The 144,179-nt window shown below is 41.5% G+C and overlaps 3 protein-coding genes across 4 annotated transcripts; 2 read left to right on the forward strand and 1 right to left on the reverse strand.

The window, feature by feature from the left end:
* Positions 1–1,767: 1,767 nt before the first annotated feature.
* ARFGEF3 (ARFGEF family member 3) lies at positions 1,768–93,562 on the reverse strand. 2 transcript variants are annotated; one of them, XM_048489739.1, is made up of 35 exons: positions 93,272–93,562; positions 87,711–87,762; positions 78,039–78,120; positions 76,475–76,606; positions 65,930–65,998; positions 64,527–64,649; positions 62,410–62,452; positions 60,536–60,614; positions 54,282–54,386; positions 51,549–51,873; positions 49,258–49,370; positions 44,690–45,600; positions 41,989–42,155; positions 41,072–41,237; positions 39,019–39,126; positions 37,503–37,718; positions 37,169–37,279; positions 35,611–35,761; positions 34,145–34,456; positions 32,792–32,925; positions 32,539–32,684; positions 31,643–31,822; positions 30,861–31,005; positions 28,087–28,209; positions 26,658–26,761; positions 25,428–25,572; positions 24,735–24,863; positions 24,391–24,567; positions 21,473–21,587; positions 20,034–20,136; positions 17,979–18,110; positions 11,919–12,049; positions 10,453–10,461; positions 7,479–8,706; positions 1,768–5,596 (listed from the first exon to the last, which is right to left on the reverse strand). In XM_048489739.1, exons 1-35 carry the CDS (start codon positions 93,354–93,356, stop codon positions 5,405–5,407), a joined length of 6,543 nt encoding a protein of 2,180 aa, XP_048345696.1. In that variant the 5' UTR covers positions 93,357–93,562; the 3' UTR covers positions 1,768–5,404. The 2 variants fall into 2 exon arrangements, with proteins under 2 accessions (XP_048345696.1, XP_048345704.1); XM_048489747.1 differs by lacking the exon at positions 10,453–10,461.
* Positions 93,563–117,558: 23,996 nt separating this feature from the next.
* Positions 117,559–130,092, forward strand: LOC125429022 (p53 apoptosis effector related to PMP22). The gene is made up of 3 exons (XM_048489759.1): positions 117,559–118,012; positions 126,105–126,248; positions 128,157–130,092. Exons 1-3 carry the CDS (start codon positions 117,799–117,801, stop codon positions 128,369–128,371), a joined length of 573 nt encoding a protein of 190 aa, XP_048345716.1. The 5' UTR covers positions 117,559–117,798; the 3' UTR covers positions 128,372–130,092.
* A 3,882-nt stretch (positions 130,093–133,974) lies between these two features.
* On the forward strand, positions 133,975–139,814 carry LOC125429029 (p53 apoptosis effector related to PMP-22-like). The gene is made up of 3 exons (XM_048489770.1): positions 133,975–134,427; positions 137,773–137,916; positions 139,109–139,814. Exons 1-3 carry the CDS (start codon positions 134,226–134,228, stop codon positions 139,324–139,326), a joined length of 564 nt encoding a protein of 187 aa, XP_048345727.1. The 5' UTR covers positions 133,975–134,225; the 3' UTR covers positions 139,327–139,814.
* Positions 139,815–144,179: the final 4,365 nt, after the last annotated feature.

A 144,179-nucleotide genomic window follows, 5' to 3' on the forward strand; every position in this document is an offset into this window, starting at 1 on the left:
TCCCCAAACATTATTTGCTGGATGAATACAGTAATGCACCCCTAATGTCAGCATTTTGGGGAGAATTAAGATTGCAAAGCTTCTTACTATTTTCACAAATGCCATCTCAAAAGCTTAAGGTGGAAAATTCAATCATTTCAGTAGGTAAAACAATTGGATTATTTCAAAATTACTGATTAAATGTACTGCTAGGTTTTGCAAAGATTATTTGACCCAAGAGAACTCAAAAAGTAACTCAGCATTTTTGGTACATTTGCTCCCTACTTCTAATATTTTGCAAAAAAACAAACAAAAAACCCTCATACACATTTTAGTTTTGCATTTACTTTATTCTACAACACAAGCAACATAAATAGTTATACTTTGTTTTAAAATATCTTCTTTTAAGAATTCCATTTGAACAAAATATACACAAAATACATTTTGCAAACTGTTGACCATAGACACAGGAAAAATTAAATAAATATGATTCACAAAAATAAGGGAGCAGGGACAGTGAGATCATTTATTTCAATAGGGGCATAGGTAAGAGCCAAGGACAATTCAAAAACAGGAATTTACAGCTGCGTAGGCATAAAAGCTGACTTTGTATAGCCACTCTGTACGGAGCGCAAAGGTGACAAATTGGGGGGAGGGAATCCAGCCCCTGCCATACCCTCCTTGGAATTCCGAACCAACAACTCAGGCCCTCCTGTCAGCAGTCTGCCTAAGCACAGAGAACTGGACTTGAGGAGGGCTGTGAACCTCCAATATAGCATCCACTGTGGCTATAAGAGCTGTCGCTGCACTGGCCCTCATTTTCTTGGCCTCCTTCAAAAACCTTTGGAGCTCCTGAAGAAGTGTGCATGCGCATAAAAGCTTATACTCAAACCTTTTTATCTTGAACAGCTATCATTGCTACACAGGAAATACTACGGCAGTCATTACTGCTACAGAACTTATTTTGTTATGTCATTCTCATTTTTGAACAAGTCAAATCTTTGGCATAAGATTTTCAGGCTTTCATTTCATGGACAGATAGAAAAGTGACTGGTTTAGTACTTCATATGGAAAATGGTAGTTACTGCAAGACATGGTAACAGTCTTTTTGCTCTAGACAGCTGCTGCAAATATTGAATTGTTCCCTCTATTTTCCCTTCTATGTAAAACAAAGTGCTCCCTGTGAGCAGACCTTGTTCTAAATAAAAAGCGTCTGCCACCTGAAGTGGCAATCTTGTGTTCGATTTTCTCCTTTTGCTCTGTAATATGTAATTCAAGTATTCTGAATGTTGTTACACTGACCAATTTCCCAACGGTTTCAACTGTTTTGGGTTTATTTGGGGGAGGAGGGGTTGATCAAGAAAATGTTCAGAACAATTATGACAGGATACAAGATTAATTGAGTTTAGTGTTGTGTAAGGGAAGAGAACAAGAGTCAGAGCTGCCATTTTCTATATAGTTTTTATACCATGTAAGTTCACTCCAGGACTGTTTCATACAGTCTTCATACTCTGTGTTGGAGAAGGGGTTTAAACTCTACCAAACACCTATACCAAATACATGAAGTAATTACAGGGGCACCTTCTTGTCCAGGTGTCTGGTGTCTTTTCATTTTATAAACAAGGAAAAGGGCCAAAATCTCCTATGTCAGGGGTAGGGAACCTGCGGCTCTTCTGCCCTTGCACTGCGGCTCCACGAGCCGAGCTGCTGGCTTCATCCTTGCCTGCCCTGCAGGCAGCAGGGCGGGCGCACTAACTGCCCGCTATGGACGGCTAAGCCAGTCGCCAAGCAGGCTTCCTCCTCTCGCCAGCCCTCCCCCCGTTTGGAGTGGGCGGCACTTTCCTGGCGGATCGGGCGCAAAGCCAAGCCGCTGGCCCCATCCTTGCCTGCCCTGCAGGCAGCAGGGCGGACGCATCCATGCGCTTCTCAGAATGAGTGGAGTAAAAGGTAAAAAAACCCCAATATGTACAGTATTATCTTTATTTTAAATGTCAAAAATCATTTGCGGCTCCAAGTGTTTTCTTTTCCCATGGAAAACGGGGCCAAATGGCTCTTTGAGTGTTAAAGGTTCCCTACCCCTGTCCTATGTGATTAAATTCCCAATGATCACTGGAGAGATGACAACTTAGATGCAGGTACAGGCACTCTTGCATGCATATGTAGCTCCCTCTTTACACCAGTTTCCTAATTCTCCACAGTGAAAAAGGCAGCTCCGTAGGCATGAAGTGCTGGGATAGAGATGCTTTCTCTATTATAAAGGATGGGAAAAATCATATAGACAAGATTATTCTTTATGGCACAGAGCTGTTGTGAAATTTGCAGTCTAAGGCTATAAAATCCTTTCAGTAGCAGTTTCTGGCAATTCTTCTTGGTCAACCAAAACAACAGAACCCTTCTCCTTCCCCCAATATCACTGCACTCTGTAACCATCTCATAGAGTCCCCATTTTCCCCTGAACTTTATCTGCCTGGACCATAAACATTTGAGAAGTGCCCAGCATATGCTGTTCTTGAGGCCAGCTTTCATTTTCTGACACTAGGTTAACACATAAAAGTAAGATTTGCTACAATGGTAAAGCAAATATCTTGTTGAATTGCTGAACACAAGTTATTCACCTATGAGGTGACAATCACAAGGGAGAAGGATTCAAGTGGTCTCCAGCTGCTGGCTGTAAAGTCAACTATCCCTTAAGAATGGTCTTTTCATGTAATGAAGGTCAAAAGGTACCTTCTGGACATTTGGAATTCACAATATTGGTCCAAATACAGCATTCTTCATAAAAAAGAACTACTTTTGCAATCTAAAAATCTGTGGGGTTGTGGTTTTTTTTTTTGGTGTTTTGGGGGAATGGAAGAAAAAATCCTGAGTTTGTTTCTCTCTCCCTCCCCTTAAAGACTCTGCTAAAGAGCTGCATATGACAAGCAAGAATTGCATATAAAATCCCACTAACAAACAACGTAGGCGTGCACTACTTGAAAATGTTCCCCTAAAAAATCCAACTTCACAAAGAGCCATAGAAACACTGAGTACCAAAAATCAAATAAGAAACAAAACAGGTACATGTAATCAAGTCACCTGGGCATAGCAGTATCTTCTCTTGCAAAGAACATCATAATCTCTAGTTGATGGATACAAGGGTTGAGCAGCTGACAGAACTTGCACATTCACTCATTATCTTACACTGATTCAACTACACAGGAAAAAGAAGAGGTGCAAAGAAGATGTTGATGCTGCTCTTCAAGGCAAGGAACTATGCATCAGAAACCAGGCTGTTGAAAAAAGGCTCTTGGTTGCCTTTCTAATGAATCTTGAGAAAGATTATCAGGGTCAGCCAAAGAAGAAGTGCTCCATGATCCAAGGTTGTGCTCCAGCATTTTTTGGATTCCACTTCACTTGGATCACTGGCCTCTTCAGTGGTGCCTCTAAAACACATATCTCATTTGGCTAGGATTGGCAGGAATCAGTATGAACAACATATTTTGTCCTACATGTGGTAAAAGGATATATGCCCATGTGGATGGCAGACACATGTGAGGATGATAGTTTTAGTAGCAGGTCAGTGGCAGTGGTGGGATTCAAATAATTGAACAACTGGTTGTTTACAAGCATCATTTTACCAACCGGTTCTGTCGAAGTGACGCAAACCTGCTGAATCCCACCCCTGGTCAGTGGCCATACCCACATTTTTCATTAATAACCATCTATTCAGCAAAACAGGTTGGAAAGGTTGGCTTTCGAGAAAGGCTGTAAGAGAAACAGTGGGGTTAATGGATGATGTTAGCTTGAGTATGATCTTGGGTCAAATACCTTCTCTCAGCCTAGCCTACTTCATAGGGTAATTGTGAGAATAATATGAGATAATTCTAATTTTTGCTGTCCTAAAATATGAATACTAAGTTCTTTCCTCTTCATGAAAAGAGGTAATGAAAAGCAGGCTGGTCACTGAACTTCAAAACCAAGTCAATGTGTGATGCATATTCACACACAATGCACGGGTGAGAGACAGTGGTGGGATCCAAAAATTTTAATAACAGGTTCCGATGGTGGTGGGATTCAAACAGTGGCGCCGCTGCACACATGCACCTCCAATCCCTATTGGGCAGGGAGGTTGCTTTACTAACCCCTTCTCGGCACTCAGAAAAAATTAATAACCACTTCTAGAGAACTGGTGAGAACTGGTTGGATCCCACCTCTGGTGAGAGAAGGTTGGCACAGGAACGGCTGAATTGGTTTAGAGGATTATATTTTGCAGAGAATAAGGAAAAGTAGTATGTATGATCTCTTTTTCCTCTACTGAAAACTGTGTGAGATGCCAAAGGTGGGAAAAAAGCCACTTGAAGCCTACAGCAAGGGACACGTATTTTTCTACAAAGGATTACCCTTCCCCTCTCTGAATTTGTTAATTATAGGGCTAGGATAGTTTCATGCATAAACTATATCACAGCGCCATTAGGATTTAGCATATATGATGTGTCTCCAAAGCTCATAGGCAACTTGGTGAGGAAGGGGATCTAGTCATGAAAGCCATGCTGTGCCATTTGTGCTGATCATTTTTAAAATTAATTCATGTTTTGAATGGGAAGGCACATTATTCATTGCATGCTTTGCAAGAGGAAATATTAAGTTAAAATAAATGAACTGGATATAGACATCATGGAATATTGTGCTATTGTCATCTTTCATCTCTTCGATTTTCCTGTCCAGACAAGAAAATCCTGGGGAAAAAATTACAGTAGCCCAATATCCAATGATGCATGGATCCTACCTTAGTTTATTACTCCCACTGATTCTTGAATTTATTGGTATGAACACACATTATTTGAAATATCAGCCATCCTGATTTTAGGGCACAGTGAGATGCTGTGCTAAAATCACCCAAGTAGCCATGGTGTTTGAGAAAAAAAAGAGCATAAATGCTTTTTATTTGTGAGGACAAAACTGTCCTTGAGTACAGTGGTGTCAGTGTCACTAAAGGTTTGAAAATGCAGGTCCTTAATCTGTTTCCTCATAAATATATTTTATGAAGATGACCGTTTCATGCTAACTGTATTTCACTGCCATCTTCTCTTGAATGTTCCTGTCTAACCTTTTAATTCATGGAAAATATGCAGCATCATGAGGATCAAGTACCCATGTACCAGCTTGATTTAATAGCATTTTCAGATTTTAATTATCTTGTGGTACTCAGTGAACTGAGTAAACTGTATTTATCACATGCTGTTCTTGTTATAAGCAAGACTGAGTCATACTCTTAAGCAGTTGACAGCATGTGATAAACCTGATCATTTATTAACAACAAATAGGCAGCTATGTGTACAGCTGTCTACTGTGCTAAAAGGTATATTTTCAATAACTATAATTTATTTGTATGCCTTGAAGCGCCTCAGATGCAAATCTCTACTTGGTAATGCAAACAATACAACTACTATACAATTATATCATAAACTCTCCCCACTCTTCCTAGCCATTCTCTCACAGCCTGACGAACTCGGATGTCAGTCACATGACATGTCAGCTGGCTGATGCAGGGGAACACCGCTGGCTGGAGGGCTGTGAAGATCTGGTCTGGTAGTGATTGGATCTGGTTTAGAATGGTCAACACCATATTGGTCCATGCCTGAAGTAGCAAGAGAATTAAAAAACCCCAAGAAAATGGGTTGTGCTGTATAAAATAATGTCATAGATATAGCAAAGATAATAGGCTACCATTATATTTCATAATACATAATATGATATTCTCCCCACTTCTTGAAGTGGTTCCCTTCTGAGGACAGCACTGGACACTTGTGGCATTTTTGTAGTATAGAGGCATTTGCAGTGGTTTACCTCTACAACCCCCCCCCCCCCCACCCACACACACACTCAGGCCCCAGGAGAACTCCCCCCACCAAACTCCTCTGTACACCTGCCAAAAATTCAACAAACCTTTCTTCAACCTGAGCATGCCAAGGCCGGCAACACACTGGGGGCATGGACAAGGTCAAGGAGGGTATGCTCCTTACCTGGCTTTGTCTCTGCCTCCAGTGTGTGTATTGTCAGTATCAGCACCGCTCAGACAGTGGAAAGTAAGGTGAATTTTAAAGGCATAGTTTCTTTAAAGGAGGCTCTCCATGGTCTTGTCCCTGTCCCCAGTGCCTTGCCAGCCTTGGCATGCTTGAAGAAAAGTTCGCCTGGCCTGACTTGCAGGGGGCAGGGAGGAAGGGTGGCCAAAATGTGCCCTCATGACACGTGAAAGTGATACCTGGGACTTATGCCCCCTTTGTTCCCCCCTAGATACGCCATTGGGAATTTGAACAGGCAGCAGATCAACTGTTGCTCCCCGGTCATATGGAAGTATTCTGCACTCCAAGCTCCTTCAGCTAACTCCCAGCACTGTCTTTGTGCTTCTCTCTCTGGTTGCTTCCACATGCTTCCACACTCATCTGCCCCTTCCCTTTGGCTGGGGGAGGATCACCTCCTTCAATCTCTTATTAGAGCTTTGACAAACTCATTTCACAGCAATTGAGACCACTGAGGAGACAACTACAATCCTTCAGAAACATTACTATTTCTCTTGATCCAAGCTCCAGCTCACCCCAGACATGACACTTCAGAGCAGGCCAAGCCAGGAGGAAAAACCCATTCTCACTAACCTGATTTCACACTCAAAATAATAAGTATTTGTAAATGTATGCATATGTAAAACAGATATGTTAATTTTGAAAACAAAGTAACATCAACATTAAATGAAAATATGCTTGCTTTTACAACCATAGTACAAAGAATGATAGCAGTGCTAGCAAAAGTGCACAGGTAGGATGGCATTCATAGAGTAGGTTTTCCTAACCCCAAGCCCTCTTGTTGTCACCATCCAGAAGGAAATTGGCAAGCAGCTGAGATGGCTGCTCCTAGAAATCACTGCCACTTGCTGCTTACTCTTCCCCCCTGGGGCAGCCCCTGTCAACCTTTTCAGAGGACTTTCTCCTATCGTGGCTGCTGCACAGAGGGAGAGGGCCAGGTGGGCAAGTGGTGGCAGCTGCTCCTCATTGGATGCCCACTTGGGCAACTGGCAGCAGCCGGCAGAAATGGATAGTGGTGCTCATTTGGCAACGTCTTGCTGAGGAGCCTTTGAAATCTGCAGCTGGCTCCAGTAAAGAGTTTGTTCAGTGCTTTGACACTTTGAAGAGTGGGATAGAGCAGGTTTTAACTAGATGTATTTGAATTCATGTAATTAATTATGTTTTTATTAATATATGTTCTATAAGCCACCTTGGACAATGTGGAAAGGCGGGATATAAATATATTAAATAATAAAATAGGTAAGGGGTCAGGAAGTTGTACTGTTTAGTGCACATGTATGTGACACATTAATATGCTGCTAAAGGTGCAGTCCTGTGTTTGAAAACAACTAATGAAAGCTTCTAGTAGGCATATTTTCTGCAGGGCTGCAAACATGGAAATTATTTTAATCAGGCATACTTTTTTTCATTTTGGTTACACCACTGTACTGTTTGGCTTACCTGTATTTGTGCCTCGCCATCACGGACAGATATATTGAGTGAGCTGACTGTGGACCCAGAGCGTGGCCTCTTCTCTTGCCTCAAAATCTCTGGCCCTGCGCTGAAGGAGTGCCTCATTTGTCCTTGATCAACCAAATTCTGTGGCCGTTGTGGGAGGGGTGAATCTGCCCCCCGTGAGCTTAGTGGATCCCCTTTCTTGTCAGCCTTCATTTCTTTGGTGAAAGTGGCCAGATTATGCTGCTGTTTCCTTTTTTTATATTCTGTCATGAGTTTCGAGATGGTTTTGTCTGTGGCTATAGTGTAGATTTTGTTGCCAGCGCTCTCCCACCATTCCTTTTTCCTGCCTTGGTCCTTCTTCTCTGCTTTGGGACTCAAGGGTGGAAGGAGCAAAATCTCACCAATTCCTCCTTTAGGAGTGATGGTCTCTGAAAGAGAGTCCCTAATTTGACTCTTGTCATCTTCAGAAGGAGTATCCTTCCCAGATAGGCCTCCAGTAGATGGAGTGGAGGTTTCAGACTGAAAGGATGGGAGGATGAAGAAAGGGTCTCCCCTGAAGACTGGGAGTTCATCTGTGGAACTTTCCAAATCTAAATGCATTTGAATATAGTTGTTACATAATTCCATGCATAGCTTATGAAGCCTTTTGATTAACCAAACCCAGTCTGCATTGCTGACAGGCTGAACACTTAGAGATGGCAATCTAGCCCTCCACTGTCTCTTTTCCTTCCCTCTAGGGGGGCTTACTTGAGCTGTCTCTTCAAAAATGTCTTCATCTTCTGAAGAGCACTGCTGGGATGAGTCAGTGCTTCTTTCATCGTCCTCAAAGAGGATCTTCTTCACCAGTTCTGCAGTAATGTTTTCCTGGTTAGTCACAATGGCACAGATCAAGGCATGGAAGTAGATGTTGAAGCTCATGGCTGATTGGCGGTACAAGTTGGCAGCTCCACCAATACCAGAGACCTTTTTAAGCAAGCACTTCAACCCAGTCCTTGTATCAAACTCTCTAGCCGTCCGATAGGAGTCCAGCAGTAAGTCAAAGATGACAGCCAAATTCTGCATGGAAATGTATCTAAGGAAGCCAGCCAATTTAGTTTCTGGTAGCTGTTGCACAGTCTTTTCTTCTGAGTGAGATGGCCCCTTCACAAACTCTTCCAACAAAATATCATATAAATTCTGTAGCAGGACTTGATGGGACAGAAGGCTCACAACTATAGTTCTGAAAGGAATACTTCATGGAGTGAAGAGATGGGGAAAAACAGATTGATAACATGTTTTATCATCAATCAATAACATTTCTATTCTGTCCCAACTTCAAGAATCTCAGACTGGGGTACTTAAAACTACAAGTTGGATCCGGAATACATTTTCCAATGGCTGAATGGAAGTTTCCTGCTCACCAGTGCAGCTGATTGAACTCCACAAAATTCTGCTCCAGGGGATCAGAGAACCCCAAGGGGGAGCAAGAGGGAAACCTGAATTAAGAAGGGGCAATCAGCAAAGATTGCTAATTTAGTTTGGATCCAACTCTATATCATTGTGTTGGTTAGAATAATAATGAACTTTTCCTTATAACATGTGAATGCTGTAGGGAGCAATACATGCAACCCAATTTGCTGAGAATTTCCATGTTTGAATTACCCTAACCCTAACCCACCCAAACCACCATTTACATTCCCCCAAATTAAATGACAAAAACTTGGGACTTCGACACATGAGATTTTAAAAAGGAAAGCATCACTGGTATGCCTGTAATTTCCTTATCGTTCGAACAGTTTTAATTCTAAATCATCAAAAACTAAAATAACAATAACAACCACCCCCCACCCCCCGTTTTACAGTACTACCCTTCAAGGACATAATAATATAATTTACACAGCTAATTAATTACAGTTAATATATCAACAAATTTCACCTTCAGTGTTAAACCATTACATATTACAACATAAAACCATTTTACTGCACAAATGTGCACTATTACATCAGAATTACATTGCACAAACAACTGTTTGAACTATAGCAATGAAAGGGTGCTCTGGGACTTTTTGAGAAATAGTCTATCAGTAGCCCAAAGAACATCAACAAATGGCCACATGTGCCAATCCCTACAAAGATGTGACCTGTAAAGTCACAATTCCTGTAGATTAAATCATGGATCTAAGCAAGACTTTGTTCTTGTCACTATGCTATGCTCTTTCAGGCAAAATAGGATAAAGACTTCAACAAGAATATTAAATTGGTGTTTTAATTCATAGAATGTATTGCTTCAGATCAAAATGGGTGTGACAATAAGTAAGCAAAGTCTACTTTTTTGGTCTTCTCTGTTACTAAACTTGTGTTTATTTCCATTTACCTTTATTGAAATCAAACTGCCTTGAATAAACTGTTATTTATTTTCTGCTTCTTTCCACTTCTACCTCAGTTTCCTTTGTAATACAGTCCTTATACTGTGCTTTGACACTCTCTAGTGGCTATACTCTGGGAGTTGCTTTGTATCCCTCAGTCCTTTCAATCTGTAAAGATAATCTAGGTAGAAGGTGACTAAAGGTCAAAATGATGTTCCTTATTGCCTACATCTTTCACTTTAGTGTCAGAAGGCAATCCAAGGATGTGCTGTCTTTCAGAGTGAATGCATCTCCTATGGGGAGGTATTAACAATACTAGCTTTGTGTGTGTGAGTCATTTTTCTTGGTATCCAAGGTCACTGCTAGTGAACCAGCAAATGTCCCACTATGGCATATTTAGCGCTGTCAGACAAAACTGTGGTGATAAAGGGGGTTAATACACAGGAATGTCCTTGCAGGAGCCAGCTTTCCATTTCAAAACCATTTCCGACAAAGGCCCCAAGTATATAATTCTTTAGGTAGTTAGTGACTGGCTCATAGAATATTTTCTATAGGACAAATGTAAAGCAAATGCTAGTTCACAATTTATTTTATTTTTGAAACGGCATGGTAGAAAATAAATGCTCCCTTACCCAAGTTTCCTGTGTATTGATGCAGCATTCAGGAGGAAAAAGAGAAACTTCACTAAGTCAAAATAAAATCTCAGTGGCAGGGAGGAGACATACCTTACTATTCATCAAGTGAGTAAACCGAGCTAGAGTCCCCTTAGTACACTGTTTGTTTCTAACACAAAGATAAGCTCTGTGTAGAGAACAGTGGGTGGAGGCATGAATGTTATTCAGTACATAGTTTAAGAGGTAGCTGCTTGACACATGTAATCACAATAGCAGAGACACCACCCACTCCTCCACACAATGCACTACATACATTATGGTATATGTATGTTTTTCAGTGGGAAAATTCTTTTCCAGTAAGTGTGGGCAACTGGAAGAGGACATTTTGAAAAGCTACCAAGACACACCATGATCACACCTAACCCTAGGCATTTGGCTCAGGTTTATTCCTTTAGACAAAGCCACAGATGGGTTGTCCAAGTGGCGTGGGGAGAAGGAAATATGCACACCAGTGGAATGTACAGTCTCTCCTCTTGCTCACCACTGACCGTACTTCAGCCATGATGGATTTTTACCATCTCCTCTTGGCTGGGGCGGAGCGAGGGGGAACTGCGCCTGGGGCACATGCGTGCCCTGCGCCCCAGCCATGGCGCCATCTGCCCTCGCCCTGGAACGCCCCTGCCACATCCCCTCTAAGGCTCGGTGGCGCCTGGGGCTTTGCCCCCCGTTGATGCTACGCCACTGCCTCTTAGTCATTGTTTAATGAAACCTTCCTGTTCAGAGGCAGCGTCACTGATCGGTAGGGAATAAGAACAAACAACAGAACTGGCTTGGAAATGTGATCGTTTTCCAAGGCAACTATTAGAAGCAGGATGCTGATCTAGATAAACTTTGGACTGATCTGACAAAGCCATTTTTATGTTCCTAAAATGTGTCCCATAATTCTTATAAAATATTTATTATTGCATATGGGAATTTGTATTTAAGAGCCAGTGACTTTTTGCAAAAATTGTTTGTGAAAAGTATAATTCTGCATAGTTCCCATCTATAATACTATGATGCCAAACACAAATATCTGTAGTGGGGAGAGGAAGGGAAAAAGTTTGTAAGCCACTTTGAGACTCCTTATAGGAGAGAAAAGAAAGGTATAAATCTGAACTCTTCTTCTTAATTCACACCCAGCATTAAAAAAAAAACAGATTTAGGATTTGTGATGGTCCCACATTCTGTGCACACTACCGGGAGCAAGGGCACTTTGTCTGCCAATATAGCAAGCATTTAAAGCAGAGTGACAAGATGGAAAAAGTGTAATATAATTCCTGCTCATTTCAACTAATGGAATACTTAGGATCATAGACATCCCTTCATGCTTCACAATGAGACAGAAATTTAAACGCTTTTTAACGGTTGAGCAGCTTTCTGTCTAATTTCTACTTCATGCCTTCTCTTATTAACTTCTTCAACCTTAGGAAAACTTGACTTACCTTTTCTGTGTATGGCCATTGGGCTTCTTGTCAGGAGGCAATTCAATTATAAGCACGCAGGACTGAGCATGTTCAAATCCCTCTTTGTTGTTTGGGGTTTTTGGAGAGCACTGGGTGTCTAACATGAACACCTGCAGAACAAATTACACAAAGTTCCAGGAAGGGACAGATCAGAAGTAGAACATGCATTGCCATGTGTAATATCCTGAGTCAAAGTTTAAGTGTTTCCACTTAAACTACCTGACATAGTAGGATTAAAACAGCATCTCACTAGTGTCAGAACAGGAAAGTGGCAGAGAAAGAAGATTTCAGCCCCCTCTCCCAGATGCAGTGGTCCTAATCTGAACTGGGAATCAACATAACCTGTAGTGTAGCAATGTGTACATGAATGGGAATTGCATTTGTTCAGCATATAGAGCAGGCAGCAATGGATTAGAAGGACAAATGTTGTCAAGTTAGCATAAGGCAGTTACTTGTACATCTTTAATCCATTATTATAAGTGTGCTTCTAAAAAATGGTAAGGGACACACAGTGCATTCCCACCGCAAACTGTACTATGATTTCTTTTAGAAACCTTGACTGAAAGTGACGTATTTGCCTAGGGAGGGCGCAAAAATTTCAGGTTCGTTTGTCTTTTTTTGGTATTTTTAGTGTTTTTTTCAGTTTTCGTCTGACAGGGGGCGCAGTTTTTAGGCTAGCCCAGGGGTAGGGAACCTGCGGCTCTCCAGATGTTCAGGAACTACAATTCCCATCAGCCCCTACCAGCATGGCCAATTGGCCATGCTGACAGAGGCTGATGGGAATTGTTGTTCCTGAACATCTGGAGAGCCGCAGGTTCCCTACCCCTGGGCTAGCCGCCCCAGAATTCCAGGGATTTTTCAGCAGACCCTCCTAATGATACCACCCAAGTTAGGTGAGCTTTGGTTTAGGGGGTCCAAAGTTATGGACACCCAAAAAGGGTACCCCATCCCCTATTGTTTCCAATGGGAGCTAATAGGAGATGTGGGCTACGGCCATAACTTTGGACCCCCCAAACCTGGGTGGTATCATCAGGAGAGTCTCCTAAAGATACACTGAAAGTTTGGTGCTGCTAGCTTAACAATTGACCCGTGACAGCAGACACCCTCCAAATATCCCTAGATTCTCCTTTTAAATCCTCCCCATTTGGCATGAACTTAAAGGGAGAAATCAGGTCCCCAGTTTAAACACTGAAAGTGATGCTGTTTCAAGGTGGGGGAGAATCCACCCCAAAACAGCATCACTTTCAATGTTGTTTTAACTGGGGACACCAGATTCTCCCTTTAAGACTGATTTAAAAGAAGAATCCGGGCTCCCTAGTTTAAACACCATTGAAAGTGATGCTATTTGGGGGTGGATTCCACTGGAGGTGTTTTGTGAGAGATAATGCTGACATTTGTTTGGTAAATGTTATGCTGGGGGTGATTTGTGAGAGATTTACATGCTTAATTCCCACTTGCACTGGCTTGGAGCTGTTTCTCAGGCTAACAACCTACCTCATAGGATTGGTGTGAGGACAAAATTAGGAAAGAGAGTTGGTGGGGAGAAAACCATGTATGTTTTGCTGGGAGTGGGAAGTGTTTCTTGAGCTGGTGCAAAAATCATTGTTTGGTCATGGTGGGGGAGGGTGGCTGCCCATATGGGGGGCACCAAACTCAGGTTTTGTCCCCGGGCTCCAGTTTGCCTAGATATACCTCTGGACTGACTACAACCTCTTCAAAGCCTTTGAACTGTTTTAATCAAGAAAACCAGGGCCCAGAATGCCACCAGGGCCCAGAAAATGAAGCATTGATTTGATCATCCATATCTGAATAAATTACCTGGGCATCATTTCTGTTTTCCACATAGAAGAAAACAGAGTTGTACTTACTGCAATTGCTGTTCATTGAGACCTTCAGTGCAGGCAGACATTGGGAGTGTGCATGTGCAGGCTTGCTACCAGAGGTTTTTCTAGCTGAAAACCACCAGGGGACGCAGCATGCCTGAGCCATACCAGTGTTCCCATCAAAACTTTCACATGCTCAGGCATGACTGAGCTCCCTTCCCTCAGTTCCTCCTGAGCCACTGGAGTTAGAAAAAGAGAAGCAAAGAGGTCACAAAAGGGGGGTGGGAGGGAGGGAATGTGTGCCTGCGCTGAAGACCTTGATGAACAACAGTCACAGGTAAGTGCAACTCTGTTTTCATTGTCAGTCTTCTGTGCAGTCCCACACTGGGATTTTCCCAAGTCACTCACCAGAGCTCTCATCTCTACAGGAACAGAGAATGTAGTATTGCCATTCCAACTTCAGCCTCTTTCCTTGCTTGCAGATCCAAGTCATAGTGCCTCACAAAAAGTGTCCACCATGGACCAGGTCATGGCTTGGCAGATCTCCTTCAAAGGCAACCCCTGCAAGCAGGCAGCAGAGAATGCTTATGCCAGGGTGGCATGAGTGCAACCCCCAATGGACAAGGGAGCACCACTTTCTCATAACAAAGTCTGTTGCTTGAGACAATACATCTAGACCAGCCATTCTCAACCAGGGTACCGTGGTACCCTGGGGTGCCATGAGCATGTCCCAGGGGTACCGCGGCAACACTACCGCCCCCCTCATTTTTGTGGTGTCTCCCACCGGTGCCAGCAAGGACATGGAGCTTGCCCATGGGGCAGGACCTGCCACAAGGTCAGCAGCCACCCCCCCCCCCGTGCTTCCCTTCACCCTGGGAGGGGAAGGTGGGGTGTGTGGCAAGCAGGGGCAATGGGAGGGGAAGGTGGAGGGTGGTGGCAGGGGTACCGTGAGATATGGAGAGTGAGGTCAAGGGTACCCTGACCTTGAAAAGGTTGGGAAACACTGATCTAGACAGAGCCTGCACTGAGTCCTTCTTCCCCTTATTCTGGCCTCAGTGACAAAAAGTAACATGTCCTTCTAAAATTCTTTGGACCTCTGCAAATAAAATAACAAAGCACATCTAATGTCTAGTGAGTGCAGGTGAATTTAGGGGAAAACATGAAAAAAATAACCTCTGGGTTCAGCTGAAACCCAGAAGCTACTTCAGGTTGGAAGTAAGCATACAGTCGAAATATCACCTATTCTGGGAAAACCGTCCGAAATGGGGAATCTATTCTGAAAGCTGTTATCTCACCCTATGGGCAGATGTAATAGTCACCAAAAATAGGCCTTCATATAACCAAGACTAAGAGACATGAGGCCAAGGGCTTGAAAGTAACACCCCTGAGTTTTGCCAACACCAAGTCAGACCATTGCAGGACAATTAATGTTCTAGAAGGGTAGGAGTTAAACAGACCCTTCAAGGAGTTTAAAACGTCTTGTGAGAAAACACTGTAGCCCATCCACCCTTTTGCGATGGGTAGAGATTGCTAAGTGTACTTTAATAGAAGAAAACGCTAGTCCCTCCCTTTTTAAGCGTAGTAAGTAGTCAAAGATCACAGACAGTAGGACTTTGCCTAGGATCATTTTTTTTGTGCTACACCATTTTGAAAACCTGTCCCATTTTGAATTATGTGATTTCCTAGTGGTAGGCCTACATGCTTGTAAGAGGATTACTTGCAATTCAGGTGTAAACCCAGAGGTGGGATCCAACCAGTTCTCACCACTTCTCTAGAAGTGGTTACTAATTTTTTCTGTGTGCTGAGAAGGGGCTACTAAAGCAACCTCCCTGCCCAATAGGGACTGGAGGTGCGTGTGTGTGGCGGTGCCACTGTTTGAATCCCACCACCATTGGAACCTGTTATTAAAATTTTTGGATCCCACCACTGTGTAAACCCTACCAAGTTGCCCACACTCTCCATGCTGTCAGATGCAGATGGTGCACTTGGGGGGTGAGTTATTAGGCCTATACTGATCAGGTCTGGATGTCGCCAACAACATCAAAGTGGGAAACCAAATCTGCCTTGGCCAGAACGGAGCAATCCAAATGCCATCTGTTCCATCCATGCTCATTTTTCCTAGTACTTTGGTAAGTAGAGGGTTTGGAGGAAATGCATAGATAGTGTCCCTTGTCAACACTATTTGAAAAACATCTCTCAGTTTCCCTTGAGCCATTCCTACTAGTAAGCAGAACAAGTGGGGTTTTGGTGTTTGTCACAATGGCAAATAAATTGACCTGGGGAACCCCTCATAGGGAAAAATCTGGATCAGATAGGAATTGTTTAGTGACCATTTGTGGCAGGGGATGAATGAGCAGTTGAGCACATCGGCTTGAACATTCTGAACTCCTGAGATACAGACAGCCTGAAGTGCAGACTGGTGGCTGATAGTCCCATGTCAAATGGCAAGTGCTTTCTGGCATAGGTACTTGGAGCCTGTCACATTGGATCTGATCTCAGATCGGGGTTGTAATGCTTGGTGCCGTCTACCTTTAGAATTGGAGGGGGAGGTCTTCTTGGTGTAGCCAGAGTAACTCCCAAGTGATAGTGTGTTGATACAGCTAGTATAGGAGCATGGTCAGGTAGCTTGCCATACTAATCCCCACAATATGACTCACAGACTGGAGACATGAATTGGTGTCAAACATCCTAGACAGGCTGGTCTCACTAAATCTTGAGTCCTTTCTCTCAATACAAGAAAGTTTCCAACGTAGACACAATTTCACCTTCTGAGAAGAAAAAGTGTGGATACTCTAGATGGGGTGAAGGGGTCATGGGAGATGGTGACAGAACCTCCTGAACCTTGGGCAATGGTGCATATGCCAGTTCTGCTGAATGGCATAGGTGAAGCTACAAGGGGGCGGGTGTGTGTGTGTGCGCCTCGCACCGGGCGCATGCCTGTTGGGTAGGAAAATCGCCCCAACCCCTTCCCTGACCCCCCTTCATGCCCCCCACTTACCTTAGTTCTTAGTTTCAGGTTTAGTTTCAGGCTGAAAAGTGGCCTGTTCCATTTAGGCTGAAATGGGCCCTTCTGGGAACTACACTACCCAGGAGACCTTGCGAGCCCCAAGAGCTCCTGGGTAGCTTAGTTTTCACCCAGGCTTTTTTCAGCCTGAACTGAACAGGCCGCTTTTCAGCTTGAAACTAAGCACTAAGGTAAGTGGGGGGAGCGGGGAGCTGCGGGGAGGGCAGGAGTGGGGCCCATGGGGTGTGTGTGTGTGCGAAAAACGCAGAGTCCGCCCCGGGCGCAGTTTGGCTCAGCTACGCCTCTGCTGAATGGTGATACTTCCTCTGTGAGGTATATTTCTCCTGCTTCTTCTTTTTCAATTTCAGGTATTTAGCTGGTGGTTCCAATGAGCATCTTGGCACCAGGGACTTAGAACAGGTCTGCTGTTGCTGCAGTTGCAAGCATTGAACTGATGGAACTGATTGCACCAGCATGGCTAAGGATGTCTCTGAAGGGAGGACCGGTTCCGAGGTTGGCTTGAATGGTGGGTCTGATGATTGAAGCCTGTCCAAACAAAATGACTTTCAACTTGGATGCCCACTCATTCCTCACCTTGGGAGTGGACTTTTGGCATGCTTTACAGGCTGAAACGTTGTGGCCTTCTTCCAAACACAAGAGGCACAGCTAATACTCATCAGTCTGGGCAGGTTTTATACTACAAGTGCACATTTTAAATAAACGTTTGTGGGACATGATGGTCACAGCAGCTCGACAAAGCTCTGCATGGACAGGGAAAGGATGAGCCCCCAAAAGATGGAAAATGGAAGAGAACAACTCACAACCAGTGAAGAAAAGCAATTGATTCTAATAGTGGTGAAAGCGGGCACAGCTGTGCCTGAGCACGTGACAGTTTCAGCGGGAATGCCACTACAGTTCCAGCATGCTGTGCCCCCTAGCAGTTTTAAGCTAGAAAAACATCCAGTAGCAGGCCTGCACATATGCAACGATGAACATACTTGATATTTTTAAAGGAAACCTTGAAATATTTTTTAAAAAATACAAAAAATAGAAAACCTACAGTGCACAATGCAGCTTGAGGTAAGTGCTTGGAAATCTCATTGATTTTGTTGTGAGTATCAAGACTGCACCCACACTCAAGATGCTTGTATTTAAAATGCATTTGTTTGCATTTGTTCACTGTGTGGATGCTCCTTTGGGGAGATCTCTTACCTGTTGGGCCATGGCCCGTATTCTCCAATACTCAGCTTCGGCACTAGGAGAGAGGGAAGGGGCTGCCACTTTCACCTCACAGGCATCACCACTAAAGTTTTCAGAACTGCTGTGGAAGTAGCCCAACAAATTCTACAAGCAAGACAATATTGGGTATTCATTGTGTATCCTGTTTGCCAAGCAGTTTAAACCTATATTCACTAAACAAAGCCAACATCAGACTCTCACACACAAACATTTTGAAACATGGTGTACTTCTATCAACTTTTCTCAATTTGAAGAAAAATGGTTTACGAAATATGTATGTATGTATGTATTTATTAGATTTCTAAACCGCCCTCCCCCTAGGGGCTCAGGGCGGTGAACAACAATGATAAAACTTAAAAACATAACATAAAAACTGATTCGCAATAATAAAAATAAAAACCGGAACCATACCTCGTCAGATGGCGTCATCCCCCCCCCCCACACACACCTTTATGCCCACGGGAGGCCAGATGAAATGGCAGCAATATATTTAACCAGGCTGGCCAAATGCCTGGCGGAACAGGTCCGTCTCACAGGCCCTGTGGAAACTTAGCAGGTCCCGCAGGGCCCTGATCTCCCTTGGAAGTCTGTTCCACCAGGTAGGGGCCAGGGCTGTAAAAGCCCTGGCCCTTGTAGAGGCCAGCCTGATAGCTTTAGGGCCAGGGATCACCAGAAGGATGAACGGAGGGGCCTAGCGGGGCGATATGGGGAGAGGCAGTCTCGTAGGTATGCAGGTCCAAGGCCATGAATGGCTTTGAAGGTCAAGACCAGCACTTTAAACATGACCTGGAACTCAATCGACAGCCAATGCAGCTGGTATAGGACCGGAGTAATCCGGTCCCTGCTCGATGCTCCTGTAAGAAGCCTGGCTGCCGCGTTCTGTGCGAGTTGCAGTTTTCAGATCAAGGCTAAAGGCAAGCCCATGTAGAGCGAGTTACAGTAGTCTAACCTAGAGGTGACCATTGCATGAATCACAGTGGCTAGATCAGGACAGGAGAGGTACGGGGCCAATAGCTGTGCCTGCTGCAGATGGAAAAAAGCCGATTGAGCCATTCGGGTGACCTGGGCCTCCATTGATAGTACTGGGTCCAGAATCACCCCCAGGCTTTTGGCAGATGAGGCCAGCTGTAAAGCCTCACCATACAGCGTAACCAGGCCAAAGAACACCGGACACTCTTCCCGACCCAGCCACTGGACTTACGTCTTTGTAGGATTTAATTTCAGCCGACTCGCACTCAACCAACCAGCAAAAGCGTCCAAACAATGCTAGAGAGCCTCAGGGGCCGAAGACGGGCTGCCCTCCATCGTGAACACGAGATGCGTGTCACCTGCATATTGATGACACCGCAGTCCGAAACTTCGGACCAAACTTGCCAGGGGTGCATGTAGATGTTCAAAAGCATCGGGGAGAGGATCGCTCCCTGCGGCACCCCACAGGCTATGGGATGTCGTCTGGAGTTCTCTCCCCCCGACGCCACCTGCAGTCCCCGGTCTCGGAGAAATTAGGCCAGCTATGTTTACCACACCTCCAAAAAAGACAACAGACATTCTTTGAGGAGGAGCCGATGCATGATACCTGGTAGTTTAAGCCGAATGGTGATTTACACTGCTAAGGGAAACACTTTTTAAGTGACTCTGGATTGGTTCCCTGAGGCAAACAGAAGGTAACTAGGAAGTCTTGATCCTGAACAGGCTTACAGAGATATGCTGCTCACATAATCTAATACTTCCATATATAACTAATACTTTCACATAAATTAATACTTCTAAAGTGACTACCAGAATTTCTATGATGGCAGTGACAACTTTTCAAATTGCTACCATTGCAGAATATCCAGTGTCTGATTATATGCCATCCATGTGGATGCAATGGTTCATGTGGGTAATGCATTCATACGTACACTGTCAGCAGCAGTCTAAGAAAATAATTGTAGGGAGAAAGGAATATTTTTTTATCTTTTATTTATGGTTAGATTTGCACCCCCGCCCTTCCCCTCATGGGAACATCCAGTAAAATGCAGGTTATACCTTTACTGGCTCAAGAGTAGCTGAAAATGCATCCTGTAATGCACAGCAGGACAGCCTCCACATTTCTTCTGTAAAAACAGGACCTGCTGTCACTAGTACATACCTGCAAGCAAGAAGAAAGCAACTAAAGCAATGTGGTTCTGAAAACTATTCAAAATCTGGTTCAGCGCTAATTTTTAACTCCACACTTTGTTTAAAAAGTGGTTCAGTAACTGATGCACGAACTTTAAACTAGTTTTAACCCAGTTTAAGAGACTTCATGAAGATTATTTGCTATGTTAAATTTGTGCAATTGGCAAGAAATAGAGCTCAGTTTGAGAGAGGGAGGGGGAGGAGAGATTATGTTAAACAGTGATAGTCTCATGATTCTATTAGTCTCTTGGTAACTTTAAATAAGGGTGTCTAAGTCTCAGTTTCCCAATTCAGGCCACCATAAGAAGAGATTTTCCTCCTAGGATAGGATCATTGCATATTTCAGGCTCTTCTTTTGCTTCTACTTTTTTTTTTTCAAATTCCTGGTTCCTAAGCTATTCCTTGTCTCACAAAAAGATTTTAGTAGATTGTATATTCGTTCGCCTCAGAACTATTGTAGAATGCTCCGCCTGGGTCCTAGTGTCTGTCTAGCCCTGCTTCCCACATCTATTTGAAAATTTGATAATAGTTGTTCAATGAACTATAAGTGTTCTTGTATCGAAGTACCATGTTCAATAATTCACAAAATAATGGTTTTGACAAAGGCAACACATAAAAATGAATGATAATTCCCATATTCATTTGGAACTATATTCTAATGTGGAAGCATATAATTTTCTCAACTACTGCACCTCAACTGACTGTACTAACATCTTTATCTGAGACAGAATATAGTTACTGAATGACATGCAATATTAACAAAATGTCACAACTCTTTTCTTCCGCCAGGCATCAGAGTGTACTAATGATATTCTGTTTATACAGCATATACAAAAAAACCCTAGCTTCTGCACCTCCAAAAAAGTCTATTTTAGGCATAGTCTCCTCTGAGATAGCAGCCAGAGATGCAAACTAAAGACTAATCACCCAATTGAGGCCTTGGCTTGAGCAAAATAATAAAAATGATTATTTTATTAATTTATTAAACACCACCTTTTCAACTCTTTTCATATACTTCCTTGATAAATATCCACTTTCCAACCCTCCACCAACTTCTTTGATTTCACAAAGCTCCACTAATTTAGCAAAAAAAATTAAAAATGTATACTCTGCTTAGATATAATAGAATGGCAACAAGGACTAATGTCTGTATGCCCCTGGTTAAACAACGCATATCAGTCCAACCAAGTGTTGTAATAATGGAATACCCATCCAAGTTTCCTCTTCACGGTCAACCAATATTAGGCTGGCCAGTGAAAAAGTTTTGCTTTATTTAGTTCTTTTAATGAATATGGAATCTACATTACCTGATACACGAACACCCAACTCTTGAAATAGATTCTGTGGGTTCTGCCACACAAGCTACCAATAGCTTGAAGAGGTCTTTCAGCATAGCATTGATCATATTCTCATAGCCAATATCTACAGAAGAAATAAAAGTGTTAGTTGGCATACCAGATTTACAGTGCAACAAACTTGTCATACCAGATTTACAGTGTAGAAGAATATATGTGTGATGGACAGGCTAGGTTCCACTTCTCCCTAGGAGAACATGACCACAGTTTAAAAGTTCAATGGAAATAAAACACTGAAACTTCTATCTTACTTTCTTTAGTGTTTTGTTCAAACCATAAATCAAAGTTAGCTTCTTGCTGTGATTAACCTTGAGGGCTTTGTGTGTCAGGGCAAGAAACAAACACACACAGAGACAGACAGACAGACAAATTAATATCTCACGGTCTCTTTCTATATATTATAAGTTATGAATAAATGGTGGCAGTGAATGGAATGGAACAGTGTTTGAACAGAAATAAAATGTCCTGAAGTCATGCTGGGGGAAAAGCTGTGTGGAGTTCTTTCCAAAAATGTTTTTTTTTCCTGTCCCCAGGAAATTTTATTTGCACTGTGTGGAAAGGGCCCTCAAGACCATCAGTTTTTGCTATTTTAGAAGAACAGGTTAATACACTTCTTGAAAACGGCAGAGCCCTTCTTAACTTCCTTGACTGGAAAAGAAAACTCCCAATTTGAAGAAGAAAAATATCTCACAGGGCTTAAGGGCTCTGAGGTGAAAATCAGTAGAGCTGTGGAAAGAACTTCTTTCCTGTGGGGAAAGAAGAACTGAGGGAATGCCACTCCTCCCCCTCCCATCATGTGACCATTTGAGTGGGAATCTTCTTGTAAATCTTTCTGTGGATGGCCCACTCTGTGTTTTCCAACCCCCCCTCCGCAGTGCCCTGCCCCCGCTCTACCCCTTACCTTAGCACAGACTGGAGAAGCGGCCTGTTTCATTCAGGCTGAAAACAGCCTTGTGGGAACTATACTTCCCATGAGACCCTGGGACTCGCAAGGTCTCCTGGGAAGTGTAATTCCCACCAGGTCGCTTCCCCAGCCTGCACTAGTAACAGGCCACTTCCCCAGCCTGCACTGTTTGATGAAGGTAAGTATGTGTGGGGAGGCCTGCGGGGGGGGGGTGTTTTCCACTCTCCCCAGGCCCATGCCTGGTGCAATGCACACCCCCGTTCCCCAGGTAGCTCCGCCCCTGGGGTGGCCTGTACAAGCGCAGTCCCCAATTTGTGGCTGCACAGAATACCCACGAAGATGAATGTGAGTGTATAGGTTGTGAGAGAAGGGGAAGAGGTATGAAACAATTCAAATGTTGTCACTTTTTAATTCTTTTGAAACATTTGCAGATTTCTTTTTACTAAACCTGCTTATGTGGCTGAAGGTACTTTTGGAATAGGACACTTTGGATATTGATTTGCTCAGGATTTTGCATCCAAGAAAATGATAGCATCAATTTATGTTCAGGCCCATCTCAGCTCTACACTTCTGTGGTAGCCTTTTTGTCTTTCTATTGGTTTCTCCTGAAGAGTTGTGATTTGTTGAGTAGTGTCAGTTGATTGGCTGTGCTTCAACCTTGCTGTGAAGGGGCTATATGCCATATTCTTACACCTGACTTGGCTAGGGAAACTTGCATGTGAAGAATATAGATGGTATTCTTTCTGCCCTACAATTCACTGAATTTTCTCCCAATGTTATATACAATTAAATTTACATTTTTGAACATTAATACAAACCAATGAAACAAAAGATTTTTCTCAATATCATCAAGTCTGGGGAAACAAGCAAACATTCTGATGCTGTGAAATTCAAAAACAATGAACTCATATCGTGAATTTTGCCTGCTCATAATACTAATTATACAATATGTAAATCTCAATTATTGTTATCTGCAATTAAAAATACTGTGTATTCAACTTTATGTGCTGCTTTTACATTTGTTTCAAATGACTATGCAGCCAAGGCCAGTAGCCACGGTTGCCCCTTACTTAATCTCAATGAAACTGTTCTGATGTAATTGTAAACACTATTGGAGCTGCAGCCACTTCTTTCTGTACCTTGAGAGAATACTTGATGGCAAACAGGGAGTCATGTGTGAGCATTACTTACACAAAAGCAGTGGGAGGCTCTGATTGTGGTAGGAAAGGGAATGTTGCACAGTTGCTGAGACAACATGTTGCCTTCTCTTGTAATGCAATGATCAAACCAGCAACAAAAATGCAAGCCAAATTAGAAATTCTGATAAAATGCAATCTTTTTATTATGACCATTTTTGCAGATAGCATGTGTAATTGGCAACCCAATCATAATTTGAGCTGCAAGAAATTCATACATCACTACGAGTACAAAAGAAAACAACTTTTTAAAAGCCCTCTAATGTAACAAATCTTGGATAACTATCACCCTTCCAAATTCTCTACTTACAATCACCTTGAACTGAAATGATAGTTGGGAAATTACTGTGTTCCCACTCTGCTTTAATTTGTCATGACAGAAAGTGATTATGCTGTGAACCAGCACAACTCAAGCAAAAAGGTAGGACAGAACTTGGGGAGAACTTTTTAAAAGCCCTCTAATGTAACAAATCTTGGATAACTATCACCCTTCCAAATTCTCTACTTACAATCACCTTGAACTGAAATGATAGTTGGGAAATTACTGTGTTCCCACTCTGCTTTAATTTGTCATGACAGAAAGTGATTATGCTGTGAACCAGCACAACTCAAGCAAAACGGTAGGACAGAACTTGGGGAGTGTCCACAAAATGATTTAAATGAAAATAAAAAACCTTTGGTTGCTAAAATCTGAAAATCACTGCTGTACAAGCCAATAGCCATGTACATTTCCAACAATAAGTTTAGTTGCTGAGAATATCATTTCTTACCTGAATGTATAAAACTTTGAATGTGTTCCACCACTAGTTCACATGAAAGGCCAATAGCATGCTTGAAATTTGCAGATGCCACATCCCAGTAAGAATGATCACCATGACTACGTTGGAGCCAAAGGGACATTGTAGGGAGTAGAAGATGTACTACTGCATAAATACCGAATCCAGGACCTGGAGTATATAAAACACAAACTGGATGAAAGATGTCTTGATTTGAAACACACTTTTTTAAAAAAAGGAAGAAGCAAAAATGCACAACAGCAAAATCTGCAACCAGCCCTGATCAGAAACAAGATCTGAGTCACCATTTGTTAAAGCCAGTAAATGCAGTCAATTACCTGGTGTTTTGGTAACATCCCTCAATAACTCAAAGAGCAAATCCAAGGTGGGAGGTTGGTGCTGACGGGGACAGTTGGAGATGGCAGTTGTCAACTCCTCTAACAGAATGATCCAAACATTAATAAGGCCTAGGAAAAAGAAAAATATGTGTAAGAAATGCTACACAAGTGATATATAAAAGCTATTCATAACAGCAGTAAGAGATTCTGCTAGGTAATGGATTCCCAGTATTTTCCTCCACTATTTTGTTTTTATTAGTGAGGTGCTGATGATTTTAATCTATCTTCCTAACTCCCACTAACAGCTGATTGACAGTGTAATCCTCAACAGAGTTGCAATGATCTTGGAAGGGTGTAACTTGCTCTATTGGACATTAGTCAGATGCAGGGCAAACAGGAGACCCAAGTGATTTGAGCTTTGGCAGCCTGAACTGGTCTTCCTTGGTCTTGCTTTAACCCCAACCCAACTCTAACATCCAGATCATTCATATTTCTTGTTATTCATATCAAATGCACTTGCTCCTCATGCCCTTTGATTTTTTCCCCAGTGAAGATCAGTCATAATGAGCAAATTAGTTAAAAGAGCACTTTTTGTTAGGTTTTTGATCAGCTAATAGGCAAATGCACATACCTAACTAGGTAACTACTATTTAGACAAATTCGACTTTGAATGCACAGAAAAATTTTGCTCACCAGTGTCATCATCAAAATCGGACAGTACACACTCAGTGCCGTCCTCACTGCTAGCAGATCTCTCCTGCATTCTTTGAGGTAAGTTAGCAAGTCTCACACTGAGGAAAATAGGCTTCAGTGGCATTTTGTAGATTTTGGCAAGTAACTAAAAAGCAACATACAAATAATTAGATGGCTAGGACAGTATTTGGTTTGACCTCACATTATTCTGCAAAAGTTCCAGGCAGTGTGTGGAAAAGCTACATAGTGAAGAAACTGTTCTGCTAAACTCTTTTGATATCCTATCTGTTAAGGTTATTTCTGCACAGAGAATTTTCCCCAACTCTTTGTTCAGGCTTTAGTGCAACTGTCACCAGAAAAGGAAAGCACAATGGGCTGGATCCAGTGGAAGAATTTGTGGAATGATCTGGCAGAATAGATCTTTTCCCTGCCTCCCCCTTCCCCAGGCAAATGACATTTTACCCCCAAACCTGTCTCTGAGCATCAGGAGAGCCTCAGAAGCAAAATGCACCATGAATTAAGAAAAACCATCTCTTCTGTTTGTGGTTTGCATCAGCCAAAGAAAGGAAACATTGTAATGTGAATGCTGAACACTCTGTGAACAATCAAAATTGAAATTTTAAACTTTCTACTGAATGAAATAAGGCTGGAGAGGTGAACTCAGCAGCTTTGAACCAGGGTATGCCAAGTATATACCATGAGGGGAAAGGAGGTACCTGTATAGCCAATTTTAGGATGCTATGTAGGTAAAAAGCTTACTGGCCATCTGGAGTAATAATTACTTTCAGACAACCAGGTTCCCTGTCTTCTCTCTGTCCAGACGGAGACAGTTTCACAGGCCATTAGGGCCTGCAGTACTGTGTTATGTTGCTCCAACTAGTGCAGAAAACAACACAGAGACTGATGGGACCACTTTTGCTCTCTCATTCTGACCTTACTTTGGCAGCAACTTCGGCAGTAGCCAAAACATACTGCTGTATGTCACAGTGAAGAGGTTTAGGACTATTTTAGTTATTCTACTTTATTTACACCCTGGCATTCTCCCCAGTGAGTACTCCAGACAGCTTACTCCACTCTTCTCCAGTCTGTGACCCATCTACAAATTGGGTAACTTCAGATAAAAGTTCACTGAATGTAGCAGGCCACACAATGGATGTAGTTTCAAGTAGCTACCATTCTCTGTGAAGTGGCCTTTAACTGCAGAGAGCACAACTGCATCATTTAGCACACCTGAGAACAACGCCTGAGGTAATCAAGAGCAGGAAGGCACAAGTCTGTAGATGTGGATCCTGATCCTGGGACACAATCGCCAATCTCTTTGCAGTCTGCTTCCCCTGGGAGGGCAGAATGGGAGGAAACAGAAAAGTTGAAAGTGAAAAACAATAAATGTGCATCAGACATAAAATGATGTATTGCATAATATGTGTACTGAAACAATTGTGTATTAGTATGAATATTATGGATTCCAAAAATTCAAATCTCAGTTATGGAGGTTCACTGGGGAAAGGCAGAGGAGTAACTCCATAAATGCATAAGGATTTAATATTAATAATTTAACAGGCAGTATCCTACCTCTCTTGGTACAGAAGGTACCATGACTCTCTAATTCTGCCATGTCTCTCTAATATAGTGGCTTTTTCTGATCACTGGAGCCATCATCGCCAGGGCTGCAGGACCCACATGGAAGAACAGTTGTGTAGGTTGGGAGGCTGGAGTGAGGAGAGAGGAAGAACTGAACTCACTCCTTCCAGCTCTGCATGCACAGCTCCATTGGAGGAGGAGAAATTTGTCTCCTTGTCTTGCCTTACTCCTGTTCACCAACCCTGACAATTGTTCTTCTGTATGAATCCAGGATCCTGGGGGTGATCTTTCTGAAGGTCAGTGTTAGTGGCAATGGTGGATAGAAATGTGGGGAAAATGGTACAATACAGCTCAATAGGTGCAAATCCTGCTGTCTCAGTACATGAAGAAGTATCCTGGAGTCCGGTGACCCTCTCACCTGCTCTGCTGCTTCAAGGCCTGCCTCCTGCTGCTGCCTGCATACCAGAGGATCGCCTTCAAGAGTTGCCCTTCTATACCCAATACAGGAACATGTGGCAATGTACTGATGTGCAGACTATGCTCAGCCATGTATTTTGCCCAGGGAAGAGCAACAAGGCTCTCCCTGCACACAAATTCTCCATCAAATCTCTTCTAAGCTTGGCAGTAGGATATGAAGTCAGCTTAACCAATATGTCTTTCCTCCTTCCCACTCCACCCTCATTACTAGCAAAGAACGATTAATCTTGCAGACAGAAACTCACACAAACATGAGAGTTCTGAAGATGCCTGAAGAAAGAATCAGTTGAAAGACAGAACAAAGCAAGAAATGCACCAACCATCTTGGAACATGTAAATATTGTGGGGAATAACTGGAGAATACTGAAATTGCTCTATATGGGTACATTTTCATTTCCTAAGCACTGAACATACAATGCTCATACAATATTTGTAGTGTTCTATCCTCAAGCATTTCTTGATTTTGGCTGTGTTGCTTGGAATTCACACTTTCCATGGTTAAACTTCACAATAAAGACATTTTTTCCTCTTCACAAAAAAAGGGAAGGCTTGGAATTTTTTTGACAAAAGTAGGAGAAGGAGAGGGAGAGGGAAGCCTTACCCAAACCTTTGACAAACTTCATAAGGCACATGATGTAGCTAGTGGCTGCATTGGCAAAGACCTGTATGTTGTCTGTATTTAGAAATGCCTCAAAGACATCAAACACAGGAGCTTGGCATTTTCCTGAGGAAAAATTAAAAATATGTGTCACTAATATAAATACACATTAAACTTACAGCTATACATCACTTTTGGAAATTCTTGATTAAATTCTAAACATTGTTCTAGAGTGCAACAATCCTCAAGTTTGAAGAAAATTTTTAAAAATAGTGAGAGATTTTAACCTCGCATCTGAAAGAAAAACTATGTCTTATGAAACTACCACATAAAATCTGAATAATTAAATATTGTATTGTCGAAGGCTTTCACGGCCGGAATCACTAGGGGTTTTGGGCTGTATGGCTGTGTTTCAGTAGCATTTTCTCCAGATGTTTTGCCTGCATCTGGCATATTCGGAGGATCTGTTGGTAGAAAAGCAAGTGGAATATATATACCTGTGGAATGTCCAGGGTGGGAGAAAGAACTATTTGCATTGGTTAACAAGTATAAAAGATGCAATTAGCAAGTGTAATTTGCATGTGTTGAGTGGAATCCACCCATTTTAGCATATGTAGGTAAGAATGAAGTTGCATAATCAATTAGTGAGGGCATTTACATAGTAGTTTAGTAGATTATGCAACTGCATAGTAGTTGCCTGGCATTTTAATCCATTTGATTGCTTCCTGCCTGGAGACATTCTGTGTCTGGATGGTGTTCACTAACCATTGTCTTGATTCTAGTGTTTTTAAGTACTATTAGCCAAATTTTGTTCATTTTCATGGTTTCTTCCTTTCTGTTGAAATTGTCCACGTGCTTGTGGATTTCAATGGCTTCTCTGTGTAGTCTGACATAGTGGTTGTCAGAGTGGTCCAGAATTTCTGTGTTTTCAAATAACATTCTGTGTCCAGCTTGGTTTATCATGTGTTCTGCTATTGCTGATTTTTCCGGTTGAATTAGTCTGCAGTGCCTTTCATGTTCTTTGATTCATATCTGGGTGCTGGGTTTTGTGGTCCCTATGTAGACTTGTCCACAGCTGCATTGTAGACTTATGTAGATTTGCTAATTGCACCCTTTACACTTGTTAACCAATGCAAATGATTCTTTCTCCCACCCTGGACATTCCACAGGTATATATACTCCACTTGCTTTACTACCATCTGATCCTCTGAAGATGCCAGCCCCTCCCCTACATGCCAACCCTCACTCCCTCCCCTTCCCTTGCATGCCACCCCTCCCCTCCCCATCCCGCTGCTAGGGTGGGTGGACCATGTCCAGATGCCGGACCCTCTCCCCTTCCCTGTACAGAAGCTAATGGGATTGTTGGGTGAAACGTCTGGAGAAAATGCTACTGAAACATGGTCATGAAGTCTCGAAACTCCACAACCCCAGTAATTAAATATTTTTATGCAATTATTTTTAAATTTATATATTTATATTTTTTGTTTAAATGTTTTGATTTTTCAGATTTGCTGCATTGTGGACTTTGATTAAGTGGAAAAGTGGCATAAAACATTAAATAAAAATAAATTAGTAAAAATATCATTTGGCCTGGGAACTCAGTGAACCATGCTGCAGTGTATGCCAGCTGCTGAAGGGGAGGAAACAGCAGTGGAATGAGTACAAGGAGAAAAAAGCCTCTATGGCAGGAGCAAGAGTGAGAGGAAGAGGGCTGGCCTTAGGTGGGAAAGAGAATTCACTGCTGTTCACAGTGATGGGTTTTGTGCCATTATTTGTTTGGAAACAGCCATTCTTGTTCCTGATAACAGCATAACTGCTATGAAGCCAATCAGATTTGACTATGGGATGATGTCACTGACTACAGAAAAAGCTAATTTAGAGTTCTGCGCCTTCCCAATTTTTATGCTGTGCTCACAACCGAACGGTTATTGGGATGGGTTATTTTATTATGATACTGTTTATTTACAAAGTATTTTATAATCACCGTAATCATGACCTCTATTTTACAGATGATAAATTGGAGTGAAGAGATTGTGGGCTGATACTGTTTATTTACAAAGTATTTTATAATCACCATAATCACGACCTCTATTTTACAGATGATAAATTGGAGTGAAGAGATTGTGGGCTGATACTATAAACCTTTGGTACATGGATGTTTTCTGCTCATGCTTCACTTTTTCACAACACTGACAACTGGGCTGCTACAGTCCAGCAAAACTATTAAATGTAGTGACCTGTGATTTAGAATTTGCTTTATTCTATGCTATACATCTTAAGACAGTTTACAATTCACATCAACATTATGTGGAAAACTAGAGCCAATACAAAGGTATGCCAGTTTTACAGAACAAAAATGGAAATTAAAAGCGACTGGAATTAATTTTTCACTCTTGCAGTAGAAACCTCTTTCAGAACTCTGTTGTGATTCAAAACATCATCCTGACTTGGCAAGTGGTATTTTGAACACTGTCAGTGCACTGTATTGGTTAGTATATTGTATTAGAATTAGGGAGACCTGCGTGCAAATGCTCATTCAACCATGAAGCTGGGTGATCTTTTGGCTGCTTTCTCACAGCTAAAGTCACTTCACATGGCTATTGTGAAGGCAAAATTATGAACAAAGAATCACACATACCATCTAAGCTCTTTGGGGAAAGGGTAGAATAAAACATAATTAATTGATTTATAGTTTCATCTTTTTCAAAAATACATTCTTTTTTTTAAAAAAATGCCACTATTTGAGACAAGGGTGAAAAGTATCTAAGAAACCTTACCCATGGAATACTCTCCTACGAGATATTCCTTAACTTCTGACTTGCTGCTGCAACGCACTGTTTCAAGTGCACTGAACAAAGGCCTCCAGCCTGACTGGATCCTAGTTGAGCACACCTCCACTAGCTCTCCTATGGAGGTGATCACCTAGTGAAAAAAACAAACACAGAAAGCATGACAGAGATCAACCAATACACAGAAGTCCCTGTGGAAAAAATATATTGTTTTATATAGAACAATATTTGAATCCAGTAGTGTCTTACAATCCAACAAGATTGTATCTGTTAGAGGGAGCTTTGACGCAAAATCTTATTGGTCTCTGTTTTACTAAACTAGAATCTTGCTCTCCTATTGAACACCAACTTGGCTACTCACCTAAAATCATTTTATGTACAAAACGGATAAACATTTTACGTACAAAACAGATTTAAAAGTTGATGGTAACATTTTTAATTAGTCTGACTTACTGTGTCTTGTCTAATTAAGGTCTTTAGTTATGTAAAGATTGAAGATTGGAGAATTTTAGACTTGCAAGATTTTAGTAGGTATACCCTATAATTAAAACCACTCATGAAAGCTAAGATTCACAAAGCATTATGGTCTGCTCACAAAACACCGGTGTGCTCTGTGTTCTGCAGTGTGTTCTGCACTTGTAGTATACAAAACAGTCCTGCAGATATATTTTCTGCTATATAATGTGACCACAGGACATACATTAAGTTATCATTCTTTTAAAGCTTGTCTCCAGAATCATCATGATCCTTGCAACCAAGATACAACTTGCCTGGTCCTGCACATCCTCGTCACAGAGTTCCAGCTGCAGGATTCGCTCAAAGGGACGGAACAGGGCCTCACTAAAGTGGAAATGAGGAGGCTCATTCCAGTCTGTCAGAACCTCTGTCAGAATATCATGGATGAACGAGACAGCCTTCCGAGATACATGCCTTTCTTTATGGCAGGCGGCCTGCAAAGACAGGAGAAAAAGCAAAATTTTAGTTATGCAGGTAATCAACAAGAACTGCCAGGGCATATTCAGAGAAAACACAAAATGGAGACTAGTTTTAAAATGGCTAGCTTTACTCCATGAGTCTACCTAATTGCTCTTTAAATGCTTATAGCCATCACTAACTCCACTGGCAGTGAATCCCATAATTTAATCACTCATTGAGTAAAGAAGTATTGCCTTTTGTCTGTGTTGTCCATAAAACTACACTGGATATCCATGAGTGCTAGTATTATGGAAGACAAAGAAAAAACTCTCTTCACTTTCCCCACTCTATGTATAATTTTATAAACCTCTGTTATGCCCCCCGCCATCACCCAGCATTGTTTTTTTCATCTAGAGAGCAAAGAGATGAACAAAGGAAACCTCCTGTAACCACCCCAAATGAAACATCATATAGGGCTAATAAACACATTCTGTTGTGCCTGGGAAAAAAGAATTAACTGAACTGTTAGCATTGCAGGCTCGAAAAAGGACAGAGAGAAAGTCTAGCTTTCTATAATGCTTAGCCATTGCTTTAAAGTAGAGTCTAACCTTTTTTATGGCACCACAATTCACCTGTACATAATCACTTTAAGTATCTTAGCTGCTCATCCATGGGCTGGGGTTGCTCTTAGCAATTTTAAAATAATTCAATTCGCAAAGTTGCAGGGATCCCCTGCCCCCATGTTTCTCACCTCTACTAGGTGAGGTGCCACCAGATTCCAGCAGCGCATGAGGTGCAGGAGAGGGCGGGATTTACTCCTTACAATTCTTAGCATGGCACCTCCTAGACGGAACAAATGGAGTGCACCTCTCTTCTCTTGGATAGATTTTACTACTCCTACAAGAATAAAGAAAATGCTGTTGTTATGTATTAAACAATTATATCATGCAAAACATACAAAAAAGCTGCCTTCTGTTTTCATGCCTCTGGTCTAATATTCTTACCTGGCATTGCCAAGGAATAATCAACAGTGTCTGTGACTGAATGGAATAACTGGGACTGGGAAGCCTTCTTCAACTGATACAGGAAACCTCCCAAGGCCAGGAGATTCAGCTTGTCAACAGCATCTTCAAATAGCCTGTGGAGAAGGAAACAGAACACACAAGTTAGTTTGGTTAAATCGTGGAGTCTAATTAAAAAAATACACACTATTGGTTATCACTGTGTTGCAGGACACCAAACCCAGAAATACAAGAAGCAGACGTAGCATGTATTAGAAGTTATACCTTTCCACCCACCAAATGCCGCTCTGCATGATAACATTTACAAAAACATTTGATGAACTAGGGTAAAAATTAACAAGGAAGCCATATGGAAATAAAAATATTGATTTGGTCCACTGGTGTCAGTGTTCCCATTCCTAATGAAGTGTATGCCCTCAAAAGCCAAGGAAAAGAAAATCACAAGGAAGGTTATATATTGTAGGAATACTACAGTCAGACAATCTATGTATGGAATATATAAGAAAATTCTTATTTAATATAATCCTGAAGAAAAGCACTATAAACATCATGGGGATACAGAAACAGTGGAGAGAATTTTCCCCTCTCCTTCTCCCATAATATTAGCACCCACAAACACTCAATGAAATGGATGGCCAGGAGATTCAGGACAGCTAACAGGGAATACTTCTTTACTCAATGAGTAGTTAAATTGTGGATTTCACTGCAAGTGGATGTAGTGATGGCCACAAGCACAGATGTTTGGATCAGTGATTTATCAGAGAGGTCAATCAGTGGGTAAAGACAGGTTCCACATTTAGAGGTAGCAAACCTATGAACACCAGCATTGGGAGGCAGAAGTAGGGGAGCACCTTGGCCTCTATGCCCTGTTGCTTGCCTTCCAGAAGGCCAATGTAAAAGACAGACTGCTGAATTAGATCAGGGGTAGGGAACCTGCGGCTCTCCAGATGTTCAGGAACTACAATTCCCATCAGCCTCTGTCAGCATGGCCAATTGGCCATGCTGGTAGGGGCTGATGGGAATTGTAGTTCCTGAACATCTGGAGAGCCGCAGGTTCCCTACCCGTGAATTAGATGCATCATTGCTGTGATCCAGCAGGGCTCTTCTTGTCTTCTTGTAGCTTGGGTCCTTAGGCAAGCAACTATCGCTCAGTCTTGGCACCATGTGCATAAGATAGGGACATTAGTACTTCCCCACCTTGCAGGGCTGTTAAATTAATTACTTGAGGCAATGTGTGTAAATGGCCTGTTTTGAACATTCATGGTAAAATATATAAGATTGTCTTTTTGAAGACACCCAATCTTTGGGCAGCTCTCAATGCATGACTGCCAATACCTGTCAGCTTGTGTAGAGAGGGAAAGAATAGCCTTGGCTGCACTGCTTCCACTCAGCAGGCTGCCTCCACGGAAGTCGAAGGCTCTTCCCTTGCTGCCTTCTTTGATAAGATCCTGAATGGAGACTGGCTGGATGATGGGGTTGCTGCTCAGAGTGGCTTCTTGCTCCTGCAGGAGTTCCTGGGGAGAGTCCAACAGACCTTCTACATGGAGCCCTCCTGTTGCCTGTTGTCCTTGTGTGATGGGGACCGGTGGCTGAGATGTGCCATCACTAAAATGAGTGTGTTCCAGAGTACTGATGTATTCACACACTCTGAAACGAAACAGGAAAATGAAACAGACAAATCTGCAGTTCACATTCACTCTGAACAACATTAATTGATTTATGGCTGTCATACAATAATTTTAAGGCAGTTGAATGGAAAAGCAGTGTTGTAAGCAAGGTGTTACCGGCAGCTAATTCCACTGCAGGAATTAGATATGCTGTGTGCAAATCAAAAGCAACCTGGTTTAATTAAATTAATATTTTTCACTGCAATGAACAGTAAACCTGCATTAATGACCTGCTGCTAGCCAAATGAGTGTTAGATAGGATGCTACTTTCATTCAAATGGAAGATTTCTTCCATTCTCCAGTTGGAACATGAAGAGTAGATGAAATCTTGTATTGCACTTCTCTTGTGGTAGGAAAGCCTTGCCAGGGAGACCACAGGTGCAGGACAGAGTAAGAAAAAGGTGATTGGAAACAAACAAAAATGATTCCATAGTAATATTTTAAGAAAAGTTTAATTATGTTTAAAATTAAAAGATTTCACAAAACAAAGATAATGAACAAGAAAAAGTTACACAAAAAACCATTTTGAAAATATGCTGAAATTTTTCAAATAATGGATATGAGAAGTTTGTAAAACATCTTTTTTATAAGATTGGCCATATTTCAAGAAAAGTTCCATGATTGTATCGATCTGTTTCTCCAGCACAGAAATGCCCCTTGGCTTTCTTGTGTTGGCAGAATGTACCCAGTAGGATAGAGTGGTAGAATCCAACCTAATACACATAGAAAAGACAGGTCTGAATAAAAATTGTATGGAGTATATAAGAAGGGTGAGAAAGAATGAATCTGTAGCCAAGTAATAAAACAATATAGTGCTTATTTGCATTCTAATATTAAAATGCCTTGCATAGTACTTATAAATTTAAAAATAAATCAAGGTAGGCCATACAGCCTGGAAACCACACAGCACCCCAGTGATTCCGGCCGTCAAAGCCTTCGACAATCTTTCTTGTTATTTAGCGCCATGGAAAATGCTTCTGTTTGGTTGTTTTTATGGGATTACTAAAGAGATTGCAACAAAGATGGTTAACAGATTACGCAGTCTGCATTGGAAAAGATGGCCAATGCCAAGGGCAAGATCAAGCACAAATGGGACTGAAATTAACTGAATGAAGATGAAGGCCAGTTCCATACCTGAACACATGTGGCCAGCAGTCTTGATTGTGGCTTCCCATCTCCAGTCCCACACTAAGAATGGCATCCATACACAAAACATGAGCTGTATGCAGGCAGACTCCTGGCACTTTGCCCATCTGCTCCAGTTTCTGTTCCACTTTCTGTTTCACTGTTACATCATAATTTTAAAAAAAGATTTCCAGTTATTTCCAAAGAATAAATTGAAGTTGAAGTTTTTCTAAGAGGAAGAGTACTTTTAGCCAAATGGGCTTTTAAAAAGGGCATCCTTTTTCATTCTCCTGAACTTCTCGGCAGCATTTGATACTGTCAACCACAGAATCCTTCTGGAGAGGCTGGCTGGGTTGGACACAGAGGGTGCCATGCTTCACTGGTCTCACTCTTACTTGACAGGCTGATTCCAAAAGGTGGTGTGGGGGAATGCTGCTTGGCCCTGTGTCACTTATGTGTCATTCATGCTATGAGCCCTTGCAGCTTTCCATCTCACCCCCCAAACATCTAAATAAAACCACTGAGAGAGGAAACCTGGGGTTTTGGAATGAAGTCCCACCAATATGTGGATGACACCCCAGCTCTACTTCTCTTTACCAGCTAAGCCAGATGGGTCTGTGGGTCATAAATATATGTCTGGAAAAAGTAATGGGATGCATGAGGGTCAATGAACTAAAGCTCAAAGCAGAGAAGACTGAGGTGCTGGCAGTCAATGAAAAAGCTGCTTGTGGATTACAAAACCAGCTTGTCATGGGGGGGCGGGGTTGCACTCCCTCTGAAGGAACAGGTTCGTAGCTTGGGGAAACTATTATTAGATCCTGGCCTACAGTTGGAGGCACAGTTCTCCTTGGTGGCACACAGCACTTTTTATCAGCTTCATCTGGTTTGCCAGCTATGGCCATTCCTCCAGCAGTGTGATCTGCCCACAGCGATCCATGCTCCATCCAAACTAGATTACCATTATGTGTTCTACTTGGGACTGCCTTTGAAAACAGTTTGGAAACTTCAGTTGGTCAGGGTACTGTCAGGGGTTTGCTACAGGTATTGTATCACCCCCAGTGCAGTTAACTATCTGTTTCTGGGTAAAATTCCAAGTACTGGATCTTATCTTTAAGACCTTAAACATCTTGGGGCCAGAACCTGAAGGATTATTTCCTCCCACAGTTAAGATCTGCCTCTCAAACTCTACTCTCTGTGTTTTTGCCTTCAGAGGTGAGGCCAGTAGCAACTAGAATTTTCTGTGGTGATACCTCAACTTTGGGAATGCCCTTCCCCTTGAGGCTTGCCTGGTGCCTACTTTATTTTGTTTCAGATGCCAGGCTAAAACACATCTTACCCATGTGTTTAATTAGGGATTTTATCTCACCAACTTTTTAATAGCATGCTTCTGTTTTATGCCAATGACTTTTTAAAATGGCTTTAAAAATATATTGTGTTTTTTAATTGTAAGCTGCTTCCAGAAAGACTCTGAGTAGGTGACATAGAAATAGTGATTGCAGTAACACCCCCCCCCCACACACACATTATTGTTAAGTAGTAAATTAATTAACTTTTCAAGTAGTTGTACCTTGAGAAATGGCATCGCTAGGGTCTTGGGTCTCCCTTTCTTCCTTCTCCTCTTGAACACATGAAGCAGCAGCCATCTGAGCAAGGGCAGATGCACAGTTAGCAGCAACCCCTATTGAAAGAAAGAAGCTAGTTATTTCTTAGTACATAATCTACATTAACCTCTCTGTTTTACTCATCATGCCCTTGTTAATCATTGGCAGAAAGGACACATGCAAGTCTCTGCACCAGGATTAGTGCTCCTCTACATCTGCAAGGTCACTCTCTGACATAATGAGGATTACATCCCACTACCAAAATTCCTCTAGAAATGCAGCCCATATTGTTGACTATACCTAAAGCACAGCTGAGTCGGGCTGCCTTCCTCAGTCCATCCAGGCTCATGCAGATGGCATCTTTCTCTTTCTGATTCTGCTCCTTGACTCCTTCAGCTCCAAGAATGAATGCCAGTCCTTTAGAGCTCCCTGCCATTCGACCGGTCAGAGGTGTTGATAAGGTATCAATCAAGTTTTTCCAACAACCAATTAGCAGGTATCGGGCAAAAGCAACACCTAAAGGAGGCAGAAAAAAGAGATGGCCCAGTCAGCTCCTTAGTTCACCCAGAAATTCAAGCATTGTTATCTTTTGGGAAATAGAGTCAGTTTTGGCCCAGTTTAAAATAGGTGTTTCAAAAAAGCTGATCTTATACTATAGGTATCTGGAGTGGGCAGGAGCTCTTAGGTATTCAGAAAATGTCTCTTCCCCACCCAATACAAACATACTTGGTTGGATCATCAGAAAGTGCTGACAGACATGGATTTTTGTCCTCCACCTTTCCATCTCCATGATAATTGAAAAGACGCTCTGGTGAAGGAGACAAAATCACTTCCATTTACTTCTTCCATAAATGAAGTGCCATTGAGGGAAACAGGAGAACAGAGTGATCATTAACCCCCCCCCCTCCCCTACACTGTATCCCAACCAATGTGGCTATTATGCCATGAGAGTCTTGTGGCCATGGGAATAAATTCTCCTGGGGATTGGAAAGGACTGCTGGGGGGCAGGGAAAGCTGTAAGATCTGTGGTCCTAGTGAAATCCTTCCTCTGGATTCAACCAACTATATTTGTCAAAGTTTTGAAACAGAATTCAGAACAAACCACAAGAATACATTTTATCTGGTAACCCCCCCCCCCATAATTTCTGACAATTTCTTGATTTTTCTTTATTATTATAAAGGGGGGGGGTCACAATAACCTACTCGATAATAATAATTTATCAAAGCCATGAATATAACAACATTCATAGAAGGTTTAGACAGAAGAAAATGGAAATAGACATAAATAACCTAATAATAACAACATTATCAACACAAAACTAATAACACTTGGTAGCTTTGCAATGTGTGACTCTTCAGAAAAGTTGTAAGCCAGCTGTTTAAAATGATCTGTCTAGTCAAAAATTGCAAGAATTAGGCATGAGGTTCACATAAGCATGAACAACAAAAGCAGCATACATTGTAAAAATGAGCATCTGAAAATTATGAACATGCATTGTTTTTTTAATGCATTTGATTTCATTTTATCAAGATACTACAATGCTTATGTTAGAATGCATACCTAAACTAAGCAACCTTTCCCACAAAGTATAAATTTTTATCAACCATAAAGATGACCCACCCAGTAAAGTCATGTGATTTCTGGAACGTAATAATAGAAAAACACGATCCTAGATCCCTGGCCATGAAAAAGAGAATTGGGAGGTGAGATTCAATGTGGGGAAAAAAATTGTCAGTAGCCTTTCAAAATAATCGAATGCTTTGATGCATGCAGATGTGGATCATCATCCACATCCACAGTAAAGCGATAACTTACCGGCCACTACTGCATTGTCTGGCTTCAAGTTCTGGGTGAGAGGAGACTGGGTAGATGCAGAAGCCATCAGCTGCCCACCTATTGTACTACTTCCCAAACCATCAATGTCTGAAAGGAAAAAAAACAACAGCAGCAGCATGAGAATAAGAAAAAGACACCTGAAACCTGACTCCAAAGATATGTGTTTTACTCAGTATCTCATTACTTGGTTACTTGGAGTTGAATATGTGAAATGCTTTCATTTTGAAGTACTATGTGTGAAGTAGTGCATGATATCACCATCCTGTTTGTGGTATCTGATAAGACTGCTGTTTCACATGTGTACATCGTTACTTCATGCTGCAAATCACTGTGTGAACAACATGACTGAGCTCTGTGAGGACTTAGGCAGAGACATCAAACTAAATCAGTTCCAGAAGTCCAGTGACTACTCTGTTGAAAAATAGAATCTCAATTTTAGTCACTAAAGCCAACTGATGGTCCTGCAAGGGATTCAAGGAGAAAAAGAAATAGAGAATGTAAATGCTCTCAGGCCAGTTCACGCTTACAAAGTCCACATGTCTCCCAGGTGGACTTTGGACAGACATGTTTTGGGAGTTCCCCATTGGGAACTTAATTCCTGGCTGTATGAGGTCCTGATTCAGACTGTGACCATAGCTCATGGAGACAGGGGATTGAGCCTTCCCCACTCAGTGAAGTTTTCCCAACCTGACACAGTCCCGGGAAACAGCTATTTGCCTCTTGGGGAAACTTATTTTAAGCTATCAATCCATGTAATTTTTCCTAGTGGGGAAATAACAACTCACTGGGACAACTTCAGGTCAGGAAAAAGATGGAGGAGGGAGGCTCAATCCCCTTCTATGCATGTGGGGAAGCCCTGATCTTAATCAGGCCCATGTGCACCAGGGAATTAAGATTCCAGTGGGGGAACTCATCGTGTACATCTTTGTCCTTGTGGTGGCCATAGTGGGCTTTGCAACATGTCAATCAGCCCTCACTTGGAAGAAAGTTATTTATTTGCACAAGATTCATTTTCCTAAGCAACGCAGGTTTGCTAGTAATGCAGTAAATCTGCATAACAGCTTGGAATTTTTAAACCTGCTACACAAACTGAAAACAATTTAATGTCTCTGACAAACACAACAGTCACTGAGAACTGAGAAACATTGTTAAAAGGAGAAAATTGGATGTTTGTTCTAACATTAAATTCTATTGTGAGGGATAGGGATTTTATGGTGCTGTCAAAGGTTAGTTGAAGATGTATGCCAATGACCATTCGAGTTCCAAAATGTATCTGAGAATTCCAGACAGCATTTTTATCTGTAAAACAGAAATCCTATCTAGGGAGATAACAGTCCAAACTAGAGCAAGAAAGTAACCACTTCAGACCAAGTGCAGAAAACCTTTCCAAAATCACTATCTAAGTTAATTTTTTTTGCTGTCAAGTTACAACAAACTTATGGCAAACTCGTAGGATCTTCTGGTCAACAGGTGTTCAGAGGTGGCTTGCCATTGCCTGCCTCTGCACAGCAACCCTGGTGTTCCTGGGTGGTCTCCCATCCAAATATTAACCAGGGCTGACCCTATTTCACTTCTGAGACATGAGGAGATTGGGTTCTCCTGGACCCGTGGTGGCACTCCAGATGTTCATGGACTACATTGGCAGGGGCTGATGGGAATTGTAGTCCATGAACTTCTAGAGTGCCATAGGTTCGCCACCACTGTCCTAGACTATCCAGGTCAGTGCACATTCTATTAGTTCATGTTAAATATGAGGCAACAATCCAGTTTCTGAATGAGAGAAGTAAGGTGGACTTGCAAACTAAGGCATTTTGGTATGATGACTAAACAAGCACACTACAACCTTGCCATGTGCCAACTGTTGACTAAAGAGTAAGTTCCCCAGTAGGAGGAGGATGTAATGTCAATATTTTTCCTGAAAAGAAAACACCTGTGACATTCATTTCTAATATTTTGGGTGCTATCACAATGCATTTAGTTGATGGTGTACATTTTTCTACACTACATATTTGAATGACTATATAAAACTGACCAGTTAGCATGGTGATAAGTGGAAGTCTGTGTTCTTCAGGACTTCCCCAATAACCGGCCTCTCCAAGAAGATTTCTCTCCAGTACCTGGTGGTAAAGTTCTTCAACCCAAGCCTGAGAAAACACCATCAATACTCCACTGGACTGGACCTGCTTCATAAATTCCTTCTACAAAATTGAAGACAACACTTAATCAGGAAGTGATGTTTTTCCTCAGAGAACTCTAAACATGAAGGTAAGATCAAGTCACTTTGTCCTCTTACACCTATTAGCGTACAGAGGTATTTCACTTCCAGCACAGTCAATGAAAGAATTCCCACATATAAGTTCTTGAAACATTTATAAATGAAAAATCTCAAACCCTTGCAGGCACTGAGACTACTTGATCAAAGAGATCCCAAAAGCTTTAATTAATCTACATTTATGTAGCAATTAAAATAAGCCTGACTCAGATAGTATCCTATTTTCTAACAGAAAAAATTGTTTCTAAGGAGAATTACTGCATGACATTTCTTGTTACCAAAATAGTTATGTCCTCCTGTGACTATTGTGTCTTCACATCTTTCCCAATTATGAAACTGTGGGCTATGTAATTAACACACTGGAAACATTAATATGACTATAATAACCATTTCCAATTTAAACACATCATGACCATATCTATGTTTGTGATGGGTATAAACTGGGATCACTTCTCCTCCCTTCATGAGTCTATTTCAAGCCTATCTGAAAGTCGATCCTTAACTTAGTTACAATGATTTAAACTTATGGTTGTAAAGCATGATTCAGTAAACTGTGCGTTAACAGAGCAGCAGCAAAAATTCAAGGTATATCCAAATATGACATGTTCATCATAATAAACAATGGCTTCAGGCACAGTTGATGGCAAAATCTTTTTCTGTGCTCTATATCCACTTACTATTGACACAGGGCATTGGGCAGGCTTCTTTCGGTAGTAATCTGCATTGGACAGCTTCAGATTAAGCAGAAGAATGTAGGGAGAAACCATGTAGAGACTGTCTGCATTCATCAGTGCCTGGAAGCTGAAGCCAGTATTCCCTTCAAATCCTGGAGAGTGCATCATACCTGACAAACAGAGATGGAACAACCACTGTGCACTAGATACTTCGCTGGGTAGCCTCATTCTGTGGCCAGCCATGGCAACATGGGGATACTCTGGCATTACTCCAGGATACCCCAGCATAATGCTTGGTTGGCTTCCTAAATGCTAATGGTTTTTGGCCTAAGGAATGTGCTATCAGTCAATCAAGAACAATTTTTCAGAAATTGTACTCATTAAAACAGGTAAATTGTAACCAACTTTTCTGTAACAGTACAGTACAATAAACCTTTATTAGACATAAATAATTCTGTTTTCTGTAACATTAAATTGTCTTTCACATTTCCATTACAGACTGCCCAGTTTTAGATGAAAAAAAAGTTACTGTCAGCAATACAATTACCAGTATGTATAGTGATAGGCCAGCAGTTAAACAACACAAACAGTTTTGTTACATTTACTGTCAGGGTTCCCTCAACCTGACTTTGAATGAGGGACATCAAGTGTGAGGGAACATATTTCCCAAGTGTGAGGTGCCCCTGTTTGGTTTGGGACCCTGGAGAATGGCCTTCAGCCTTTCCCAGCTCCATTTTCCTGATTTAAAATTGCCCCAGGGAATGTTATTTACCGTGTATATGTGTGTGTGTGTGTGTGTGGGGGGGGGCTATGTGGATACACGTGCAGCAGTGACGCACGTATAGATTTTTATGGGGGTGTTCGAGGTGAGGCCCCACCCCCACCCCTGGGGGTGTGGCCATGCTTCCCCAAGCCCTGCCCCCAGCCTCAGTGCTTATAAAAGCAGCTCTCTGAGGCCAGGGATAGCAGACTCCCCTGCCTGCCCGCTTCCCCTCTGGCTGGGCTCCCAGCCAGCAGCCAGCAGTCCCTTCTGCCCTCCCCTCTGGGCAGAGGTGTAGCTAGGGAAAATGAAGCCCTTGCAAAATCTGAGTTTTGCGCTCCCCCCATGGTGGCCGCTGTGATGCTGGAATCCACTCTCAAACAGCATCACTTTCAATGATGTTTAAACTAGAGAGCCCAAATTCTCCTTTTAAATTCACCTTAAAGGGAGAATCTGGAGTCCCCAGTTAAAACAACATTGAAAATGATGCTGTTTTGGGGTAGATTATCCCCCACCTTGAAACAGCATCACTTTCAATGTTTAAACTGGGGACCTCAGATTCTCCCTTTAAAATCCATGCCAATTTAAAAGGAGAATCTGGGGAAATTTGGGGGGTGTCTGCTGTCAGGGGTGCAATTGTTAAGCTAGCAGCACTAAGCTTTCAGGGTATTTTTAGGAGACTCTCCTGATGATACCATCCAGGTTTGGTGAAGTTTGGTTCAGGGGGTCCAGAGTTTGGTTCAGGGGGTCCAAAGACCCTCAAAGGTGTAGCCCCCATCTTCTATTAGCTCCCATTGGAAACAATGGGGGATGGGGCACCCCCTTTGAGAGTCCATAACTTTGGACCCCCTGAACCAAACCTCACCAAACATGGATGGTGTCATCAGGAGAGTCTCCTGAAAAGTCCCTGAAATTGTGGTGCTGCTAGCCCAGGGGTAGGGAACCTGCGGCTCTCCAGATGTTCAGGAACTACAATTCCCATCAGCCTCTATCAGCATGGCCAATTGGCCATGCTGGTGAGAAGCTGATGGGAATTATGGATTCCTGAGTATCACTGGAGAACACAGGTCCTAACCCTATGCTAAAATGCACCCCCTGCAGGCCAAAAGCCGGAAAAACACTAACAAATACAAAAAAACCCAAACAGGGGGCAGAGCTTTAGACATGTAATGGGGGGGTTTGAACCAGAGAACCCCCTTACCTACATCCTTGACATTCAGCTTCCTAATATGTATCCATGCATGTCATGGTCCATGCACTCTATGGGGAGGGAAGGGAGGGGACCCATCATCTGGTCATGGCCCACCCACTCTGGGGAAGAGAGGGAGATACACATTCAGCTTTCCAAGAGAGTAAATAGGATCCCTCAAGAGCTGCTGCAGGTTGGGAAAATGGTGAGGGGAGGAAGGCTGAAACCCTTTCTCCTCACACACAATGGTTCTGATCAAAACTGGTGTCCCACATGCTTGGGAAATGATTACCTTAGCTCCGGACATCTGACAGTCTCAGTCAAAGCCATTTGGTGGGGGGGGGGGGACGGATATACAAATGCTACAAACTGTTACATGTAGTTTGACCATTGGATTAATGAAATTCCCTTGAGTTCTGATCCCTTGTCAATCATGAAGGCCTCTGCATAATCTTGAGTCAATCACACTCTGCCACAACAAAACTTATCTCACATGGGATGATATCCTGTTTGTGTATATCTCCTGCAAATAGATTCCCATTTCTGGCACATTTTTTCAAGCATGTATTATTTTCTTGAACAGAGAAAAATAAAGTGGGATGAGCTCCTTATTTTACAGAACTAATCCATAAGGCTGCACATCAGTCAGGATGCTAACTTTTTAAAACACAGTGTAAAAACTATACCTATTCCCTTCAATAAAGAGATGCTATTAATTTAACATTAACACTGAACCAAACAACCAGCTCACCAACCTGAACAAAAAGTTGAAGAAAAGTTCTGAAGGGCCAAATCCACTTCTTCAACACTAGGAAGAGCTATTAATTGAGGAAGAAGAGTTTCAAGGGACTGGATAAACAACCTGGCACTCTGCTGATCTGCTTCCTGGTTCTTCAGAAGTTTCAAAGAAAGGGCAGCAGTTCGTAAAGACTTGTGACCTGGACAGTCTCTTGGGGTCTGCTCTTCATCAGCCAATGAACAGTTGTCTGAGCCAATGTCTGAGACATCTGATCTCCCAGAATCCTTCTCTGCTGCCATGGAATATTGGTCACATGAGTCAAATTCAGTCCTGGAAAGATCCTGGTCATCAACACTGAAATTACTCTCGCTGTATCTGGATCCACAGGAACGTGCCCTGCAATCAACTGAAAGAAAATTAGTTATGTCTGGATAAACAACCATATGGCTCCGTTGAACAACATCCGGCTGATCGACAGTTTCCGATTCTGGCTCTTTATAACGAATCTCTTTACCCACTTGTCCACCTGGTGATTGCAGTGAATTTTTACGAATTTCAGAATTATCTTCCGGAGTAGTCTGTCCCAAATCCCCCTCCAAAGTAGTTTGGCCAGTGTCTGTGGTAACACTAATGCTAATATCAGGACTTTTTTCATTGCCTGCATCCCAGGGAGTATGTTCCGATGACAGGATACGTCTTTGCCACCTAAAATCGGCATCGTTGATCTCCATGGAATCTCTGCTTGTTTCAGCCCCATCTTTTAACTCTTCTAAACGTCGGAGAAGCAAATGGATCTGCTCTTCATTCAAGCCTTTTCCTTGACTTAACTCATCTAAAGTTCCAAGAAGGGCACAAGCACAAGATACCGAGGCGTAGCATGCTTCAATTCCACCTTTGATGCAAGCTTCAGTCATCCCATCCAGGATACTAGGATATAAACACACACACACATACAAACCTTTTATTCTTTTTGCTGGAATGCAAATCCTTGAACACAGAAGCATTACTAGTACATTGAAGGACAAATATGTGCCTCCTTTGTTTTTGCTAATCAGCTGTAATTGGATGACATCACTATTCAGTAGTGAGAGAAGCCTGACATTTGCTTATTCAACAGGACATTACCATCTCTGCCTTTGGTACTTCAGGTTTCAGCTCACATCCTCATTCTGGCCTTTCTTGAGATCAAGGCCTTGCTCTACCAATTGATCACACAGGCTGTCTGCTGGAGAACAATAGCCCCAACCTGATCCTAACAATAGGACAAGGTATTTCCATGTTGATCCCTGCTCTTTTAAAGTAGTAGACTGTGTTAAGAATGCTGGATCATAATGATCTCTGACATAGTTCCAGAAACAAAATCTTACTAAATTGGAATTAAGATTTTCCCTGCTTCTTCAATGCGTTTTCAGTTTATGTGCCTTTGACATCTGCTTGTCCAGTTTATATGTATTCCTGTCAGCTTGTGGAGCCCAAAGATGTAGACAAGATCCTTGGAGAGATGAGACCTACCACCTATGTTCGTGACCCTCGACCCTCCTGGCTGATAAAAGCTACCAGGGCTGGCCAAGAGTTGTGGTAAATGCTTCTTTGAGAGTGGGAGCTGTGCTGCCTGTGCTCAAGGAGATAGTGATTAGATTTATTTTGGAAAAAAAACACCCTTCCTAAATCCTACTATGGTGGAGAACTTCTTGTCAGTGTCCAATCCTCCATTCTTGGACGTGATGCTAGAATGGGTGACTGCTTCGCAGTTCCAGGGGTTCTTGGAAGAGACAGATTTTCTGGACCCATTTTAGTATGGCATCAGGCCAAGTTTTGGAACAGGCCTGCTTTGGTTGATGATCTCTACTGAGAGCCAGACGGGGGGGATTTGATCTCTCAATAGCCTTCAGTATTACTGACCATAGTATCATATGAGCTTGGCACTGGGACTCAGGGGTACTGTGTTAGGGTGGTTCAAACCCTACCTGGGAGGTCACTCTGGAATGGTGACTAGGGAATTCCTGCTCTGCCCCACATACGTTGGCTTGTTGGGTTACGCAGGGTTCAGTTTTTCCCACCTAATTCAGAGGATGCTGTTGATGTTCTGAACCGGTGCTTGGAGTCAGTAATAGATTGGATGGGAGTTAACAAGCTGAAACTTAATCCTCACAAGGCAGAGAGGCTCTGGGTTAGTAAACCAGGTAGATCTTTCTGCTTGGATGGGGTTATACTCCCCTTGAAAACCCAGGTTTGCAGCTTCAGAGTGCTATTCAACACAGTGGTCATCTTGGAAAACCTGGTGGATATGGTGGTTCAGAGTACTTGTGCATAGGCTGTGTTCCTTGCTCAGTCAGATCTAGCCACAGTGATCCTTTGTTACATCTAGACTGGGCTACTGCAATGTGCTCTACTTGGGGTTACTCCTGAAAAGTGTTGGGAGGCTGAGCTAGTGCAGGAAACTGTGGCTAAACTGCTGGAACTTGTGGCCACAATATTACAGCAATTATACTGGCTACCAATCCAGTTCCAGTTTGCATTAAAGGTGTTGTTGCTGACATTTAAAGCTCCACATGGATTGAAGGACCATTACCTCTCATATATTCCTGCCTACAAATTATGATAACAGGGAAAGCCCCTCCTGACTGGGGTGTTGTGGGCATTCCGGGTTTTATGGTCGTGTTCCAGTAGCATTTTCTTCTGATGTTTCGCCTGGATCTATGGCTGGCATCTTCAGAATATCTGACTGTTCTATCAATCAATGACACTCATTTGCTGAATACACAAGAGAAGGCCTTTTCAGTGGCAGCCCCATGATTAAAGTATAACCTCCTCAGGAAGGTGCACCTGACCACTTTACTTTCAGTTTATAGGAGACAGTTGAAGACTGTTTTATTTACTACCACTCCTGAAATGTGATTTTAAATTCTGTTTTTTATGTTATCATGTATTTTATTTTACATATCCATGCTATTGTGTTATTCACATTAAGCATATTAAATATTTCACAATATTGTGCTGATATCTAGTAACCAGGCCTGTAGTTACGGTGGTGCAAAAGGGGGCTGGGCCTAGAGGTGGGATTTAGCCGGTTCGCACCAGTTTGGTAGAACTGGTAGCTACGGTTAGCTTTCACCGAACCGGCTGCATCCCACCACCCCAGGGGAGGGGGAGGGCCCCCCACCCGCAGCATAGGGTTCCCGCCGACTGCTGCACTCCGTCGCAGCCCACTTACCTGAATGCTGCAGGGGATCATAAATGGCCAAACCGGGGCCTTTTCCTCCCCCTTGGGCCCAGCCGTGCAGCTGGGAGACCTTCCCCTGGCTGGGGATCATGTCAGCATTATCCAGAGGCACTAAATGGCACAAAGGCCTTCCTGGCTGTGCAGCTGGACCTGAAGCCGGGGGCCTGCTACATGGCTGGGGAGGCCTCTTCCCCACTGAAAGAACTCTCTGGCATGATCCCAAGTGGGGGAAAGGTCTCCCGGCCATGCAGCCAGGAAGCCCCTTCCCTCCCCTGCTGGAAAATCTTGCTGGTGCCGTCCAGCTTGGCTGGGCAACACCGGTGCGATCCCCAGCGGGGGAAAGGTCTCCCAGCATTGCAGCCGTGAAGCCCCTTTCCTCCCCTGCTGGAGGATCTCGCTGGCGCCGTCCAGCTTGGCTGGGCAACGCCAGCACGGTCCCCAGTGGGGGAAAGGACTTCCGGCCATGCAGCCGGGAAGTCCCTTCCCGCCCCTGCTGGAAGGTCTCGCCACCACCATCCAGCCGCGTACCTGGGCCCAAGGCCGAGGAAAAGGCCCCAGCTGGGTGAGCCACGGTCCTCTGCAGCAGCCAGGTAAGTGGGGCAGCAGGGGTGGGGGGACACTCAGCGGGGAGGGGGGAGAACCGGTTGCTAAATTAATTGAATCCCACCACTGGTTGGGCCCCACCAATCATTTGTCATGCCTCTCCAAGCAACGCTAGAATTGGTAGAAAATCCATGAGTCTTTCATGGATAAATTCTGTACTGTAAACAAGGGAAGGAGCTGAGGTAAAAAGGTGCAAATCATTGCATAAATCTTCCAAATATGAGTACTCTATGTAATCAGTTAGAACAGAATTAACAGTTAGCAGGACAGAAGTGTCCTAATTTAAAACGCAGGATGTGTGTGTGTGTGTGTGTGTGTGTGTGTGTCTCATGGGATATCTGAAATATTTTTGCACTTTTCTAGTTTTTGTAACCCTATATCTATTGCATTGGTTATGAGATCCCTTACAGTATTCAATTACATTGCTTTATACTATGTATTCACCTTGAGTCTCAAGTACAAATCTGGTAAAAATAATAAAGCACAAATAAATAAATACTAAAGAAAATAAATAATGATTGGCTGACCACCACTATACTAATTTGCTCCCCCACCAAATAATTTTTTCTGGCTGTGGGCCTACTGATGACCCATATCCTATTATGGTATTTATCCCTTAAGTGAAGAGAAAAGTTAAATATATGCAAATTGCAGCTATGTACATTCCACTGTATCCATACATAAATAAGGACATCCTACTTTGCTGAAAACTTCAGTAGTTACTAGACATGCATTTAAAATATAGTAATGGAACATACAGTTTGAGAAGATCCAGATGGGACTTCCTTTTTGAAATGGATCTTTTTCTGGATTCTGGTTCAGAGAAGCAGGGGCATGCCAAATCACACAGTCGTTGAGGACTACCCAGCATCTAAACAGAATGCAAGTCTGTATGAGATAAGAGAAACTGTACGCAACTCAAATGAATGCACAACTGAGATTATCTTGAATTTTTAAGTGGGTTGATTGGTTTGAGGACATACAGAAATAATCTAACACTATACCTTGTAAAGCAAAGCAGATCTTAAGAGGCTTTAGATTTTGACTGGGATCCTAGGAAGCATTAGTGGAATGACTTTTCTGCCACCCACTGCTATCTGCAGATCATAGAGATCAGTGGGGGGGTGGGGCTATAAAGGGGGAGGGGAGAAATCAGTGACAAGTGGTCTTCTCCTTTTCTGTCAGTATAAGTACAAAGTACAATATAAGTACAAACCACAAACAAAAAAAACACCTTTGGATCCAAGCCTTTGATTACAAAGTTTTTCAAAATTTCTGCTGACCGTGAATTAAACCTAATCAGTGAGAATCCATTCATGTGTTCAAGCAAGACTGATATTAAAGTAAGATAATACAATATGGTTTTAAGAGTCCTACATGATCACATACTGTACTAGCTTGAGTTCATAAAGAGTACTATTTATGCTTTTCAAAAGACATCAGTCTTATCGTAAAGCTTTAAGAAAAGAACTGCATGATGCCTGTAGGGTATATTCATGGTAGCTGTCAAAATATTCTCCAAACAGTGGTAATACCACACAATACAACGGATAGTCCTCCATGATCATAGAGAAGGCTCTGAGAGCAGCCAACATGGACAGAACCAAATATTGCAAGTGGAATAAACAACCAGTTGAATGCATGTTCTTCTGGCAAATATAACCAGACAGAATGAAATGTGAATAAGAATATTTTTTCTGCTGGCATTTTCATATGTTAATACCATGTTGTGAAGTAGCTGCAAAGAGGGTTATTGCTTTTCCATTTTCATATTTACAGTAATTGTGGATACCAATTGGCAAAAAAGCAGTATAAAACACTTTCAGCCTTATTCAATTTAAATTCTGATTATGGTTATTATATACTTTTTTTGGAAAAATAAATTAAGAATCTTGTGGAAGAAAATTATTCTAAAATGTGTGTAAAACACAAAGACAGATTAAAATGAATAAAGCATACCATAACATAGTAAAATCATTAGGCCATGCTTTCATCCCAATTTAGAAGACACCTACACCTTCAAAGATGCTTGCTGAAATGCATTTATTCTCAGAATGCACTGAGTCCTATTCTTGTCATGTTTAATTGCTAAGCTGCGGCTTTTTACTTTTCAGTGTTCCTTCTTGGTTATTTGAAGATTGTAAAAAGCAAAGGACCCCAAGAAGATGTGAATACCAACAGCAGCAATTGTGGTATAAAGTGAAACATGGGCAAGATGGGCAGATATTTTCAGATTTATTTTTAAATATATTTTATATATATATTATATTTTTAAAATATAAATTTTTAAATATATTTAAAATGAACAAATACACATACTATAAACTAAGCCACTGGAGGTACACTGATAGTTCTTTTAAAATAGCATGTACTTGCAGTTACTTAGTAAATGCAGTAGGGAAAAAACCTTAGGTATGTTTTGTGCGATAACCTGACGGTAGTAACTAATTCCATAAGTTTGGTTTAATATTTAGTTTATCAGTTAAAGATGCTGTCAGCTACCATCACACATGCTTCTAGACTGGTCTGATTTATTCCATGATCAAATGTGGTCTAGATGTGTAGATAATTTGCAGGCTTTCAAGTCATAATATTAAACACACGTTACCCTGCATGCATTGTCCAACTTCATATTGCTGATCTCAATTCCAGGCACCAAATGCCATATAAGCTTCAGTCTGGCTAAAGGTGGCCTGCTCCACATCACTGTCTATGGTAAATATTGTGAGTCACTTTGTAGGGAAAGGATATCTCAGTGGTAGATTCAGAACTTTTAAACAAGCTGCCCAGAAAAGACCACCAGACTACCAGCTCAGACAACGTCTTCATTTCTCAAGTATTTTGATATGAACCACGGAAATGAACATTGTCGATGATTTTTTTTTGCTTGGTACTTTGAATATGATATAATTTTAGAAACACTGCCTTTAATAAATAGCAATAAACATAAATAAGCTGTAATTAAAACATTTTACAAATACATATCAAAATTTTGTTATAGTTAATTAAAGAAAAATTATACCATACAGACTCTCTCAAGTTGCCTCACCTCTTTCATGATCTTGATAGCTTCAGTTCGGTGCTGAGGTGGGGGATACAGAAGCATACGATGGTAGAGAGACTGCAGGACTGGCTTCATGGATTCCATCGAGCCCACTAATCGGACTAATTCTGTGGCAATGTAATAGATTGTGCGGGCAACAGGACTACTAAGGGCAGGCGCAGTTGAAGAGCAACCTGACCCTCGGCCATGATCAGAGACCCCTGAGGAAGGAGAGTCAGTCTCAAGGCAGGCGTTGCTGTGAGCAGAAGTGATTGTTTTATCATGGACTGGGTTTCCCAGAATTACTATGAGGGCTGGACACAGCTGTTTCCTATGAAAGACAAAAAAGGGAAGTATTTATATAGAAGGCTTTCACGACCGGATTCAACTGGTTGTGGTAGGTTTTCTGGGCTGTGTGGCCGTGGTCTGGTGGATCTTGTTCCTAACGTTTCGCCTGCATCTGTGTCTGGCATCTTCAGAGGTGTATCACAGAGGGAAGTCTGTTACACAGTGTGTAACACTATGATACACCTCTGTATCTAAACCTAAAATAAATATATGAAACCATAAAAACAATTAGAATATAGGACAGGAAGGAGGGTTCATTGATGAAACACCAAACCAAACAAAAAAGTCTTCACCAGCTGGTTTGAAGATGGTAATAGGAGGGGATAGACAAGTCTTCCTGTGCCCTCTCCTTGGTTGCCACTCACCTAATCTCAGAAGACAGGGGGACCCTCTGCAGAACTTCAAAATATGACTATGGTGGTCAGATAGATTGATAAGTATGTGGGTGATCTTTCAGATATGATGGTCCCAATTCTCATAGGACTTTACATGTGAACACCATCACCCTGAATTGTACCTGGAAAAAGACTGGGGCCCAGTGAAGAGGCACCTAGACTCAAGTAATGTAGATCTTATGACCCATTCCTGTCAATTTCATGGCTACAGCAATCTGCATCAATTGACATTTCTGAACACTTTTCAATGGCAGCTCCTACAGAGAACATTGCAGTGATCTAATCTTGTAACCAGGGCATACATCACAGTGGTCAGATTTTTTTCTGCCCAGGAAAGTCTACATCTAAGATATTCCTTGCTACAGCTGCTACCTGATTATCCAGCAGTAAGATCCAAAAGCACTCCTAAACCACAGGTAACCTTGGATTTATTTAATCACTTCAGTCATCTTCAGGAGTCCTACTTGGGGATCTTGCTATCTGATTCTAAACGGGTGGTAACCAGAGGACAGGCCTTCTCATTTATGGCACTAAAGTTATGGAGTTCCCTACAAAAGGAGATTTCTCTATTCCTGTCAACCACTATCTTCCGTCAGCTAGTAAAGGCTTATCTTTTTTGTTTGATGATCTCACACTGATTCTTCTAATTTATTTGTTTTCTTTAATCGTTTTTAATTGCTTTTATAACATGTACTTTAAAAGTTGTTTTAATGGTTTTGATTGTTCACCACCTTGAGGAACTTGTTGGGTAGAAAGGTGGCCTTCAAATGTTAAATAAATAAATAAATAGATAGATAGATAGATAGATAGATAGATAGATAGATAGATAGATAGATAGATAGATAGATGATAGATGATAGATAGATAGATAGATAGATAGATAGATAGATAGATAGCCTATTAATTTTCTTTTGCTCAGCTGCTGCTGTATATTGCTGTTCAACAGTGTGCTTCCATGTTTTGTAAACAATACAACTGAGGGTATTTTTTTCTTTTTCTGAAATTGGAGTTACTTTGTTTTTGCAACCAGAGACAAGCCCTGACTTGGCAAGGAGAGCTTGCTAAGTCACAAATATCTCTAACAAGAAAGACTTCCAATGAATTCCACAAATATCTCTAACAAAGAGAATTTCAAAGAATTCCATTGCACCTTAAGAAAAGACAGGGTTCTTGAATCTGAACAGATGATAAATTTACAGGTTACCAGGAAAGTATACCTCTTAATATCAACCTGTTGGTGGCAGCAGAGATTTGAATCATATTTGTGAAAGGGTATGTTTGGAGGAGAGCTGACAGCTGGAACTTTAGATTAGCTAAGCAAAATCCTCATTCTCAGTGATAGAAATAGGGGTCTGTGTGGTCTGTTGTATCACAGATCATCCACACAGACTGGCTGCCAGATCCCAGATCTCTAAAGGTACTTTGTCATCTTGGTAAGTCACAGAGAGGGATCTCTGCTATGCCACATTGCAACTAGAAGCATCAGAGCTTTCTCAAAGGTTGGTCCAGGTCAAAACATACAAGCCTTCCACTGTTGTAGTTTTAGGGAGGGGCTGTTGCAGCCCAGCTACCAGAAATCAACGTTGTTTCTTAGCAGTTCAGATGTAGCCTCTACGTCCATGGTGGCGAACCTTTGGCACTCCAGATGTTATGGACTACAATTCCCATCAGCCCCTGCCAGCATGGTCAATTGACCATGCTGGCATGGGGCTGATGGGAATTGTAGTCCATAACATCTGGAGTGCCAAAGGTTCGCCACCACTGCTCTAAGTCCTACAGCAAATAGAATGTACAAACATGAAGAGGTCCTTGAATACGGTGGACCAAATCACCCAAAATATGCTGCCATGACAATAAAACATTTCCTTCCTTCTGCAAACACTGTGGTAACTAGAAATAATATTTAATAACAGCTCAAACAGAGTTGAAAGAGTTAGCTTGTTTGAGACGGAATGCTGGTTTATTCTCAAGAAATATACAAAGCAGGAACATTTACCAGATGAGGTCAGTGAATCCTTTGTGGTGGAGCATACTAGGAGAGGAACTACCAAGCACTGAGAGGATGCATTCCAGGTACAGAAGCTGCAATTGCTGATTCTCACTAAAATTGGAAACGATAGATAGGTTTTATTGTTCATTCCAAACAGAGGCAATACAAAATCAGATGCTTATTCTCCATATTTCACACAGAGATATAAAATGAAGGCTTCCTACCAAGACAATGAAGAAGCACAGAAGTTGCTTTTATCTAATGCAATTATCTAAAATCAATTTCACCCCAAAGAGAAAGATGAATCTTTATTGAAAATTGTCAGAGTGCTTCTGTAGAGATATTTTATAGCATATGAAGGCAAACTGAATCATGTCACTTGTTCTGAACATTTCACTTAATTCATAAGCTAGTCACTGGTTCCAGTGGAAAAGCTAACCAAATGCTCAGCAGGGCTTTCAAGTGCTTTATTTTGACATCCTCATACCTCAAAATTGAGCATGTTATGTAACTTCAATAGTTGCAGCTATTGTTTTGTTACTTTCCAGTTGAGACTCATCATTTTCATTAACTAAAGTGTGGTTAATGCCAAACCTCACTTAGCGCCTGTGCATAAAAGGTGGCAAACTGCAGCTTGGACTCTGGTCTCCGTTAATACGACACACTACTCAGAGTTAGCTTCAACACTAAAAAGTAGGAGGTAATGCCCATGCAAGAGGTGAAAAGGGAGGAATGCATGAGCTTGGAAGGAACTTCTAGTAACATGAGCATGAGTACAGTAAGAGGCAATAGTACATCTGCGTTGAGCCACTTGATCATGCTCTTCTCTTTGCAGAAATATTCCAATTTGACCCACCCACCCCAGGACGCCCCACCACACCCCAGCCACGCCTCTGCCATGGCTCCGCCCAGGGCATCATACTTATTGCCCCATGGCACTACGCCACTGCCCAAGGGTTTAATAGTGATAATGTTCAGTTAAAGAGCCATACGCTTTGATAACAAAATATTAAATTAAAATGTCTTAAATTTTGACTGAATTACAGAAATTGTGTTTGGGGGCAAGTGAAGCATTACAACATATTAATTTTCCTTTCTTCTCCCCTTCACTCACAAAATGCCTAACATTAATGACATAGTTTTAAAATATTGACAATTAGGATCCCGTAATGAGTGAGAAGAGAGCACTTGCCTCACTGCACCAAGAACTGCTCCAAGTGAACTTCTTCGACTTGCTTTTTAAAAGGAGATGCTACAGTGAGAGGGATGAGGAACAAGCCTTTTCCACCAACTGGTCTCTCTCGAACACTTCCTTAATTAGGTCTGCTCATGCAGGTAAGTGGCAGTCAAGAATACCTTCCACTTTATTGTTAATTAAAAAGAACCCAATGCTAAAATTACACAATTGTCTCTTCCTATCCTTTACACTGCAATGCATTAAATGGGAGGTGTCTCCAAAGGGGTTTCAGGCAGCATGGGAAGCATGAAAAACTGCAGAAAGCCTGGGCCACCATGAAACCCCTATGCAGCCCAATGGACTGCTTCACACAAGAAGAAGAGTTTGGATTTATACCCCACCTTTATTTCCTGTAAGGGATCTCAAAGCAGTTTACAAATCCATCTCTTCCTCTCCCCACAACAGACACCTTGTGAGGTAGTTGGGACTGAGAATGTTCTGAGAGAACTGTGACTAGCCCAAGGTCACTCAGCAGGCTTCATAAGCAGGAGTGGGGAAACAAATCCAGTTCATGAGATAAAAGTCCGCCGCTCATGTGGAGGAGTAAGGAATCAAACCCGGTTCTCCAGATAAGAGTCCACTATTCCTAACCATTATACCAGGCATCAAAAGGCCACAGGAAGCTGACTAAAGTTGGCTCCACCCCTGGGAATGCCCCCACTATAGACGGACTCTAAAGAGGACTAAAGATGCATGGATTATCATACCTGTGATGGCTCCCACTGATTGTTATGGTCATGTGCTCAACTGTATGTGCTCTAAATAGATGTAAGGAAAGGGAACCCACTGAGCCCTACCAGGAATCACAATAATTTCTTCTGTATTGCCTGGTGCTCTAATTTCCATTGACTCTATCAAGATAATTTGTATCAACACTGTGTATTTTTCCAGTGTTGAAATGAGAAGAACCATCTGCTTAAAATTACAGTTTCATATAACACCCTCTACCAAGTAAAGCAAGTCCTTTTCTCACCCTATCAAATGTAGATCTTGCAACTTAAGAAACAGTAAGAAGTTAAACCTTAGATTTAAAATAACTTCAAGAGGCATGTTGTTAATTCATATGAAGGACTGAATAAGGCCTCCCCCCGCCCATCTACTTAGCATACTATCTTGTTCTGTTCCAAAGGCAAGGCCGGCCAGCCAACTTAAATATCCCCTCCTGGACTGCAATTTCCTCATATCTCTTGACTCTGCCTTCTAAGCAGAAGGAGCAACATAGCTACAAATGTTGGAACCCCTACCCATTTTATTTATTTATTTCATTAGTTTTCTATGCTATCTTTCCCCTTTTGGGCTCAGGAAGGCTACCAACATTTTATAAAATAATAACATCAGTTTCTGCTGACTTCATAATTTTAATACTTCTTAGTAATAAATAGATACACATACTAGAACACGGATACAATATAAATGCTGCTACTATGAATAAACTGCTTACAACTAAAAAGTAGACAGATACTACTTGCAAGTAATTACAGTTATTTAGATGTATAAGTAATTATAGCCGCTAAACTTAATATGGCATACACTTGTAATAATAATTACTGATCTGCTACTAAATTAATGGTAAATGCCTGCTTTCTAGTACACATGAATTACTGTATATTTATTCAATTCATTCCTGAATGAATTTTCCCATGGTTTTTCCTGCATTGCAGCATAGGATGCTAGAGACTTATTCCCTTGAACTCAGATGTGTATAAATTATAGTCAGGCTAAGGAATATTTTAGGCATCCGCCAACCATATACTCAATCTGATTAATCATTCTCTCATCACAAAAAGACACTTTACAAGTCATCAATTACACATGTGGATCAATTGTGTGCATTTTTTTAAAAAAAGAAGCAGCCTTACTACAAATGTTAGGGTGAATGTTATTCCAATCTTCAAAAAAAAGGAGGAGGGAGGACCCAGGAAACAGGCCCTGCCAGAACAACCATTCTGTTCTTTGATCAAGTGATATACTTACTGGATTGTGGAAATGCTGTTGATGTTGTCTACCTGGATTTCAGTAAAACTTCTGACAGAGTTCCTCATAAAGTTCTGATAGGTACTATGGAATATTGCAGACTAGACCAATGGTGGCAAACCTATGGCACTCCAGATATTCATGGACTACAATTCCCATTAGCCCCTGCCAACATGGCCAATTGGCCATGCTGGAAGGGGCTGATGGGAATTGTAGTCCATAACATCTGGAGTGCCAAAGGTTCACCACCACTGGACTAGACTCTAGGATAGTTAGGTGGCTAGGGAACTGCACCAAAGAGTAGTTGTCAGTGGCATTTCTTCTGACTGGAGGGAGGTGTGATTGGGGTGCCACAGGGCTCAGTTCTGGCTTGGTACTTTTCAAAGATTTTGTACATGATCTGGATGAGGGGGTAGAGACTCAATAAACGTGCAGATGGCAGCAAAATGGCAGGAATAGCAAACATCCCGGGAGTTATAGAATTCAACGATATCTGAACATACTGGCAAAGTGGGCAGATGTGAACAAGATGTAATTCAACAAGGATAAGTGCAGAGTTCTTCATCTGGGAAACAGAAATGAGAAGGATGCAAACTGGATTGAGGATACACTTCAGGGTAGCAGTATGTGTGAACAAGATCTTGAGGTATGGGTGGACTGTAAGCTAAATAGAACAGTAAGTGGGATGCAGCAGCTAAAAAGTTCAGTGCAGTCTTGGGATTTATCAACAGAGGCATAACATACAAATCACAAAAGGCAAAACATACAAATTGCAACTCTGCTGTCCACCACATTGTGCAGACTGCACCTGGAATACTGTCTGCAGTTCTGGAAACCTCACTTCAAAAAGGATGTGGACAGAATGGAGCAGGTGCAGAGGAGAGCGATGAGGATAATCAATGGGCTGGAGACCAAGTCCTATGAAGAAAGGCAAAGGGACTTGGGAATGTTCAGTCTGGGAAAGAGGGGAAATATCAGTGGTGTAGAGCCAAGGGGTGGAGAAGGTGCGTGATGTACAGGGTGTGGGCTAGTGCGAGGGCGTGGGGGGGGCGTGGGGGCATGGTGTGGGGGCAGTGTGGACGTGGGTGGGGGCGTGGCAGGGGGACAGGGCGCACACATGCCCAGGGCGCAGTTCTCCCTTGCTCCGGCCCTGGGAAACATGATTGTGCTTTTTAACTATTCAAAAGGCTGTCACTTAGAGGAAAGCAGGAAGCTGTTTCTGTTGGCAGTAGAGTATAGAATTTGTATTAGTGGATAGAAATTACACATGAAAAAGTAAACAGCTGAATATGAGGATGGCTTTTTTTTTACTTTAAGAGTAGTTCAGCTGTGAAATCAGCTGCTACGCTCTCCCTCACTGTCAGTCTTCAAACAGAGGCTGGACAAACACTTGTCAGAGATGGTGTAGACCAGGGGTCTTCAAACTATGGCCCTCCAGATGTTCAGGAACTACAATTCCCATCAGCCCTGCTACTTGGCCATGCTGGCAGAAGCTGATGGGAATTGTAGTTCCTGAACATCTGGAGGGCCATAGTTTGAAGACCTCTGGTATAGGCTGATCCTACATTGAGCAGGGTGTTGGACTAGATGGCCTGTATGGGCCCTCTATCCAACTCTATGATTCGGATTCTACAGCATGAGCTATCCTATCTTTAAAATTAGACAGTCAGATTGACATAAGCATGCTGAATAGAAATGAAACTCTACCATAACTCTGGAAATTCTTAAACAAATTAAACTAATAAGGAAGACTTGTCCTCTCCATGAATCCATGGGCCAGTTTCATTCAGCCCAGAATCTCTTTGTTGTCATGCTCTTGCGGCAGCCAGCATGTATTAAAGTCACTCATTTCCCTGCTAGTGGTTGTAGTTGTTGGATTAGGACTGTAGAGATGAAGATCCCAGACTCCACTATGCCAGCAAAATTCACAGATGACTTTAGTCACTCCCTTTCAGCCTGACAGGGCTGATGTGAGGGTCAAATAGAGCAAAGAAGACTGAAGAACCATGAAGTCCCTCAAAGAAAGAGCATGATAAAAATGTGATAGGTAACTAAATAGATGCTGTTTCCCCACTGAGAAATTAAGCCAGATACACCCCAGTTCCAAAAAAATACAGCACCTTTTTATCACAGTTTCTCCCTCCCCACTGCAGCATGCATCTAATGAGGACCTCAAAGTCTATCGCGGTTTCAAGAAATGCAACACTCCCCATGAATATGCGATCTGCTCAGTGGATCTTCCTCGTCCTGATTGGCTGTTGTGTGGTATTGGGCCAGGAACTTTTTTAAAAACTTTTTTTTGCGTGCAGCTACATCGCTATGCAGATGTGTAGGCAGAATTTCCTCGCCTCTGCGTTTGAGCAGCTTTCTTCTGATTGGCTATTGTGTGTTGGAGTGGGAAAAATGCTCCGCGCTTGTTTGTTTTTGCATGCAGCTTCATAGATGCGCAGCTTCATCATTCTAAATCAGTCGTTGCTACGCACGTGTCCACGTTTGCTGTTCCCCTCTCCGCAGAAGCATTTCTTTGTAGCCACAGCCAGCGCTCAACAGCAACAAAAAAGGCTGCACGCACTTTGCACACAGCCCACTGCGCTCTGATTGGCTGGAAGGCTCCATGTCACTCCCTATGGCGGGAAAAATAAACCTACTTTGTCTCCTGAACCTCCCCACTGAACTGGCTTCAGTGTGTGTTTTTTAAAAAGCTGCACTTCCATGCAGGTTTCAAAAAAATGCGCGATAAGAGGGAGAGTGCGCGCCAGAACCGGGATGAAGCCGTGTTTGGCACTTAAGCAGTGCGGAGTCCTTGCTTAAACAGTGATTTTTTATGTGAGTATCATGTGATAAATTGACTTTGGGGAATTGACCAGAGAGAAAGAGATGTTGACTCTACTCCCAGCCTTTTGGAAGGCTTTTCAGACAGCTTTATACTTTAAGGCTGTTAGCTTGCAGAGTAAAGTGGATTTTACTGTGTATTTTACTGTATGGTGATGTTACCCACACAGTGGCAGAGTCCTTTGCTCCTCATTTATATTCAAAATAACTCACTCACCTGATAACTGTCTGAAGTTTTTCACAGAGAACCGTGAAGACAGAGACAACATCATCACAAAGGGACTCTACAGTAGAATCTCCAAAAGGGACAAAGAGCATATATTAGAGCCAACAGGCAAGTATATATCTCACTACATCCACATTAAACATTTGGAGAAATATCTGAAGAATTCTTAAGAATATAATGTATACAATGGTTTTGCAAGACAAGTTTTTTTTAAATCTTAGGTCATGTCCCATGCTCCCAACTCAATACTTTTGTACCAAATTAGTAGGGAAACAAAATACACTGGGAAAAACTACCTGTGGTGAGAACTGCTGTCACAGCGAACTTATGGCAACCCCAGCAATGGCTTTACAGGGAAGTGAGAATGATAAGTGGTTTGCCATTGCCTTCTTTAGCAGAGCTTTCCTTGATGGTCTCCCTTGATGGTCTCCCTCCCTTCTGACTCTGCTGAGCTTCCGATCCGATAAAATTGGGTTATGCCATACCATTCCACAGTCTGGGTTGTTGCTACTTTGTGAAGAGTAGGAAACTCCCATGTTCTGTATATATGGACAATTTTCCACACAAACTCTACCCCTGCACTTATTACCTATGAAGACAGTCCATATTAGACTATACTATGTTGCTGAAGGATCTCTCTGCTGCAATTTGTTGCAAACAACACTGAAACTGCTATATTACTTTATTCCCATAAAAATCTACCACCATGGGCAAGAGGTTTTCATTTGTTTATTCTGAAGTAAATCCACTCAGCAAATTGGACTCACTCAATAATTCTCCACTTATTCCTTTGTGTTCAACCTAATTATTTCATATTTTCTCATCCACCAATGAATAATTATTAGCTCTTGTTTCCTGGATGAAAGTGGCGACTTCTAGCGTTGTTTTTCAATTTTTATTTTTATGATTTTATAATTGTGCTATTATGATAACAATACAAAAAAATTCTTGGCAGCATTTGCTGGGAAAAGCAGTTTTTAAGACCTCACATCTCCTATCGCCCTGGTAATGTAAAACTGTCCGCCTCAAATATTAATTAATCTGGAATGTGAAGAAAAGGAAGAAAACATAAAAGGATAGTAACTCTAAACCCACCCTTCCTTGCACACACACACACATAATTGCAGCATCAGGCTGTCTATTGTCGGCAGTAAAACCACTATTGATGTTTTCTAGAGATACTGTATCTACACATTTGCTTTCTCCCTCCAGATTAATAAATTATTTCTTGTTTTCTATTAGTCATCACAACAAAAAGGCATAAAAAAGACAGCAATACAACACAAAAGATGCTAGAATGTAAAGGGTTATCAATAACATCATCTGGATTTTCCACTTAAACTGACAGAACAAGTACTGGTTATTCCAGAGGCTAGTGTGGAAGCAACCATGCATTCCTATCCATTACATACGTCACGGCAAACAGGCATTTGCTGTTCATGAGGGAGGTTAGAGGGGATAATTTTCCATATCCTGTATCAAATCACTGAAGAAAAATAATAAAATACTCTTACAGACTTTTGTAAAAAAGAACCCTTGAGGGGGTTCTTTGTTCCTGTATTTTAGCCAGTTGTTGTTGAATGTTTTCTCACTAGACTCATCAGGGTAAAACAGTCAAATATGTTTTAAATATGGTGTTGAAATGAAGCAAAATGTGAAAGATAACTGTTTTCTAGTTTCTAAAGTGATGCTGCTCTGTGTAGATAATTCATAATGATTGAACAAGTGCAGGGCAATATCAATAAACTGTGAGCAGCAAGAAATGAAGAGCAGAAAAGGTAACCATGATGATAGCGAAAATGCCCGATGGCAAACAAAAGAAAGTTGAGGGAGAAAAATTATTTTGAATAATTATAAACAGATACCTGGGCTCTTTAATCCTTGAAGAACTGTCTGACTTTCAGTTATCTACCAAGAAAAAAATAAATGTATTAACATTAGCACACTTTATATACCAGCTGTACCTACTTCAGTCACCAGATTTACAGAAGTGTTCACTTGTCAGTAAATGAAAAAAGCCAAGACAACGTTTTCAAAATCATAGATAAGATTTCACTCAGATCGTTCACCCCATCCATTTTCAAACTTATGGCCTGCAGCATTATTAGTGAAGGCCAGGTCTGTAACTAGTACTGTTAATATATGATTGATTGATTGACTTTATTTTTAACCCACCTTTCTCACCAAGACTCAATAATGAGGCAACATTATGCAAAAGATGCTTGATGTACAAGGTCACTGAGCAGAGTTGTTCTAATTTGTGGTCACATCACCATTCACAAAAAGCCAATGTTTACTTGCAAGTACAAGTTGTATTTTTGAAGTTTTTATAAAACTTTTTCTGTTCTTGAGCATAACTTTCACTGTGCTGTGATACATACCAGTTGTATGTTTACTGTGCTGTGCTGTGATACATACTAGTTGACTATACCTGACCAAGCTCATTAACAATTTTTATTTTGTATTTAAGGAAGCCCCTTTCAGTGCAACCAGTCAATGGTGTCATGTGTTTGCCTAAAAGGACAGTGCCTAAAAGGATTGTTTGCCTAAAAGGACTATTCTCAACAATCTATAGCAGTGCAAAATACAATGTAGTGCTGGAATATAATAACATGACAAAGTTAATTGACAGGATGCTGCTTTTTACAGCAGAGATAAGCAAAACTTAAATTCTACCATTTCAGAATACCCAAAATGCTAAATTTGAAATGTAGACACCAACTACTAGTAATATAAACTGCTTACTATATTAAAACTACTAAATAATTTCTACTGGGTTGTTACAGATAATTGTCATTTAAAAAAAAAAGAAAACTCAAGAATCAAGTCGCTGTACTTGTGCAGTCTCTTGTCTGAATCGTATACCTCAGTAGAGCCCATGCTAGTAGCATAGCATAACCTTTATAAGACTAAAATCCAAATTTCAGACCAGATCATATATCATGTGTAAGGGTGTTTCTATTTCTCCAGGTGTGCTTAAAAAAAAAAATCTAAGCAGGCAGCTTTACTCTGGTTTGGGGTGAAAGGGCTGCTTAATCCCCCCTCTTAATTCTGCTGTTTGCTCACTCAAAGTTATTCTATTCCATGCTGTTTTCTCATTCGTATGGGGAAAAGATACAATCTTTTTTAAAATTTTATTTTGGGGGAATAAAAGAACCTCATGGAAGGGGCATTCTGAACACAAATGAATGGCGAAGAAAGGATTTAATAGCCTCTTCCCTTGGCTGGTCCTCCATTCAACCTGAAACTGCTAATTCTGCTTTTAACATTGTGGTGTTGTTGTTTTTTAAAACCTATAGGGAAAAACAATTATGGAGCTATATAACCCATTCTGCTTGATTCTCAATCTCTTATTTTCCATTAAAGGATCTCAAGTGAAAGGGCTGATGAATATTACAATCTGGAATCCCAGACAATTACAGGCAGGCAGGATTAATGATATGTCCATTGGTCTGATTCTGTATCATCAAGCCCAGTATAATGTTCTATTGTTCTGAAATAACACTAGGTAGTAGTATCCTACAACATTTCTGCTCGTAAAAGGAGACTATCAAAAAGTTAATGCTGAATACTGAAGGCATCCTAAATACAAAAGCCACATGGGATCAGGGCTGCAATAAGGAAGTAAATTAACGAAGCTGAACTGGAAATGCTGATGAGATTACATCATTGAAAGATGCTAGTTCAAGTGCCATTCATTCATCAATACATACAGTTATGAACCAAACATATCAGAATCTCAGAGTAGAAGAAAATATAAGCCAACTACAACTGAACAATTCCTTCTCATAGAAAAAAAATGCTGGTGTATCTTGACAACATCCAGGGGGGAATACTAGATAGGTAGGTTTTGACTTGCTTTCGTCTGAAGCAGTCAGAAAGACACCAAGGTGATCTTATAAATAAATCCATAAAGCACACAAAAACAGAAGGAAGGCCCAGCTAGAAACACTGATTAATTGACTGTTGCTAGAAGACTCACTGTTTCATCTTGTTTTTGCCGTAACTGTAAAGTCAAGTCACTCAGCATCTGGCTAAGGGTTGCCCGGACAGCTGTATTAATACTCCGCTGATGATAGCTGGAGACATAAGTCTCAATGCAAACCTAACCAGGTTAACAGAAAGATATTATTAGAAATATAATTCTAAATAATTTTAAATCAGTAAAAACTGTCTGGCATTATTTTGGGCAATAGTCTTCATATGGATACGTTCAATATTTACACTAAGATAATATAACTCCAAATGAATGCCAATACAAACTTAGAGGCTACTTGCCTGGGTTAGTTCCCCACCTCTGCTATTACCATTTTGATGGAAAATAACTATTTGTTTCCTTCCAACTTAAGGCCAGACAATATATTGCTGGAAATTCAAAAACATAGAACTGAGCTGCAAAAAGCAGCCACAGAATGGCAGGGGCAATATAGAACAGGGCTGTGTTGCTCTGACCTACACTGTGGCTGTGTTGTTTCCAGTCAGAAATCTCTCCTGCCAACTGCTACAAAAGTCAATATGGCCCTGTCTTCTACACATCTCAATTTGCAGGTTACACTTACAAAAAGTCACTTAGAATCTGGGGGAGGTGAGGGCAACAACTTAGCTTTAATTGAAGCATGGTAACGGGTTCAAAATATTTAAGCCAAAAAGCTTAAGCCAACAAAGGAATAAAATCAGATAAATATTTTATTCACGCCAACAGACGGGCAAAACAGCATCAGGGGAGCCACTTTTAAATGGCTGCTGTATCTTACTTATATAGGTTACATCAGAATTGAAGTAAAAAGAATACACCCCAAAGTTCATCATCATCAATCAATCATTTAAAAGGGTGGGGGCAAACTAGTGCCCTTATTGGAAGATGTCAGTACTCTGCCTTTGACGTCTTATGAACTTAGGCCCAACTTCCCCTTATCAGTTATTGTTTTCTACTGTCCTACTTTTCTAGACAAAGAGCCTAAACATTTAGCCATGTTCTTGCTTTGTATCAGAAAAGAGCAGACTCAAGGTGCCGGGCCGGGGCAAGAAGACCTCGAAAACAACATATAATCTCATACATTCCCATGTAGAATTGAGAACAAAGGGTATTTCATCCAGGCTTTTTGCTGATCTGGCTAGTAACAAAAGCCAGAAAGCAAAAGGCCTACTTTGGTTCATCTTTAATTAATCATAATTAAAGCATAAAATCATAAAGGCAATGCAATTAGAGAAAATATCAGTATGGAAACTTAAAAGATTTTTCAATACTTGTTTTGCGCCTACAAAATCAGTAATGCAGACTATCCATTCCAGTTCCTTATCACAGTTAGAGCTTTCTGAGTAATATAAAGCTAACTTATTTCATAAGGTTTTCAAGCTTCATTACTAATGGTCAAAGAAGCTCACCTCAGCAATCTTCAGGACTGAACTCCCATTCAACTCAAATGTAGGGGTATACGTTATACAGAGCAGAACCTGTAATTAAAAAAAACAACAGCAAAAGATAAGAAACTTAGTTCAATGACTCCCTGAAATGGGCTTTGCTGACCATGCTCTGTCCATTAGACCATCTTGTCCCCTCTTCCAGTTGTTCAGATAATTGTAGACTGGAACAGGCTAGAAAATTATTTATTTAAATATTTATACCACATCTTTCCTCATCACACAAATCAGTTTATAATAATAAATGTTTAAAAATTCAGCTATAACAAATTCCAACCCTCTGTCTCTTCTCTTGAAAGATGCCTGCCATTCAAACCCCCTCAAGAGTGCTAACGAATAAGCAAGCTTTAAAGTCCCTCCTGAAGATTTTCATAGAGAGGATTCACCTCACTTCCTCAGGGAGCCCATTTCACAGAGCAGGAGACAATGATAGGCAAGGCCTGGGCTCTAGACAGTGCCAAACAGGCTACTCTAAGTAGTGGGATAGCCAACAAAAGGCTGCCCAATTGCCATAGTTGATGCATAGGGACATATGGAAGGCAGCAGTCCTTCAAATACGTGGGTCCCAGATCGTGAAAAGTTTTGAAGATCATAACCAACACCTGAACAGAACTTGGCAACTGACTGGCAGCCAATGCTGCTGTTTCAGATGGGCAACATAAATTCCTAGCAGCTAGCCCATGACAATACTTTGGGCTGCAACATTCTGGACCAGTTGTAGTGTCCGGGTTGTCTTCAAAGGCAACTCCACAAAAAGTGCATTTTAGTAAACCAACCATAAAGTTAAAGAAGCATAGATCAACGTTGTTAGATCAGCTGAGTGTAGATAAACCAGAAAGTTGGCAAATCAGATACAGATACATGGCCACCATGACACACTGCTTTGCAGTAAGATTGAAACTCTCTCCAAAGACAGGATTCCAAAAATGTACCCATAAAAACTAACACAGAGATCAGAAATTAAAATGCACTATATAAAAATTGAGAATGCATTGAGTATGTATTAAATAAGGTTAACCCATTAAGTAAGGTAAGAAAGGAAGGATAGGCCAAAAGTGCATAATAGGCCAAAAGTGCTTTTGGAATGCAAACTATATTAGTTTTGGTTAGTATGGACTCAAACTAGCCCACTGCCGCCCCCTCCCCCCATCCAGCACTGGGATGCGGCACTGGACATGGTGCCAGCGCCCCAGCACCCCTGCTGCCAGGACAGTGGGCTTGGGCCAGGGGTGTGGTCGGGGAGCCCTCCTGGCAATTTGAGGCATTACACCAGCAGTCAGAAATTCAGACTTATGCCACTCTTTTCGCTGGTCTAAGAGGCTTCTTGGCGGTGACAAATGCCAATATTCCCAGAATTCCCTTTAGAACGGAAATAAATCAAAATCCCAGCACACATTAACATTTAAGATCATCAAACAACTCTTTGTTGGTTGATCCTAACTCAAGGATATTTTCTCTTTCAATCTGCCTCAGTTTACCCTTTTTATCACTGCAGCAGTGAATTCTTGTGTTTATGGACAGCAAAATGAGTCTTTTATTCCTATAATAAAGCTAATAATCATGAGTGCTGTGGGTTAGAAAGACCTCCAGCAAGAGCACTGCTGTTCACACAGACTTTTTAGCAGTCCTATTTCAACCCAACCTCCTCATCTTGGTCATGCAGTTTAAAAATAGTATATAAAATAGTATAAAAACTGTATATAAAGGCTGCTCAGATGCATAGCTTGTTCAGTTCCACCACACACCCCATGGAACTCATAAGAAAATGGAGACCAGAAGCAGGTGTTGGACTTGCAAGCCTTCTCCCTTCCTTTCTTTACTGGACATAGCATAATGTCTGAATTAAAAGATGGTAAGATTTTTTTAATCAGTGATTCAAACTGCTTTCAGGTGTGATGTGAGAAATCCCACATGAAATAGATGTGGTATTATCTAATTTGATGATCACATATTTCATGTGTTGTAGTCTGAGATACCGCTCAGAGTTCAATGCCTAGCTGTACTCAGGTTAACCACTAACCCTTCCCAGTTTTTAGTTTCCTTAACATTTCTTTATTTCTAATGTTTCACTTTATGAAGAACTGTAGACTTTATTTTATTCCTACAGCTAACCAAGCTATCTGGCTATTACCCCCATAATCCTAAAGATAAAACACTCCAGTGGCTGTACAGACATTATCCACTATGTAGCACTAGTAAGAGAGATTGGTTTGGATTCCAAATTGTAAAACTTTTAGAAGATAATGGTTAGATAAAACCCCACCTCCCCTCAAACATTTAGCAAGTCTTTCATACCAACAACTTCCAACAAGAATTTATTTTTTAAACATTATAGTTTTCATTGGAATATTTGGTTTGCCTTGACTCGAAGTTAATGCATCCTTCTACTGAACAGATTCTTGGAACAAATATTTATATTCTATACCAAAGAAAATGATGATGACAAAGGGACTTCTGTTCCTTCTAATTAATCTATATCCATTTTTCATACCACTTCCCAAACATCTCCATTAACAACATAGTTTCCAAGCTAGAAGACAGAAGAAGCCAAAGAAGATGCTCTGATAATCTAAGGAGACTGGAGTGAAAACAGTGAGGACGTATGGCCAGTGCCAGACTAAATTGGCAGTTTCCACTAATTTCCCCTTCTTGCGGGCCCCCTAAAGTGTTCATCTAACCCACTGTTGACAAATGTAACCTGGATGCAACTCTGAGTATCTGACCACAGATTCATAATACAGACATGTGAATTTGCTCAAGATTTTCCCCACAGACCTACGGTAGCCCTGGTGTCACTGAGGCATCAAATACAACACAGTAACAACAGGGCTCCCAGATGGTGGGTTTCTGGGCCCCAGTCCCTGCAGCAGCTACCCGATCCCCCTGACCCAGGGCTATTAAGGGGGCTTTTCTGAGTTTTTTTGAACCTGGTGGTTGACATGCTGTTTTTTAAAAGGGGGGCGTGTTTTACCATTAAGTCACAGCTGACTTTTGGCAACCCCATAGGGTTTTCAGGGCAAGAGATGTTTGGAGTTGGTTTGCCATTTCCTGTATCTGCATCATGACCCTGGTATTCCTTGGAGGTCTCCCATCCCAATACCAGCCAAGGTCAGGGGTGAGACTATGTGACTGGCCCAAAATCACTCAGCAAGCTTCTACAACATGAGTGGAGATTTGAACTTGGGTTTCCCAGGCTCCAATCTGACACCTTAACCATTACACCATGCTGGTTTTCTGACATACCATTAAACCAATAAGTAAATTACACATTTGTTTAAAAACACTTTATCACACTCTGTTGGCATGGGGAAAGAAACAAATGACTGCAACAATGTCCATGTAAGTCATGACAGGAAAACCAATCCTAATGGGGGAAATAACACATATTTTGCCAGTCAATTAGAGAGAGAACAAGTTGCCCCTGTGTCCTTCAAATAAAAAATGCTGTGAACAGTCTTTATTTAGGTTGCTCCTTTTCTATGCAATTGCTGGTTAATTTTATAATACAACACAGACTTACTGTTTGTTTCCATGCCCACATGATAAATCGGACATATAGCACTAGCTAAATTTATTAAAATTAGTTCTGCCAGACTCAGGGTGAAAAGGGGGACTGCTGCCTATTAAGATTATGAGAAATATTCATAGCATCCATCCAGAGGTTCTTTATCACTTTAATTAACCATATAGAAGCAGCCTCATAAATACTAGAAAAGGTCACTTCTGCCAGCAGTTCAGGGGGATCGTTGAGCTGGGATTAATTAGTTATTTCCACCTCTCCCTTTTATTTCTCCACAGCAGCCATCTCAGCAGATTCATATTTCTAGGATACGAAGAACGCTATTCTATAACAGAGAATGGCCTGCCAACTATTGTTGTAGCAAAGCTACTGTATCTTTGGGAGGGAAGATGGAATGGTACAGCATGAATGATACCCCTTTCCAATGCTCCCGATTATTTCATACAGCAGTTGAACGTGAGAACTCACTGTCTGAGATCCCAGACTGATAAACTAACATTTTTCATGGAAACTCTCAGTGAATATTGTCAGAAGAGTCCAAACCAGAGGCGTAGCAAGGGGGGAAAGCGCCTGGTACACTGGTGCATCCTCTGCCTCCAGCCTGGAATGCCCCAGAACACCCTCGCCACACCCCCACAGGGGCGCGTGCCTGGTGTGTCGTGCCCCCCACTCCCTTGGAGCTATGCCTCTGGTCCAAACCCACTGGATGGTGATCCCTGCAACTCCCACTCCATTTTCCACATCCTTCAATAACATTCAATAACATTTCATTCATTTCAACACCAGCAATAGATGCAACAAAATGAACAAGTACTTTGTTCTATAATAACTGGTTGAAACTGGTTGAATGTTAACATCCATATATCAATGTTGTCAATCAAAAATGAATTTTATGAGTCAGTGTCAGGATTAAGTAAGGCATTTATTCACTTGCCAGACATATACCAGAAAATGTTAATAGCCTTGTCAAGGTGACTGCCACTGTTCAATGCAAAATGCAAAGTTGTGTGTGTAGGGATGTTAATTGTGATGGTCTAATGTAAGAAGGCCAGGGAAGAGTCACATATAAGAGGGAAGGATCTTGGGGTTTGAGTGTGCTGTCCTACTCATGATTTCTTATTAGTGATTAGAGATGGCAAGTTGTGTTTTCCCTATAAGCCTTTGAGAAGTAGTGGTTGATGGCTGAGGGTATGGCTCTTTTTACTGTTTGAGAAGCCTAGCAGTAAAGGCAATTATTAAAGATTACAATCATGTTAGCAACAGAGTTTTTTTCCAGTTAGGGATCTCTGCAGGTAACAGAAGTCTATGGCAGGAAGGGCATTTTTTTTCCTTACAGATGTCTTGTTAAACTGCAAAAGCAGAATTAGAAGGTCATTTTCAAAGTTTAGTCAGCTACTAAGTGACAGAAGATACAGGAAACATCAGTGGCAATTTTATCACAAAAAGTAACGATGCTTAGCTTTAGCAGCAGATCAGTTGCCATCCATACAGCTGACTTGACTAAATCTGGCATTGTTTCTGTCACGATGATACGTGTTTTGCAGACAGAGCAGAACTATCTAACTGCAGCAAAAAAATGTAAACAAAAATACATGCTTTAAAAGCATTTAAAGCACACATTAGGAAAAAGTTTTGTCTCTAGTGTCTAAACAAATGCCTTCACGATATTTAGGTACTCAAGATGTTCCCCAGTTGACTCTTTCAGTGCCAAAATCATGTGCAATTTTAGGCAGCATTCTGGCAGCCAGGCCCCCTGAACTCCACAAACAGTAGGATGAATTCTTATCACACACTGAAGCTGTAACTGTTCAAGGTTTCAAACCAAAGATGAGAGAGATCTGAACAGATGAAGTTGCCTTATACTAAGAAAACTGGTTCATCCTTATTAGTACTATATTGTCTATTCTGGCTGGCTGTGGTGGCTCTCCCAGATATCAGACAGAGGTCTTTCTCAACACCTGCCGCACAAGGTCCTTTAACTTGAGATGTTAGAGAACGTTCTAAATGCAAACGTTCTAAATGCAAATCATGTGCTCTTCCACTCAGGCATCTGTGTCATATCTCATCAAATATAGGAATAAACTAATACACCAAATTTCAGCATCTTTCATCCTAGGCACATGATTCTTTTCTTTCTTGTATGTGTGACCTTTGTTGTCTCAATTAAATTTAAAAAATTTCTCTCTCCCTTTGCCCTTACACACACGGCCTAATTAATAAAAGGCAAAAATGTGCAATGGTATATCACTAGACTGTGTAGCTAACACTGGATAAATGGTGGTGGAGTTATTATCCCTCACTGAATGCCCTTGTGGAGAACTGGATGCTGATAATGCCTGAGACCTGAAGTGCTACAAAGAGCTACTCTGCTCCATTGATTTCAGTGGGCTTCATCCTGTGTAGCATTACACAGTGAGCCACTTAAGAAGTCCTGTGCTATTCCCAGATGAAGAACACTGGCAATCAGAATGTGCTTATGCAGTTGACTATATGAACAGAACCTCCCAAGAACTGTCCCAAGATGGTCAAGGCAATGCAGGAAAAGATAATGGTAGACATATTCTTCTTTAGCATCATCCAATATAATTATTATCTAGGGAAAAATAAGTGTCTGGACGGTGAGCCTCAATAAAAACAAATCTCAAACCCAGAGAGAAAGAACTAGCATTAGCTAAGATTGAAGTAGAACACTGAGAGAAGGGTATAGGACTGAAGGCCATGGGAAGAAAAAGAAACAAACAAAACTCTTTAAGGAAACAGACAGAACAGGACATACTAAGCATTTGTACTTACTGCGACACTGGTTTTATCTCAGAAAACCATATTATAATTTTCTATTACCTGGGTCCAACACGCAGAAGGAACAGACTATGCATTAATGAATATTTTGTCAGAAGTGCCTTCCTTTTCCAAAAGCATCCCAAATTAGAACTTGTCACAAAACATTAAATACATGCCTTCAAATTCCCTGTACTGGAGGTTATGCATTAGGAAGAAGGATGGGAAGACTGCATACGAAAGGAAACGTGCTTAGTGACATGTTCACCAGTCCTAAAAATCTGCAGGTTCTAACTTGCTTAATATGGAGACCAGTGATGCTGCATACCAGTTAGATTATAAATTGCTGGTTCAAATCAGACTCCAAGGTTCTCCAACGTTCACGGGACAAAAAATAAAATCCCTGAAAATATAAATACCAGCAGTTCCTGAGAACCTTCCTCTAACTATTCAAAGCTCAGATCACTATAAGGATTTGAAAAACCCAGTTGTTGTTGTTGTTGTTATTATTATTATTATATTTATAAACCGCCCTCCCCCGAAGGGCTCAGGGCGGCGAACAAACAAATAGATAGAGCACAAATAAAATCAAAATTTTTAAATAGTTATTAAATATGGCTCTATGTTAAAATCGACCCCCATTAAAATGCAGCATCTATCAAAATTACTGATGGCGTCCTACTTGTAGTCCCCTAAGAAAAGAGGGGGGAGGAAAGAAGAGGGAGGGGGAACGGCAGGGTCCACAGATTTTAGAAAGTGGAGGGGGGGCATCAGCGGCCGGGCTCCCCAAAGGCCCGGTGGAACAGCTCCGTCTTGCAGGCCCTGCGAAATTCATTAAGATCCCGCAGGGCCCGCGTAGCTGAGGGGAAGAGCTGCCCACCAGGCAGGGGCCAGAGCTGTAAAGGATCTGGCCTGGGTGGAGGCCAGCCGCATCATTGAGGGGCCAGGGATCACCAGTAAATTTGCCTCTGCTGAGCGCAGAGGCCGATTTGGGACATATGGGGCAAGACGGTCCCGTGAGGGGTACGAGGGTCCCAGGCCGCCGCGAAGGTCTTAAAGGTCAAAACTAACACCTTGAAAAAACGATTCAGAATTCAATCGGTAACCAGTGCAGGCGGCACAGCACAGGCGAGATATGGTCTCTGGCGGCACCTCCTGTGAGCAAGCATGCCGCCGCATTCTGGACCAATTTTAATTTCTGAATCAGACGCAAGGGAAGGCCTGCGTAGAGCGAAGCTGTAATAATCCAGTTCCGTACAGGTCCAGATGAGAGAGGAAGGGGGCCAGCCGCCGGGCTTACGCAGATGGAAAAAATGCTAACCCGGGTTACATGGGCCATCTGGGGTCTCCATTTCGAAAGAGACGAATCCAGGTGGACCCCCAGGCTACAAACGGAGGAGGCCGGTGCCAAGGTAGCCCTCTCCCATGTCGGCGGCTGGAGATCCCCACCCCCTCCTTCCCGCCCCAGCCAGAAGATCTCCGTCTTTGACGGGTTCAGTTTTAACCTGCTCTGCTTCAACCAACCAGCAACCGCCTCCAAACAATGCTGGAGAGCCGCAGGGGCGAAGGACCGCTCCCCTCTCCATCACTGGTATCGAGCTGAGTGTCATCAGCATACTGATGACAGGTCAGCCCAAAATTCCGTACTCAACTGGAGCAAGGGGTCGTGATATAGATGTTAAATAATAGCTGGGACAAATAGTGCCCCCCCTGAGGCAGGCCTTTCACAATGAAAGTGGGCACTGTAGCGCTTGGTCCCTAATAATTCACACTTGCTGACCCCGGTCCCGGAGAAACGCAGGCAATCCACTGAAGGACAGTGCCCCACACCCCGGAAGCCGCCAGGCAGTGGGTCCAAAGGTTGTGGTCAACCACATCAAACGCTGCAGTAAGATCTAACAGCACCAGCAGCACCGATCCGCCTCAGTCCAGTTGCATACGGAGCGCGATTCCAGACGGCGACAAGAACAGTCTCCGTCCCATGCCCAGCACGGAAGCCGGACTGGAAGGGATCGAAGGCCGACATGTGTCCTCCAGGAAGCCCTGAAGCTGTTCCAACACCACTCTCTCAATTACCTTCCCTGGTAAACGAAAGATTCGAGACGGGGCGGTAATTGGCCAGATCTCCAGGATCTAACGATGGTCTTTTTAAGAGTGGGCGGACCACTGCCTCCTTCAACCCACCCGGAAAAACTCCTTGCTCAAGGGAGCTATTGATGCTATTCCACAGGTGGGGTCAGGTAGCTCCACCCGGGCATGCTTTAATAAACCAGGAGGGGCACGGATCCAGAGGGACAGGTAGTAGGTCCTAACAGCAGCCAGGACCCTGTCGCACCCAGCTGGCTTCAGAGATCAGGGAAAACTGGGTCAAACAAGCTTTGAAGATGGCAAGGGAGCCTCCAGTTCATTTATTGTCTCTAAGGTTGGAAGGAAGGTCCTGGCGGAGCGACGCGGACTTTATCCGCCAAAAAAGCTCATAAATGCCTCACAGCTAATAGCCAATTGTTGATTTGTAGAGCCCTCAGACAATGAGGTGAGTGACCGAATGATCCGAAATAATTGTGCCGGGCGAGAGCTAGCAGATGTGAGAGAGGAGGAGAAGAAAGTCCTCTTCGCCTCCTTCTTCGCCATCTCATAGGCCTTCATAAACATCCTATAAGATGTTCGCGCAGCCCCGTCACGAGATTTCCTCCACACTCGCTCTAGCCATCTGAGCTTCCGTTTCATATGGCGTAGCTCCTCAGTGTACCAAGGAGCTAGCCGTGACCGGGAGCGCAGAGGGCGCTGGGGGGCAATAACCTCGATGGCATCGGAAAGGCGGGAATTCCAGTCTTCCACTTGCTCATCGAGGGTGCCAGTAGGTTCAGGGTCCCGCAGAGCATTCAGGAATCCAATAGGATCCATAAGTCTCCGCGGGTGGGCATAAATCCGCCCGTCGCCTAGACAGGGATGTCGCGGCATATCCATCCGGACCTTCAGGGCATAATGGTCAGACCATGGCACTCTATCAATAGTACTCTAATCATAGTAGCAATCTGAAAAGAGGGTTTCAAAAGCAAGCACGAGAGCTGTGAGATATAAAATATGTATCCTGTAGTCTACAAGCCATCCATTCCATTCCAGCTGTACTTTTCACCAACCATGCAGTTGCTTCTAGCAAAGACATAGCATGATGAAACTAAAATGGATTAGCAATCCTGCCTCTAACACCCACAGCTGCTGCCAAGGAAGCACTCTTGTTAATTAAATCTAAGTCAATGAGGATGTAATGTACTTCTAGGAACAGCATCCCATATCATATATATGAAGTATAAACAAGCAATGTACATGAATTCAGGTACTTGAGCTGTGCCAATGTTCACATGACTATTTTGGTACAAAGGCTGAGCTTTCAAGGCCTAGAGAAGATTCTCAGAACAAAACCCCCCCACAGCTTTACCTGTTCTGGCACCTGTTCACTGCAACTGACAGCCACCCTCCCTCACCAAGACAACAAAAAGCAGGTTCATTGAGCCCCATGCAGGGTCATCTTAGGCACAAGGCACCTGGGGCGGCTGCCCCAGGACCCACATTGGGAAGACCCTGCACTGGAAACCCTAGCCACCATGTAGTCAATTACTTCTGTATAGCTCCTGCAGCCACAGAACTATTGTTGAGCCCTCATTGCCCGAGCCTGGAAAGAGAGCAGCTGTTGGGGCGGGGGCTGACCCATATTACTTGAGCATTTCTGGAGGACCCCCTCAAGTTTTACCTGGGGCCCCAGGATCAATAATACCATTCCTGAGTGGAAAGGTTACCATACATATCTGGTAGGCCATATTTGACTTGGTGAACACAGGCTGTGAAGGCCTGTTACACAGCAACATACTGTGCTTGCTAAATAACCTTGCTCAAAACATTAGCTTGCTTGCTCAAATGCAAAACTATTCACCATGCAGTAGCTGCTAAGGATTTTCAGTCAATAGTATACAAGCCGTGTTCTTTTATCACTTTGGTCATAAATCTAGAAAAATGGTAAAATAGTGAGGTGATGTCCTAGAGATTCAGACCTGCATTTCCAGAGCAAAATTCCACTTGCACAAAAAAAAAATGACAACCAGTTTCCTAATGTTCTAGTAAGGATGCAGCCAATCCAAGCAAGCCACAGGAATGAGTCAGCCAGGAAGTCCTTCTTCCAACCACACAAGTACTGACGTGTGTAAAATATTAACCTTCATCACTTCCACCTGCAGGTCTTCATTGAGGGAAGGAGTTACTCTGACTGCATTCAGCATCTGATTAAGCAATTGCTTGTCATCAGAGTCGGTTGTCATGGTTACAAATCTCTCATCAGACAGTAGTTTCTGCAAGAGAGAAGGAACTATTTAATCTCAGAGACTATTGATGCGCTTGCTACATAATGCAGCTATAAAGAATCATATTACACACAAACACTTTCCCCAAATCCTATACCAACAAAAACTAGGTGTTGATGGATCATACAGACTCCGCTGATGCATGCATATACATCATTTAATTTTCCATCACTTGATTATTCACGCAGGTAACGTGTATGTGTTAATCTGCCCTGATTATGGACAGTTTCACATGGGTTATTTGCCCCAAATTCAATGCTGTTGGGCAGAGGCGTAGCTGGGCCAGAGTGCGCCCGGTGCGCACTCTGGCTTTTTCACCCCCCCCCACAGCAGCGCCCCCCCCACTCCCACTTACTTTAGAAAACAGAGCAGGGGGTCTCCTCAGGTTTTCTTGTACTGGAACCTGCAGTAGTTTTCCACATGGCATGTTTCTATGTCTCACCCAACCCCAGCAGTGCACAAATCTTCTCTGCAAAAGACTTTCCTCAAAAGGCTGCTGTGATCATTTTTCTCCCACCCTCTTTGCCCAATGTACTGTGATCCTGTGACATGGAGTCTACATTAACATGTATCTAGATGCCTTGGTCTTCCTATTGACTGATGCCTTTGCCAACTAGAATTGAAAGACCTTTCTTACCACTAAAATGTGCTGCTGTTCTCTGGGATATTATAGGAGGAATAAAAACCCAATTCCTATAACAAATGAAAAAAGGAATGCTGGTCTAAATGCTGAGTTAGTTGCCAGCTTCACATCATCCTTAAGGAAAACACGTAACTCTTAGTCAAAGGACAGTGTCCCAAGAATTATGTGGTCATATTTAACTCATATTGTGGGCTCATATGTAATGGAATTCCTTTTTAAAGAGCAACATATGGAACAATTGCATGTGGAACAACTGCTCATAGTGCTGATGCGATATTCGGAATTACTTTGCATAAAGTAGCAGATTAAAGTACCCAAATAATTTTTAAATGAAAGAAACACAAGGGAAAACAATTAGAAATGCTATATAAAAGACAAGAAAGAAAGCCAGCATGTATTTAAAGTTGTTGAACTCAAACTAGGAAGAAACTAAAAGACTTGAAAGGCAATTATGCTAAATGCCTATGTGTTGAAGCAAAGAGGAACAAATTATCAGGAATAAATATGCTGTCCTTTCAGACTCAGAGCTTTCTCTGTGGCATTCCAGGAAGTGTCTGATAATTCCTATCTCTTTTTTTGTCATCTTTGGCAAGTGTGCTCCATACAGCCAGCAGGCTTCAATTGCAGTCTGCTACCAACAGGTATTGAAGGTTGCATCATACTGCACCAATAAAATGGGGTTTTCAAGTATTGTCCCTAATTACACACAGGCCATGTATTTCTTCAGACACTAGGGTCAATCACTTTGACAATTCATGAAAAGTAAATCCGATATACCTGCATCCCAGCTAGAGCATGCTGTGCCAGCTTCATATTCTTGCTTTCCAAAGCAAGTTGGAGTGGTAGAAGACACTTCTCCCTGGTGTTCAGAAAGAAGAGAAACATTGTTTAGGACTCAGCATTCACAAACTCTATATTTGGTAACTACACCTTCAGATTTGGGTATTGAGAGAAATTTATCACATGTGTATTATTTTTACTATTCTCTGAGGAAACCATGGAAGTAAAAGCTGGTGTAAAAGTAAGGGCTGGTGTACACAAAATACTACAACACCTCTTACCTGTGCCTAAAAGATCAGGAGAAAGATTATGCATTCCAAACCAAACTCTCATCTCTGGTTCAAATTCCTCCCTACTGAACCACAATTCAGGCTAGTCATTGTTTCCTGCCCTCCCGCACTGTGACCAAACAATGATTTTTTACACCAGGTCATCTCAAAGCCACCATCACATTATAGAACATGTCCCAACTCACAAATCTGAACACAGCAATGGGTTGTGCCACGCAGCAGAAATAATTTTTTAAAAACATTTTCAAAATGCTTTCAAAAAGTGTTATTACTGCTGTGAAAACATTTTATGGTGTTGTATCCAGTCCCCCCAATTGGGGGAAACAGCATCACTTTCAATGTTAATTAAACTGAGGACCTCAGATTCTACCTTTAAGGTGGATTTAAAAGGAGAATCTGGTCTCCCTAGTTTAAACAAGTGATGCTGGAATCCACCCCCAAATAGAAGAAGAAGAGTTTGGATTTATATCCCCCCTTTCTCTCCGCAGGAGACTCAAAAGGGCTTACAATCTCCTTGCCCTTCCCCCCTCACAACAAACACCCTGTGAGGTAGGTGGGGCTGAGAGAGCTCCGAGAAGCTGTGACTAGCCCAAGGTCACCCAGCTGGCGTGTGTGGGAGTGTACAGGCTAATCTGAATTCCACAGATAAGCCTCCACAGCTCAGGTGGCAGAGCTGGGAATCAAACCCGGTTCCTCCAGATTAGATACATGAGCTCTTAACTTCCTACGCCACTGCATCATTTTCAATGGTGTTTAAACTAGGGAGCCCAGATTCTCCATTTAAATCCACCTTAAAGAGAGAATCTGGGGTTCCCAATTTAAACAACATTGAAAGTGATGCTATTTTGGGGTGGATTCTCCCCCAACCTGAAACAGCATCACTTTCAATGTTTAAACTGGGGACCTCAGATTCTCTCTTTAAATCCATGCTGAAAGGGTGGATTTAATAATAATAATAATAACAACAACAACAACAACAACAACAACAACAACAACAACAACAACAACAACAACCTTTATTAGGCATTCAGAAAATAAAGGCAGGAAGGGGGTGGATTTAAAAGGAGAATCTGGGGAAATTTAGGGGGTTCCTGCTGTCAGAGATGCAAGTATTAGGATAGCAGCACCAAAATCTCAGACTATATTTAGGAGACTCTCCTGATGATACCACCCAGGTTTGGTGAAGTTTGGTTCAGGGGGTCCAAAGTTATGGACCCTCGAAGGTATAGCCCCCATCTCCTATTAGTTCCCATTGGAAACAATGGGGGATGGGGGCACTTCCTTTGGGAGTCCATAAGTTTGGATTCCCTGAACCAAACCTCATCAAACCTCGGCAATATCATCAGGAGAGTCTCCCAACAAATTCCTGAAATTTTGGTGCTGCTAGCCTAAAAACTGCGCCCCCTGCAGGCCAAAAACAGAAAAACACTAAACATTCCAAAAACCCTACAAATGAACCTGCAATTTTGGCGCCCGCCACAAGGGGGCGCCCGGGGGCAAGCACCCTCCCTTGTCCATAGGCAGATATGCCACTGACTGGAAGTGAAGCTGTCCCAACAAAAAAGTAGGTATTTTCCTGAAGAATTATATATTTGCAAAAGAAAATCATCTTCCTTCTGATCCAAGCAAGTCCTCCAATCATGTCCTTGAACTGTTTGGAGGATGGTTTTCAATTATTCCATTTGTGCCTAAAATTGGCCTGTCTTTGTGTCTGAAATTTGTGTCTGAAATTGGCTCAGCTTAGCCTAATTTGCTTCCAGGTCTGAGAAGCTATCAGTAGGAATGAGACTGCATAACAGGCTAGGTGAAATCTAGAAGGCTTGCAAGGTCACAGAAAGACAACCAGTGACTAAGAGAATTAGATAATAAAATGAAAGTTCAGTTACCTCATTTAGTGTAAAAGAATTTATATGTGAAGTGAATAATCATGGCTCATTAATTCAAGCTCTCAGTGAAAATTCATATGGAAATGAGAACTGGCATAAATTAAACCCTATCTTCTGAAAGCATCTGTGGAATGTCAAATATTTCTGGCTACCCTAAAACCCAGTGCTGGAGACATGTAAAACATACAGCACAACACCCTTTGTCTGGACAAGTTAATATTCAGCAGCAAGACTGTATGGTCAAAGTGCGTCCCACTTCCTAGTTTTAGTCTTCTGTAAACCCCTTTTATAATACAACAGTGACATATCTGCAAGTTAAGATGAGACACTAAAGCAACATTTCTCGACTTCAAATTTGGTTAGTTTGTCCCTCTAGAACTGTAAAAAAAAGTTACATAAATTTTTTAAACACTTTTACACAATGCTTCTAGAAAGCAACAGATTGGGAAATAGGTTATTTTTGGCTGTTTATAGAATTATATTGCCGAGCTTAACAGCAACAGGAAGAATTTGTCTTCAAAATTAGCAATAATAATCTTTTAAAAGGGTCCATAGCCATGCTACTGAACACTATGATGTCAGTAATAGACAATTAAGAATCTGTATCGATGCAACTGATTCCCACATGATGACCACATGTTCAATTAAATTTATCCCATGGGGTACACAAGTATTTCATTTTGAGTGCTAGAAAAATACTCACTAAGATCAGATGTGTACCAAGGTTTAGTTTGTATCTATTACTATATCTCTCTACTGTAACGTATGGAGAAAAGGACAGAAGTAACATTTTAAACAGAATGATACTGAAACAGTGATTCAAAGTACAATGAAAGAAGTTTCCAGCCAAGACTTATTCTATCATTTTGGCCCTTGGCCTCTGTCTCCACTTCTTGGGTTGCAAAGTGTTATGCCACATTTCTGCGCTGCTTAGATGAGAATCCAAGTTGCTCTGACAGGTATTACAGCTTTTGCACTCAAAGTAGCCATGAATAAATTACAGGTAGCTATCCATGGTACAGGCCAAAACAAATAAAACCATTCATGTTGGCTTAGTGTATAGCTCTGGAACTCTATTATCTTCGTACAGGCAAAATCTAATTAGACTCAGTTTTGTATTATCCCTCAGAACAAAGACAAAATGTACCCAGATAACAGCACAATGTAGTCAAAAGGAAAGAACATTAAAATGAAATGTACTTGCTAAAGATCAAATAAGAAATGGGGGGGGGCAGGCAAATAAAAATAGCAAAGATACCAAATGTGATAGTACCTGAAAGTCTGAAGGATTAAGTAACACAAAGAGATGAACCTAAGGCATACCCTACAGCAAGGATAGGAAAGTGGAGGCTCACAGTCGTACAATATCCCTCTGAAAAGTATCAGCTGATTCTTATTTTCCAATAAGAGTTTTTGTGGAGAAATCAGTGACCATCTTGCCCTTGCCCATCACCTTCATGTCTCCCTTCATGTATACCTTTATGGTGGATTGACAACCTTCTCCCCGTTTTTTTCTCATTGTAGAATTTTGCTTAACTGTTGTTACTTCATTGCAGAATTTTGCTTAACTTTTTCCTACTTGTTCTAAATATTATCTATACTGTTCTGTGGGTAAGTCTACTCAGCAACAACATTAGATAAGTAAGAGTGTTATGTGCATCCCTCCTTAGGACATGTGATAGTTCTCAGCCAATCAGGGAGTGCCTAGTGACAGATTTTTGAATTTACCAGGATAAATGTCTATCTAATTATATTTTGCAAGACTGTAGATTCCACATTTGTAAAACAGTTCAAAGTTCATACAAACTACTTCCTAAAGTATATCCTAAATCTACTTCCCTATAGTTTAAAGCCTTCATGTCCTACCTATGCTGAGCAATGACCATCCTCCTGTTGGCAGCAGGAGGGGCGGAAAGGTACTAACTGAATATTAGCAAACAAAATCTTTACAGTAATTGTGGTTCAGCAGTGGAACCAGCTACTGGGAGGTAGTGAACACCCTCATACTGAAAATCTTTAAGCGACAGCTGGACAAACACTTGTCAGGGACTCTCAAGACTGATCCTGCATTGAGTAGAAGGTTGGACTAGATGGCTTATATGGCCCCTTCCAGCTCTGTGATTCTATGAGTTACAAGTGCTTTCATAATATAGGCAAAGGATGCTACATATGTTGTTTACAATCATTTGGCATGGATACTATGGAATCACTCAGTAAAGAAGTTTCTCCATCAGAAAAACATCAGTCCATTGGAGAAAGGCTTTCTTCCTTTCAGGAAGACTTGGCAGAAAATCCCTTAACTTTCTAATAAGAAAAGGAGGTAGAGAAAAAGATTATAAACTGAAATAAAATCAAATTATCAGATTATAAAAAATCAGATTATAAACTGAAATCAAAACAAATCTTTTCTACAATGATAAAACCTCCAAAACAATGCCTTTTAAAAAATAAGTCTTATATTACATCTCATATGGAACTGTTTTCACAAGGAATTCATAACTGGTTGAGCCAATTGTTTTAATAGTCCTACCAACCCAGCTTCCCTAGGCAAGTTATCTTCAAAAAGGTCTCACTGGATGACTCCACCTGATGGCAGTGATCTAAACAATGTTGGGCTGTAATAATAAATATGCTTAATGAAAAACAAGTCACATTGAACTCTGTGGGACTTTTAATATGCTTAGAATTAAGTTGAATGAATGTGGAATAAAAATGAAGGTGCTGTAAAACAGCTGGAATAATTCTGCTTAAGATTCCACTATCAAAGACTGCATTCAGACATGACAAAGCACTGGTTGGTACAAGCAACTCAACAAACTAGAATTTTGTTCAACTATCAAACTATCAGATCCTCTGAAGATGCCAGCCAAAACGTCATGAGAGAATGCTGCCAGAACACGGCCATATAGCCCGGAAACCACACAGCACCCCAAACTAGAATTTGTTGAATTACATCAAACAGATTTCAAAATAGAGTTTGCCGGGTTACAGTACTCATTGTGTGTAAAGTGCTGCCAAATCACAGCTGATGTATGGCAACCCAGTAAGATTTTAAAAGCAAGAGACTAACAGAGGTGCTTTGCCATTGCCGCCTTCTGCATAGCAACCCTGGAATTCTATGGTGGTCACCCATCCAAGTACTCGGACTGACCCTGCTTAACTTCTGAAGTCTGTTGAGATCAGGCTGGCCTGGGTTATCTAGGCTAGGGCAGAGAACTCACTGGGATGTCTGAATTCACCACCCACATTTTATTGATGACGGCCTTGTAGCCATCTGATCACTGTGACATATGTATAGGAAAGATAGTTTCCCTGCCAGGAAGCAGACAGTAACACAAAGTAGGCAACATGAGTTCATTTAAATGTCTACATATAATATAAAATTTCAATTGCAGCAACAGGTTTAGCAGTATGTCAAACTGGACATAGATCCACTCAGTACAACCTGAAAAGCAAATACAATTATTTTTTGTCTGCCGTGTCACCCATATAAATAATGCAAAGAAGCAAGATAAATCTAGCTGAAAATGGGGATTGGATATAGCTGCTTTGTATAGGCATACTAATCAGTTTGATGGCATAGTATTCTCTGCTCTTTGCCTGTATCATCAATCACATTTTGATTTAACACCACTCAGTGTAATGGCTTAGCACACTCAGCAACTCCCAGATGGAGCTTTTGAGAAGGGAAACATGGCTCAAGAATATTAGCGTTAGATGGCTTTAGAAGGTATGGCCTTACTGTCGGCTTTTAATGTTACTGGGGGTTGTAAGAGATGCTTGATTCTTCTTATATTTTATACTGAACTTCTAGATCCACGGTAGTGTCTGCTATAGTTGCAGCAATCCTTACCCACAAACTTAACACCCCCACTGCAGCCACCACCAAATTGTGGCCTAAAGCTAAAAGCAGTGACACAAGACTATACAATGTTATCTGCTTGGCATGTACAATGCAAATTAGTGCCAGATGGCCAGAAAACTTGCTGTTGTCTGTAGCAATTATTAAGCCACTGTGAACAAAGGGAGGCAGTCAGCCCACTGAAAAATAATAGGAAATAAATCAGAAAGGAGAGGTAAGGAATTATTATATCAAGATTATTATATTATATAATATATTATATATTAAGCTACCTCTAAGGTATAAAGATTACTAGGGAAAGCAGTTTAAGATAGCTTAGGGAAAACATGGAGCCAAGATGAACAGAGCTAGTCAAAGCACAGTCAACCTGCAGCCTTCCTTTTTGATAAACATCCAAGCTTTTTTTATTATAACTATTATTTATTAAGTAATCTTCCAATAGCTCTTATGCAATTAAGGAAAATGCATAGTCTCTTCCTTTAGACTATCAGAATAACTGAACAAAATGTTCTTAAAAAGTGATTTTGCTTCATCGCCTGGAAACTACTTTCTCTCAATGGATTTAGGTAGTCTAGAACAATGTTGACAACATTTCCAGCAGGGTTTTTTGTTTTGTTAGTATAGGTGGTTTTGCTCTCTACCCATTAAAACATTTGAGATCATACTTTTCACTCACAAACACCCCTCCAATTTGCCATTTTGCTAGATTTGGCAGCAGTAAGAAACAGTTTGACAGGCTTTCATCAAAACTAGGTTTATTGCCTCAAAACAATGCCAACATCTATACTGAATTTAAGCCAGTCCCCAAAATTACAAGAGAGGAAAAAGTCCAAAAAAGTCCAACTAAAGGCACAACACCTTCTGGGATGCAGAACCCATTCTCTGGAAAGATTTCAGTTATAAAAATAATTTCATTTATAAAATAACATTGGGACATCAGTAGATTTTTTTTCTTTGAAAAATCACTGTTAAGTTTGAAGGAAATGAACTGAAACAACAGCAGAAAATGAGTATCTGAACATTGGGAGGGGGAGAGCAAAGAAACCATTAAATCATTTCAAAGTCTTAAAAATGTAAAGGTTATATTACAGAGAATATAGTCAGGTATATAAGTCCCCAGAAAATTCCAAGAACAAAAGCTGTATACAATTATTTTTTCAGATCAAAATTATCACAAAATAATACCTAACCTTAAATTCTGTCATATCAGCTTTTTAGTAGACAGTTGAACAGATTAAATTATAAGCAAAAAAAGGCAGAAGATAAGATCGTAAATAGATTAAAGAAATTAGACAAGATATAATATGGTCTATCTAGAAAATCTGTTATATGAGCATGAGCAAAATGGCCTGCTACAATTTTTAAAAATGGAATTCTAATAGAAAGATCTTGTGAACTTATAACCCATAATTGCTTTTCAGTATTATAAAGTTTGCAATATGGAAAGCTGTGTTTCCCAGCACTTTAGAGTGTCTTGCATAGGTCTGATGTCTGTAAAATCTTAAGTCAATAAAAAAATGCAAATGCCAATACCCTCAGGAAATTTCAGTGGCATGGGGTGGGGAAACCAATTTAGCAGCAACATAAAACAAAAAGTAAGAGGGAACATAATGTAACACAGCAAGGAAGAGAAAAGAAACCATTAATGTTTGCAATAGCAAGGCTGCATGGAATAGAGTTACAATCAGCCACATAAAAAATTGAATTAGATCATTGGCATTGTATCCATATAGTCTTTTGCAACCATCATGATCCATGTCTGCGAAGTTGTGCATCTATATGCACTTGTATACTTATTGTTGATTCTTCTTCATCAGTACCTAATGTTTGCAAGTTTGTAAGATGCAAATAGATTCAGCGTATATCTAGTATTTCAGTACCAGTATTAACATAATAAAGCTAATCTGCAGATATTATTTTATGGTTTGAATAGACTTTTACAAATTATTTGTCTGTATATGCCAATTTTCACACATACAAAATGGAAGAGAACACACAATCTACTATAAATGATTAGTTCAATGTTTATCTGCCGCAAAAGTATTGTTTGCTTCTTATAGTGCAATCCTAAATCTGTTTACTTAGAAAGTATTTCACAGAGATCCTCTGTTCTCAGTATGTGTGCAGGAAAGTATTGTCCTTCGAAGATAAACTAAACCACCCATCATAGGATATACATATATATTCTCGGTACACATTTATCTGTAATAAATAATTCCATGCATACAGAAGATGACCCACATCAAGGAGAACAGATACATACATTTTCTACATGCAGGGGAGTTATTAAAATTGGGATTTAGCTACCTTCAGAACATAATGTTACTGAATAAATAAATTCCTAGCATTAATGCATCTCTTTAGATTTTTAGTGTGCTTCACATAAATGTCAGGTAAAACTGACATACCAAAAAATTGCATACATTATTCAACCTGAACTTATATTACTGCTTCAATAACATAAAATTTATCATTTATCATTAGTAAGAATATAAAATTGCCCTATTGTCCGTATTTATGAAATATAGAAATATAAACACCTTCATTTTCTACAAGCAAATGTTTTCATATAATCAACAATGAGGTGGCTGGTCATTGTAATAAACTAAACTAACTACTCCAAAATGAGAGCAAGAGTTAAGAACTATTGCACCTTATGCTAGCTTAGTACAAATCTTAGCTTTTGCCATCTGAGAGACAGGAAAAATATGTCAATATAAGAAGAACCATGCTGCATCATCCCAAAGGACCACCAAGTCCAGCATTCTGTTTACACAGTGGGTGATGTCTAGGAAGCCCACAAGCAGGATGACTGCAACAGTTCTCTCCAGACCATGCTTCCCAGCAACTGACAAAAAGAACAATACTGATACTGGAGGGAGTGGATATCCATTATGAATAGTATCCATTGATAGCCACTCCCACCATAAATTTGTCCACTTCCCTTCTAAAGTCTTCCAGTTTGGGGGCCATCACCACACCCCTAGGCAGCAAGTTTAATAATTGAGAGCGGCACATGCAGGACAAGCAAAAAAATAAACCTGTAACATTTTGTTGCAGGTTCCAACTTGTCATTGCCTAACTTTGTAAATTCAACATACTGTGCCTTTTTAGTAATTCTTTGTCTTAAAGAAGAGCCCCATGGTGCAGACTGGTAAGGTGCAGAACTGCAGTGAAGGCTCTGCTCATGGTCTGAGTTTGATCCCAACAGAAATCAGCTTCAGGTAGCCAGCTCAAGGTTGACTCAGCCTTCCAACCTATTGAGGTTGGTAAAATAAGTATCCAGTTTGCTGGGGATAGTGCTGATAACTGGGGAAGGCAATGGCAAACCACCGCATAAACGCAGTCTGCCCAGTATACATCAGGATGTGATGTCATCCCACGGGTCAATAATGACCCTACCTTCACCTTGTTTTAAGAAACATGTTATTCATTCCAGAAAATACATATTTCACTAGAATTCCACCCTCTCCCAATTTTCCAGTTCTTTCAATGGAAAAAAAAGTCTTCCAGTCCACTCCCCCGCCCCCCCACAGGCTTTCCACATATCTAGGCAAGTCTTCCATGCAGCAGTTATATTTGATACATTTCTAACTTTGCTAACATCTACAAGACAACATACAGTTCCTACCTGAGTTTATAGGGAGGGGTCTTGGTAACAGCCTCTGAAGATTCTAAAGCTTCTGTAGAGAAAATAGAGAAGAATCATTTTAGAGGGCAATCAGAATGGGAATACTGTACAGATATAGTACAAGCTGTTGCACAATCTTAGTGCCACCACTGAAGAGGCCCTTCCAGTGGCGTATCTTCAGTAATTGGTGCCTGAAGCAAGTACTGAAAGTATGCCCCCCCCAAACTACACCCCCTCTTGACCACTTCTCTGGTGAATGGGCTGGTGGCAAGCAGGCTGAGCAAGCAGCAAATGAGTGGGATGGGTGAACGGTGTGCAGGCTAGCAAGTGACATCAGAGTGGTGGGCAGGCGGCAGCTGGTGGATGAGGACAGTCCTCTGGGAGGCCCCAACAGAAGGCATGGTGAAGCCAGAAGCGCTGGCAATGGCAGCCTGCCCCACAGTCCTCCCCTTCTCTTTCCTCCTGTCTCCTGGTAGGCCCACCTTGCTCCTGGTGCTGCAAAATCAGATCGGGCACTCCTGGGGTCAGCGCCTTGTGGGCAGCGGCACTGCAGCTCCTGATGGTGGCAGTGAGTGAGTGAGTGACTGGGGAGGTGACAGCGAGTGGTTGAACTGGGCTGGCAGCTGTGGGAGGGGAGGGCCACCAGAATGAGTCTCCCATAAGACATGTGAAAGTGGTACCTAGGCAGTCTGGCCTCTCTGTTCCGTCTCCCCAGTAGGCCATTGGGCCCCTCCTCTCATGGTCTATCACTGATTTTCTGAAGGTAGAAGTGCAAGGAAAAGGAGCTTAGAGAATGATCTTCTCCACATACAGTTAGGTCATATGAGAGTGAGCAGTCTGTTAACAATCCTGAGCCAAGATGCTGTAGGTTAAAAGTGGGTATTTAAAATAAGTCCCATAAACAAACTGGCAGTCAAACAAGTTGACAAATAGTAATAGTTATTTTTGTTCCAAAACAAGTGCGTATACAATCTGTAATGCCTGTCGTTTAGAAATGTCTAGCTACTACCCTGACCAAATCATCCTTCCATACTCACAATTAACAGTGGATCAGATAAAAGGAGCGGTTCCAATTTACTCCACATTATGATGTGATTTTAGAAACACAGGCAATGTTAGTTGCTCTAATATTCTGATCCAGCCATTAGAGGGCAAGACTATAGTTAAAAAATTTGACACAAACTGAAAAACTTATAATAGTGTATCATCTTCACCCAAACTGAAAACACACTAGCACACTTGTATTGCTGATCTTGTAAGAACCTAAATAGGTAGTGGCCTGTGTACATATTTATTACGAATTTGTGCTAGGCAATATTTGTATTAGCCTACAGCTAAGCTACATTTGAAAATCAGTGTAGATAACACCTGTCCATATGTTTGTATATGTTTAAAGTCAACTGCCTCCACCAAAAATCCATGGTGATGCACAGGGCAGCAATCTAATCTCAACTTGTCTGTCATTGTTATGTGCAAACCAAGCTAACCTTTTTTCCATTTCTTTCCTCCCTCTCTCAATCTATCTACTTCTCATGGCTCAAATATGAAAAACATTTTCCATTAAAATGGAATATAATATAAAACTTCCACACAAACAAAGCACTGCCATCTGCATCTTTTACCTATGAACATTATTTTTAAATAAGTTTTTAAATGGAAATTAGAGCAAAAGCCAATCATTATCCAAGGGGAACTACTATAAGAAAACCATGCCCATAAAAGTACTATAAACACAGAGTTCACTAGACTACTGAATTGTAGTCAACAAGGGGGGGATTTTGATGGCTGCTTAAAGGCTTCAGATAATGTTGCCAAATGTCATCACATCACTTATAGATCAAAATATGTTGTACCATTTTTACACTTGCTTCTTGTAAATTTATAGAAATCAATATACTGGCACTGACTTAGACAACCTACTTGTCCCCTCTGTTTCCTTTGTTATACCATATACCTGTGGTGGCGAACCTATGGCACACCAGATGTTCATGGACTACAATTCCAATTGGCCATGCTGGCGGGGCTGATGGGAATTGTAGTCCATGAACATCTGGAGTGCCATAGGTTCGCCACCACTGCCTATACGTTTGGGATCATGGGATCTGCATGGACAAAAGGCATGCAGAACAGGGGATGTAATGAGGGAAATTGGGTGAGACTGAATCTAAGAGTTGGCTGAATTAAACCCATTGTTTTCATTTTAAAAAGTTCTTAGAGGTCCTCCTAAAAGGGTTTGTTTTCCAATGACATCTAAAAACCTAAAACAATCTAACAACATACACTGACATCTAAAAATGCTACCCCTCCTTAATCTAAAAACTTTGTGTTCAAGCATGTCTTTTATACAGGGATACACTGTTTCAAGGGATACTGGATAAGATAGGTATTAACTATGAGATAAGAAAACCGTTTTAAAGGAACTGCTTTTATTAGCGCCGTAAGGAGTCAGTTGCGTTTCTGGGGGAGGTTCATTTTCACTTTTGTTCATGGTAAGAGCAAGTCTCTAGCCAGTCTAGCATCACAGGTAAGTGTGAGGCTAGCATCTGGGAGAACCCCTGCAGTGATTGAAGTTTGCTGGGTGACCCTGAACCAGTCATCCTCTCAGCTTAGTCTACATCAAGGTGTTGTTGTGACGACAAAACAAAGAGAATGCTGTAGGCTGCTTCAAGTCCCAATTGCAGACAAAAGTGAAGTAACAGTATCTAAATAACTAAATAGTAGTGGAGCATTTTATTGCATTGGCCATCCCAATCTAAACCATACGTTATACACACAAACATTTATAAATATAGGTTAAAACTAAGATTAAAATTCAAAACAAAAACAAAATTTCACCAAAACTTTATCAATAACAACCAAATTACCAAATCATTTGGAAACTGATCTTTCTGGTGGCATATGCAAAAAGCACAACTCTTTCAGATACATATAGGTCAATGTCGGGCAACAACAACAAAAAAGTTTCTCTTGATTTGTCACCGTTAGCATATTGAGCCATATAACCTATTGATGAACTTACTTCTCGGGTCATCGTAAAGTGAGCCATCTAACACATAGTGCATAAGACTTCCACCGCCCCAGTTCACTGAGAGAGGGAGAGAAACAACTGCTATGCATCGCTGATGGCATAGCATGAAATCTCAGATAGGAAAAAGCCATCCTTAATGTTCAGACTGAAATGTTCACTACATAATACTATGGTCCTTTCAAAAAAAATTGGACCAAGGAGATGCTTGTGACTGTATGATTACGTCCCTGTCTAGTACTTCATCCTTGTGATATGGCCAGTCATGAAGGTTGTGATCCATCCCTCTCATTTTTTGGATATCATCTGGAACTAAGTATCCTGTCCTAATTGAGCTAATTTGTTCAGCGTGACACTTCTCCGGATTCTTGTCAAGTAGCAAACTCTAATGACCAAGAGAATCTTGAATGTGTGCTTCATTTTTAACCAATATATAGAATGACTGTATTGATCATGAGCTCTTATTGAGGATAATCCCAGTTCTGTACTCATAACTGCCACAGCTGACCACAGCTGACGGTCTTGGAAGTACAAGAATTTGCCTCATAAACAAATTCTGCAAGCTTTGTAAATTAACCAGAACTTGATTACTACACTCCCATATTTCTGCTTCATACAGTAGAAATTGAATTACTTTATTAACTGTTCAATAGCTGGATCCCCCATACATTCCCCTTTCATAAAAACAGAATAACAAAAAAAGCCCCATTGATTATTGCCCCCAAGTGTTTTAAAGTCAGAGCTCTGTCAGTGGCCAGATGGGCTTTCCAAGAGACTGTTTTACTGAATGGTACTCCTAAATACTTGTAGGTACTGCATGGTTTGATCGGTGTGTCCAAGATATTCCAAACAGATTTTTTTGGCCTACATCTAATCACCATCACCTTGGGGTTCCTGCCTTCTTGACAAGCAAGAGTTTCTTTTCCAGAGGAAGATTTGTGCTTGTTACTGTTTAAAAAAAAACTGTGGTACACAAGTCTTGAAACAATAAAAATCACTAACACTCTTAGGGTATGATCCTCACAAAGCTAAGTACTTTTAATGCCCATGATTTCAGTGGGGAGACCAAAGCATTTTCCTTACGAAATCAACTAGATCCTATTTTGCAGGACATTAATTCATAGGGTTGTCATAGCACGGAAGCATCTTGATGGCACTTAAGACACATACAGACTTGTGCTAGATTGTGCCCACTATCTGCAGGGCTACACAGCCTGTAAAGATTTGCAACCCCTCTCCACAAATTAAAAAGAAAATGGACACACCCATTCCTAATCCAGACTGAACAGAACATGCATGATGCATCCGAACAATTTTACGCAGCACATGTTGATTATATAATTATAAATAAATGAACAAGAATATATATTGACAGAGTAGCAACTAGTGGAAATGTTAACCAACTCTAGTCACAAAGCACAGGGAAACAGCACATGGCAATCTACACATTTAAATGGCATCAGGTATCTTAGATTTACTTGAAGAAAACACCCGTTAGCAGAAAGTGGGTTCAGGATCTATTTTTCTTCCAATTCTGTTATCATTCCCAATTTGATTCTCTGCAATTAGATGCCCCTTCCACGCAACCAAATAATGCATCTTAAGTAAACCTTCTCTCTTCTTTTGCATAATGTAAACTGGTTTTTACAAGAGAGAAGCAATTAAGCCTTTCTACCCAGCAGCACTGAAACCATAAGTTAGCTGCCCTCATTATGTCATTAGACAGCCTTTAAAAATTCATTACCTACAGATCCACTCTTTTGTATCAACAGCTTGCCCTGCTCCCTTCTGTGGTCAGCTAGTGCCCATCAGTTCAATTGAACCGCACAACAGGGCGCCAAAACCAGATCTGAACCTCTGCTGTATTTACTAGCACTAAATCACTTTGCAACTTCATTTTACACATGGAAAAGCAAAAGCGGTAGGCAGCTGAAAACAGATCTTCCAGATAAAGCATGGGCGGCGGGCAAGGGAAATATTCATAATAAAATCATATTAGAGCTGGAAGGGCCAGATTCGTGAGGACAGGCAGGCTTCTCTCTGTAGAAAGGAGACGCTTTATGGGTTGGGAAAGGAAGCAGATACGAGAAAGCTTTCAAAGAATATTACTACATCCCTAGACGAAGTCTGGCTACCGGGACTGCTCCCCTGACTGACCTTAGGCGAAAGGCCAGCCCTGATTGAAGGCCAGAGACGAGCCTAATGAGAAAAAAAGAGGCCAAATGGGCACACACAAACAACAGCCGCAAAGTGCCTTGAAGGGGCAGCTAACTGCAAAGGGTCGAACAGGGGATGATAACAGTCATGGAAGCAACAAATACCCCGGGGCCACCTTGCTGATTCTGCTGCCATTTCCCCTGCCTTTTAAAGGGGATGCCTGCTTCCATCGATTAGAGAGGCCAGCGCCGGGAGGGCATGGATGCACCTGCCGTGCTCCTCTGGCCAAGGGGGAGGGGGGCTGTTCGTCCGGCGCCAGCGCATTGTGGCCAAGGGAGAGGGGAGGAAGGTGTCTCCTCTCGCCTGCCCACTTCCTTACCGGCGGCCCAGGTGCAGCTCTCCTTGATCGCCTTGTACTTGCTCCCCGACGCTTCCTTCTGCAGCTTTCTGAGGATTTCTTCCATCTTGGTTTTTTCCCCCTCCAGGGCTGAGATGCCGAAGGAAAGCGCGGCGGAAAGGGGGTGACGGCGCCTTAGCCCCTCCGCCAACCTTTACGCCGGGGCTGCGCGCAGCATCTCGCCTCTGGCAGCGCGCTCTCCCCGTTAGGGATGAATCACGCGCAGCTTCATGGCGAGGACACGTCACTCGGGACGGCTCGTGCCTCCGCCTCCGCCAGTCCTTGGCTCCCTCCGTTGGCTGCCTCGGGCCTCCCCGCACAGTTCCACCAGCCGGAAGGAGGGACTGCGTGGGTTACTTGCTGCCAGGCTGGGTGGATCAGGGTCGCTTGCAGGGTCAAGCTTCAGAAAGCCCCCAGGAGAAGAGGCGGAATGGGAAAGACCTTGACTCTGAGGAACGAGCATGCAAAGGCAGAGTTTAATTTCTAATGACCAGGCCAGCAGAGATTGATTCTTGCTCTGGAAATCCTTTCCTGTCATGATAACTGCCTTGACAGCATTGCAAACTGGTATGTTATTTGCACTTAAGGGTGAGGACAACTTCACATTTAGTAGCAGATATTTTACTGAATAGACTACTAGGTATTTTGACCAGGGGATTTACATTCTCTTCCCCTCCCTTCCTGTCTAATATCCTGACTTGCAGGGAGGGACATGCGGGGGGTGGGGGGTGGGGGGAGAAGTGGGGTATATCCCCTGATAGGAGAAACCTGGAACCAGTACAGTGAAGTGGTTGCTTGGATTAGGATCTGGGAGACCCAGCTTCAAATCCCCACACTGCCATGGAAGTTTGTAGGGTGACCTTATGCCAGCCATGTACACCCATTCTAATCTATCTCACTGAATAATAATAATAATAATAATAATAATAATAATAATAATAATAATAATAATAATAATAATAATAATAATAATAATAATCTGTAAATCATGTCCTCAGCTGCTGCAAAAAGATTGCCCAGACTGAATACAAACAGAGGCACAACTCAGTGGCCAAGATGATCCACTGGAATTTATGTAAGAATTACAACATAAGAACAGTTAAGAACTGGTGGGAACATTGTCCAGAGAAAGTAATGGAAAATGAGAAGGTCAAGATCCTGTGGGACTTTCAAATCCAAACAGACAAAGTGTTGAAACACAATACACCAGACATCACCGTGATCGAGGACAAGAAAGTGACCATCATCAACGTAGCAGTTCCCGGTGACAGCAGGGTCACTGAAAAAGAACACAAGAAGGTCACTAGATACCGCGATTTGAAAATCGAGCTTCAGTGTCTATGGCACAAACCAGCTGAGGTCGTCCCAGTGGTAATCGGCACGCTGGGCACCATCCCAAAAACACTAGGGCAGCACTTGAAACATCTTCGAATTGACAAAATTAACATCTGTCAAATTCAGAAGGCAGCCCTCCTGGGATCCGCACAAATACTACGCCGATACATTACAACTTCCTAGGCCTCTGGGTGAGGCTCGAATTATAATGAAGGCCAACAACCAGCTAAAGATCTGGCAGCTGTGAAAGCTATAACAACAACAACAACAATAATAATAAGTTTGAATTTATACCCCTCCTTTCTCTCCCATAAGGAGGCTCAAAGGGATTTACAATCTCCTTTCCCTTCCTCTCCCCACAACTGACACCTCGTGAGGCTGAGAGGGTTCCAAAGAACTGTGACGAGTCCAAGGTCACCCAGCAGACATCATGTGTAGGAGTGGGGATGCAAACCCAGTTCACTAGATAAGCATCTACCACTCAAGTGAAGGAGTGGGGAATCAAGCCCAGTTCTCCAGATTAGAGTCCACTGCTTTTAACCACTATACTATGCTGGAGAACAATGTAAGCCACTTTGGGACAGGGTCTAAATGAAGTAAATAAATAATTACTTAAAAACTACCAGGTAAGAGACCTAGAAGAATGGCCCACAGTTACTCCATTCAAGGTAACGTAGTTGCTACAACAAGCTACATCTCAAAAGTCAAATGGAAACTTATTTCTACCAAAGCAGAAGCTTCTTTCTACCAGACACAGTATCTGATGAGGGCCTCCTGTATTTCTATTACTTACTTCAGTGTTCACAGCATTTTACTTTAGTGCTGGGAGACTGTTCACTGCCAAATAATTTCCCATTTTGTTTACTGGATATTGCTCTAAGGACTGCATCAGATTGTTATATAGGTTGAGGAAACTGACAGAGCAACATAATTTAATTGCTGCAGAACTATGGATTGACCTATGCAACAGAGATTAGTCACATATCTCTTTTGGTTTTGAACCATCTGAAAATAATTAAATTAGTATGAAATATTTATATGTGGCATCAAATGTATTTACTGATGCAACTTTAAAAGGCAGTTTTTGATATCAAATATTTTCTTCAGCAGGAAAAAAACAGGTATGTCATCTGATTAATACATAATTAATTTTGCATCCCAACTGTAGAATCAATCATGTCTCAGAAATGGAATAGACCTGTATGTTGAAGATCAAGGCTAAACACATGATGGGACCAGTAAGTGTACTATCTTGTTTAAGATCACAAATGCAGACATGACTGAGATATTTGGTTATGTGAAAACCAAAGCAGATCAGCTCTATGTCTATTATTCAAATCCCAAGGCATTCATTTTGGAATAAGCACCATTTTGGTGGTTATATGATACCCTGCTTGGTCAAGTATATCATTTTACTTTCTTGGAGGGGTTTTTGCCCCAAACTGGACCTTACAAAATCAGATTTATTTTAAGATGCAAGATTAGAAGGGATCATCTTCATTAGTTGGCTTTTTACTGCTGCTTCTTCCTAGAGAACATGCTATCACTGAAAACCATCACTAAAGTCAAACTTTGTGCCTGCATGCATTGTGTAAGGAATGCCAGCATGACCAAATCACGTGAAAAAATCTGGTTTTCTGTTTTTCCAGATTTGCAACATCCACCATGCAAAAGAGTTCTGATGAACTCAAAATCTTGCACAACGTTTTGTGTCAATCTGGTTGATTCCAACAAAATGTATTATGAGGATTTTGTTCTTGGTTTTTGGTCACTGCCCCAGCCCTAAAGGACTTCTTAAAAAAGGAGGGGGTTCCCCTTCCTTCCTTCCTTCCTTCCTTCCTTCCTTCCTTCCTTCCTTCCTTCCTTCCTTCCTTCCTTCCTTCCTTCCTTCCTTCCTTCCTTCCTTCCTTCCTTCCTTCCTTTCTTCAACTCAACCATAAAGTCAGAAGAAAGCTAGAGTAGCACAGGTAAAAGTTGAGCTACAGGTAAAAGTTGAAAGTTCCTAGTACTCATGATTATCTATGTCCTCTGGATGACATTACTTTAGGCCCCAGCTTCTTTATTATGTAAACATTCTAAATGTTTTGTCCTGGAAAATAAGTTTAGTTTTAAACAGAAGAGCCAGTAAGGACTGTGATGATATGATGTTAGGGGTTATTTTCCCCTAATTCTGTGGTTCAGCTAGCTCAGGGGTCTGCAACCTGTAGCTCTCTAAATGTTCATGGACTACAATTCCCATCTGGGAACTGTAGTCCATGAACATCTGGAGAGCAGCAGGTTGCAGACCCCTGAGCTAGAGGAAGAGAACCAAGAGTAACCTGTCGTCTAATGCACACACATGGAAGTTACTCCCATGAACTACTGGATTTTTTGAGCTGGTTCCAAAACTCCATTGATCCTAGTAGCTGGTTTGTTTTCAAGCTCCTGGTAGCAGGAGCCCTGACAAAGATAAAAAGAAGATACTGACATGGTTGAAATCACACAATAGTTCTGAAATGAGGCTCCCAGCTTGTCTTTATTCAGTACCTTGTTTGGGCCAGTGTAACTTAATCCTGGCTGTTTTATTGAGGTTAGCATACTGGCATCAAAAGTTCTGGGCTGTCACTTTGCCTATTGGAGATCTGAACCTGGATCAGATACTACTCCAACACTCTTAAACAGTACATCCCACTGGCTCATATGAATCACATTTGTGTGTATGGGGTGTGGTTCAAATTAAAGTTTTGATTTGTCAGGGAGGAAACCAGAAAGTTGAGGAGACTGATAAAATTAAACTTTTACTTTCTAGCTGAAATATATTTGATATAGGCAAAGTATCAGTTTTTCAATCCAGGCTTGGTAATTTCGAAAAAAGCATCATATAGTTCACTGGGTTGACTGCAAAATCAATTCTATATTCAGTTTTACTGTTTTACACTCTGCTAAACTTTTAAACAATCTGATTAAGTCTGCAATCCTAAGAACAGTGTTATGAAAATAAGCTTTGTGGTATAAAATTGGATTTACTTCTGAGTAAATCACTTTAGGATTGCTCCCCAACTGTATCTTGTAAATCTCCTTGTATCTGTTGCCTTCATACAAAGGGTGCAGTAATTGATTTGTCCTGACCCAGGAACTTCACAACAAGATTTAGTGAAGTGGGGGCTGCATATTTTATGAGTGATTACTTAATCTTCACACTCTTATGACCTTCGTATCTTCAGGCTAGTCAGCAAGGGACCAAAATAAAATCCAGATCCAAAGATTTCTCAATAGTGCTGATTTCTGCTAATGTTTAAATTTTGATTGGTTTTAGCAACTATATCAACAGAGTATTCTTGACCTGGGCTTATATTAATTCAAATCAACATTTGTAGATTGTACCTTCCAGATCAGAAGACTGATTTTGTGTTAGGGAATAACATTTGGGCTTTTCCTCCAATTTATTTGGGAAAAAAATTATGCTGCCTCTCCAGGGAGTGCACCCCTCCAGTATAATAAAAAAATTATGCTGCTTCTCTGGGGAACATGCCCAAAATGCCACACAAAATAAAAAATAATGAAAACAAAATTAATAAAAATCCCATGTTTAAAAACCCAGCCATGACATAAAAACGTAGACACAGAAACAAAAGCACCAGATTAAAATCATTAAAGTGGTGTTCACCTTCATTTGAAAACCGGGTGAACAGAAAAATTTGGGCCCAGTACTTAAAAGAGTACAATGTAGATGCCACTACTGAAAAATCCCTGTGTCCAGTTTCCACTCACCCCTTCTCTGAAGGCCAGAGCACCAAGAGCAAAATTTAAGAGAGAAATCTTAACTTGTAGGCTAAGAGCTTTACATATCCATAAACCAGAGAAAACGCATAGGGAAAAATTATATTGGCTCCTTCCGCACATGCAGAATGATGTACTTTTAATCCACTTTCAATGCATTTTGCAGCTGGATTTTACTGTGCAAAATAGCAAAATCCACTTCCAAACAATTGTGAAAGTGGATTGAAGGTGTGTTATTCTACATGTGCAGAAGGGGCCATTCTCTTTTAAAATACTAGTTTTGATTTATTTAAAACAAATATAAGAAGGTGGTCATTCACTACACATCACCTTGCTAACCTAGGCAAGTCAATGCCCTGAGATGTTATGATGTCTGCAAGTACAAATAATTTTCTAAAGTGATTACAGTGGCTGGCAAAAGAACATTTGTGGCTATACTAACATGCTGAACACCAGTATAGCTTTTATTTACAAACAGCAGTATATTTATGATTACCAAATGTGAATTAACAAGGAGTGGATGTGAAGCGTCTTGCAGAATCAGGCTGCCACTGGCCATAAACAGGTTGCTGATTTACGACCTAACTAAATATTTCAAGGTCTTTGGATTGTGTCCAGGTCAGTCACAAGGACTCTCAATCCAATGTAAATTGTGACACCCTAATTTCTAGGCACACAGAGGGCCATTCTGGATTGAGATAATGATTTGCAAAGAGAAGGTGCTTATGCATCCCTTACTTCATTTTTCTGATGTGAAATGGCCTGGGAAGTGCTATTTGCTTTAGTGGTTAAAACCTACATACACCTCCATCACTATGCACAGGATTACTGGGGCAGGTAGTCTTTATCAGAGCCGTTTATCACATCATAAAAATTGTGCTGGGAAAGAAATAAGTCTCTTATCCCTGTGTTCCATGGCACAGTCTGAATAATGAAAGCGTGAAGTATATTCTGATTTAATTTATCTGCTCCTGAATGCATCCCTATTTCTGACAGTCTTTTAACTGTTCTATTTGACCTCTGAGTGAAGAAAAAATACATCAGAAGAAATATTTGGGGGGAAAGAGGTGGATCCTAAGAATTATGTCCTAAGCAGCAGTCACATAATACAGCTTCATGATCTCTTCCTTTTCAATGGTAGCCTGCTATGATCCCTGAAATACTGGTCCTGTAGGCTGACAAACCCTTGGGAGGAGTTTTCAGGAGTTTGTAGTGATAACAAAAAATGGCAAAAACCTTAGATAAGTGAAAGTGCTGCTTACACAAGTAGAAGAAAACATAGGATCCAACCCCCCATGTCCAGTTCCCTCAGCCTGCTTGTACGCTGCACACAAATTAATTTATTTATTTTATTGGATTTGAAAGTGTCCCCACAGCATTTTGCACTTCCACACTACGGCCCTTTCAGCACGGGCCATATACAGTGTCCCAGGGACGGCAAAAATGCTGTCCCTGGGAGACCGTTCGCACAGGACATGTTGCTGCTTTGCAGCAGCGCCGTCCTGGCTTTCCCCAGACGGCGTGAAGCCGCCCCTGAAAACCTTGCTCATTTCGAAAAACTTTTTGAAAAACAGCATGTTCCCACTGGCACGGTGCGAATCGCACCACCAGGAAGACGCGGTTTCCCCCGTTGGCTCCACTCACCATCTTGAGCAGCGTCCCTCTGGAGGGCTGCAGAGACCTGCCCACACTGCCCTCCAACCTCTGGAGGTTGCAGGGCAGTGTGGGCGGGTCCCTGCAGTCCTCCAGAGCAATGCTGGATAGGATGGTGAGTGGAGGGGGGTGACCGGAGGCGGCTGTACGGAGCCACCTCTTCGGCTGAGGGGGAAGTGTCGGCCGCTCACACGCTAGCGTGTGAACAGCCCCTGAGCCTCCGCCGGCATAAATTATGCTGGTGGAGGCTCGGCTCCGCGCATGTGCAGAAAGGGCCTAACAGTGAAGGGCAGGGAAGTAGATTTCCCTGACATCTGAGCAGTAGTGAGTCTATAGTTTTGAGAGCTTGTTAGTGCAGACAGCAAAAATAATACTGAATATATTGATTGTGTCCTTTACTGTTCATGTAAAAATGTCCTGTTCTTGTCCAAATTTGTCATTTGAATGTAAAATTAAACTGGACTCAGTGGTACCCATTTCTTTAACAAACTAGTACGCTGGTGCTATTGGTTAGGCTTATACAGTTTCAGGGGAAGCTGAAGGTAAGGGTGTAGATAAGACTGGAAAGGAATATTATATACTCCATCTAGAATATAAAGAGGTTTGCATACCCAGCCAGCATGCTGTAGCGGTTAAGTGCGGTAGACTCTAATCCTAAGAACAGAGTTTGATTCCTTTCTCCTCCACATGAGGAAGCCAGGTTTGTTTCCCCACTCCTCCTCATGAGATCTGGTGAATGACCTTGGGTTTGTCAGAGTTCTCTCAGAAGTCTCTCAGCCTCAAAAGGTACCTGTTTTGGGGAGGGGAAAGGAAGGAGTTTATAAGCCACTTTGGGATTCCTTATGGTTGAGAAAAGCAAGGTATAAATCCAAATTCTTTTTCTTTGCTTAGTATTAGGAATTAATGCTTAATAAGCAATTCTTAACAGTTCTGAAGTTTTCAGAGCAGGTACATAGACACTTCAAAAGACTGCCCCTGCCTCCACAACAATTCAAGAGAACATCTTACTAGTGTGGTGTAGTGGTTAAGAGTGTCAGACTAGTATCTAGGAGGCTGGGGTTCAACTCCTCACTAGTGCCATGAAAGCTCACTGGGTGACCTTGGGCCAGTCACACTCTCTCAGTCTAACCCAGTGGTTCTCAACATGTGGGTCAGGACCCCTTTGGGGGTCGAACGACCCTTTCACAGGAGTCGCCTAAGACTCTCTGCATCAGTGTTCTCCATCTGTAAAATGGATAAATGCTAGGGTTGGGGGTCACCACAACATGAGGAACTGTATTAAAGGGTCGCGGCATTAGGAAGGTTGAGAACCACTGGTCTAACCTACCTCACAGGGATGTTGCAAGGATAAAATGGAAGAGAGGAGAATAATTTTAGTTAGTTTTGATCTGATTTGAGAAGAAAAGTTGGGTACAAATGAATTAGATAAATAAGTAAATTCTATCCCATCCCTGAAGAGCAGATATCCGCAATCAGTGGGATAGAGTAGACACCAAAACCTGAGTGCTTCCCAGAAGGCCACTCATAGGTGTATATGTAATGCTCCTGCAGTGAAATAATTGTTTCTTTTATAAAACAAAAGTCAATTGATACCTCCTTAAACATTAACAACTGCCATTTGTCACTATGAACGTCATCAAGAATTTCCCAATGCAGAGATTCAGGTTTCAAGTTGCTGCATTCTAGGGGTCATAAAAGCAAGAGACAATAAAACTCCATAGCAACAATTCACACCATTTTCTGAATCCTTTCTCTGCCCCCTCCCCATAAGATTTTCAGTTTGATTTTCCTTCATGTATTAGGAATACAAGTCTGCTTGCTAATCCGTTGCTCGGGGTGTTAGAAATGCAATTGAAAACAGCAATACTAAGATTGCCAAACTCCAGGTGGCTGGTGGAGATCTCCTGGCATTACAACTGATCTCCAGGCGGCAAAGCTCAGTTTACCTGGACAAAATGCCCTCTGTGGAATGGCAGTATACCTCACTGAAGTACCTCCCCCCCCTCAAACCTCATCCTCTTTGTGCTTCACCGCCCAATCTCCAGGTATTGTCCAATGAAAAATAATATCCAGCTTTATCATAAAGAGTTGAGAAAATTTTCCATTATAAATGTATTCAGAATCTAAGTATGAATTGGCATAGGAATGGTAAGGGAACAAAAAATATCTTGGATTGTCTCTGGGAAATTTTAAACATTGTACACTTGACAACCTGAGATCTACTTGACTTACAAAACAACATGAGCTCCTTTTCTATGTTAATTATACAGTGTAGTAATATACTGCACCCTGACCTGGGTCGTTTCCCCACTTACCTCGACCACCCTTTGCTGCGCGCTACTCTCAGCGCGTGTCATTTCTGGCGTGCTCCTGGGCTTCCCCACGACCCCGCACTCTGCGCGGGGTCATCAAAAGGCGCCATTTTGAGGAGCGCCAGGAATGATGCGCGGTGAGAGGGCGCGAGAGCGGCAGCGTCAGGGTGGCTGCATTGTCGCCGCCCCTTTAGTGGGGAGTGCCACGGGACCCTGCGCTACTCGGGGAGAGTAGCGCGCAGCAGATGGTAAGTGGGGAAACGACCCTGGATCTCAGAAGCTAAGCAGGGTCAACCCTGGCAAGTATTTGGATGGGAGCCCTCCAAGGAATACCAGTCGTGACACAGAGGCAGGCAATGGCAAACTATCTTTGAATATCTCTTGCCTTGAAAGCCCTACCCCATTGCCATAAGTCACCTGTGACTTGACAGCAAAGAAAGTAATATACTAAACAATTTTTTACTGAAAACCAAGTATTTACACTATTGTTACATCCATATATTGATGATTTTGTGTTGCTTTCATGCAACCAAAAACCCCCCAAAAGTTTGTATGATTTCTATTTAACAGAGAAAGCAACATTAAAATAGGAAGGGGGTATTGTTAAAGAAGAAAAGATAGCTCCAAAGGGGAGATGGAAAACTGAAGGGGTGTGGTTAGAGGAGAAAGGGGCTGGAGCAAAAGGGAGAAGGGCCCAGTAATTCTGTCTTTCAGGACCCGCAAAAATTGAAACCAGGCTTGCATCCCCTAAAATATTTCTAGTGACAAAAAGAAAATCCCTCACTCCACATAGCAAATGGTTGCCCATGAAGACTTTCATTGAAGAAGAGCAGTTTCTAGCAGCTTCCATGTAGCTATCACATATGCAGCATCCCTTTGATCGCTATACCATCAACTTCCCAGTTTTTATTCTAGATAAAATCTATCTGTGCCTTGTATAAAAGTACTCTGTAATTACTATCTTATTACTAGCAGGAACTGGTGAAGTACAGTGAACAGAATGGCAGTATGTCATCACCAGTAGCATAATAAAAGCCTGCTTGCAAGGAAATAGCTAGGGTTCCATATAAAGTCATTTATTCAGTGTGACTGTGGGAGCAGATTTATGCATTTGTTTAAAGTACAAGGAATGTTCAGTACTGTCAGCACCCCTGCTTTTGTTGCTTATAACCTTCTTATTACATTTCCTTTGAGAGTTGAGATTTACATGCCTTATCATTTATGCATTATCCCACCCCAATTAACATATAACTTTCTAGTGACAGATCTCACTATTTCATGGGTACCTTAAAAACAGATTAATAAAATGCTTGAACTCCTCAGCTTCGTAGTTTGTTTATTTATTTTATATACCGGTACTCTGCTTCCCCCACCCCTCCAATGGGGGCTCAAAGCAGCTTATATTATTCTCCTCACCACTGTTTTGTTCTCACAACGACCCTATGAGTTTGGTTAATCTGTGACTGGCCCAAAGCCACCCAGTGAGCTTTCACAATAGAGTGGGAACATTTCTGGCACTGTGACCTAATCCCAGTATCTCTAGAAAGCACTAGAGCCATCCTGTCCTCTCTGACCCTGTGCAACTTTCTGCTCACAGAAGAACAAAAAAGTATAGTTTGCATTTAGACTAAGTGGGACATACCTGCTTCAATCTGCTATAAGGTTTGGCTAGAATGCTTTTTTCCCCCTTATGGGTTCATTTAATCTGTTTTTTAAAAATAATTATGGATAATGGTAACTTATTTAAAAATTAAGTTTTGTTTCAGTGGTATAAATCCCTTGTTCCAGTGGTTTTATATGACCCCCTGAGCAAAAATACATGTGTATGCAAATGCCATCAAGTTAAAGCCAATTTATGGCAACCCCGCAAGGCAAGAGACTTGGGTCCCTTCCACACATGCAGAATAATACACTTTCAGTTCACTTTCACAATTGTATGCAAATTATTTTGCTATTCTGCACAGAAAAATCCAGCTGCAAAGTGCATTGAAAATAGATTGAAAGTGCATTATTCTGCATGTGCAGAAGGGGCCTAATAAACAACCTTGACATTCATTGGTGGTCTCCCATCTAATTGCTAGCCAGGGCCAACCCTGCCTAGCTTCTGAGATCTGGGCACAAAAATGTATAGCACACTTTCCTTCCAGATGTAACTTAAACTTTTATAATCTACCCACAGCTCTCTGATCCAGTTTTGACTTACTAATATATTCGATATGCAGAAATCAGCAGGTGATAGTCTTCATAGCATTATCACTTGCTAATTGCCATAGACCAGACTCTATTTAATGGTGCTGCTATTCAGGAGTTCACAGTTGTAGTGCAGTCTATGGTCTGATCCCTCTCCAACACATTACAGTTCTAAACAGACTTTTCTTGATATAAGTCTACTGAAGTCACTTGGCTTGGAAGGATCACTGTTTAGGACTGCAGAAGAGTACATATCCTAAGTTAGGTTCTTAACATATGAGGGAGACTTCTATTAGATTGTGGGCAAATGTCTGCAGAAAGAATGAGCTTCTTGACCTTCTAAGTGGCTTCAGACTTGGGTTTTCACTATTTCAGAAGGCTTCCAACTGATTATAAATACATGGGCTCACTATGATCATGAGCTAAGAATAATAATAAGCTGATTCTGCTAAAATATACAGGTCTGATTTTTGTTACTATAATTCCTAAACATTGCATCTAGCACCCTCTAGTGGTCAACATGTATTTCTTCCTTCTCTTAGTAATGAAGATTGTTAGTTTTCATGGTCAGTTGCTATCATTAACTTCTGCTGTGTTAAGGAAAGGAAAGGTATTTTCTGAAAATCTTATTGAAAAGTAATAAGGAAAAAGAGATAGAGAAGGAAAGATTACTTAGGGGAAAAACAAAGAAAAGGGGGAGGCTTTTTCCAAGAGGTCAATGGCTCACTCACACTGCTGATTTTGAATTTTTTCAGAAATAGTGGGTCTAAAATCCAGGTCCTTCCAGTCCACCTGTCAAATTTAAAGTCCCCAGTATTTGGGGAGGCATGAGCTAAGAAAAACTTGCTCAACAGCAGCAAAATAGCAATGTGTAGTGTAGGAGCAATCGGAGGCTCAACCAGAATGAAACACCATTCCACCAGAAGTCCTGTTTCTTCTGAAAATCAAATTATCAACCAGCTTCCTAATTTAAGGTTTTTGAATATTATTGCAAGACTCCCAAAACAGAGGGATGCTGTGGGCTGGACTTATTAGTGAACTATCTTTTGCTTTTAAGAGATGAATTGGTTGAATTGATTCACAGTATCTCAATATGATAATTTTTTGTAAAATATATTTCATGCAGATTGTTTCATACCTTTTAATAAACAAATATTTATACAATCACGTTTCCTTTTTAAAAGTAAGGGAATATTCTCAGAGCTTATGTAAACATGCAAACACTTTTTCTTCACACTTTGCACTGAGGACATGCTTTAGAAGATTGGACTTTATTCAAAACATTTCCATGCCATCTTTCCATTTAGTCAGGATACCAACGGTAGTGCACATAAAAACGTGGGCAGCCCAGTTCTCAGCCCAAGGTGGCTGAGATTGTGCCACTGCAGTGCTGCCCCACTGCCTCCAGGGGGCTTTCCAGTAGTGCAGGGAAGCAGATCCCCCACCCAAACCTCCACCGCTGGAAAGCCCTTCATAGGGTTTAATGGGCTTACACTGATGCCATCCAAAAAGGTGGTGTAAGTTCAAGCCCCAGGCTGTGGCGCAACTGTCTGCAAACCCTTGGTGAAAGCTGACTAATGTCAGCTCCACCCCCAGGAGCCCCCCTGGCCAGTTCTCCCACATACACCATGTCTGATCGGATGCCAGCACAGCTCTATGATGGCCTGGATTTCTGGATTTTTCTGTCTTGGAGCTGAGGGGCAGCCAGCCACCAGTGTCTTTGCCCTCTCCACAGGCAGAACTGCCCCTTGCACCAACAGAGAGGGTAAACATGTCACTGCAACCTCATGCAATTTCCACAACGCAATTAACCCCCGCCCCCCAAGTAGGATTGTGCCATAAAACATTTTAACAATTAAAAACAATGTTTAAAATTATAAAATAATTCAATTAAAATTCATACAACTCTGAAACCTAGGAGGAGGTTCAGTAAACATTACTGGGGATATGACAAACAAAACAAAAAAAGTCTTGCTTACAGGTGGAAAATACTGACAGAAAGAGACAAATTAATCTCCCTGTGATCTTTTCTGGGATCAGAAAATATTTCTTTACATATTTGTGACATTTTACACATTAATGATAGTATAAATAACTAACAATGAAATATTAACAGGTTTTTTTAAATTAAAGAACTGGTGGTTGACATACCGGGAAGGTTTTTTTTGTCCGTTTTTGTTTTTGTTTTTGCTGTTATGTCACAACTGACTCATAATGACCTTGTAGAATTTCCCAGGCAGGAGACGTTTGGAGATGGTTTGCCATTGCCTGCCTCTGCAACACATCCCTTATATTCCTTGGAGATTTTTGTTCCAAATACTAGCCAGGATTAACCCTGCCTAGCTTCTGAGAGCTGACAAGATTAGACTAGCCCAGGGCTCTTCAGATCAGGTAACAGTTCATTAATGCACATTAAATAAGAAATCTTAATTTAAACTACATGTATGAATTCCAGCTTCAGACAAGTTTCAGTATTTCTTGATGAATCTATAATATTCTATGATGAGTGGGAATGAATATACTGGTCCTACCTCTATTTCCTAAGGGCTCTCCCCAGACATGCACATGTTCAGTGGAACATGGGAACATCACCTTATGCACATAGAATTTGTACATTGTTGCTGAACACAGGAATGGAATTTATATCCACATTACAGCAACCAAATGTGTTCTCCCTTCCCCTCTATACATGGTGGTTTTTACTTAAATATACGGTGTGCTGGGCTATAGTTCTTTGTAACCCTTGTTAGATAAAACAGAGTGTTCATGTCTTTTTCTAAAATCTTGTTTTAATTCTGGATTAATGTTTGCTATTTTACAGAGAAAAGAATTTCATTTGTCTATATAATTTGCACTTTTGTCTTGACTTCATGATTTCAAAATATTAACCATTTGGGTGGAGTCCTGGTGATATCATTGCCACCACATCCAGGACTGAGGGATGACTCTGCCCAGCCAAGGCCAATCTGCTGTATCTTTTCCACTGACATCTCTGCTACTGCAGTACAAGGGGATTCCAGGATCTGCATGCCGAGATCTGTCACCCCAGCCACCACCACTGGGATTGGGCTCAGGTTCCTGCCCATTCAATCTTACACGTTTATCTTATAAGCCATTAATTACTTGGACTGTAATCAACTGTGGAAAGAAATACACCTGGAAAAACTGCTATTTCTGAGTCAATGGGATAGAACAGGGGTAGGGAACCTGCGGCTGGAGAGCCGCATGCGGCTCTTCTGCCCTTGCACTGCGGCTCCATGAGCTGAGCCGCCAGCTTCATCCTTGCCCGCCCTGCAGGCAGCAGGGCGGACGCACTAACTGCCTGTAGCCGGCTGGGCAGCTCCACGGGCTTCTCCTCTCGCCCGCCTTGTTCGAGCGGGGCGGGCACTTTCCCGGTGGCCGGCAAGGCCGAGCCGCTGGCCCCATCCTTGCCTGCCCTGCATGCAGCAGGGCAGGCGCATCCATGCGCTTCTCAGAATGAGTGGCGTAAAAGGTAAAAAAGCCCAATATATACAGTTATCTTTATTTTAAATGTAAAAAATTATTTGCTGCTCCAAGTGTTTTCTTTTCCCGTGGAAAACGGGTCCAAATGGCTCTTTGAGTGTTAGTTCCCTACCCCTGGGATAGAACATAATATATATTTATTAAATAAATAAAATGTAAATGGAAGACTGCATGTTTGAATCTTCTCCTGATCACGGAAAAGTAGCATGCATAATGCGTTGGTTTTGTTTATTAGTTTATTAAAACATTTATATCCCACCTTTCCTCTTCTCCTAGCGTAGTATTGACTCTGACTTGTAAGTGTAGGGGTTTTTTCATCTATAGTGGTACAGCCCGAAGAAATAATCCATGATGCACATTCAGATTGTCAAAAACTGTAGTAACATAATTTCTTACAGTGCCATCCTAAACAGAGATAACAGCCTTCTAAATTCATTCGGAGTTTTTTATGAACTGGCTGCCAGGATTTCCAAATGTTTTTTATACTGCTGTTGTGCGCTGCTATAATTTTGGAGGAATATTGCTCTTATTTGTGTAAACAGCCAGTTTAAACAAAGCAACAGCTTTTTTCTTCTTTGCTGTCTGGTCACAATTGATTCATGGCAGGGTTAGCCAGAGAGGTTTGGAGGCTGTTTGCCATTGCTTGCCTCCATGTCATGATTCTGATGTTTCTTGGAGGTCTCCCAACCAAATACTAGCTGGGGTCAGGGCTGAGTATATATGACTGGCTCAAGATCACTCAGCAATTTTTTAAGATATGATTGGGGATTTCCACCTGGGTCCTAGCCAAACACCTTGACCACTACAGCTAAGGAAGAGGCTACTTAATCCTTTTCCTGCTGGCCATTTTTCTGGTCCTTTTTATCCAACAAGGGAAAATCTCACTTCCTTGGATGAAAAGAAGCTGGGAAGGAGAGTTGGTAATTGTAGTGTGAAGAACTGATTTCTGGTCTAAGGGGTTATTTCTGATGTTAAACAAATTCCTGCCCTTCTAACCCCACTCCCAGAGGCGTAGCAAGGGGGGAAAGCGCCCAGTGCACTGGTGTGTCCTCCGCTCCCGTCCCACTCTGGAATGCCCCTGCCATGCCCCTGGAACACCCTCGTCACACTCCCACAGGGACCGTGCCTGGTGCCTCACACACTCCCCTGTCCCCTTGGAGCTACGCCTCTGCCCACACCTGAATCTATCTGGAAAGTAAGTTTGGCTGGTTGTTTCAAATGGAAGCTGCTGACTCAGAAACAACATTGTTAAGGTTCTTCATTGGAAGCTAAGATCTGAAACCTGCTAAGCTTAGTCACATCCATTTAACAACATTGACTCACAATGCGTACATGGGAATGTGTAAAGTAAGATTCCATCCTAAAGGTTATGATTCATTTGAAAAGGTACGCCACTGAATTATCCAGCAGAGGGCACTAGAAATATGGGTTCTGCTACATCCAAATATGGGTGTATGGATTCTGCCACACTTTTGAAAATCTAGTAACATGTTCACACAAATCAACAAATTTGTCTAATTTCTTCTAAAGGAATATTTTTAAAGGAGCTTCAGTATTGTGCATCTGTTTCTATATGCTTTTCCCTTATATTCTACAAATCAGCATTTTCACTTGTTTTTATAAAGAACTGAAAAATTCCACATTACAGCTTTTCATTACAGTTACCAAGCCCTTCATGGCTTAGAAGAAACATATTTAAATGACTGCCTTTCTTGATATGCCCCACAGCAACAGCTGTACTTATCTGAGCGAGTCACACCTGCTAGCGGGTGGGACCAGAAGCTGCCCATACCTGAGTGTTTGTGTCTTCCACTTTCTGGCATTGCCTGCCTGAACTCAGAAAGGCTCCCACATTTCTATCATGCTGCAGAATATGTAAAATGGAATGGTTCAGTGTAAATAATAGAGTTGTGGTAGAACGGGAATTGTTCAGAAGGATGCTTGAATAAAGGGATGAAGAATGTTGTTTTTAGTACTCTTTATTGCAAGCGTTCCTTGTTTTTACTGCATTGTTTTCTCATTTTTGCAATCCAGTTTTTGCATTTCTGGTGTCATGTCTTATCATGATATCTAATGTAAAACATGGCTCCATTTGGATACTTAAATTTGGAGAATGTGGCCATGGACAGACAAGACAGATCTTTCTACAAAAGAAAGATCCGGTCAGGATAAGTCATGATCACACACCTTAATGTTCACACCCTTTCATATGTCTCACTTTTCTTCCTTTACAATGGTCTGTTGTCACACTCCTAATCAGCAATGTGCTGAGTAGAGATTGTGCAAGAGCAGAACTCTGAAGATCATATTTGAAACACTAACTAGGTACTTATACTCCAACTAAAACTAGACACTTGAGGATTCTCCCAGACAGGATAATTTTTCCAGGTGTCAGATATGATGGCTTGGCAGACCTGATGGGCAGACCTGATGCTGATCATTACACAAGTATTAGATGGCATAACCCCAAACAGTACTGCAGCACAGAATACTCATGAACTATACTACAGAATGCCTGTTGAAACCTGAAGAAAGAGGTACTTGTGGATAAAGGCCAAGCCTGCCTTTAGGAAAATGACACATTAGGCCTTCTTAGCAGTGGTGTAGCATGGGTGGGGCAGCAAGGGCAGGGTCACTACTGCTGCTTCCCGCCACATCTGCCACCTCGCTGCCTGCTTCCTGCCACACCTGCTGCAGCTTGACACCTTGCCACTGCTTCCCTCTTCCTGCTGCCTCACAGCCACATCCTGCCACCCCACCACTTCTTGCTGCCTTGCTGCTGCTTCCCATCACTGCTACTGTCTCGCCACTGCTTCCTGCCACTTCTGGCACCTTGCCACCAATTTCTGCCCCTCCCCCCACTGATTCCTGCTATTTCTGCCACCACCACACACTTCCTGCTGCCTCCTGCCACCGCTTCCCACTGAAGGACTGCTCACTTTCAAATGCTCAAGGTTTGTTGGAGTTGGGAGGAGTTCAGTGCAGCGGCAGGGCAGGGGGAGTTTGGCTGGATTGTGCACCACTTTGTGACACTACGTTATTGCTTCTTAAAACTATGGAAGAGGCAAACCAAGATAGCAAAAATGGTTTTGTCTGAACTGATTTTCCTCTGTGTTGTCATTCCCAGTTTATTGGCTTGTTTAATTTCATACATTTTTGAAGAGACAAATGACACACTGTGAATGGCACGTGCAGAATCTGTGTACTACGTACAATTTCAGTGCTTAGTATTTGCAAATCAATTTTGAATCTTATTTGACCATGAATGTGTGAGATGTTCATTCTTTGTGAAATGTTGGATAGATATATTCCAAAGTCTGAGTTATTAAATAAAAGTACATTTTAGGGTTCCTGCCAAATTTCTGCAGACATCAAAAATCCATTCTAGATCAACAAACCAATTCTCTGTCAAACTCAATAGAATCAGGTCGAGGCATCCATCTGTTTGTTGCCAGTCTACATTATTAAAACTACACAAAGTCAATGCTGTATGCATGCAAGGCACACAGAGGATGTCACTTTGGCTCTAACAGTGCAGCTACACATTAAGGCCTTGCATGGTTTAGAAGTTGGCAGAAAGGGATCCAGTAGGGAAGAGATGTGGTAACGTTACCATCAGGACCTACTCCTTTGCTAATTTGGCACTGTGGACACAAAACATGAAGAACACTGTTTCCTGTTAGTTAAATTTCCACAACTAAAATGGAACAACCTCACAATTCTGCAAGGCAATCCTCATTAAGCAGCCACAATATGCAGTTGGTACAAAGAGTACTAAACACTCTGCCCATTGGTGGAGTTGACCAAACATCCCTGTGGACTGGAAAACACTTGGAGATTGGGGGGTGGGGTGGAGCAGTGCTCACGGAGGGAAGAGTTTGGGGAGAAGTATCTTGGCAGGATATAATGCCACAGAATCCATTTACCAAAGCTGCCACTTTATTCTAATTTTCAATATAGTATCATGGTATATACCATAGTCAGCTCCTGGTCTTGTGTTAGCAGAAAGAACAGAATGTCTCCTTCTTCTGCTTCCAGTTATGTAATCTATTTGTAATCTATTTGATTCCTATAACAGCCATTCAGTAATGTCTATAAATACGATTGTCTGTTTGATTGCTAGAAATGTGTTTTCAATAAACAAATTAGCATCTTCACAAAATTATCTGAGTTGCTGTCTTACTTCATTTTATATTCCTAGCCCAAATCTGTAAACAATATTTGATTCTGCTTTGTGTCCTATGATTATAAATAGCTCTTGTTCAGGTGTGTGTGTCATCAATTTCTTTCTGGACACTTGAATAAAAGCTACGATTATCAATCAATTTTGTTTGGGTGTGTAGTCAATTTCTTCCTCGACATTTGCATAAAAGCTTTCAACTTCTTCCTCATCAGGATCAGTAGTTGGCACATAAACTTGAATGATGGCTATGCTGACAGGGTTTCTCTGAAGTCTGATTACTATTATTTAGCCAGACTGTGTTATAGCCCTGGCTGCCTGTGTTATACCTTGCCTCACTATTAAAGCAACTCTGTTTCTTCTGTTTTTGTCATTTCCCAAATAAAACATTTTGTCATTTTCTGACTGAAAAATGTCCTAATCCAGTCCACTTCAGTTCACTCACTCTCAGGACTGAAATATTTAAACATTCAATTTCTATGTTTAATGATTTCAAGCTTACTTTCATTAACACTTCTCATGTTCCATGTTCCTATTAAATACAGTAAAACAGCTTTGAACTTTGTATTGTCGAAGGCTTTCACAGCTGGAATCACTGGGGTGTTGTGTAGTTTCCGGGCTGTATGGCAGTGTTCTAGTAGCATTTTCTCCTGACGGTTCGCCTGCATCTGTGGCTGGCATCTTCAGAGGATCTGATGGTAGAAAAACAAGTGGAGCTTTAAACTTTCCTTTTGCATCCATTCATGTCAACAACTAAACATCCATTTGGCTATAGTTCACTTATGTCATTAAGAATAGGACTACTCGAACTTGTCCTCCACTCTTCCCAGTAGCTGATTGAGTGCCATCCAGCCTGGGGGCACCATCTTCCATCACTAGATCTTTTTAAATTTTGGGATGTCTCATCAAAGGATTTTTGAGGTAAGAGCTAGTCAGAACTGGTTTACCATTGCCTTCTTCTGTAAAGTACTTAGTGCTGCAGTGCCATATTTAGATACCAACAGACGTTTCAGTTGTACATTCAACAGATGCTGACAAGACATATCTAGAACTCAGCTAAGAAAATTTTAAAAAATCCTTGTCATAATCTATGAAATAGTCCAAAGTAAATACCCACCCATTTGTTCAAACATTCCATTTAAAAACGTTATTTCCAGTTTTTAGATCTGGATTGGTTCGTCATGTTAATTTAGTGCGTGAAATGGATCTATATTATAATATAGTGGTTCAGAAGGATGCTTTAATGAACAGAAAGGGACTGTAGGCTATACTATTGTATGTGGTATGTACTATCGGTTGCTGTATGTATTACTTTGTTATGTAATTTCTGCATTGTTTAACATATCGAGCCCTCCGGGGAAGAGGCGGCCTAAAAATCTAAAATCTAAATAAAATAAATAAATAAAATAAAATGTCATGTTAATACTCATGTTTTGCTTCAGATTTCTGCTTGGTTTCAGGTTTCTGCAATCCTGATCCTATTATATTGCTTACTGGATGTCCCATTCTGTTGACTGCATTGATTTACACTATGCTATCCACCTTGCGTCTCAGTAATAAAGGAAGATTATAAATAACATAAATAAATATATGCTAAATGTCCAGGACCAGATTATGACTTTTAGAGGCTCTAAGCACTGAAAGGATTATACACATTGTATATGTAATTCAAAATAAAAACAATAGTAAACCATAAAATGTATACTTTCTAATGAATAAATATCATTATTTGTATGAAACAAACAACTATTATTCCATTACTTTCTCGCCTTGAAGACACAGAGCATTTTAACTTACATGAATCAAAGATGAGAAAAAATCTTACTGTTGCTTATTTATAACTTTATTCTATTAAAAGTTTTCTCCTGCATGTGGCAGATGCCAGATTCCAATTTTATTAGAAGATTAAAATATATCATTAGCTTTTTCAATACTATAATTATATTAACATTAATTTTTGTCATTCATTGTGGAGCCCCCTTTGCACCATGCCCCATTGTAAATCTGGTGCTGGAAAAAACTTCTATGGGGTCCTCTTTAGTTGATGCCCTAAGAACATGCTTAATGGTTAATCCAGGGCTGCCCACATCCCTACTGAGTTCCAATCAGATAACATTTGCAGATGATCTGTATATGAATTCTAGCTCGGGAGTTTCCTCTCTAAACTGTTCTGCTTCTTTTATGGAATATCTACAGAAGTTGAAATCTACTGGGTTCTAAGTGTTTCCATTTTCAGTGTCTGACTTGTATCCATTTAGCTAAAGATGTCCAGCACTGCAGGTACATGGTAGAATATATCACATATGCGGTTAAACGAGCTCTTGATGGTACAGCTAATGTTATTAACCTTGTGATGGTGACATTAGGGTGGATATGAGGGCACAGTTAGGCGCAGGAGCTTGTTGCAGGACTAATCAATGCATTTATATTTCTGTTGGGGTTTTCATTGCTACTGATGAGTAACAGGCTTGATGAAGGCTGTAAGCAAGAATGAAGAATGTTTTTCCAGATTATAAAGAGTTTTGGAGAGGATTTTAGCTATGAGCAGTAGGAGATAATTAGTAGGCCTGGGATGGTGAATCTGGGATTGTCCAGCCTTGCTTATTAGGTTCACTGCCCGGTGTTAAGATCTGGATAAAGCTTCAGATGGTCATGGAGTGCACAGACAGAACACATGACTTCATGGACTAGGAATGTAATCTGGGGTTTGATTAATAGAGGAGGAAGCAGTTGTTACAACAGTTCTATCTGGAGGATCCATAGTTGTACTGCTTTGTAGTAAATGCCATGAAGCTGCAACTAATTTATGGAAACTCCAGCAAGGTAGTTAAGAAGAGTTGATTTGCCTTTGCCTTCTTTTACAGAGTCTCCTTTGAAGGACCTCCCATCCAAGTACAGATCCTGCTTAGCTTCCAAGATCTGATGACCTTCCTGTCCTCTTTTCAAACTAATCTGTCAATAATCCTGATACTATACACATACAGTGATGGACAGTGGCAGCCCCATAGGGTTTTTTAAGGCAAGAGACGTTTGCCATATCTTGCCTCCACATGGGCTGAGAGAATTCTGAGAGAACTGTGACTGGCTCAAGTTCACCCAGCAGGCTTCATGTACAGGTCCAGGGAATAGAACCCAGTTCTCAAAATTAGAGCCTGCCAGCACAGTGTGCCTGCCAGCACAAAATTAGAGCCTCCCAGCAGGCTTCATGTACAGGTCCAGGGAATAGAACCCAGTTCTCAAAATTAGAGCCTGCCAGCACAGTGTAGTTGTTACCCACTGCCCAGGTAATAAAAGTGATTTCTCAGAGTGATTTCAGCTCAGGCAGTGAACAGAGAGCCCGCAGGATTTGGGGGTTCTTAAAAAACAAGTGGATTCTTTATTGTGCATCAAAAGGCTCTCCAAAGAAGAACCGCACTGGCTTCAACAGAACACCCACCTTTTATACATTTCCCCCAGTAACCCAGAAAGTGGGTGTAGGGCAGTCCCACTCCCACAGTGCAAAACCAGGAAGGGGGCGGTCCCCTTCCACCTAATACAGAGAAAATATCCTAAAACACCAAAGGGAGAAAACAGTCTTTTTGTAAAATGCTGATGAGATCAAATCCCAGAAGAAAAGGTTGCACCTTCTTGCCTGAGGTGCTTCCTTGAGAGTGTAAGACAAAGAAAAGTTTAAATGATCCAATAAATTCCTGGATCCTGAAAGTAAAAGTGTGAACAGTCCAATAAGCCTCTGGATCCTGAGAGTAAAACTTCAAATAGTCCAGTAGAAAACAGGGTGATATCTTCCAACAGTCAGTCCACACCCTGAGTCCATCCTTTGTAAGTTAAAAGGTCCTTTTGTTGGTGATGATGGGATTACCTGAAGGGCTGGGTGCTAGCTGCTGATGAATCCAGGCCCAGCCCTTGCTGATGAGGAAATACTAGTGCAGAAACTAATCCTATACTATTTCTCAAATGAATACATAAATCACATACAAAAATATTACTTAAAAATATAAAGGATCTATGCTAATATATATATTATATTATATATATATATAATTATATCTAAAGAAAACCCATCAATGTAATACCTAAGAATCTAACACCGTATCTAAGAGAGTGCCTTTAACCAAAGCTGAGAAAATTTAATACATCATTATAGACAAAATAATATTACTTAAACATCAAAGAATCTATAACATAACTGAGTACCTTGAAATATACATTATATTGGGACAAAACAAAACAAAAAAGACCTATCTAGGTTACATTCATGAATCCATATCTGAAAGTTAATACAGTCCTATTCTTCTAAGATGTAGGCATACAGATGGTTTTAGGAGAACAGGGGGACATAAATCTTACATACATTCTTTATTGATACAAACAAACATATATTTATATTCAGGGCTCAGCAAGACACATTTCATAATTGGATTTCTGGGAATCCATGGGTAACACTGTGGGGTTAAGATTGGTGGACTCTAATATGAAGAACATTCTCCCGCATAAGGTTGTCAGGTCCTCCTGGCTACTGGTAGGGAATGTGGTGGTGGCTGGGATAGCCAGATCCAGGTTGGAAAACTCCTGTAGATTTATGTATGCAGCCCGGGGAGGGCAGGGATCTCAGTGGGGTACAATGCCAAGAGTCCATTTTGTCCAGGGGAAACTATATAAAATGGAGATGAGCTGTACATCCAGGGGAACCCAAAGTCCTACCTAGAGGCTTACATCCCTGCCTCTACATAAAGCCTGCTGGATGACCTTGGGCCAGTCACAGTTCTCTCAGAACTCTCTCAACCCATGCAGAGGCAGACAAACCACATCTGAACATATCTTTCCTTGAAACCCCTATTGGGTCACCATACCTTACACATCTAGATCAAGTCACAAAGAGGCCGTTTAAAAGTATCCATACACTGGGTCAAAATGTCGAGAACAATTTTTTAAAATCCCTACCACATAGGTAGCAATTGCGGGTGGGGGAGTTGAGTTTAATTCCTGAGTGATTTTGAATGGGAAAAATATTTTTGTCTAATCTTAATTGTGATTTCTGTTGTATTGCCTTCCAAGTAGGTTTGCAATAAATAAGCCTGAAGCCTTATCTGAAAAGAATAACTGCTACAGAACTCAGAAAAACAAGCACAGGATCCGGCTGCTTAACAAGTATCTATAAAGAACTGTTATTAACTTTGACAGACATCCACACACACACGAATTTTTATGATGCGTTAGGGTTTTTTTCCTTAGCGGGAAGTATGTCGCAGTAGTACCTCTTCATATGCAGACTCTCGCGTGTACTAGGAAAGGGTTAAAGGCTTGGGAGTGTTCCTGGAGGCCAGGTTTGTTTACCAGCCGGTTTCTCTCTGGCTTAACAGGTTGCTGCCGCCATTGAGTTCTCAGGGAAAGGAATCTAGGTGCGGCCCTCTCCTCCCTATGAGCTTTCCTGCTGATTAAAAAGATCTGACTTACTCACTCCCGGGTCGCACACACACGAGCCCGGCTGGAGGAAACTTTGCAGCAGAAGATTCCGTCCAGCACCCCGCGCTTCTTCTTTTCTTTTTGTTCCCGCTGCTGAAGATTGTCTGTGCAAAATGATGCGATGCGGCTTGGCGTGCTGGCGGTGCAGATGGCTCCTGCCTCTGCTCTTGGGTTTGGCTATCATCCTCGGCATAATTAGTTTGGCTGGCCGGGGCTGGTTGGAATCGGCGTCCTTCCCCTACGTCCGCCAAGCCTCTCTGTGGTCCGACTGCGTCAAACAAGGCGCAGATGATTACAACTGGAGGTGCCGCTCTCTCATGGATTACAGTAAGTATTTGGTGCAGGGAAGCAACACGATGGCTTCTAGTCCATAGTCCAGATTATTTATTCCAAACTCTGACTTCACATATTAGACAGGGATTTAAATTGATCTCTGTCTTGCACGAACATACACAGGGGTGTGTGTGGAGGGATCACAGTTTTGTCATTCTTTTAATGGCCTGATTAGGTGGACAAATGCATGGGCAAACATGTATGTTCAACACATCTGAGGAAGTCACATATAGGCTAAAGGTTACATCTACTACTGAAAGTTATAAAGTTACAATTAAAACAATGTGGGGCACCAGGCCTGCAGATGAGGAGTTGCTACTTTATCAGGGAGGCTGAAGTACACTTATCCGTTGTCATTTGCACAAAATGGTCATAAATTCCATTCAGTTGTAATTTGCTAGGCAGGGGCTGATCAAGGGTATGCTCAAGGCAGAAGTGAAATGATGTCAAAATCGGTGGGGGTGGGGAGGAAATTCCCACCAGCCATAGAAGTACTAACTGGGTTGGCCTGTTGCTTAACAGAGACTGCATGTAAGAAGTCAGCCTGAAAGCCTTTCATGGTATGGAGCTAAATATTAACACCTGCAAGCTGTGAGGATAAAAGTGTAATTAAAAAGGCCACTTGAAAAAGTTGGTAACCCTAGGGAGGGGCAAGGAAAGTGTGCACAGAAGACTAGGAGAAAGAAGAGAAATTAAATCAGGCTGCTTTTACTTCAGCCTGGAGAACATGAGAACTGTAGAAACCCACTTGGTTCAATTAGACTGATCTTTTAAAAAAAGGAACCCCCCCTCCCCCCATTTGCTTCAAAGGTTCTGGAAATGGGTTACCATTTAATTTACCAAAATTCTGGCTTTGTGGAACATTTTCAGTCAGGCTGGCTTGTGTATGTGCATCTGTGGGGAGGCTTCTAGTTTAATTTTTAAAAGTAATCTCTTTCTGTTCATTTGGGGCATTCCCAGAGGAGGCAAAAACCCCTAATGTGCCTTTGGGTGTTCTGGGCTTTCAGTTTTTGTCCATGCAACACCCAGATGGTTTACAGTAGTAAACACAAGAAATCTGTTTAAACCAGAATCCCAAAAGCTAACTCACATGTGCCTGATGGCATTCATGCACACTGTGATGCTTCTTCCCACCCCTGTCTGGATTGCAGATAGTTTAAAAGTAATTAAATTTCAGAACTGGAATTATATTTAGTCTGAAGTTGTATCTTCAGGAGCAGCAGTGGCGTAGGAGGTTAAGAGCTCGTGTATCTAATCTGGAGGAACCAGGTTTGATTCCCAGCTCTGCCGCCTGAGCTGTGGAGGCTTATCTGGGGAATTCAGATTAGCCTGTGCACTCCCAACCACGCATCCAGCGCTGTGTGACCTTGGAGCTAAGTCTACAGCTTCTAGCCCAGTGCGAGGGAACCTGCGATAAGCTCTCCAGATGTTCAGGAACTACAATTCCCATCAGCCCCTACCAGCATGGCCAATTGGCCATGCTGACAGAGGCTGATGGGAATTGTAGTTCCTGAACATCTGGAGAGCCGCAGGTTCCCTACCCCTGTTCTAGCCCCACCTACCTCACAGGGTGTTTGTTGTGAGGGGGGGAAGGGCAAGGAGATTGTAAGCCCCTTTGAGTCTCCTGCAGGAGAGAAAGGGGGGATATAAATCCAAACTCTTCTTCTTCTTCTATCTGAGGACTTCCATCTGGAATCCCATAGGAGGTGCAGTCTGTAAAATGGCCAGAGCTTTCTGGGCACCCTGATGCATGTTACTTGCTGTCAGTTTTCAGCAGATATTTGTAAAAAAGGAGCAATGAAGATCACTTGAAATAGCCAAAGATCAGTCAGTATGTAAAACAGCCATTAAAACATAAAATTAAACTTATATATTGCTTTTACATCACTCTTTCCAACAGTGAGGGAATTAACTTGAAGAGAGGTCGCTCATGAATATGAACCTTCACTGGATTAAACTTCATAGTCATGTTTGTACTTGTTAGGCATTTCTGCTTTAAAAAGATTGGGGAAGAACCACTGTATGGGAAAAAATCTTGTTTGGAACGATTCCTAAATTTCAAGCTTTTAATTCAAACTTGTCACAGAGCTAAACAACTAGTCATAACATGCAGATGTGGACATCTTTCACGTTTGATGGGTTTTTTCTTTAGGCTAAAGCAGTCGGGGGCCTAGAGGTTTGAACAAGGCAGAGGGAGATATGAATCTGCATCACTTTTTCCTCCCTAGCTGATTCTTCCTTTTGACTTGTATCCTGAAGCTGCTTTTCAAACTCCAGGAGAATGATACAGTCATTGTCAGTACTGTCCAAAGTAGGATGATAACCTCTGAAGCCCACTGACTTAAATTTAATTTGAATTCAGTTTAGGATTCCACTGTCTGTTTTGGAGTCAAGTAAACTGATAGCTAATGTTAGTGTGGAGGCATAGCATCTGACCAACTATAGCTAATAGCTGACACATGTGGCACGCAGTAAAACTGGTTCCATGGAATAAAAGGTGAGTATGTGTGTAAAAGTGAAATTTGTGGAGAGCTCATAATAGCCAAAGGAGCACAAGAAGCTTACCTGATAGTTTAAATATGTGAGGTGGGACAGATGGAACCCATGCAGTCATAGAATTGTGTTCTCTTATTGATCAGAGTTACCCATGGTTACAAGGCAGATTCTCTTTTAATCAGTGCTATCTAGCTTCAAACTTTGGTTAAATAGAGTTAATGGTTAACAGTAAGAGTTATGTCAGTGCTGACTGAATGCATATTAGAGAGCAGTGAGTCTGATGGGAAACTCAACCAGTAAATAGTAAACTAAAATTTTATTGAAAGAAATGCAGAAAAGTTCTAACCCCCCCACCCCCCGAATTACAGCTTGCCATAACTAGGAATACATAAAAATAAAGAAGCAAGCTAAACTGCACACTCACGTTTCCCTAGCAACCTAGATGTTCAACATTGCAAGGCTTAATAGGCATACACAAAGGGCCTTGGGCAGCAAAAAAGAAAGAAGATGAAAAAGGTAACGGAAAAGGATAACTGACTGGTACATTACAAAACATTTATAGGGAAAGCAGGCCATGATCTGGTGACCCCTATTAACCAATCCACAGGCAGTTCTGAAAGAGCAATCCAGAACAGGAGGGATCATCCCTTCCCCACCTGAAGGAACAAAATACCCCCCACCCTTCCAGAACACATCCCAGCTGTGTGTCCTTGCTGAACCAGAGTTTGAAGCTGCTTAGAAAACCCCCAATTAGGAAGGAATTTTTAAAAGCTTTTACTGTGGTTAACATTTATGCATGTGTAATTCTGAAATTATCTAGGGCAGTGGAAGGAGGGTGGGGTAAATCTCTGAAGATGATGCTGTAGGAAGGGTGTATGTGATTCTATAAATGTAAATTATTGAGCTATACATGACTAGACACACCTGCTTTAGAAGAGCTGGCTTGCTGGAATTATTGTTGTGGCACCATCAATTTACTTGGCTCAGAATCAACTTTTAAAAAGTTCTCTAAACAGTTTTATTTGTTCAACTATTTCTAGAAAATGGAGCATTGTAATTAAGCTTAATAATTAAAAGTTATGTGCAGCATAGGAAGAATATAACCTGACACATTCTTTGTGTGTTTATAAAATAATTGTTCATCCTTTTAGCTGTCAAAATGTTGCTTAATATTCAGTGCCAACAGCAGAGCTTAATTAATAGGTGGGTGACCAGGGCAGAAGTGTTGGGTGTGAGCTGTCACAGCTGTGCGTCTTAACACCTTGGCAAATTTTCCCATCAGTCCTGATCTTAACCATGGCTAAGGCTAACTAGGTTTAGTGTTTACTGTTGTTTTCAGATGCTGCCTTCAGACGCTGGCTTTATAGTTAAATTTTTTTTAAAAAAATTTTTTATTGTATCATTTGAATTTTACAATTTATGATAATAATTTCTTTCTTCATACATTTTCAAACAATACATTTCCCCCCTTTTCTCCCACCCCCCCATTGCTTCTTCTTAGTTTTTTCACACAAACAGCAGTAAGTTCATTCTTGGTAGCCTCTTCTCCCATTTTTCTTCGATGACTCGAACTTCTTTCATCCAGTCCACGTATATTATCCATATTTTCAAAATTTCATTCTGTTTGTCTTGCCAGCTTTATAGTTAAAATTGAGGAATCAAGTTATCATTAGTCATTGTGAAAGGAGCAGATGATAATTTATTGTGAAAGGAGTAGATGACAATTTATTGAAGGACCATCTGTTCCTACATTAACCAAACTTGCCTGTTAAGATCTGCCTCTCAGGCCCTGTTGTCTGTGACCCCCATCCTCAGAAGTGGCTTTGGCACCTTGCCTTTGCAACACCCTTTCCTTTGAGACTTCCACCTTCATTTTCTTTTAGGGGACAAGTTTAAACACATCTTTTTAATCAGGCTTTTAAATGGGCTGCTTCTGTTTTATGGATTGTTTTTATCTTTGCTTGTATTTTTAATTGTTAGGCTGCCTCCAGCAGGACTCTGAAGAGATGACATAGAAATATTCCAAATAAAAAATATAATGTGATAAATATGTAGTGGTTGTTGCCCAATTATGTAGTGCTGTAAGTTGCACCATATGCATCCATAATGGGACCATGTGGCATCTTTTCTCTGCTTCTGGATTTTCCATTGTTCCACTTTCCCATAGTTATGGAAGCATTTGCATAAAGGAAGGAGAGTCCTGGCCTTCTGTTTGGCAAAAGTCTTGGAGAAGATACCTTGTTCAGTTAGTCTCCACCTAATCCCTAATGACAAATGTTCTCCACTTAAAGGTGTCTGACTTTCCCTGAAAACCTTCAGGGAAGTAGGTGTCACCCCATTCCTACAAATTCAGACATCTCAGCAAATGGATGTGTCCATGATGAGCATCAGCATAGAATTTTGCCATGCTTGCTTGCCTCTTCTTCCTCTACTTGTAAAAAAAAGCATGTTTGAACTCTCACTAACCATCCTAAGCTAGAAAACTTTTAATCAAGCTGCAGTTTGTTGTGACATCCAAATACAGATGCTGTGGCAAATTAGAGTTTTTTTAATTCCAATCCAAACTGGGATTCTAAAATGGGATTACACCAAGGTTGGAAATTCTTCTTTGTGTTGAAGGAACACATTTGTCTGGATCTCACATTTGAATAGTTGGAGTTTGAATCAAGGCTTCCTAAGCTCCATTCACACGGGAAAGGAAACGGAAACAAACAATAGTATTGCAATAAGCCATGTCCATGTCTTTAATGATTGCTGTGATGACAAAATGCATCCATATTTCATTGCAGGGTCCTATTGTAGCAGGTTCTGTAGTCCTAAATCCTAATCTTTTATTGTGGTAGATTTTATGTTGTACACTGCCCAGAGCCCCTTGGGGACAGGGTGGTATAGAAAACTAAACAATAAATAAATAACTAAATCTTAGTAGGTTTTCTATAACTCTAAAACAATTGTGGTGTTCTGTGGTTTCTGGGGTGTATGGCCGTGTTCTAGTAGCATTTTCTCCAGACGTTTCACCTGCATCTGTGGCTGGCATCTTCAGAGGATCCTGCCACAGATGCAGGTGAAACATCAGGAGAAAATGCTACTAGAACATGGCCATACACCCTGGAAACCACACAATACTCCCGTGATTCTGGCCATGAAAGCCTTCGACAATACATAAAACAACTGTGTTTATCACTTTAGTCATTGTGATAAATGGATACCTTCTCTTTTTGTGATAGTCACTAATGTAATATGGGACAAATAGCATTTGGAGCAGCATTATGGCATGCATCAAGGTATGCATGTGACTACTGCAAAGTGCTATTTCACTTTTACTTTGATTTGCTACATTCAGGTGGAAAGGCATAGTGAAAGAGCACCAAGTCTCCATCTCCTTCACACTGCAGATTACCTGTGGCGTAAATGGGTTTACATAGGAGAAAATGCCACTCCTATGATGTGATCTATGTGATCATGCTGAGGCCGGATTCTTGCTTGGGGGATTTATTTTGTACAAAATCAGCCTCAGCATTTCCTCAGATGTAAGTTGGATCCTTGAATGATCTGCAAGGTAGAAGGAGACGTTCATAGCACTGATTCATTGTTTTGCATCAGTGCTGTCTCTAGGTAATCATATAACTTTAAACAATATTGTGAGGCTGTTGTGGGTTTTTTGGGCTATGTGGCTGCGTCTGGTAGTTTTAGCTACTTACATTTTGCCCATGTCTATGGCTGACAACTTCAGAGACATGTCACCGTAACATAAATTTCTCTGCATGGCACAGTGTGGACTTGGAGTGTTCTGTGTAGTTAGGTATCTGTTTTATCCACCTCCCGGATGGGAGGGAGAGAAGGCATATTTGTATGTGTCTGGATGGATTTCATTTGCAGTTGCATTTGTATGTATCCTGGTGGCTCTTGTGTGTGACTCATCTCAGAAAGCAGACTGGGGTGAAGTGGTGGGAACTATGTCAGACTACATGGAAAGCCATTGAAATCTACAGACACTTAGACAGTTTCAACAAAAAGGAGGAGAATCTGAAAATCAACAAAACCTGGCTACTAGTATTTTAAAAAATCAAGATAAAAAACCAGGGTTTTTAAAAACACCATTCAACAAACCACCAGAGATTGCAAATTCCTTCCCTTCCCCCCACCACCTCACCTAATTCTGCTTTCTGAGATGAATCACACACACTCAAATCACCAGGACATACACAAATGCAACTTCAAACGAACTCCACCAAGACACATGCATATGTGCCTACTTCCCCTCCCACCTGGGAGGTGGAAAAAACAGATATCCGACTGCAAACAACACTCCACACTGTGCCATGGAGAAAACACATTTTATGTGATATGTCTCTGAAGATTCCAGCCATAGATGTGAGCAAAACATTAGGAACTAAGACTACTATACAATGGCCATAGTTAGTTAATTTCACCCATGAAAGCCTTTGCCAATACAATAATGAGAGGGATGATGGAGGCATACAGGGCACATCTAGTTCACTGCATCCTGACTCTCTTTGTGATCCTTGGTCTCACAGTGGCCTGAGGATGAGTTGCCATGTGATGGTAGCAGTAGCATAGGCTGGAGGTTTGAAGCCTTACTGAATTGGATATCAACCATCCTTATGTTGTAGATTCTTAGATTGGACGGTCATACTGGAATATAAAAATGTCATGCACATTTTATCTCTCTGAGGAATTAATACAACAGGACGGTTCCCTAACCTTTTTGAGTCTCTGGACATTTTTAGATTTCTAACTCTTTATGGTGCATGCAGCCACAAAATGGCTGCCACAAAATAGCTGTTGCTGGAGGTAAAACCAACTGCAAAATGCTTTCCACACCTTACCTTCAGCCATGCAGTGAAAATCCTTGTGCTGTGGTGGCAGCTGCTGCCAAAGGAGTGTTTCTAAAAATATACACAACCAGTCAAGTCTTTAATGTCCAGATAGAAACCTTGCTGGGGAAAGCCCCACATGGCCCCGCCCACTTTGTAAAAATATCTAGCGAGCGCCATGCCACACCATGCTCGGAATCCCTGGATTACATGAATATTCAGGCTGATCCTTTATCTGTCTTTTCAGAAATAAAATTACCGCCAAATACTTTGTATTTAAATATGTGCATAGGATTGTAGTCTTACATACTTAATAAAGTTTAAAGCTTAAAAACAGACTGTGAAGTTTTTGACTGGACTCACTTTGTGGCTCATTGTGGCTAAATGTGGCTCATTGTGGCTAAAATGTCATCACTCCAAATCTATGACCCAGAATTTGACCTCTTTAGTTGAGGAAGGGTAATGTTTCAATTAAACGGTGCTTTATTGGCTACTTCATTGTTCATTCTGTTCTGATGGAACATGCATTTCTTCTCCATTACCTGTGTGGCCAAAATGATAGGTCTGGTCTTCAATGCCAAATGTATACTAGGGTAAAGATACAAAGTTACTTTAGGCATTTTACTCAGCCTTTGGATTTAAAGTTGCATTTTATTCTTTTAATGAAGAAAAGACCAAAGTAAGATGTAATCTGTGTCAGTGCATGTAACATATTTATTTCCCCTCCCTCCCCTCTTTTTTCCTCTTCAAAGGTTGGGGTAGAGCTGCAGCTGCCACATTCCTTGTTGGCTTTATCATCCTGTGCATCTGTTTCATCCTAGCAGTGATTGCATTTTCTATTGAAATACTGAGGTTTAACTTCGTCCGAGGAATAGGAGGCCTTCTCTTCCTTGCTGGTAAGGCTGCTCATCGAGACTGACTTGCCTTTTCAAAACATCTGGGTCCCCATCAGCCCACTCTGTTTTGTCTGTGTCCAGTTCTGTCCTCCACCCTGCCTCACCCTGCCCTTAAACGATTGTCTGTATCTGACATGTGGACATAGGATCTAATGCCTGAAAAGGTCATGTTATATTTGATCCTCTTTAAGACTCACATAAATTGACAACTGCCAAGAAATGACTGTGATTTTTTTTGGGAACCCAATGCCTTTGGTTACCTTATTCTGATCACAGTATTTCCTTGGAAATAATTAGTTGTGGTCCAGCCCTGGATGGCTTAGGCCAGCCCAATCTCACCAGATCTCAGAAGCTAAGCAGGACAGGTGCTGATTAGTACTCGGACAGGAGAACACTAAAGTAGTCCATAGTGTTACATTAGACAGGCAATGGCAACCAGCTGTGTTTGTCTCTTGCCTTGAAAACCCTACAGGGTCACCATAGGTTGGCTGTGATTAGACGGCACTTTTCACCACCAGTTGATTCTGATGAAACCTGATGTGTTTTTTTTAAAGCTGCCATACTGAATCAGACCCTTAGTCCATCAAACATCAGTATTGTCTACTCAGACTAGCGGCATCTCTTCTGGGTCTCAGCTGTGAGATCTTTCACTTCACCTATTGCAGTGGTTCTCAACCTTCCTAATGCTGTGACCCTTTAATACAGTTCTTCATGTTGTGGTGACCCCCAACCCTAACATTTATCTATTTTACAGACGGAGAACACTGATGCAGAGAGTCTTAGGCGACCCTTGTGAAAGGGTTGTTCGAGCCCCAAAGGGGTTGCGACTCACAGGTTGAGAACCACTGACCTATTGCCTAATTCTTTTTTGACTGGAGATGCTGGGGATTGAACCCTAGGACCTTCTGCATGCCGAGCAGAGGTTCTACCACTGAGCCACAGCCCCTAATGTAACATTATTTGTATTCATCAGTTCTTCATTTATATGTGTGAAACATACGTGTTGCTGGCATCACCTCAGATGTGTTAAAAAGCAATTTTACCCACAACCAGACTTTATTTCTGATTTGTATGATAGCTACTTTCTGTTTCTCTACTGTAGCATGACGTCTCTTATGATGCGGAGATTTTCTATTATGACCCTTCAAAAAACATTAAACACTGCTATGGAAACTTCCCCAAGTTCCAGGGAGTTTCTGTAGATATCCTACATTACAAATGTTCAAGTGATTTACAGTGCATTGTTACACGGTTGTGGGAATTTACAGTTTAGTTATCCCTGTGGCACAGAGTGGTGTGCTGCTGTACTGCAGTCAAAGCTTTGCTCCTAACCTGAATTCAGACAGCTGACTCAAAGTTGACTCAGCCTTCCATTCTTTTAAGGTTGATAAAATGAGTACCCAGCTTGCTTGGGGTAAAAGTATAAGACAACTGGGGAAGGCAATAGCAAACCACTTTGTAAACTTAGTCTGTCTAGTAAACATTGTGATGTGATGTCACACTATGAATCAGTAATAACCCTGTGCTCGTATCTTTACCTTTTTAGTTTAGTTAGTTGCTAACAATGATCCATCCCCAGTTCATCCAACTAATAATCTTCTGGCTTGCTTAGGAAGATGAAATTACTATTAAAGTAATACCTTTCTGGTGTGGAAAAGCAATAACATTGGATCTGTAAACCAAGTACTCAGATGACAACACATTACTTCATGTGCTCAGAATATCTTGTTGATTATTCTAGCATGTCCATATTGAACATTCCGATTTCTGTCAACCTGTGCATTATGTGGCTTCAGGAGTAAGTAGCTAAGCATTTACAATAATGCAAATTGATGCCAAATGACAGTGCAGGCAGAAGTGTGATTATTTACAAATCCTAATTCCTTCTTTTTCTTCATTTCTGTTCAGCGGCCTTCCTAATTATAGGTTTGGTGATCTATCCTGTGATGTTCACAGAAGATATTCCACTGACAGGAGAAAACATGTTCAGTTGGGCCTATGGCTTTGGCTGGGCAACCACGATTATTGTGATAGGATGTGCATTCTTCTTCTGCTGTCTCCCCAACTGGGAAGATGAAGTCCTGGGCAACATAAAGCCCTACTATGGTGGAAGCGGAGTTTGATGTGAAACTGGAAAGATTATTTGAATAAATAATACAAATGTTTTTTGTTTTGGTTTACATGAAAGAACTTGCTGTGGTGCCATATTATTGTTCGAGATAATTACTGTTATTAAGGGGTTTTTTTCCAGTGAATATACCAACTTCACCGTTTCTTTTTAGACAAGAGCTCATTTTCATATCTGGGAGCTTTAAATGACAGGAATGAAAAAAGAAACAGCATTCTGTATTTTGATAGCTAATATGGATTTCCTTTTCATAATTATTGCTTTTGTGGGGGGAAGAAATGCTAAGGTGTGATTCCTTTTTTGTTTTGTTTTGTTAATATGTTACTGAGGGAGTAGATTGCAAAAATAATTTCACCAGTTTTGTTCTTAGCTCTGTCATTTAGGTCCCTTATCATATTCCATTTTGCCAGAGTGGGTTTTAGGACACATGTCTATAAGCATCTTTAAAAATCCTATTCAGAAGTCCAACATTCAGTGAAGTTCACTTTAGAATAAGCATTATGAGAGTTAGAAATCATACATAGTGGTATAATACATATTGCCATTTTTCAGTTCCTTATGATTTACACAAATTCACAAAATATTCCAAACACTTCTATGTATTTAATAAGTGACATAACAGAATTTTAAAACTGGGCTAAAAACAGTCATACATTTATATTCCTACTACCAACCACCTCTGCCTCTTGTATCATAACTCTTTCTTTGCCAAATGTACATCAAAATTACTAGATGACGTTTTTCCAGAGATGTAAAATACCTGTTAGCGCCACTAAGGAATAATGAGAAATGATATAACAGAAGTAAAGCTGCCACTGAAACATAGTTCAGTGTTTCCCACCATTCTCAGTAGTACAAAACAAAATAATCACTGGCCCTTTCAGTTTGGTGAAGTGCCTACAGTAAATGTCCTAAAGCCAATGGTCTGAAATATCTATACGGTAATTTTGCAAGTTTGACACGTTCGTTAACTATAAAGCATCCATTATATGCCTGAATTGTATCCTCTAAGATTAGGGTGCCATTTTAGGTTTCAAAGTAGTGCCTCATTCTTAACACATCTTAAAAGCTATATACATGTCTGTATGCTTTTATTATCTTAAAATATTTAAAAGCTGTGAGCACTACTTTGTGACAGCTACTGAGTGAAATATGTTACTAATAAGAGTCTGTATTACACATGTCTGTATTGTACCTTTGTTGTTTTTAAAATTAGTTGAAATTTTTTATATTGCAATGGTAATTTCAGATATGGCCGATATTATCATTCTAATTGAATGGCAGAATCTCGTGCTAACTGTGGTTTCATGGTGAAAATGTTAATCAAGATTCCTAAATCAACACTTCCTATGAAACTGAAGAAACTGCAATAGGTTTTAGGTGTGCTTTATTCAATGTATTGGATTATGGTCTAGCTTCATATGTAGCACAGATACATGCAAGAACAGAAGTAGTGGTTTAAATGATTTTCTGAAGGAAGTAAAATGTTTGCTGCATTTTGCAAATTTTTGTACTAATTCTCAAAATTGGGAAAGCAAGTGATTAAAAAACGTTAAGTGGAAAAAGCTTTTTAAAAGTAGAAAAAAGGGGAAATAATTATTTGTAGACCTTGCTCAAAACCTATTTTCAGAATAAACAGTTAAAATCCTGTGCTAGTTACCTAAATGATAGCTTTATAACATATGTTCAGTCAAATAAACCAGGTTTATACATTCAGCTGAGAGTACTTTATTCAAAAACAAAATGTATACCCATTGCTTTTATCTTTTAAAAACATTTTTTTAAAAAGGAATGTGATGGTGCATTTGTAAATAAACTGTTCAGTAAACATTCTTAAATGCAAATACAAAAAATCCAAGTAGAGTGAAAAAGAATGATGAATTATCACCTTAGGCATAGGCATCCCCCAATCCAGGGGATGAGAGGCTGAATTATCGTCAGGAGGTGGTGCGGAGCTATGCTGGTGCATTTACCTGTCTCGGGACACGTACTCAGCAGAGGAGCAAATCTGTCAATGGGAGCCACAATGGTCTGCTAAGACATCCAGATGCAGTGCAGAGTGCCATGTCAGGGCTCCAATGCCATTGCCAGCCTCACTGGCATAGCGGAGGTGCCGGGGTTGGAGCCAACCTTAGTAGACTTCCACCCAGGCTTTGCCTGTGGATACACGGTGACCTGGGGTTTGGACCTACACCACACCTTTGTGGTGTTTATCCATCGAGCCTAATAGGATGACTTTTCAGCAGTGGGGAGTTTTTGTTTTGCATTTTGCCCCCTAACGCCGCCAAAAACCCCTCTGGAAATAGCAAGAGGCACCACAGAAACGCTGGCCCCAGCCACCAAGGGCTCTGAGTTGGGCTGTAAGACATTTGAGGGGCAGCCATTTTAGAAGTAAATATTCTTAAAAGGAACATAAAGTTGTGACAAGGGTTTTGCAAAATAAGATTTAAGTCTAGTGGCACCTTAGAAACCAGTAACATTCATTCTAGCACAAATTTTCACTTCATCAGGTGAATTAATCTGTTAGGCTGATACATTTACATTATAGATTGCAAACAGCAGAAAGAAGGGAAAATATTATCAGTAACCAGTTCAAAACAACATCCAATCAGAAAAATAACACCACCCAACCACACCCAACTGTTAAGCAGGCAGTGTAGGATTAACATGAATTCTAAATCAGGAAAGTACAGGATAACACATGATAAGCAGACCCAATTAGAAAGTTACTGAGGTACAGCCACACTCATTAACATGTGTAAGGGGTGGCATATGCACAACGTTAGTGCCTACAGTGAGTGAGAAAACTTCCATCTTCCTGAACTGGGAATGTGCAGGGAGAGATAGCATTTAATTAAAGGGTTAATGGGTGTTTTCCAAACAGGCTTGCATACTGTCCTAGTTACATATGCTTCTATAGTGTAGACAGGGGTAGGGAACCTGCGGCTCTCCAGATGTTCAGGAACTACAATTCCCATCAGCCTCTGTCAGCATGGCCAATTGGCCATGCTGGTAGGGGCTGATGGGAATTGTAGTTCCTGAACATCTGGAGAGCCGCAGGTTCCCTACCCCTGGTGTAGAAGCATCAGGGCTTCCTATTGTATCGGGTTGCCAGGTACTCAATGGGGCTGAAAGATCTCCCTTCCCCCAGCTCCAATGGTCTGGTGCTACTCTGCCAGCCAGTAGGATAAAAAGTTGGGACAAATAACCCATGCAGAAACACTTAGTTCAGCAATGTTGTATTACATTCACTACTACATATATCCCCTTCATGCCCTCTTGGAAAGAAAGTAGAACTTAAAGACTGAAATAGCTCAGGCCAACACAGGACCTGTGTTATATGCAGTCAAAAAGTCATCTCAAAACCACTAATATAGTACATGTGGCACACAGCAGAAGTCGTACTTACACAGAAATGCCAGCTGGGATGATTCTGTTTGATAGGAAGCATGGCCGACTGCTCCTCTGAAACTTGAATGACATCCCTATCAGGCACATATTCTAATTTTCTGCCTCCCTGCACTGCCCTTCCTGCCTTCATTACCCAGGAGAATGAATCAGACATTAAGGCAGCATGGTGCAGTGGAACTGCCACCATTTCATGTACACACAAACACATACTGACTGGAATCCTAGTTTCCCTCTCTCCCAAATATACCATCACTACCCGCTGCTGATCAGAGCCACTTTCTGAGACTGGGTCTGTTACTCCTAAATGGTCTGTGTATCAGCAAGCAGTACCACCCTTCTTTACTCATCCACATGACTGCTACTACGCACCTGTTGAATGTCCTGCAGTGATTCTGCCTCCACAACTCAGGTCTATTTTTCTTTGCTTCCGTGGAATCCTTATCTGCTCAAGAGTCTGCTTCTGGATGGCATAACGTAGCAGAAACAGCTGCAGATAGAAAGATTGCATAGTTGCTGATGAACCACTTTTTAAAAGGAATTTTCAATGAAGGAAAATTAACTCAGAAGGTTGCTTCCAGATCACTTAGGGGGGCTTTTAGTTAAAAATTATAGCATAGTCAAGTAAAATTATGGAAATTATTGTAAAATGTGATCCAGTGTTTCCATTTATCTAAAAATGGGCAAAAGATGCCTTCGCAGACATCACAACCACAGCACTGCCTGGAATAATCTATCTGCTGTGGCAAAGGTATGAATAGAGTGCTGATAGGAGACTATGATCCCACACCTCACATTTCAAGAACGCTCACTAAAAGGGTCTTAAATTGGAGCAGGCATTGCCTGTTTTCATCTATGAAATGATGGAGAATATGTAATTGTGGGACAAATAGTACTGCTTGTTTTGGACAAAGAAATAGCAATGTCTGTTTTAGATTGTAAGGCAAAAAAGCCAGGGTCAAAGGCCAGGGTTAGTAGTTAAAAATGCTTACATTGCAAGTACCAGCTGCAAATGTCTGGTGTTTCTCAAGCCAAAATAGATAAGCTCTTTGCAGTGAACCGGATCTGTGTTCTTTGTCTATTTAGACTAATAAATTGTCTAGTTAGAAACTATTTCACCTTATATGGAGCAACCAATCAGTATGAGCCTCGAACTTCTAGGTTGTAGGAAATTGTATAAGAAGGAGTGTCTTTGTTCTCTGTCCCTTGAGACACACATGTTTATTTGAGTGTCTCCGCTTTTCCCTGCAATAAAAGCTACACATGAGACCAACTGTGTTTGGACAGCCTTTATTTGTCTTACTATTCCTCTCTGCTATAATTCTTTAGGAAAAGCTGTCATAGACAAAGCGGTAGAAAATGTAAATATCTCTTAAAAATCACATTCCACTTGTTATTATTCAGGCAATAACTTTGGTTCACACCTGGTTTAGAAGTAAACTGTGGGAAACCTCTACTAACTGTTTAGTAGCTGTTTTGGACAGCCAAACTAAATTATATTTTTATTTATATAACATGGTGTAGTGGTTAAGAATGGTGGACTCTAATCTGGAGAACCAGTTTTGATTCCCCACTCCTCCATAAGGAGCAGACACTTATCTGGTGAGCTGGATTTGTTTCCCCACTCCTACACATGAAGCCTGCTGGGTGACCTTGGGCTAGTCACAGTTCTCTCAGAACTCTCTCAGCCCCACCTAACTCACAAAATGTCAGTTGCCAGGAAAGGAAGGGAAGCAGTTTGTAAGCCATTTTGAGACTCCTTACAGTTGAGAAAAGTGGGGTGTAAGTCCAAACTGCTACTCCTCTTCCTCTTCTATTTGCAATCCCCCCCCCAAAAAACTTTCCTAGGCTTCCCGACAACCTGAAAAAATGCCTCTCTCTTCTAATAGAGGTTTAATATATGGAAAAGGGCAGCTGAAGCTTTCCAAAGCTGAGAAATAAGTAATATCACTCACTATACAGCAACCTATAAAGCAGTGCTATTTTTTCCCTGCAGATTGTTGGCAACCCTGTTTCTTGCCTGTTTTGGCTCCCACCCCCGAAACGTTGTGTTGCTGTTGCTGTGAAATGGAAGAGCCAGTCAGGCAAAGGTTAAATGCTAACGGCAGTTGGGTGTGCCATCTCATTTTAACTTAATTATCACCTGGCAAGAAAAGAGGCTCCAAGATGAGTTCCAGCCCTGAAGTTTCTTTCCAGTTCAACAGGTTGTTGCTGCAGTTACTTACTCATGACATTTAGGTGGAGTTCATTTTCTTCAGTGTGTGTTCTGATCATAGAGCTTCTCTTTTCCTTCCTTTGTCCTATCCTCTCGCTTTCTCAGTCTCTCACACATTCAACCGCAAATCTTTTCACTAGGCTTCCCTAAAGCTCAGCTTTAACTAGGCGACTGAGTGACAAAGAGTTTTCACTTGTTGCAAAAACCGACAACCCCCCTCAACAAGATGGTTAAGTACGGCCTGGATTATACCCGATGCAGGTGGATTTTGCCTCTTCTTCTAGGCTTGGCAATGATCTTTGGCATCATTGCTCTGGCTGGTTGGGGCTGGATGACCTCAGAAACTTACCCAGCTACCCGGCGTGCTTCATTATGGAGTATATGTTTTTTGGATGAAGAGTGGGCATGCAGATCTCTGATGTCATATGGTAAGGATCATTGCACTGCTGACTCTATCTACATAGGACAAAATGTGCAGTCTCATAAAGACATACCGATAAGAGATGTTGGAAAGTGAGGAGGCAGGTGTGGGTCTTGTTGGTGAACATGGGAGAAATCTGTTGCTGGAATTTTGTGATGCTCTTCTGCTACTCCGCACTTGACTGTTCCTGCCCATTTCACCAGTCTTAGCTATAGCTTCAATCCCTTTCTTCTAACGTTTAGGAAAATTAGGTTTCAGCAATTTGGAAAGTCATCTCTTGTGACAAATTTGATTTGAAAAATTGGTTGGGTCCAAACTTTGAAAATCGAGCATATAACTCTTAGCTGCTTTTAGGAGCGTGCCTACAACTGAGTGTGTGCTGGGGGAGGGGGGGACACCTGCTGATTTCTTCTTCCCATTGGAGATCATTCCACACAGTTCCTGAGGGTCCCTGCTCTTCAGAAGTAACTTCCTTAGGGACTAGGAGACTAGAAAAAGGAGAAGGCAGCTACATTCACAGAAATGTAGATCTAAATCCTGGTTAATATTTTAATAAGTTCTCAAGGAACAATTTGACATTGAAAAATAGACCTTATGCATCATTCTATTGCTTTTCTGGATGAAAATGAGTATCCAGGAATAAAGCTGGTGATACTAAAAAAACAAAAACCGAAATGGGCAATGAAACTTAGTGGCATAAAGCTTTGCTTTACGTTCATAAGTATACATTGTAGAATCCTTGTTGGGTTGAATCACAACAGTCTACAAGTGAGCAATTACATGATTTATTGTTTCCCAATATAAAATAAATTTCTGCCCATGAAGATGTAGCACTCCAGGGACAATGGTTCTTCCTGATCTGCTGGTTTTCTAAGGGTAACCGTTTGTTTCACAAAATAGAATAGTCAAGCATATGATTTGTATGATTTGATTAGCCAAAGGAGGCTGTAATATGTGCCTTTTAAAATTTATTTGCTGTATTTATTTCCTGACTTTTCCCCATGGAATTCAAGGTGGCATGTAGGGAATGCCCAAGAAATCTCCTCTCCAGATGAAAGGAGAGCTTCTTCAACATAGTAGCCCCATAAACTAGGCTTTACGATTTGTTTTAGTTTGGATGAAGATACCCATATTGCTGCATTATAAGCGATAGTTTTCAAAACAATAATAGTTTAACTAAGACATATACCACTATGGGCATAAGACTATGGTTATGAGCCTCTATTTCCTAGTACTTTTTATAATTGGAATGCCAGAATATGCACATATAAATGCGTACATTTACAACCAAGAGAAAATTAAACCAGTGCATTAACATCTGGTTTAGCACCACATTTCAGTATCACAACAACTGTAGATTGTTTTAGTCACTGGACTGTGATGGGAACAGCTGTCAGTGAAATGGCTATTTACAGAGAAACTTCTGCCCGTAACCAACGGAAAGGGCACTTCTGTTTCTTTTCATATCAAAACTGAATAATTAATCTTTTGTTATGGTTTAACTGGAAATAAATGAATAAAGATAAAAATCCCCTAGAACTCCAACACCAAAAGTTTTTACACACAAAAGTCTTTTCCTCTCTATCACAGGGATTTCTGAAATTATGAATTTCAGCTAAAACTGAACATTTTGATAAAGCCAGCAAGAAAATCAGCTGCTAATGCACATTTGTGGCAGTTCTTTTTAAAAAGCATTCCCATGAGTGGAACAACCAAGTGTTATCCTTTGTCTGGTTACAACTATTTGCAGTGTGAGATTGCTCCCAAATAATTACACTCTGCTGATCATAACTTTCTGGTCAATTTCCCCACCCTGCTATCTACTAGAGCTTCTTCCTTTTTCATAGTAGCCCCCTATTATGATATCCTTGAAGAAGGGGATGGGGGTATGTCACTGGAGGTTTATAGAAAGGTTATAATATTTCCGAAGGCATTTTGTGGGATCTGAGGTGCAGGAATTAGGTTTTTTTATGGACTGCTTTTATAAACTGCTTTTTACAGTAATTGTATATATAAAATGCATGTAAACTGCTTTTATAAATAATGTATTTTACAGTAACTTTTAATGGAACCCATTAAATTCACTAATATCTGTAAGGCTCAGATTAGATATATAGCCTGGATTTAAAATAATGAAGTCCCAAGGTACTCCAGATTCTGAACTAAGCAAAGTATCATTCTCTGACCTAAATGAATTATTCAAGTGGCTAAAAAGCCAGCTTTCTGATCCCTAGAAACCTCTCTTGGTCCTACTACTCAATTCTTACATGCTTTGCAGAATCATTACACAATCCCAACAGAGTTATTCACTTCTCAGAAGGGTATAAATCAGAAGAGCTCAGAAGATTGTAACTCTGTTTAGGAGTGCACTGTTAAAGGCCAAAAGTCTTTATAACATCTGAAAATGTCCACAACCAATATCAGAATTCCAGTCTTGAAATCCAGAACTGAATTGTCAAATATTTGGAAGCATCCAACTTGTGGAATTTTACATACCAGAGTTTGTGTTAGATTTGATTTATCTTGAGATTCTGTGTGCATTTTTATGCACATGGCTAGAACATCCCATGATGGCAGCAATGAAAATAAACACAGGCTGACCCCTCCTCCCATAACTCTAAGCATTGAGTTTCAAGGAGTCCTATGTTCTTGCTGTACTTTCAATCTATTTCTATGTGTTTTAGTCAGTTTTAGCATACCCCCTATTATATGAAACTGACTTCCTCAAGTTGTCAGCACAAGGCTGGTAACTGGTGGGGTGGCCTCACCAGCAATACATTGATACTGCTGGTGACAAGCTAATGTCAGTCCCTGTGCACTCAGAAGGGACAACAGTGAGTTGGCAGCTAACTAGCACTTTGGCAAAACTCTGTGGTTTAAGCTAAATAACCCCTGGCAACATACTGACATCACTTTCAGGCACATAGCAAGTGACATCAGCATGTCAGGGCAACAGGCAGCATCCCAATTTTCCTACTTATTTTTCTCCCACCATTCACAAGTGGTAACCTGGCAAACCTAGCCTGATTCCTAGTTTTTGGTGTTTTGTTTGTATTTTTTATTATTGTATATATACTGGTTGTTGTAGGTTTTCCATCCTGCAAAATCCATGCACCAGAAGAGAAAGTTAAATGTACACATTAAGCTATCGTCAGGTCTCTGGGAAAATAAGAGCAGCCACCAAATTTTATTTCATACAAAGAGGATTGTTAACTGCATGCATGAAGTATCACTAGGCTGCAAGTGTCCACAAATATGTTACTCAGTAGCCAACATGCAAAGGTATATATTGTCATGTCACAGCAGACATGAAGAAGCTGGCCTCACTGAATTTGTATTTTTTTTTTCCCAGCTTGGGGAAGAGGTGCCGCTGGCACATTCTTAGTTGGGTTCGTACTTGTTGTTATCTGTTTTGCCTTGTCCATCATCGCATTTGCCATTCCTACGCTTCGTTTCAATTTCATTAGAGGAATAGGAGGCCTGTGTTTCGTGGCTGGTAAGACTATGTACAGTTTATTTTAAGGGAAACTTTAGCTGGTTTGGGTTTGGTAAAGTCCATTGTCTCTGAATGTAGTAAAATATTGGATACTTTTAAAAAGCAAGTAATAATTCAAAGTTGTGCCATTTCAGATGGGGGAGGGACAGACACATGAAACCCCGAAAAGTTTTAACAAACACACACCACTTAAGGTTGCCAACCTTAGATTTAGAAATTCCTGGAGATTTAGGGGAGTAGTTTGTGGAAGACAGAGCCCGAGGAGGGTATAATGCCATACTATCTTTCCTCCCAAAAAGCTATTTTCTCCAGGATAACCAGTCTGGAAATAAGTTGTAATTCCAAAAGATCTCTGAGCCCCAGTAGTAGTAGTAGTAGTAGTAGTAGTAGTAGTAGTAGTAGTAGTAGTAGTAGTAGTAGTAGTAGTAGTAGTAGTAGTTTTTTATGCCCATTAAGGAGTCGCAGAGCAGTTTCCCTTCCCCTCCCTACAACAGACACCGTATGAGGTAGGTGGGACTGAGAAAGTTCTGAGAGAACTGTGACTAGTCCAAGATCACCCAGCAGGCTCCATGTGTAGGAACGGGCAAAAAAAACCCCTGGTTCGCCTGATTAGAGTTTGCCTCTCATGTGGAGGAGTGGGGAATCAAACCATGTTCTCCAGATTAGAATTCACTGCTCTAACCCACTACACCACACTGGTACCTGGAGGTTGGCAACCCTAGCCCTATTTATAATCAAAGGAATTTGTCCCTTTGACATGCATTCCTGGCATATAGATCCATATAGTTGTTCATAGCATTAACAGTTTCAACTGTGAGTTGAATAGGAATATGTGAATGCAGAAGCATATGGGAATAGAAGCTTGAATCTTCCTCAATGACACTCTCAGAAGTAGGATGAGATACTAAAAATATTGATATGATATACTTTATTAAACATGTTTTTGTCAGTGGAGATCTTTGAGTCCAAGGGTCCTATTTTTTCATTCTTCCTAGTGAAAGCTGTTGAGCAGTTCAAAAGCTTGCATACAGCAACATGAGTTATCTATTAAATTTTTAATGTTTGATATGTTTTGTCTTGGCTGATCTAACATCAGGTGTGGTTCAGAATATCATCTTCATTTGATACAAATCTTGAAAGATTTGTTTTTATTACTTACTGAGTTTTCCTCTCTCTTTTTTTTTTTTTGCAGCTGTGTTCTCACTAATGGGCCTTGTCATCTATGCAGTAATGATCACAAAATATATACCTCCTCCCGTTGGTATGGTTATGCAGTTTGACTGGTCCTATGGCTTTGGATGGACCATGTGCATTATGGCAATAGGTCTTGGATTCTTCTTCTGCTGCCTCCCCCTCTATGAAGACCACATTTTGGGCAATGTCAAACCGTATTATTATCCTGACATATAACTGTTATCAAGAGCTCCAAGGCCACTTTTTTGCTTCCCTGGATGTTTGGCTTTCAAAGATGTATACAAATTAAAACCTTCCCTTGTATCTCTATGAAGACCCAGTTAGCTACACATGAAAAAGTAGTACGCAGAGTTCATAGCATTGAAAAACACATTAAGGACATTTTCAATGTGTTAAAATAAGAATATTTCAGTTGAGGTACATTAGTTATGCCATTGTACCTCTTTTCCTGATCCCTAGATGGGGCTAGGAATAATACAGTTTTTGTATTTGTGTTTTATGAGCAAGTTTCAATACAGTTTTCATTTTAAGGACAGAAAATTAATTCATGATACATTTGTCACTTGGTGTGTTGTATTAAACCCAACTTGTTCTGTTTTCAGTAAAACTGAATTGTACTTATGACATTATTACAAATATCACATCATTGTAAATGTAGATCTCTTGTGTCAGGCAATGAATTTAATATAACTTGTCAAAGAAGATATACTTTGTCAGTGACAATATTATTTAGTCAAGGGATTCTTGTATCCTTATGAAAAAAACTCAACATCATCAGGGTATGATACAGTTGGTTTGGGTAATCAGCTCAGTTATCTGACTGAACTATTTGATCATCTGAGCTCCTGACACCTATGTGCTGTGTCCTTCTCAATATGATGCTTGTATATTGCAGGAAACTGTTTTTGTTCTGAGGTATCTTTTGTGCTGTTCGCATGATCACTTTAACACACACAAACACACACACACTCCTAAACAGAATTATGTTTAGCAAAGCACTGTGCATGCCTCAACTCCAACCCACCTATACCTTTCTGTTAAAATTTTGAATCGCTAGCTAAGCATTGAAGTTATTATGAAAGTTTGTACAGTTAAAATTAGTTATTAAACTATTACTCTGCCATTTTTTAAAAAAATATGCAGGATCATCCATTTAAATATATTTGAAATCATATTTGCTTTGCACTACCTGCAGCTTGCTGATTGACTCTAAGGTTTGTGTCTGGCTCACTCTGCTATACTTTCAGACGTATAACCCTTCTTCTCCCCCGCCCCCCCCCCCCCCCCAGTGATCCACTTTGGAATTCAGGCAGTTGCCATGTTGGACTTAGCCCTTATCCTGCCTGTAGAGAGAGAGAATTTCAGGAAGATAATTTCTCCCCTATACACATATGTGTGCCTCACAAGGTACTCTTAATTACAATGCTGGGATATTTACTGTCATTTCATTCCTAATCCAGAAATAGCCCCCCAACTGAGTCCTGTGACAATTTAGTTGCAGCCTCCAGACCTCATACATTCTACCCAGTAAACGGGTACACTTGTACCTAAAAGGACCTAATCTTGAGAAAGGCCTTACTCCTTTTGCAAGCAATGGTAACATTCATGAGCTTGGTCAGTGAGAGAATGGTTCCTGCTGCCCAGGAGAGAAACTTCCACACCACCTATGATGATTGGAGCCCTGTGAGCAAATATCCCAAAGCCATTAGTAGAAATAGGATTGCTAACTCCAGGTTGGTACGTTTCTGGAGATTTTGGAAATGGAGCCTGGAAAAGGTCGAGTTTGGGGAGGAGAGAGACCTCGGTGGGGTATAATGCCTCCAAATTATCCTTTTTCTCCAGGGGAACTGATCTTTGTTGTCTGAAGATCTGTTGTAATTATGGGAAATCTCTGGGCCCTACCTGAATGTGATGACCTTAACTGGAAATTATCACCTCTTTCCCACTCCACACTAGGCATTACTCTATGCCTTGTCTGTTGGTCCTCCAAAGCCACTGTTTGACCACTGTGTGAGACAGGATGCTAGATTTGATGGACCACTGGTCTGATCCAGCAGGGCTCTTCTGTTAGTATGTTCTCATGAGCTTATATGCATCAAACATTTCGATGGTTGTGTGATGAAAGGAGGGAAAGGTTTCTATCAGTGTTTGGGTTACATGATCTGCTCATGTCATTTAGTAAACCACCCAAGTTTAACCATGGGACCTCAGAGAACGAAAATTGCTAGGAAATTGTTATTCAGTACAGTAAGCAGAAAATGTGTCAAAAACGGAAACTGTCTTATCAGATCCTGAGCCACCCGATGTTCAGGAATGGGCAGGGTATAAATGCAATAAAATAAAAATAAAATCAATTAATACATGGAATTGTTTCCATTGTGCAGATGAAAAGATGATAAATAAAACAACAGAGGAGTCAAGAATCCTTTTGCATTTGTGACAGATAAATGCAAATAAAAAACTGAAAAGGCTAGAAAATGTATGTTGGGTTTTTTAGATGTGAGAAAAGACAATGAAAACGAAACATGTGCTTCAGCTTGCATGTCAGCTCTCCCATAGACACTCCTCAGGTGTGGCTCTGAATCACGCAGGGCCTGAGCCAAATGAAACACAAGCCCACACTATCTGTAGCTGTTTTGCGAGTGATCCAGTATCTTCAGACAGGGAGAATGAAGCTAATTGAAAGCATTAGTGAAAGCAGGACTTGTCAGACAGCTTTACCATTAAAACACTGTCTTTTCTCCTTGACTACAGTTAAGGAGGCAAAAAAAAAAGAGTTCACACCAACCCTGAGCACAAAAAAGGACTGGCAAGGAGGAGCCGTACCCACATGAAAGCTAAGGGCTCCAAGCCAGGGTGGCCTCGCCCATAAGATCAAGGATGCGCAAAACTAGCAAGCCCAACTCGACTGCCTCCCACCAAATGCCCACACTGCAATTAGCTCTTAAATGGATTTTTGGCCTGTTTGCATTGCAGATCCTTCTTGAGTAATGAAAATAAAGTTAGCCCTTTGATTATCCCAATTTTTGGTGTCAGCTGTTCTAATTCTGCATCTGGGGACAAACTGCAGCCTCATTTTGCATTGAGTTGTGGTAGATATACATGGCAAGAATGAGGTACTCGCCCATGAGCAATGCAAGGTGGCAGAGGCGTATCAGGGGGAAATGGTACCTGGGGACAACACCTGCTCTGGGTGCCCCCCGCCTCTCCCATGCCCCCGTGCTTGGGAACACAGCTCGGGGACAGGACTTGGGGCAGCTTGGATGGGCACCGCAGTGGTAGGCTGGCTTCTGGGCTGGCATGCTACTGCGGCACCCATCTGAGCCCCCCGCCTCCCTGCAGGTCGCCCCCTGTCCCCCCCAGTCTCTGGGAAGGGCAGAAGCTGGCCTGCAGGGAGGTGGGGGGCAGGGTGCCACAGCAGATACCTGGTGGAGGAGAGGCCTCCCAGCCACTCAGGAGATGTTGGGTATGCCAGCAGGGGAGAGGTCTCTCCCGCGGTGTGTGAGGCCTCTCCCCCGCCGGCGTGCCCAGCATCTACCACGTGGCTGGGAGCCCTCTCCCCCACCGGTGCACCCGGCCTCTCCTGCAGCACATGAGGCCTCTCCCCCACTGGCGCACCCAGCCTCTCCTGCAGCGCGTGAGGCCTCTCCCCTGCTGGCAGATTGCGCCAGCACGTCGGGGGATCGTGCTGGCACCCCCCCCACGTGTCTGAAAGGCATGCACCTGGGGACATGGGTAACCACATAGGTGGCATGCCACTGCAAGGTGGAGTAAGATTACATTAAGGAGGATATGGCGGAACTCTTTTTTCTGTTGTGTCATCTGCCTTGTCAACTACCAACCTCCCTTCTCCCTCTACTGGCTAATGGAATAGAGAAGGGTGAAAGCACTGGATATGTATGATGTCATGAGCCAGCCCCTGGGTACTTACCAGGATACAGAGGACTCTGATGCAGAACCTGACAACACAGTACACCCAGAGTTGGCTGCTCCTGAGGAAAACCAGGCAGCAGAGCCAACTCCCAGCTTTTCCCTGCCTGATGATGTCAGATGGAGGAGCCTGCAGATCCTCCTAGAGAACCCAGTAATGAATCAGCCATGCACAGGAGGCAGAAGCATATGTGACAGAAGCAGAAGCAAAGGAGGAGTACTTGTATTGCAGCAAGATATCGGAAGATAGAAGTGTCTGCATCTGATGAGGATTAACTCCTTGCAGAATCCCAACCCCTTGGACAAGGCTCTCTATATAAGCCTTGCTGTGAGCTTGCTACTGCCTGGATGCAACAAGTGTGTTTCCTGTTGCCTCTGAGTGCCTGGTCTACTGCTGATTTCCAGCCTGTTTACCCGTGGCACCCCATTCCACTTACTTTTAGGAAAGGAGCAGGCAGAAGAAGCCTGCCTACATTGCCTGGGCTTGGTGGGAACTACCATTTCCCAGGAACCCCTGGGAAATGTAGTTCTCACCAGGCCCAAGCAACATAGGCAGGTTTCTTCTCTGGGATGTTCCATTCCTAAAAGTAAGTTGGGGGGGCGCTGTGGGGAGGTGCGCCGTGGGGGTGCCACAGAAGGGGGTGTGGGGCGCTGTGGGGGGAGCACAGGGGGCCGGGAGATTTTTCTGCTCCCCACATGACCAGAATTAGTGTGCCCGGTGCATTGGGCCTCCCTCTCCCTGGTGGCTTTGCCACTGGCCTACAGCACATATGAGAACTAATATGGGGGTAGTGGTTAAAGACTAGGACCTGGAAACCCATGTTTGAATCCCCACTCTGCCATAGAAGCACACTGGGTGACCCTGTGTCAGATAACACACTCTCGGTCTAAGCAACCTCACAAGGTTGTCATATGAATAAAATAGAGGAGAGAAGGATGATGTAGCTGCTTTGGGTCACTATTCGGAAGAAAGGCAGGATGTAAATAAAGTAAATAAATACACATGACTGTTGACTAGCAGTAACCCATTAGTTTCAGCTCCTCTTCTTAGAAGCAAAAGCAGCCTTCCTGGTTGGCTGAGTCTGAAATTCAAGCCCACGCCTCATTTTCAAGAGGCATCAGAGTAAATAAAGAAAGAT

Source organism: Sphaerodactylus townsendi, linkage group LG01 (assembly GCF_021028975.2).
Source record: "Sphaerodactylus townsendi isolate TG3544 linkage group LG01, MPM_Stown_v2.3, whole genome shotgun sequence".
NCBI classification, from domain to species: Eukaryota; Metazoa; Chordata; class Lepidosauria; order Squamata; family Sphaerodactylidae; genus Sphaerodactylus; species Sphaerodactylus townsendi.

What these genes read in the sequence shown, in the direction of transcription:
- ARFGEF3 (XM_048489739.1), bottom strand. Translation starts at nt 93,356, where the DNA reads ATGGAAGAAATCCTCAGAAAGCTGCAGAAGGAAGCGTCGGGGAGCAAG. An exon ending in TCAAAGTTTTATACATTCAG is followed by an intron (nt 21,588 to 24,390) that starts GTAAGAAATGAT and finishes TTTCTTCTGTAG; the next exon opens with ATATTGGCTATGAGAATATG. An exon ending in GTTGGGTGTTCGTGTATCAG is followed by an intron (nt 20,137 to 21,472) that starts GTAATGTAGATT and finishes TCTTGCTTGCAG; the next exon opens with GTATGTACTAGTGACAGCAG.
- LOC125429022 (XM_048489759.1), top strand. Translation starts at nt 117,799, where the DNA reads ATGATGCGATGCGGCTTGGCGTGCTGGCGGTGCAGATGGCTCCTGCCT. An exon ending in CCGCTCTCTCATGGATTACA is followed by an intron (nt 118,013 to 126,104) that starts GTAAGTATTTGG and finishes TCCTCTTCAAAG; the next exon opens with GTTGGGGTAGAGCTGCAGCT. An exon ending in AGGCCTTCTCTTCCTTGCTG is followed by an intron (nt 126,249 to 128,156) that starts GTAAGGCTGCTC and finishes ATTTCTGTTCAG; the next exon opens with CGGCCTTCCTAATTATAGGT.
- LOC125429029 (XM_048489770.1), top strand. Translation starts at nt 134,226, where the DNA reads ATGGTTAAGTACGGCCTGGATTATACCCGATGCAGGTGGATTTTGCCT. An exon ending in CAGATCTCTGATGTCATATG is followed by an intron (nt 134,428 to 137,772) that starts GTAAGGATCATT and finishes TTTTTTTCCCAG; the next exon opens with CTTGGGGAAGAGGTGCCGCT. An exon ending in AGGCCTGTGTTTCGTGGCTG is followed by an intron (nt 137,917 to 139,108) that starts GTAAGACTATGT and finishes TTTTTTTTGCAG; the next exon opens with CTGTGTTCTCACTAATGGGC.